The following is a 123631-nucleotide window of genomic DNA, read 5'->3' as shown; positions in this document are numbered from 1 at the left end:
AATATCCAACTATTGCTTTCATGTGAGACCTGGATTATTGTTTACATAGCTTCGTTTATTGCTCCTCCTTAGGATTGTGGCACCAACTGAACATATTTGTGCAGTTAGTCCTTAATCTGCACACATACCGAACCATTCCAAACCATACCATAGCAAACCATAACAAACCATACCATACCTAACCATACGACAGTTGTGTGGTTGGACTTTGATCATAGCTCACACACGGTCAATTCCATGGTAACAGAATGACGCTGAGACACTTTAAAAGTACCAAACAAAAACTACTGATTGACCAATACAACGTTACAAAGGCACAAATATCATACTCCCAAGACATGCTTACCTCACCATTACAATGACAGGGAATGTTAGCATGTCTTGGGGTTATGATATTTGACTCTCTGCAGCGTTGTCACTCATCATTATTCGTGATTCATTCATGGTTATCAGTAATAATGGTAGCATAATGTAGAAGTGTTTCGAAACATATTCTATTCTTATTTTACAATAAAAGTGACACCAAAATGACACAATACATTATTTACCATTTATTTACATTGGGCACAAAATAATCTGAAACACAACCAAAATGAACTGCAAATGCACCCAAAAAGTTTGTAGAGTCACAAGCTTGATTTAGTCACTGCAGACTAGGAATATGGGACCAAATACTAAACTTACTTTATTTTTAAGAATCTGTAGTGGTGTCAGTAAGTTTGGCCCCTACCTTTTGAAAAAAAAAGTGTGTATTTGTTAAACAAAATATCTTTCATGTTGGTCTGTATTAGTATAACCTAATATAATTTCCCCTGTTTTTAGCATACAATATAACTCACTATTTGAAGAATTTACTTTATACAGACATTAGTGGTTATATTTAACAAGGGTGTTAATAATTTTGGACCCCAGTGTATATCTCTTATTTTCTCACCAAATATAGACCCTTATCTTTCATTTGACACAAATGTGTTGTGCTTCTATGAACTTCACGTTAATGTTAATGGGGCTTTTTACATAGAACTGCCCACATGCAAACTGGACAGAACTACATTGTAGTTCATTTGACCTAGTTCATTGTTTTAATAGTCTACAGACGAGAATGGAGAATGGATTTGATTTTTTTAACAAAAGTATTCATTTCTTAGAAGTCACTTTTGCCTAATAGAGTAGTGTTGGTCCGTATTTAATTAAAATAAACAGGAAATTACAAGACACAAAATGTTGTGGAGTTCTGTTTGGCATTTTCCAGACTGTTCCCTATTACCTACTTCAACCACCAGAGGTCAGTCTTGACAAACAAAAGTATAAAGCGCAACTGTTTTCTTGAGCTGAGAAAATATGTGGGTGGAATTTGGAAAATACTCCGTTGCCTGTAGGCCCTGCACGCAGTCTCTGATTCATCAGAACGTCAGCAAGACAGCAACAGTGGTATGTATTAATATAGGACATCTCAAACCTAATTCCACTACTGATAAGAGGGCAGAGGAAGCGAAAGAATACCTACATAAAAACAAATGACAGGCACAATCAATGTTTCTTAGGCAAAAACAGATATTGTATATCAGAGACAGCTCTGACACCTTTATTTACTTCAATTAAAGAAGACAGCATGTCGCCCCCTTAGTTTTTCTGTCATATCAGGAGTGACATCTCGAAGATGCTGTAGTTAAACAGCCCATCGTTCCTAATGTACTGTAACTTCAAACGCCCACCAAAGCTTCGGTGATTTAGTTCACAGACATCCAGCCATCCATAACAGTATCCAGGTTTGATGTACTGTAACAGCAACCCAGACGTCTCTCTAATGTCTGTACTGCACCTCTCTGATATTTACTGCACGACTCCATTGAGAATCAGATCTTATATCATTCAGTCATTTTCCACCTAAGCAGGTCTCTCCAGTGCCGCACGGATTTAGTGACAGGAGCAAGCCCGAGCGACATGTATCAATTAGCTTGTCACTGAGCCCCGGGTGGCCGCGGGCTCTCTTCTTGCCAAAGGTAAGCCGATCCCTCAATGTAGCCACCTGCCTGGTCTAAGGGGAGACAATTTACTCGCTCCTCTCCTGTTGCCAGACTCCCCCTCTACCACACTCTCCCTCTCTCCTGTCCTCCTCCGCCACACTCTCCCTCTCCTCCACATCAGTCCCCCTCTCCTATCCTCCTCTGCCAGAATCCCTCTCTCCCTCATTCTCCCACGTCCTTCCTCCTAGTCATGATTTTAATAATGGCTGAAAGTCTGTACACTGGCCAAGGACTGGAGAGACTCATCTCAAACTCCCCCGCTTCATCCTGAGTCTACTGTTGGCTGTTCGTTTTAAATCGACTGGCTTTTGTCCAGAGCACAGCACAGGTGGGAAAATACAAGAGCCTGTCAACAATGGATAGAGCGGGACCAGAGGATATAGTGGCAAATGGACTAAGTAGTGGAACACCAAGGGAAGCCATTTTGTGTTCAGATTGGAACAGTGTAACACACACACACACTGTGTGTGAAGGGGATCCATAATCTTTGATCAGGTGCTCCTTGTCTGGATGATTGTCATGTCTTTTGTTCCCTTTTCCCCGAAATTAGCCTTGGTGAAAACACTGTCATACAATCTCAAAATTCACAAGATTAGGCTACATAAAGAGATCTTTATAGCTTAGTTTGGTTTTGATAGCATAAACCTGTCACTGATGGATAGTGACATATTGGTTCCTCTAATCAATAAGACTATAGCCTACCAGTTTAGAACATGTCTTGAAAACGTTTAACCTAATTGACTGCCTACAATTGGATATGAGGGACACTGTGAAAAAACCACGCTTTATCAGTAGGCTATAATTGATTAAATAACGGTACCATTAATGTTGACAGGTGAGGTGATTGTAAGGCTATCTACAGGTGGCCGTCTTTTCAGATATTGAGAACGTTGGCGTGATGGTAGGCCTACAAGCGCAGCTGTCGTCCTCTTCTAAGTCGCGCTGCGCTTGCGCTGTGTGGATCCAGAAGGAAAAGACCAGAGAGTGAATCGCATTATCGTTGTTTTGATGGCAAGGGCCACTGAACGTTCATAATAATAAAGCAAGTGAAGAGGTTTTGTATCAATATCGTTTTGGTTCGAGGAAATGGAGAAGGTAGGTACCGCGTCATAGATTTCGAAACTGTGAATCAATGCGAAAAAATTCGAACATTAGTGGCTACGAGCAAAGGTAGCTGGCAATCATTGGCACGCTTTTGTGAACACAAATCAGTAATGACAGCTGTTCACTTGTGGCAATAATACACAGCTGTAACGTTAGCATATTTTAGAAAGACATTGCCACTCAGACAGCGTGCCGGCTATTAAAAATCTCGATACGGTCTATTGGGTTTTCATAACCTTCTAATTTTAATGCATAGGCTATGTATTTGTTATCGGGATAGCCTGCTAAGTACTCGAACGATATACATGCGCATTATAGTTGACATTAATATAGAGCCTATGATATTCAAATAAAGGGCTCTCCTTAGGTTTTCATGCGATTAAAGGTTAAATGGATTGTCTTGTAATATTAAGCAATTGACAGCAAATAAGAAAAGTAGAACATAAGGATATTGTCATCTGCCCAAAGCCATTTAATGTCATTATTTCAGCTCGTCTCCCTACAGATCTAATGTGCGCTTTTATGATTATGTATTGCTTCGTTCCAAATGAAGTGTAGGCTACACATGTATTGGAATAAGACAACTGTGTGAAGAGCACAGCATGTTTTTATGACGGGACGCCACACGGAAGACGCCGAGCCTCTGTCTTTTTTATTTTTTTTGTGTGGGGGGAATCGTTGGAGTGGTTCGATTCCCTGAATAACAGCTTGGATGTAAAGGGGACATTACAGTAAGACATTCCGAAGATGCCCAAGAGGTGGACCACAGCAACGCCATGCAGCTATCTCCCGGTCGTCTTGTTGGTGCTCGTTCTGCCCAGATGTATACTCTCGATCCGTGCCGACAAAACCATCAGCAAGGAAGACCATGTTAGTGCTACGGTCAATGCCACCGTACTTGACTCAAAAGGCAATCCTAAACAAATTCTAACCAAGGACGATGGCATGTACGGACAGAATTCACCGAAAGTGGACGCGAAAGGAATCGTGATTGCACCTGCACCGAATCATGGAGGTAGGTTGGCACAAGTGTGCCACACTTGCTGCTTATACACATGCAGACAATTCAAATATTTTTTTTAACTAATTGGTCTTTTGACCAATCAGCTCTGTGATAAGAATTCGGCCGACTGTAAACGCATCCATTGTAGCCTATATTTTACCGGCAGTGATGCATCATTGCATGCATGTTAAAATGTATGGTATTAATGCATGCATTACTTTTTGTACTCTATTAGTGTATTTGAGTGATATTGTGGAATTGCCTTGTACTCAAGGTGTCAATAATACTACCCACATACGCACACACTTTGCTGCTAAGTGAAACCTGTTCCCATAAAATGTTCAAGTTCCAGACATTGCATCTGTGTAATCATCAACATCAGTGTGTGAATGAGAGATAAATAATTTTCATACAGAGACCCTTTTTGTTATATTTTCTAAAATCCTTTTATAACCTCTAACATCTTATGACACTCATTTAAAAGAATAGGGGTCAAGGTTAGAGTTTGTCAAGCAATTTTATCTATTAAAAACATTGAACTATTTGACTCTGCTAGTGACACACACAGTAAACCAGACAAATGCAGTGCCTCACCAAATGACACACGGTGACAAACTGCTGTGACGTTAAAGACCCTTTTGAAGGGCCTTCTACCAAACTGCTGCTGGATTAATAAATGCCCAATTGTTTAGGCAATATTTTCCTGTTATTTCACGATGCAATATTATCACACTCTTTCTTCAGTAGTCACATTTCCCCTCCCGCCCCGGTTATGGGGCCAAGGGTTGGAAATAGACAATGTTTCTGCGAAGCTAAACTAATTTCTCAGAATATTAAAATAAATCTCTGACATGGACTACCTCCTGGAGATTTTCATTCACATTCTATTTTGTTCTGAACTGAGCACTACCTCCTTTTCAAGATGTGCAAACAGTGGTAACTTCTCTGTTCAAATTTGAACCTGTAAGCTCACATGGGCTTTTTGGCTCTCCTTGCTGTGCAAACTCATATTTGCCCCATTTCCCTAAGCTGCTTGTTTGAGTGCCTTCGGGTTAATCTGGTTGTGGTAAACAGACTGGATACAGCTGTCCTGTAAACACTAAACAGCAGCGTCCCCTAAATAACTAAATGTGTGTGTGTGTGTGTGACTGCATTACTGAGCATAATTTCACCCTATAGCTATGAACATTGTGCACTCTCTTTTGGTCCACTTCTCCCCTACTCCAACAACCATTAACCAGGTCTCTAAGCTACTGTAGTAGAACATTACATAGTGGGTAACTTAAACGTTTTAGCTGAATCATCCTGGTCCTTAGACTGTGTTGCATGTGTATTGCAGCGAAAGGCCAATGGGGATGTACTATGTCAATAATGCCACCGATTGGGGGGGGGGGGGGACATATTATCTTTCTTTTCTTTACGATCTTCACTGATCCTCTACGTCTTTGAAAGGAAGAAAGAGAGGAAGCAAGTAAACATCATTAAAAATGTTTCTACCTTTTTGTTCCTGGCATAAGGACTTTGTTCTGAACAGTTCTTTGTCTTGCTTGTTCACAAAGAACAAAAGGACACCCTTTGAAAGGCTTTACTCGTCCCTTTGGAGGATGATATGGAACACGATAGGTGTGTAGTTGCTATGGAAACTGAAGTGGACAGAAAATGCAGCACTACGGTTGCCATCCCTGTTGTGGGTAGAAGGCACCTTTTGATTTGTCCTAAGTGTATCATCAAACTTCAGTATGGGCAGTCTAAAGTAGTTACAATTCTCCCGTTCTTGTAATGTCCACACGTTTTATCAAGAACTTAATTGGTTGAAATCTGATTTAATGTCATTTAGCCTTGTGTCCTTGACTCTACCTTGTTTTTGGTGTCGCTCGGGTTGACGACCAATCACCTAGTTTCCTTTGTCTGCTGCTGGTGCCGTAGTGGCAGTTCGGCCTTGGGGGAGTGGTGTGACCTGTGCTACAACCCTGCCAGTGATAGTCTAACCGCCAACCCCAAACTCGGTCAGGCAAAGTGGAACACCAACAGTATGTTAACAACCATATGACCAAAGGAAGGACTAATGATCACCAAAGTAACAAATGGACTTGAGTTTGTATGACTTGGGCCATAGTTACTTGGTAGATCCCTGTTGTGTATCACATCAACGGGGAAGTTATATTAGTCATGATAAGGTTCTTCTGTTGAAGGTGTTACTGGACTGAAATAATTGGTTTCCCCGCTGGCCGCACTCTGCGAGTGCTGTACAGGAGTCCATTACTCTGCTTGCTCCATTGCGTCTGTACATAGGCAAGCAGGCACACTACCCTGTTTCTGGTCTTTCTTCAATTCAATAGGTATGACAGAAATCAATCTCTTAGCACCACACGTGTACCTGACTCGATGGAATTATCATCAGCATTCCATTTGATTTCAAGGATGTCGCATGGCTGTTGACTGAAAAAAAAAAATTGCTTTGGCAGTCACCTGCATTCCATTTGACACTTGTGTTCGTTTAACTGAGGAAATGAGAAACAAAATGACTTAGCATAAGGTAGAAGTTGCCCGTGTAACATTTTATTCTAATGTAGGTTGTTCCTCAGTATGAGACTACAGCATCAAGCCTCTTTGATCACCCACCTTCACTTCTATCTATCCAACAATCCATCCACCTGTTTTGCAGAGTCACTAGTGTTAGGTGTGTTGCAGGCCCTTGGCTTCCAAATACTGTGCTCAAATTTTTCCGACTGCTATTATAAGAAATGTAACACGTTCTCCACCAGGACCCAATATTGTAAGGACTTCATAACAATGGCAAATATACTGCTGCAGTGGCTGTCAGCTGTCGCTTCTATGGAGGACATGAATAGAAATGGTAACAAAATCCTGGCATCATCAAACTCTGACTGGATTCTTGGCAGAATCAGAGCACCTATAATGTACAACTACTCTTTTCACATTGACCTTTCTTTGTCTGTAGCCTTTGAACCTTGACCCTTAGTTGTGCCTAGGACATTTTAATTCACACTACGCTCTGCTGATATTTTGAACCTTGAACTCTGTCTTTGGTCTGTTAGTGTCAAATTACTCAAGGTGAGGTGTCAAACCAATCGTATCCGTTTAATTCAGGTCTCTCTTTATATTAGGAACGTTTTTAATATCTTGTAACATTCTCACATAACCTTTTTTATATCCCCTTAATTAAAAATAGTTTATTATACCGAGTGTGAGTACCGGTAGTACTTCAGGAGAGAAGTAAAAACATGATTTACAGCCTCCTCCAGATTCAGGGCCTCTTGGAACATAAACCAGTTGATTTAGCACTTCCTGCCTTTCCATCTATGGCTCTCTGTCTCTCTGGCTGCGGAACCGTATGACTGAGGCGGAAGACATATGGTGGGGAGATCAAACGATCAGAACCAAAGCTGTTCTGAGCCCTTCAGCGAACCATAAAGATGAGCAGTCCCTCGGATGAATCCTTCTTCTCTCCTATGCTCCATTTACTTCGACTAGTCTCTCCTAACCACAGGTCTGACTCAGCAGCCAATGAGAAATCATTCCAGAAACTAGCCAACCTATCAAGACATTCCGCATCCCACTAACACCCAATCAGAATTAAGACAGAGCAGCCTTGTCAGATGGATGGAGGCCTGTCGTAAAAAATATTTGGCCAACAAGACCATGTGTCAATGGAAACCCTATTATTCCATTGCATAGTTGCCGAGCCCAGGGATTTGAGGTGCTTGAGTGGGCACACATGGTGGTAAATGACCCTGGCAATGCGTGGTTCTGTAGGGATGTTGGCTAATTAGCCTCATCCCAGGCCATGGACGACCAACTCTCCCTAGCTACTGGGAAGAAGGAAGGACCACGTTCGGCTTGCCCAGTTATTTGTGGTTTCCTTACTGGCTGCCACACTTGAAATTGTGCACAGCAACTGATGGCCAAGGCCGGCCTACTCATTAGGCAGGATTAGGAGTCAGATTGAAGAGGGTGACCTTTTCTGAGCTAAACTGACCAAGACACGCCTCCAACAACACACAAAACCTCACATAATTCTGCCCAAAAACAATGACAATTTCTCTCAACCAGTGGCCTATGGGCTTTTTAGGTGAGCGCTGATGCTGCCTTGTGATACGCAGTGCTCATTCTGTTAGACAGGGGCACAAAATATTTCACTTACCCATTCCCAGCGTGCCTCTCCAGGGTGCTGTTGTAGAGACGCATCGCTGCGGCGCTCCACCAATGTGCCGTCATAAAAATCATCTAACATAAACCATGTAGCAGATACTCTTTCTACCATATCCTGTCTGTGGCCTTTTCTGTAGCCTGTAGGCTGGTGATACAATGTAATGAGAGAGACACTTTTTACATCATGCAGGTTTCTCCGATCAAATAGTCTAACCTAAATGGCACCCAATCAAATAAAAAAATGTACTGACATGTTAACAAACATACTAAAAACAGGCGAGTAAAATGGACTATATGGAATGGACCATATGGAATGGACAATCAGGCTACTCACAACTGCTGTCCAGGAGTTTCTTTCTGTTGGCTAAATTGTCATGATCAGTGGTTTCAAGTTTGAATATGTACATTTTTGACTAGCTGATCTTAGCGAAAAAGAAAATACTTAGCGGGACATGCAATGTAAACACATTACAAATAGGCTCAGGTTAACTCCAGAGGAAGGCCCAAGAAATTGTCAAAGACTCCAGCCGCCCAAGTCATAGACTGTTTGTTTGTTCTCTCTGCTACCTCACGGAAAGCGGTAGCGGACCACCAAGTCTGGGACCAAAAGGCTCCTTAATAGCTTTTACGCCAAGCCATAAGACTGCTGAATAGCTAATCAAATGGCTAACTGGACAATTTGTATTGACCCTCTTATTTTATTACTGTTGTTTTGCACAGGCTCGATGTACATTCACTGGACTCTAACCACATACTACACTGACACTCCAACACACACACGGACACACACACTTGCATATTGACACCATACACACACACTCACATTCCTTCACACTCTTCACGTACGCTGCTGCTACTCTGTTTATCTATGCCTACTCACTTTACCCCTACCTACATGTACATATTACCTCGACTAACCCTGTACATTCATTTGGCGCATGTGACCAATACAATTCTATTTGACAAATATTGGTAGCTGATATTCAGAGCTTAAGTAGCCAACATGATTAGTCACAGGAATCAGGACTAGTAAAGCCAATGCAATGGCCTGTTTTACAAATGGTGGGCCTAACACATGGATGGGCATTCATACAATTATATTGCAGGCCTATATTCCAGTAAGGACAGACCAATGTCTTTCTGGTGTCTTTTTTTTTGTCCTGTCCAGACCAGTAGCCTTTGTTTGGAGCATTCCAGACCAGCATTTCCATGAACATTTGTTTTTGGTTTGGTCTGGACCAGCCTTGATTTGACCCAAACTTAGACGTCTATGTGTGGTTCAGATTTTGTCTGTTCTGGACCGGCCTTGATTTAGAAATGACGACGTCTTTTCAAATTTAATTCAAACCTGATTTAAACATCCAGAAAATAAGCATTCTCAATGTTTTCAAATGTATTTCTGTTAATTCAGAACTGAAAATGAACCTGATATCAACGTCCGGAAAATACAGATTTTAGTTTTGCAGGGCAGCAATATTTTCGTCTCACCTTGGGCGGCAGAATAGCCAGGACCTGCTTATAGCTGTACTACTGTATGCCTTGTGAACTTTCTCTCAGTATCGCTGTATCTACTGATTCACACAATTAATATTCAAAAGGAATTTGGGTGGTAACATGTAAATACCATACACTCTGGTCAGTGGTGACCATTGGCAACCTTGGTGGTGGTGTTCCATCCAGTGTTCTGCTATTAGACTGCAGCGTATTATTTCTATTGTGTGCTGCTAGCTAAGGCCTGGTGAATGTGAGTGAGGGAAGCCCTGGAGCAGATTGAGGGAGAGATCAGTCTCCTAAGCCCTCAGTGATGGTGACGAATGGAACGTTTTTGATTGGCGGAGGGTGGTGAGTCGAACAGAACGCTCCATCCGCTTTATTAAGGAGAGAAATGTGCCGTTAAATGGCCTCGGCCCCACCAGACTAGCCACAGAGACAAGATGAATGTGAGCACAAAGGGCAGCAGCATGGCACTCTCTGTCATAACGACATCTCTCTGGAGTTTTACTGGGGTTTTACTGTACTGTACATTTGGTATTGTTGGTATATTGAATAAGTCCCAATTGGTTGTCTGTGGTAGGGTGGATGCCATGTGCCCTGCACAATTCAGACGTTTGCTAGCCTTTTGTTATTTGATTTATTTGGATCCCCATTAGCCAACGCCAATGGCGACAGCTAGTCTTACTGGGGTTCGACATATAACGGAAAATGCATTACAGACAAGACTTTACAATTGACGTACATTTTAAAAACATTTTAAAAACATGAACATGTAGTGTGTGTGCGTTCGTGCGCATCTATCAGTTGCACATGTCAGTACATACACACAACAGGTAGGTCACATTGGGGAGAGGTGTGCCCTGAGCTGTTACTTTATTTTTATTTTTTAAACCATGGATTTACTTTTACAGGATGATGCCCGAGGGATTGACATTCATGACAGAATTCCACTCACTCACTCACCAGCATCTTTGTTACTATCCAGAATTTTGAATTATAAGGTTATTTGAGTGAATAAGTAGGCTATAATAACCTTCCCTTGACCCTGTCCTTAAGAGGGCGTCTATAGAATTCCTGTGTGAGATTGTTACCTCAGAGCGGTCTTGCAGGCTCCCTGTGTGAACCAGGTGAGTCGGGTGAGCTCATGTAATATGTTTCCCAGCACCAGTCCTCGAGTACCTCCCAACAGCACACATTTTTGTTGGAGTTGTTGGGGGTACTCAAGCACTGGAGTTGGGAAACACTGTATTACATCAAAGTTTGAGCTTTCTTGGTTGAAAAACTCTTCTGGTAAAGATACAGTATGTTCACTAATAGCCCTATTCGTACGCGACTAAAAATGTGTCAAATTGCAGGAAATGAACTCGACAACATAGAGAAAATAAATGTCAGTTTGAGGTCGCGAGATGGGCTCTGTATGGATGTGGGCACGCAGAGCCACTGTGGCACTTTTTATGGCCCCCACCCACATCAGTTTTAGAGCTTTCTTGGTTGAAAAACTAATCTGGTAAAGATATAGTATGTTCACTAATAGCCCTATTCATACAAGACTAGGATTACTATAGAACGTTCGTTATGTGATCATTACACCAGCATGTCCGTTTTGCAGTGATCGATTGGGATGGGATGAGTTTTCCCAAACTGTCCTTGTAATTATTTGTTTTCCCTCATTCAAAATTATGACGGAAGCCTGGAGGCTCCTTTCTTCAGATTGGAAGAAGTCAAAATAATAATGCATGTCAATACCTCTTTTAAAAGAGAAGTATGGCAAGTTGATATGACAAAACGGATCCTTCATCTGCAGGCTACATGCATAGCACTTTGTTTTAAGCATCAATTTGTTCCCATTTTCTTACCCAAACTGGATGCAGCACCTGTTTTAAACTCTGTAATATCCCTCAAAACACAGGGATGACGATTCACACAGTATACGTATTATCACAGGGATGACGATTCACACGGTATACGTATTATCAGAGGAGCTAGGAGTTTGCTGAAAAAGTAACATGGCAGATTCGGGCAGGACTAAAACAACAGATATGGTGATTTGTGCTTGGGCATACTTAAGACACCTCTGAAATGGCTGTTGAGATACTTCTGCAAAACGCTAGACTAGGTTTCAGTTTAACACCACTGCATTTCACAACATCCCATGTTTTGACAGTTTCACTTTGAGGTTAGCTTTGCAATGCTGTGATGTTCAGTACACAGGTGTCCTTCCTCTAAACGCCGCTCTCGCTGTATATACGCCATCATGCCGAGCAAATAGAAGTTAGATGTCAAAGAGGAACAGGTGCTTTCGTGACATCAAACCCCACCAACATCTCGCAAACGGTTGGCACCATGTAATGTGTTGTTGATTCTCGTCACGATACCAGCAGCAGTTTTCCTGTGTTATCGGGTCAGATTCAAGCTTCCTGTTGTTCCACCAACTGCGTAGTGCAACATTGCTCTGAGTCACCCCACACAACTCTTCATCTGATTTAATATCTCACCCAAGAAAGCGCTCCAGGAACAACATTCTGAATTGCAGAGTAATGCTCAGATATTAGTAGGAATGAAAATGACCCTGTTGAAAACTTCAGCATTGTCTTTGTAGTGACGTGCACTATAAATGGTGGTTTCCAGTCTGTGTTTTTCAAGGCCCTTTGCGATAAGGGCTAGTGCAAATGCTCTATTGTTTCCGCTGAGACATTACCATACATGCATGTAGGGTTTTTAAGCCTGAGAACAAGGCCACACCTCCAGTTGTTGAATATCTACGGAGTCAGCTTATTAGTAAGTTGATTGCCAATTGGCTTACCAGTTCAAATGTTGGTCAACTCATTTCATATTAACTTTCCTCGGGTGAAAAGAATAAAGAGTACTTCATAATTTCAAGCAGCAATACTCTGCTCATTGATTACCCAGAGTGCCTGTGGGTGTTCAATTCACATCTTTCCATTATAGCCAATGTCCCAAATTTAGAATGCCAATGATGATTAAAACAAACTCTGTGACCCTTAATTACTGTCTACCCATTTAATGAGTATTGATGGCAGCGTAGGCATCTGGGATACCATTCACCCTCAGGCACTCTGGGTAATCATCATTATGCTCTGTGCTTGTCATATTGTGTGTATGTGTCGTGTACACATAGTGATTTACTTGCAACTTTTCTGGGGTATAATGCAAGCTTTTGATTTGATCCCATCACTTCATATGGGATGGAATACTGTGCTCCCTCCATCTCTTTGAACAGTAGGCCAACTTCATCATTTTCACAGTCAGGGTGGCTTAGCCATCTAATGTCAGCCCTGACATTGATACAGTATGGAGCATTGTGGGTGGGTGGGTCTGTGCTTGTCCTGTGCGCATGCCCCAACTGCCAATTCCTCAAAGACAGACCTTGATTGTCACTACTAAGCGCCAAAACCATCAAATGCAGCTAAAACCATCAAATGTAGCTTAAAAATATCACATTTTGCTAAAACCCGGCCCAATCAATATGTGCAAATGATTAGAGCGCTGAGGAAAAACTGTTCAATGTGGTAAAGTCATTTTTCCCTGGAAGGGTTGCGACTACTGCTACCCCTGCTACTACTACTGCTACTACTACCGCTGCTACTGCTACCCCTACTACTACTACTACCGCTGCTACTGCTACCCCTGCTGCTACTACTACTACTACTGCTACCCCTGCTACAACTACTGCTACTACTACTGCTACCCCTACTACTACTGCTACCCCTGCTACAACTACTGCTACTACTACCGCTGCTACTGCTACCCCTACTACTACCGCTACTACCACTGCTACCCCTGGTACTGCTACCCCTACTACTACTACTACCGCTGCTACTGCTACCCCTGCTGCTACTACTACTACTACTGCTACCCCTGCTACAACTACTGCTACTACTACTACTACTGCTACCCCTGCTACAACTACTGCTACTACTACCGCTGCTACTGCTACCCCTACTACTACCGCTACTACCACTGCTACCCCTGGTACTGCTACCCCTACTACTACTACTACCGCTGCTACTGCTACCCCTACTACTACTGCTACCCCTGCTACAACTACTGCTACTACTACCCCTGCTACTACTACTACTGCTACCCCTACTACTACTGCTACAACTACTGCTACTACTACCGCTGCTACAACTACTGCTACTACTACCGCTGCTACTGCTACCCCTACTACTACCGCTACTACCACTGCTACCCCTGGTACTGCTACCCCTGCTACTACCGCTACTACCACTGCTACTGCTACCCCTTCTACGACTACTACCGCTGCTACTACCACTGCCACCGCTACTACTACTACTGCTACCCCTGCTGCTGCTGCTACTACTGCTGCTACTACTGCTGCTACTACTACTACTACTGCTACTACTACTGCTACCCCTGCTACTGCTACCCCTACTGCTACTACTACTGCTGCTACTGCCACCCCTGCTACTACTGCTGATACTGCTACCCCTGCTGCTGCTACTACTACTACTACCGCTACTACTACTACTACCGCTGCACCTGCTACTACTACTACTACTGCTGCTCCTACTACCGCTGCACCTGCTACCCCTGCTACTACTACTACTACTACTACTGCTGCTCCTACTACTACTACCGCTGCTACTGCTACCCCTGCTGCTGCTACTACTACTACTACCCCTACTACTGCTGCTACTACTGCTACCCCTGCTGCTGCTAGGGGGAGCCTCTTAAAGAAAAAGTTACAGGTCTGTGAGAGCCAGAAATCTTGCTTGTTTGTAGGTGACCAAAAACCTATTTTCCACCATAATTTGCAAATAAATTCATTAAAAATCCTACAATGTGATGTTCTGGATATTATTTTTTCTCATTTTGTCTGTCATAGTTGAAGTGTACCTATGATGAAAATGACAGGCCTCATCTTTTTATAGTGGGAGAACTTGCACAATTGCTGGCTGACTAAATACTTTTTTGCCCCACTGTATACCCATTGATTTTTGAAGAATATATTTTACTCATTTGTTTGTAAATAAACACTGTATAGCCTCTAACTTGAATTGTTAGATCGTAGATAGTCAGTCCTTGTATCCATAGCTCTGTCTGTGTTTGAGGTTACATTGCCCCATCCCTCAGCTCTTTACCAAATCAATGGCAGGGTGGCACTTGCTATTGTTTGAACTGCAGATTGCCACGTTAAATCATCCTTCCTGAATGAGTGCCTGTTCATTAGGCTAAAATGAACGTCAGGCATGGTTCTCATGGCATTGAGTGAAGTCAATAGAAGTCATCCTGACTGCGGCCTTTTTACAGTGAACAGTCAAGTACTGTACCGCTCAACCTTTTGTCTCTCCTAAGAGCTATTGACCTGCTGCTCACGTTTTACCAGGCTGTGTATGAAGTATGCACATCTTTTGTGTTTTGGGGCACATTTGGGTTGCTAGTTTTGTGCATGTGTGTTAAGTCTTGATGGCCTGTGTATGATTAATTTAGTGAATTTGTTTAGTTAATGATAACGTTACGTACGTGATAGAGTGCGCTCTGTGTTGTCTCTCTTAAATTCTCTGATTTTTAAACAAACTGCTCATTATGCGCTCAACTATAATACATGCACACACACACACACACACACACACACAGATATAGACATATGCCAGGACTGACTCAATGAGCCACTCACACATGTAGAGTAAATCCTACGGGGACAGTGAGAATCTGCTCCCTAGTGTTGACACTGCAGCCTGATGAATATTGCACTGTCTGTCTCTGAGTGTGTGTCCATGGAAGGTGAACCTACAGGATACGGACCATGCCGCCACCATGCACCAGAGGGAAAGGGGGGTAAAAAAAAACACACACACACACACACACACACAACCTCACTCACAGAATACACTATCAATCACCAGTCCCTAGTACACACAACCTCACTCAGAGAATACACTATCAATCACCACTCCCTAGTACACACACCCTCACTCACAGAATAAAACTATCAATCACCACTCCCTAGTACACACACACACACACACCCCCTCACTCACACAAGCTCACCTTACAGTATTTTAATGCATGGATCCATCAGCGCTGATTTGAGTGTTTACGGGAACAAGAAAGGACGCTGAAACAAGCAGAAACACTCGCTTCTCCTTCCCTGCCTTTCTAAAACACAATCAATGTTTTTGACCTTGTATTGTATCAGCCCAGCCTCTATCAGCCCTCTGTGGGCTGGGTCTCTGCTATTAACAGTAGAACCGCTGGGCCTCTGCTTAAATGGTGTGCATCTTTAGGCAATGGCATCAATCGGAGCATGCCTATGTCACATAAACAATGAAAGATGGGGAGTGGGTTGCTGATGTTTTATGCTTGGAATGTAAGGCCAGCTCTTTGGGATGATATTTTGTGCTGATAATAGCCCGTAGCATTGTCACCAGCATTGTCATCATTTAATTTGGTGGTGGTACGGGCACATGCGCATCATTCAGTTTTTTTAAAATTGATTTTAAACATACGCACTATACATACACATGGATTTAGTACTGTAGATATGTGGAAATGGTGGAGTAGGGGCCTGAGGGCACACAGTGTATTGTGAATGTATTGTAATATTTTTAAAATTGAATAAACTGCCTTAATTTTGCTGGACCCCAGGAAGAGAAGCTGCTGCTTTGGCTGCAGCTAATGGGGATCCATAATAAATACAAAACTGAGTATTAATTCACCTGTTACCACACCTTTCCTTTTTAAAACATTCATCTTACAAAGGAGTTGTTTAATCTAACTGCTTAACTATTTATCTCTACATGGAATTGTATTTGTTTTTTGTTTTTTACAAAAAAAATATAATCTTTACAGGAAAATGCCACGGGCACTATCTGATGTGTGGATACATTTCCCTGCTGCTAATGTAGAAAAAGCTGTGTACATTTGCAAATGCTGTGCCAAATCATATGTGAAGAATGCAACAAAGATGCAGAATCATCTGGCCAAGTGCATAAAGTTCCCTCAATGCTCACAACAAGAAACCTCTGAAAGTCCCTATACTTCTATTCGAGGTGAAAATTAGGAATCCGACGCCTTATCGATAGCAACAGCTCATGGTCCTCCTTTTGTTTACTCAATGGTGCAGAGATCAACAAGGCCTATGGGTGTTATCACTAACGTGTCTCGCCAACTTGGCCTGAATGAGGGCAAGGTTCTTGGCAGTCTGGCGAAGTACACTTCTAAGCACCCAAATCCCACCAACATCAGCCGCCTCAGAGCGCAACTAGTCCTTGTTTGGGAACACACACACATACACACCAAAGCACGCATCAGGTTGACCAATACAAGGGTTGAAAAATTGGTGGCCATCCGGGCAAATTTGAGGCTTTTTGAACCTGACAACGAGCCATTCTCAACGAGGTTGGAACGTGACAGTGAAAATGAGGGCTGTTCAAGAGGTGGACATTGAGTAGGTCCAGGGAGAAGACATGGAAGCATGAGAGGAAGACAACCAAAGCATTAGTTTCTAAACTATCATTTTACAGATGAACTGAAAATGTATGCTGAAAACGTTTTGGGGAGATTCGATGGATCATTCAATATTCCCTTTTGTTGTTCAGTGAAATCATCCCATGTGAAGAGTCAACTCATTTAAAGTTCAATTCGTAATTAAATTGTTTTTTAAACATTTCTATAGGAAGGATTATTTTATTTTCCACCATAATTTGAAAATAAATTCATTAAAAATCCCCCTACAATGTGATTTTCTGGAATTTTTTTCTCATTTTGTCTGTCATAGTTGAAGTGTACCTATGATGAAAATTACAGGCCTCATCTTTTTAAGTGGGCGAACTTGCACAATTGGTGGCTGACTAAATACTTTTTTGCACCACTGTAATATGGTAAATATATCCAATGCAAAAAAACATCTACATTTAAATGGTATTAATATTAATTTGCATATTTCCGTTAATTCCCACTGAAAATTTCCACCTCCCTGAATATTCCCCAAAATGTGCAACCCTACACAACATTGACCTGAGTGACCGGTAACTACTGAAGAATTGCCCATTTTGTAAACGGCTCATGCTTTCTGCTTAATGTGTAACCCTTTTTTCTTTTGTCTTCTCGGCAGTCACTCCATGCAGTACTTAGCTTTGATGTTGTGATTTGTTTTGCTGTAGTGACCCATTATAAGCCACTGGATTTCCTGATTGTGGATTTGTTAAAGGGCAAAAAAAAAACAGTTTGTTTTTAGAGTTATAAGTAGTTTATCAGCATCCCTTCAAATACACTGACACCACTCACCATTTTATACAGCCTGGTATGGTTCCTAACCCTTCACCCCTCCCCCTCTCCAGTGGTGGACCGCCAGGGCTGCGACCCCCACACTCGTTTCGTGGTGCCTCCCCGGACGGGGCACTGGGTGGCCCTGCTGCAGCGTGGCAACTGCACCTTCAAGGAGAAGATCCTCAAGGCCTCGGCCTTCAACGCCTCCGCCGTGCTCATCTACAACAACAACTCCAAGGAGGACACCGTCAAGATGGGCCACGAAGGTGAGGTCACATAGTGTCATTCAAATGGGTTGTTTATACGGTTAAGGCACTTAACTGTTAATTTGCTCCAGCGGCGCCATACTATTATGGCTGACCCTGTAAAACAACAAATTTCACTGCACCTATCCAGTGTATGTGACAACAAAACATCAAATTAAAATGTATTAATTGTATGGCTTGGAATTGTTATATGGCTTAAGGACTATGTATGGCTTGTATATGGGTTTTGATTTGACTCATATAAAACAAATCCATGGAGGACAATGTCTAGATGTATTCATATGGGTTATTATCCATATGGCTTATGCATGAACAGGTAGTCATATTCTTATGGGTATGTATGGCTTGGCCTATTTATATGGATTCATTGTTTATACACCCTATTCATCTGGCTTGTTTGTATGGCTCTTGTTATATGGTCTTATAGCCAGCTAGCCTGCTGTATTGGTGGTGAAGTTAGCATTTAGCTCTTTTTATATGGTTCTTATAGCCAGCTAGCCTGCTGTGTTGAAGTTTTAGCATTTCGCTCTTGTTATATGGTGTTCTTGCCAGCTAGCCTGCTGTGTTGGTGTTGAAGCTAGCATTTAGCTCTTGTTATATGGTGTTATAGCCAGCTAACCTGCTGTGTTGGTGGGTGTATGGCATTATATTGCCTGCCAAGTGTCATTTGATAGGGAGTGGTGGGGGGGGGGCATATAGCAGTCATAGTGCAGTGTGTTTGCTGGCAGTTTGTTGTTTGTGGCTGCAGGGGACAGTAGAGGGGACAGACAGTGTGGCTGTCCTGACTGAAGGACATGGAGACTGACTCCTGCGTGCTGGATCTCAGCCACAATCACAGCCAAACACCAACACAGCCAGCAGGCTTGGGTATGGCCGGTGTACTGTCACACTGCAACACTCACAGATACACACACACACACACACACACACACACACACACACACACGTGGGCCAACACGGGCACACAAACATATTTTGTCACAGCTGTCTCTTTCTCTCCTTCGCTTCACATGTTTCTTCCTACTCACTCTCTGTCATTGCTACATCACTGTCTGTCTCAGCTTATTTTGGCCACAATGTAAAGTTGTATGAGTAAAGTCAGACTTTCTGACCTTTTGATCACAACTTTTTCCATGAAGCTTGTCTAAAAACAACATCCAATATAACCAGATACTTGAATGAGTCTCCTGTATGAGTGAGTGATTGACAGTAGCTGACGGCTAGCCTAGAGCTGTTTTGCACGTCACCTTAGCGTCACCCCACCCCAGGGGATACCCTGAGCTAATTCACGCTAGCGTTGAAAAGCCTGCATGAATGAGACGATAAAGAAAGATTCTAGTGAAGAAAGAATGAGAGGGGGCGGGAGCTGGTGTAGAATCACTATAGCACTGAGTACCTGATCGTTGGGAATGTATAACCTTTATTTAACTAGCCAAGTCAGTTAGGAACAAATTCTTATTTACAATGATGGCCTACCCCACCCAAACCCGGACGACACTGGGCCAATTGTGCGCCGCCCTATGGGATTCCCAATCAAAGCCGGATATGATACAGCCTGGATTCGAACCAGGGACTGTAGTGACACCTCTTGCTCTGAGGTGCCTTAGACCGCTGCACCACTCGGGAGCCCAGGCAGACAGTGGTGGTTAGAAGACAGGAAACGGGAGGAGCGAGAAAATAAAATACTGAGAAGAAGCGAGAGAGGGGATGAAAGAAAACAAAGTGAGAAATATTGTATAGCATCCATAGACCAGGTAAGCCATGCAGACTGGTTGAGTCTCGCAGTGGGAGGAGAAGCAAGGGAAAGGGAGAGAGGAAGTGGGAGGGGTAGAGAAGAGTCAGAAGGTGTGACCGCACTATCTGGGTGGGATCGATGGGCTGTTTTATAAATATAGAAGGAGTCCCATGACTCATTTATAAGGTCATTTTCTACCATGAACGAACGGTGGAATGCTGATAGTTCCCCCGAGCGCATACTATACAGTATCGATTGTTGTTTGCCTGAAAAGCACATAATTTATCACGGGTGGGAATTTATTTATTAATGTCATGGAATATGGGATATGCAGTATATGGATTTGACTTTGAAGGTAGAAGAATCACAGCTGTGGCGTGTGTGTGGGGGGGTGTATGCGTGTTGTGCACATATTTGTGTGTGTTTTAGTGCAGCAGCAGCACTGATACAGTGCAAGAGGGATAAGGCCATACCAGAGATGATACGTGGAGATATGGGTCAGAGATAGACATCAGCCTTGCACAAGAAGGCACACTGACAACCTATTAAAGTTCCGCCACTTTTTTTCAATTTGCGCCTAAAATGAAATACCCAAATCTAACTGCCTGTAGCTCAGGCCCTGAAGCAAGGATATGCATATTATTGGTACCATTTGAAAGGAAACATTGTTTTTATGGAAATGTGAAAGGAATGTAGGATAATGTAACACAATAGATCTGGTAAATGATAATACAAAGCAAAAAAATAGTGTACCATCTTTGAAATGCAAGAGAAAGGCAATAATGTATTATTCCAGCCCAGGTGCAAATTGGATTTTGGCCACTAGATGGCAGCAGTGTATGTGCACATTTTTAGACTGACGCAATGAACCATTGCATTTCTGTTCAAAATGTTGTATCAAGACAGCCCAAATGTGCCTAATTTGTTTATTAATAACTTTTCATCTTCAAAATTGTGCACTCCTCAAACAATAGCATGGTATTATTTCACTGTAGTAGCTACTGTGAATTTGACAGTGCAGTTAGATTAACAAGAATTTAAGATTTCTGCCAATATCAGATATGTTTATGTCCTGGGAAATGTTCTTGTTCATTACAACCTCATGCTAATTGCATTAGCCTACGTTAGCTCAACCGTCCCATGGAACTAGGCAAGTCAGTGAAGAACAAATTCTTATTTACAATGACTGCCTACACCGGCCAAACCCGGACGATGTTGGGCCAATTGTGCGCCGCCCTATGGGACTCCCAATCACGGACGGTTGTGATACAGCCTGGATTCGAACCAGGGTGTCTGTAGTGACGCCTCTAGCACTGAGATGCAGTGCCTTAGACCGCTGCACCACTCGGGAGCCCTGTTACTGTGCTGACTGTAATGTCATAGGTCTAGGAACAGCTTACCTTACCCAAGTAATACCCTTAACTATTAGGGGTAAAAACAATATCCAGACCTTGGATTAATATCTGGAAGCAAGCCATCACAGTAGGTCTAGGTTCAGCCCTTAGGGGCCACCTATAAAACAAAGCCAGAGAGGGAGGCATGAAAACATGCCTGGCCACGTGCGTGCCTGGCTCTCTCTGTTTTCTTCTGTGATGAATGGGCACGTGCCTGCACGGCTCTCTCTCTCGCTCTGTTTTCCTCGGTGGTGAATGCCTGTCTGTAGACTTAGCTGTGGAGATTTACAGATAACTGTTTAGAGCTGGAGGGGGAAGAGGAGAGGGAGGGTGGAGAGAGAGGTGAGGGGAAGGAGGGGGGGGTGCACAAGTACATTAACGTGCCTTTCTTGCAAGCTCTAAACCCAACAATCAATAACTATATAACTATGTAATACAAAAAAGAAACATAAGGTAGAACAAAAACACACGAGAAATAAGAAGTAGGTAAGCTATATCCAGGGTCAGTCAGTCTCAGTACCATATTTACAATGTGCAGGGATACTGGAGTAACAGAAGTAGATATGTTTAGGGAAAGGTGACTAGGCATAAGGATATGTGATGAACAGAGTAGCAGCAGCGCATATGATGATTGTGTGTGTGTAACGTCAGTATAAATGTAGAGCACCAGTCAAAAGTTTGGACACTTAATCATTCCAAGGTTTTAGTTTTTATTATTTTCTACATTGTAGAATAGTAGTGAAGACATCAAAACCATGAAATAACACAAATGGAATCATGTAGTAACCAAAAAGTGTTCAACAAATGTTTATATTTGTAACGTGTGCGTGCGCTGGGAGTCGGAAAGCAAGTTCAGGGAGTGAATCATTTAATAAATAAATGAAAACATAATACAAAACAAGAAACCCGAAAAACGCACAGACGTGAAACTGGAACAGAAACAATGACACCTGGGGAAGGAACCGAAGGGAGTGAAATACAGTTGAAGTTGGAAGTTTACATACACCTTAGCCAAATACATTTACACTCAGTTGTTCACAATTCCTGATATTTAATCCTAGTAAAAATCCCTGTCTTAGGTCAGTTAGGATCACCACTTCATTTTAAGAATGTGAAATGTCAGAATAATAGTAAGAGTGATTTTCTTTCAGCTTTTATTTCTTTCATCACATCCCCAGTGGGTCAGAAGTTTACATACACTCAATTAGTATGTATTAGCATTGTCTTTCAGGTAGCCTTCCACAAGCTTCCCACAATAAGTTGGGTGAATTTTGGCCCATTCCTCCTGACAGAGCTGGTGTAACTGAGGCAGGTTGTAGGCCTCCTTGCTCGCACATGCTTTTTTTCAGTTCTGCCCACACATTTTCTATAGGATTGATGTCAAGGCTTTGTGATGGCCACTCCAATACCTTGACTTTGTTGTCCTTAAGCAATTTTGTCAAAACTTTGGAAGTATGTTTGGGGTCATTGTCCATTTGGAAGACCCATTTGCTACCAAGCTTTAACTTGTCTTGAGATGTTCGTTCAATATATTCACATACTTTTCCTCCCTCATGTTGCCATCTATTTCGTGAAGTGCACCAGTTCCTCCTGCAGCAAAGCACCCCCACAACATGATGCTGCCACCCCCTTGCTTCACGGCAAGGATGGTGTTCTTCGGCTTGCAAGCCTTTTGTTTCATCAGACCAGAGGACATTCCACCAAAAAGTACGATCTTTGTCGCCATGTGCAGTTGCAAACCGTAGTCTGGCTTTTTTTTATGGCGGGTTGGGAGAAGTGGCTTCTTCCTTGCTGAGCGGCCTTTCAGGTTATGTCGATATCGAACTCGTTTTTACTGTGGATATAGATACTTTTGTACCCGTTTCCTCCAGCATCTTCACAAGGTATTTTGTTGGATTCGAACCAGGGTGTCCAGTAGTGACGCCTTCAGGCGTTTGGAAGTTGCTCCCAAGGATGAGCCAGATATGTGGAGGTCTACATTTTTTTCTGAGGTCTTGGCTGATTTCTTTTGATTTTCCCATGATGTCAAGCAAAGAGGCACTGAGTTTGAAGGTTGGCCTTGAAATACGTCCACAGGTACACCTCCAATTGACTCAAATGATGTCAATTATCCTATCAGAAGCTTCTAAAGCCATGACAGCATTTCCCAAGCTGTTAAAAGGCACAGTCAACTTAGTGTATGTAAACTTCTGACCCACTGGAATTGTGATACAGTGAATTATAGGTGAAATAATCTGTCTGTAAACAATTGTTGGAAAAATACTTGTCCCAAAGTAGATGTCCTAACCGACTTGCCAAAACTATAGTTTGTTAACAAGAAATGTGTGTTGTGGCTGAAAAACTAGTTTTAATGACTCCAACCTATGTTTTTGTAAACTTCCTACTTTAACTGTGTGTGTGTGTGTGCCCGTCCGTCCGTCCGTCCGATAATCAAGGAAGTAATGGAGTCTGAGACGCAGGTGCGTGTAACGATTGTGACAGGTGTGCGCCATAACGAGCAGCCTGGTGAGCTAGAAACTGGAGAGGGAGCACATGTGACAATTTTTGATATTCTTCATTGTACCCACCCTTTGCCTTGATGACAGCTTTGCACACTCTTGGCATTCTCTCAACCAGCTTCATGTTGTAGTCCCCTGGAATGCATTTCAATTAATAGGTGTGCCTTGATATTTTGTGGAATTTCTTTCATTAATGCGTTTGAGCCAATCATTTGTGTTGTGTCAAGGTAGGGGTGGTATACAGAAGATAGCCCTTTTTGGTAGAAGACCAAGTCCATATTATGGCAAGAACAGCTCAAATAAGCAGAGAGAAATGACAGTCCATCATTACTTTAAGACATGAAGGTCAGCCAATGCTGAACATTTCAAGAACTTTGAAAAACCATCAAGCACAATGATAACACTGGCTCTAATGAGGACCGCCACAGGAAAGGAAGACCCAGTTACCTCTGCTGCAGAGGATAAGTTCATTAGAGTTACCAGCCTCAGAAATTGCAGCCCAAATAAATGCTTCAGAGTTCGAGTAACAGACACATCTCAACATCAACTGTTCAGAGGCGACTGTGTGAATCGGGCCTTCATGGTCGAATTGCTGCAAAGAAACCACTACTAAAGGACACAAATAATAAGAAGAGACTTGCTTGGGCCAAGAAACAGGAGCAATGGACATTAGACCAGTGGGAATCTGTCCTTTTTGGTCTGATGAGTCCAAATTTAGAGATTTTTGATCCCATCCGCTGTGTCTTTTTGAGACGCAGAGTAGGCGAACGGATGATCTCAGCATGTGTGGTTCCCACTGTTTAGCATGGAGGAGGTGTGATGGTGTGGGGATTCTTTGCTGGTGACACGGTCTATGATTTATTTAGAATTCGAGGTCATACTTTACTTGTTATGGCTGCAATCCCGTTAACGGGATAATTATCAACAACCGCTGAATAGCATAGCGCCACATTCATACAATATTACAAAAAAATATTTATATTAATGAAAGCACAAGTGCAATATAGGAAAGCACAGCTTAGCCTTTTGTTAATCCACCTGTCATGTCAGATTTTTAAATTATGCTTTACAGCGAAAGCAATCCAAACGTTTAAGTTTATTGATCGCTTGACAAAACATTAAGTACACTTAGCATCAAGTAGCTCGGACACGTAAATCAGAAAAGCAATCAAATTAATCGTTTACCTTTGCTCTTTGGATGTTTTCACTCACGAGACTCCCAGTTACACAATAAAAGTTCCTTTTGTTCCATAGATTATTTTTATATCCAAAATACCTCCGTTTGTTTGGCGCGTTATGTTTAGAAATCCACAGGAAAGAGCGGTCACGACAACGCAGACAAATTCACAGAAACATGTCAAACGTTTTTATAATCAATCCTCAGGTTGTTTTTAAAATATATAATCGATAATATATCAACCGTAACGGTCTTGTTAAGTAGGAGAGGGAACGGCAATGTCTGCCCAAACTCTGTTGCGCGAGCAAAACTCATGCGAACAACTCATGCGAACACTTGACGCGACGTTATCGTTCTGGCTCATTTTTCTAAATAAAAGCCTGAAACTATGTTTGAAGACTGTTGACACCTTGAGGAAGCGATAGGAAAAGGAATCTGGTTGATATCCCTTTAAATGGAGCAAAGGGAGGCTATGGAACATGGAGTTTTCAAAATAGAAGCCACTTCCTGGTTTGATATTCCTCAGGGTTTCGCCTGCAATATCAGTTATTTTATACTCACAGACAATATTTTGACAGTTTTGGAAACGTTAGTGTTTTCTATCCAATACTAATAATAATATACATATATTAACAGCTGAGACTGAGGAGCTGGCCGTTTACAATGGGCACCGTTTCATCCAAGCTACTCAATACTGCCCCTGCAGCCATAAGAAGTTAACCAACATGGCTACCACAGCATTCTGCAGCGATACGCCATCCCATCTGGTTTGTGCTTAGTGGGACTATTAATTTGTTTTTAAACAGGACAATTACCCCAAACACACCTCCCCAGGCTGTATTTCTGTAAGGGCTATCTGACCAAGGTGGAGAGTGATGGAGTGCTGCATCAGATGACCTGGCCTACACAATCACCTGACCTCAACCAAATTTGAGATGGTTTGGGAGGAGTTGGAATGCAGAGTGAAGGAAAAGCATCAAACAATTGCTTGTCTTATGTGGGAACTCCTTCTAGACTGTTGGAAAAGCATTCCAGGTGAAGCTGGTTGAGAGAAAGTTTACACACTCTTGGCAATCAGCATGGCAAAGGGGTGGCTACTTTGAAGAATCTAAAATATATTTTAGATTCTTCAAAAACTTTTTGGGTTGCTACATGATTCCATATGTGATTGTATAGTTTTGATGTCTTCCCTGTTATTCTACAATAGATAAACCATTGAATGAGTAGGTGTGTCTAAACTTTTGACTGGTTCTGTATGTGCATATTATTTTTGTGTAAGCAAATGATGAATTGAGTGTTAGTGTGTATGTTGGAGTGACAGTTTGCATGAGTGTGTAGTTCCCTGTGAGTGCATAGGGAGAGTGCAAAATAAAATACAAGTGTCAACTCTGTCTGTGTAGCCATTTTGTTAGCTATTTAGTGGTCTTATTGCTTGGGGAGAAAAGCTGTTCAAGAGCCTGTTGGTGTCAGACTTAATGTAACGTTTGTTGTCGGGAAGCACAGAGAACAGTCTATATAGCTTGGGTGGCTGGAGTCTTTAATGATTTTCCGGGCCTTCCTTTCACACTGATATAGAGGTCCTGGATGGCAGGGAGCTCAGCCCCAGTAATGTACGGAGCTGTCCGCACCACCCTCTGTAGCACCATGCGATCGAGCGCGGTGCTTTTAACTAAACCAAGCAATGAATTAGCTAGTCAAGATGCTCTCAATTGTACAGCTGTAGACATTTTGGAGGATTTGAGGGCCCATGCCAAACCTTTTCAACCTCCTGAGGGGGAAGAGGCACTTTCGCACCTTCTTCACGACTGTGAGTGTGTATGTGGACCATTTGAGTCTTTAGTGATTTGGACACTGAGGAACTTGAAGATCTCGACCTACTTCACTGCAGCCCCGTTGATGTGGATGGGGGAGTGCTCGCCCTCCAGTTTCCTGTAGTCCCACAATCAGCTCCTTGGACCTCCTCCCTGTAGGCCCTCTCATTGTCGCCGGTGATCAGGCCTACCACCGTGTCGTCAGCATGCCCACACAGTTTTGGGTGAACAGGGAGTACAGGAGGAGACTAAGCACACACCCCTGTGGGGCCCCCGTGTTGAGGGTCAGCGTGGCGGAGGAGATGTTACCCGGAGGGGATTCCTACCCTCATCACCTGCGGTCTGCCCGTCAGGAAGTCCATGATCCAGGTGCAGAAGGTCCTAAGCTTGGTGACGAGCTTGGTGGGGACAATTGTGCTGAACGCTGAGCTGTAGTCAATGAACAGCATTCTCACATAGGTATACCTCTTTTCTAGGCGGGTAAGGGCAGTGTGGAGTGTAATTGAGATTGCGTCGTCTATGGATCTGTTTGGGCAGTATGCAAATTGGAGTGGCTCTGGGATGATGGAGTTGATGTGTACCATAACCAGCCTCTCAAAGCGCTTCACGATTATAGATATGAGTGCTACAGGGTGGTAGTCATTGTGGGAGAGAGCGAGAATCTTGTTTATGCCTGCTCTTGTGGTCCCTGCCGTCTCATTCTAGCCCAGCGTCTTACTGTGTTTTTGGCTGTGTTATCAGCCAATTACCTGTAGGCAACTGTGCTTACATGCTTGTGCGTATGTTATCAGAGCGTCAGCATCTCTGGGACTGTGGTAGTCACAAGGCTGAGGACCTGGCTTTATCATTGTGTGACAAACAGGTGAAGGTTAGTTAATGCTCCCCCTGCTAGTTCTACTCTCAGTGGACGCTCAGACAGGACAGACACACCAGATGACTACTGCATGAGTCATCAGAGAAAAGACTGTTGGCTTATGCCCCTGCCCTCTCAGACGCAACACACACTCACTGAAGAGCGTGCACACACACACTTTAAAAAACGTTTTTTTTTACTTAACCTTTATTTAACTAGGCAAGTCAGTTATAAACAAATTCTTATTTACAATGATGGCCTAGGAACAGTGGGTTAACTGCCTTGTTCAGGGGCAGAACAACGGATTTTTAACTTGTCAGCTTGGGGATTCGATCTAGCAACCTTTCGGTTACTGGCCCAAACCTCTAATCTCTAGGCTACCTAATATATCATTCCTCGCTGTGTAAAGTAATTTAGACACTTAGCAACACTTAACATTGTTGCCCTTATACCATGTATTTACTGCACGACTACATTTGGCAACTACAATCTAATTACTTAGCTGTAATCAGTAGCTGTAGATAATGACAAATGATTTAATTGTGATGCATTACACATATTGCCATAAGGTGGAGAAAAATGTTTGCAGTTTTAATATTTATTCTTATTATTTTCATTTTTACCTTTTATTTAACTAGGCAAGTCAGGTTAAGAACAAATTCTTATTTACAATGACGTCCTACCGGGGAACAGTGGGTTAACTGCCTTGTTCAGGGGTAGAATGACATATTTTTACCTTGTCAGCTCGGGGATTCGATCCAGCAACCTTTCGGTTACTGGCCCAACGCTCTAACCACTAGGCTACCTGCCACCCCAAATGCCAAGAGTGTGCCTAGTTAATTAAAAGATGAATTAAAAATTATATCGGAGTGATACTAACAAATCAATGCGGGCCCCCTGGACGGTAATTCAACCACGATAACAAGTTTAAATACTTGGCCGCTAAACTAATTTACTAATATTAAAAAAGTTAGCTGACATGGGCTAATTGATTTGTCTTAACTAGATAAAAACTGATGCACAACCAAATTTTGAAATTGCACCCTGTGTATTCTACTATTCCTACTCTCAACAGTAAATTGAGACCCTGACTGAGTTCCTCAGGAAGGAATTGATCAGAGGGCCTTCAAAATGCGGGTCCCCAGTTGCCCCTCCCTGGTTTAGATGGTGAAGTGAGGGCAATTCATATTTATAGTAGGTTAAACAGGCCTTTTACAAGATTAAATCATAACAGGAGCATTTGAATCTTATTAAAGAGATGGAATCCAGACAGGCTGCTTTAGGAAACTTTCTGAATGGACATATAGGCCTATAGAGACAATCAGCAAACTCGCATACACACACACCCCCGTAAAAGCACTCGTCAATCAAAGCCACCAGTGTATGTCCGACACGAGCAAATATTTCTCCTTTCCTTAAAATGTATTAAAAACACCTATGCCTACTGTAGCCTACTTTCAGGAAAGCCTACGTAAGAATATTATACACAACGCAAAGGACTAGAGGTCAAAGGGGAATTAACGATCAATGGAAAGTTATTTTTCAGTTCAACATCTGTTTTAGAATCTGTGTAAGGCTTTCAGTCCTGGACTCATAGCTACGTGTGACAAGATATCATTGGTCTGAATCGTCTATACATTAAGCCTGAAACAGGATACTTGTTGTTTGGTCATTGGCCCAATTTTACTTTATTCTAATTGGTCAACCCCAGGCTAGGGTTGGGGGTTATACATTATGTAATTTATATTTGTTCTGTGGAGAGAACTGAGGACAGGAAAGAAGGAACATCTACCTCTCAGCATAACATATATGATTTGTTATGGGGTCTGTGTTATTGAAGAATAACATCAACTGCTAACAGCTATAAGATGATGAATTAAGACTGAGCTGCTGTTCCTCCCGTGGAAGGCCTGCCCACTGAAAGACCTCTCCATCATGGTTGACAACTCCACGTTGACCCCCTCCCAGAGTGTATAGAACCTTGGTGTGACCCTGGTCAACACCTTGACGTTCTTTGCAAAACATCAAAGCAGAGAATCGCTCCTGCAGGTTCCTGTTCTACAACATCATTAGAGTACGACCCTGCCTCACACAGGAAGCAGCACAGGTCCTAATCCAGGCACTTGTCCTCTCCTGTCTGGACTACTGCAACTCTGTTGGCTGGGCTCCCTGCTTGTTCCATCAAACCCCTGCAACGTATCCAGAATACTGCAGCCTGCCTGGTGTTCAACTGACTCTCCCTACCTTCAGGCTATGCTCAAACCCTACACAACAACCCAAACACTCCATTCTGCCACCTCTGGTCTCTTGGCCCTCTCACCACGTTAAGGAGGAAAAATGTACTTAATATGAATGTGATATGTGGTTGTCCCCACCTAGCTATCTTAAGATGAATGCACGAACTGTAATTCACTCTGAATAAGAGCATCTGCTAAGTGACTAAAATGGCAGTGTAAATGAATTGACAATGAAAGTGTGAAGGGGACAGCTATGCTATAGTATGAAGATAAGATCATTAAAATAGAAACAAATACAACATGTCCATAACCTATTTATCAGCCTGGGGAGTGTTGGAAAGATTATCCAAATACTGTGAGGAACTATTATCACTTGACTGGATGTTAACAAAAGAGGACTGAGAAGCCCAGCTAAGCACGAGAAGTAGGCCAGATATTTCTATGTGTGCTCAGGTGCACGCCCTCCATTAACAGGACAGAGAAATCGGACACATGCTCATTGCTCACATGGTGTACGTAAATTGTGGTTATGAAATAAACCAAAACATGTTTCTCTCAAGTGTAGCAGGTTTTGAACTCTACAAACAAAATTTCCATTCCGAGAATGAGAATGGTATATTACTGTAATTAATACATGCATTAACCTACATTTTAATGTAACAAAATGACAGGGATTAGTGGTAAATTGCCTGTTTTACAAACGGTAGGCTACCACATGTGTAACGATTGTCCTCCTCCTCTTCTGACGAAGAGTAGTAGGAAGGATCGGAGGACCAATGCGCAGCGTGGTAAGTGTCCATTTTAATATATAAAACTGAACACTACAAAAATACAAAATAGCAACGTGAATGAACAAATAGAAATCGAAACAGTCCCGTGTGGTACAGACACAGGAAACAATCACCCACAACTCAAAAGTGAAACCAGGCTACCTAAGTATGGTTCTCAATCGGGGACAACGATTGACGGCTGCCTCAGATTGAGAACCATACCAGGCCAAACACAGAAATCCCAAATCATAGAAAAAGGAACATAGACAACCCAACCAACTCACGCCCTGACCATACTAAAACAAAGGCATAACAACAGAACTAAGGTCAGAACGTGACAACATGGGCATTCATATAAGTACATTATGGGCCGACATTGTGAAGCCTAAGCTATTATTCTACATTGCGGGGATAGGAGGACAACAAAGAAAATGGGGTCTCGCCTAGTGCACCATATCGGTCAGGATATGGCCTGATCAGCGTTGATTCATCTAGAAATGAAGAAAAGTTTCCGTATCAAATTATACCATGCCAGGTTGAAGAGGATTGGCACATTGTCCATTTGACACAACATTAGAGCATTGTAGGCCTCAGTGCCAGTACAACCTTGTCGACTGCTGTTGAATAATTAATGAATGCAGAACATCCAACCTTTTTAAATAAAATACCTATTTATTTATTTGTTTACTAGCAAACAAAGAAAACGTACATTGTGTAAAAGAATGTCCACACATCAAACAATATTTGTACTGAAGTGCCATAGCCACCCCCCCGTCTAACAGATCGCTTATCTACATGACATTAAAGGTAATTAAACGGTTTTGATGGTTATTTTATTTTCATGATGGTCTTCATCCATAACCGTCAGTTACACGGTTATTACATTTTAGTCACAGCCCTATTGATACCATCTGAAAAACTGTAATTGTGGGGTGAACTGTCCCTTTAATTGTGGGGTGAACTATCCCTGTAATTGTGGAGTGAACTATCCCTTTTAAGTGCACGCAAACCTTGGGATTTCAAATCCAAATGACCAAAACAAAACCAGCCCCCTTAGCCAATGTGAACATATCCCTTCCTCCCTCTCTCCTCTTCCTCCTCCTCTTTGTCAGGTAGCTCAGTGCAAAGGTGGCCTCAATCGCCACATCTCCTGTGGCACCCGTGCTCCCCAAAAAAGCTGAGTCAGGAGCCAGGCGGCTTTTGGTTAAAGGGCACCTTTAAGAGAGGGCTTCCACAGAGGAGAGAGGGAGGGAAAGGTATAGAGATGGAGAGAGGTAGAGATCAATAGCGTAATGACTTAACTGTTGCCTTTCAGCCTGTACGACAGGGAGTCATTATACCCAGCCTTCTGAATTACAAGAAAAAAAAGTATTGGAGGAATTCCCATCTCATAAGAAGCAGCCATGGTTTATTGATAATTCAAAGTCAAACTTTCAAGGGCGTTTGGTGATTTAAAAAGGAGATGATTGAGCTGTCAGGGAATGTCTTGTTACTTCTTTCATCACAATGTTGTTTTAATGTTGGAGTCGCAACGTTTTTTTTTTAGCACAGAGCAGCCGTGGTGCTGGTGGTCTTACTCGCATGAGGATTGAGACAAATGTCCCTGGTGTGTGTGACATCAGTGTGCTGTCGGCCATTCGTCAATAATGGGGCATGGTAAACTGCCCCGCACTCCTCTGGTGGTCATCACTCTCTCTGCTGCTTCTGAAACATCACTTTATTGGTCTAAACACACACACACGCAGACACACACCGGCATGCACACAAACACTGATGTACAGTAGACACGCTTACACGCACACAGACACACAAAGTGCACTTTCAGCTGCTATTAGTGGCAAGGCAAGCTGTGGTAAAGAGCCCGGGGGGACAGAGAGGAGTCGTCTCCAGCAGTAACATGACTCCCCCTGGCCTGTAGCAGTCAGCTGTCTGGATTTCACTAAAATGAAGATGATGATGATCACATGTGGCTCTATCACTGCTCAGTATAGTTTAAAATAAACTATTAATATTTTTCCACTGTCTAATGCTCTCTGCTAGTCATTGCGATCATTGTCAGTGAATGAATTGCTCTGCATGTACACCACATCCACTTTGTTGCTGTGTATAGACCTGGACCAGGGACATCATCGTTCAGATTTGTTCACATAGGGTATGTTATTCACATGATGAATATATTCACACATACATTTCTCCAGTCTCTACATGTATTTCCTCAGTCCATGGGACATTCAATCCTCCGTCACTACACAGTTGTTTTGGCTGAGCAGGTGTTTAGAACCCTGTGTTAATAAATTAGGAATGAGAATCTATTGACTGGCTCTGAGTCTTTTCATAGTGGCTAAAGAGATTGGTTGCACTTTGCCAGAGCTGGGAACTGTTCCTAGATCTGTAGATTTTGTTAATGACTTGGCTCTGTGGATCCTGTCAATGTGAGTGAAGAGAAATTGCCTATGCAATTATTGTTATGTATCTGACGTGTAAAAGCTGGCAGATACATATAGTGGAGGGAACATGAATAAGTGTATGCTAACTGACTGACTACCTCTCTGGATTGGAACTGACTGGCCATGGTTTTTCATTGGCTTGATGTGTCACAAAGAAAAGTTCTGGTTGGATTACCACTAAAACCTAGCTACTATTGACTCCCCTCTACTCTCTTAGGTACTGGCGACACGGTGGCAGTGATGATCACAGAGTCTTACGGCAAGGAGATCCTGGGTCTGCTGGAGAGGAACCTGACGGTGCTGGTGAGTGTGGTGGTGGGCCAACACGGCCAGGCCAAGAACATCAACCGTGGCTCCCTGGTCTTCGTCTCCATCTCCTTCATCGTACTCATGATCATCTCCTCTGCCTGGCTCATCTTCTACTTCATCCAGAAGATCCGCTTTACGAACGCACGTGACCGCAGCCAGGTAGGATATAGAGTATGTTTGCTAATGGTTACTCTTTCTATTATTGTCTGGTATTTATTTGGTGTTTATTTACTAAGGGTCACATTTTTTGTAGAATTGAGATCCACACATGTAGCTCAAAACCATTTATCACATTTGAATGGTTGTATTGCAGTCAGGTAATAATATCACATTGTTTTAGATTTTTTTTTGGTAGGAGGGCAGAGGTCCTGATATTAACACCCAAGGCTACAAAAAAAAAGAGATGGATTTATGTAAAATGTTTTTTTTTTTTTTTTACATTAGAGCGAAGTAGTGGTGACTCATTTCGCCAAGCTTGGAGCTTTTAGTTGAGGCATATGCTTTCAATGTCACTTTGACACACTGATTTTCAGTTTTCAGACGAATTGGATGACTCATATCAGGTAAAGGAAGTGAAGAGCAGGTCAAGTGCCAGTTGTCCTCTCTTTCATGCCCTCCAGATGTTTGTAGTCTGGCTCATGTTGACCGCCCTGTGCTCCCTCTTGCTTGCTCTCCTGTTGGGCGGGGAAGCCAGCAAGAGGAAGCAGCCATGCAATTTTGATGCTATAAATCGCTTATGAATCCTTAATGGAGGATCGTTGTGGTAAAACGCTGCTTCCTCAGCGTCCGGCATCTTTGAAATACACACTCAACCCTTTGTTGGTCTAGTGCTAAGACGCTACCATTAGTACCTGAACTGTGACAATCTAAGCCAAGATAGTAGAGGTTAGTGTGGCCCTGTCTCAATTATCTTAAATAGTCTCATTTCCTTTAGCCCCACAGTCCTTTCTCTGGAAAAGGAAAGAATTCCAAACAAGGAGACATTTTAAGATTGTTTCCTAATGTAGCATCTGCCAGTGAGGGACTCCTCTCTCTCAAGTCATCTGTCAGAAACAACCCCTCACCATGTTTGTCATTGCATTCTCTGGTCACTATGACACTGTAGTTATCATTCGCTCTCTGAGGAGGCGAGAGGTGACGAACGTTGATAGTGTAACCCAACAAACACACTCAACTGCCCAGTCAACAGCTTCTGCGTGTTTCCAAAGCTCACACCTCTCTTGCGATCCCAAGGTATATTCTTTCACATTATGGCACAGTATAAATCAGTGGGGTCAGTGTTAATGAGTGAAGAGCCACTAATCAAGTGAGTTATAAAGAAGTTCACTCTAATCTATACACGGATCCCTAGTAGTAGTGAATTGGACTGACCAGACCTACTACCTCTAATCATAGGGGGAGTCTCTCTCTCACACACACACACACAAGCATGTAGATGTGTAGAAATTATACTAAATAATAATTAACTACAGTCATCAATCTGACTCCATTATTATATGAATAAATGCAACACGTCCTGTCTGTCTCTGGAGGATCTAGCAAGATAGTGCATCATTACATCACCAACTCTTTCTTGCAATTATTGGTATTTGGTATTTTATTAGGATCCCCATTTAGCTGTTACGAAAGAGGCTAGATACAAATAGCTAATCCTGGCGACCAATGTTCTAGCATTAGTTTATTGAGTCAAGTAGATCAGGGATATCAAGGTGGTACCCAAGCATATGATATGTGTAGTGTAACTAACTATCAAAATACCTACTAAATTATGAACGCATATTCAATCTTCGAATTACTCTGTAAAGCAAGGAATGCATTTACTCAATTCAACTAATAGGATTTATTAGTCACTAAATAATTGACACTTAAACAATTACATGAAATGCATTACTGTCACATGTGCTCCCTCTCCGGCCTCTAGGTCACCAGGCTGCTCATTATGGCGCACACCTGTCACCACCGTTACGCGCACCTGCGTGTCATCAGACTCCCCTGGACTCCATCACCTCCCTGATGACCTTCCCTATATATGTCACTCCCTTTGGTTCCTTCCCCAGGCGTTATTGTTTCAGTTTCATGTCTGCATTGTTCGAGTTTCTTGTTTGCTCTAACCAATATTGCAAAAAAGGTATTAGGTGAACAATAGGTAGGTAAAGAAATAAAACCACAGTAAAAAGACAGGCTATATACAGTAGCGAGGCTATAAAAGTTGCGAGGCTACATACAGACACTGGTTAGTCAGGCTGATTGAGGTAGTATGTACATGTAGATATGGTTAAAGTGACTCTGCATTTATGATGAGCAGAGAGTAACAGTAGCATAAAAGAGGGGTTGGCGGGTGGCGGGACACAATGCAGATAGCCCGGTTAGCCAATGTGCAGGAGCACTTGTTGGTCGGCCCAATTGAGGTAGATTACAGTTCCAAATTGAGTAAATGACCATCACCTAAATAAGATTTAACGTGGTTACACATGTTGTCAGTTCAGAATAATGTCTAAAAGAAAAAATTGTGTGATACACACAGGAGCTTGAGCGAAGTCAAGCAGGAATGCACCACCAACCTGAATAAAAATGTCTGTGCACTTTGCTCGTGAAAACAAAAGGCAGGAACAACAAATCCAGATATTAAACTAATCAACTCAATGGGAATGATGACCAGACAACAGGAATGTGCCTGATCATTCAACCCAACATTCAATTTCAATCCAGTCACTTCAAAATACATCAACCAGAAAACATACAATGCAGTAAGACCCCACTGGGCACAGACATCAATTATATGAACACAACATGAAACTATTTCAAAGATTTTACTGAGTTACAGTTCATATAAGGACATCAGTCAATTGAAATAAATTCATTAAGCCCTAATCTATGGATTTCACCTGACTGGGAATAGAAATCTGCATCTGTTGGTCACCTTAAAATTAAAAAAAAAGCTTGGCTAGTATCTGAAAACCTATCAGTATCTGGAGTGACCACATTCTGCCTCATGCAGCACGACATATCTCCTTCGCATCATATTTAATGGCTGTTGATTGTGGCCTGTGGAATGTTGTCCCACTCCTCTTCCATGGCTGTGCGAAGTTACTGGATATTGGCGGGAACTGGAACACACTGTCGTAAATATGCTCAATGTGTGGCATGTGGTGAGTATGCAGGCCATGGAAGAACTGGGACATTTTCAGCTTCCAGGAACAGTGCGACATGGGACCGTGCATTATCATGCTGAAACATGAGGTGATGGTGGAGTATGAATGGCATGACAATAGACCTCAGGATCTCTTCACGGTATCTCTGTGCATTCAAATTGCATTCCCCAAAATGCAATTGTGTTCGTTGTCCGTAGCTTATGCCTGCCCTTACCATAACCCCACTGCCACATGGGGCACTCTGTTCACAACGTCTGCTATCTGCATAGTACAGTTGAAACTGGGATTCATCTGTGAAGAGCACACTTCTCCAGCGTGCCAGTGCCCATTGAAGGTGAGCATTTTCCCACTGAAGGCGGTTACGGTGCTGAACTGCAGTCCAGTCAAGACCCTGGTGAGGACGACCAGCACGCAGATGAGCTTCTCCGAGACGTTTTCTGACAGTTTGTGCACAGTTTCATCATTTGTCCAGGTGACTGGTCTCGGACGATTCCACAGGTGAAGAAGTCGGATGTGGAGGTCCTGGGCTGGCGTGGTTACATTTGGTCTGCGGTTGTGTCTCCAGTTGGACGTTCTGCCAAATTCTCTAAAACACTGTTGGAGGCAGCTTATGGTAGAGAAATGAACATTTAAATTATCTGGCAACAGCTCTGGTGGATGTTCCTGCAGTCAGCATGCCAATTGCACGCTCCCTCAACTTAAGATCTGTGGCGTTGTGTGACAAAACTGCATATTTTAATGGCCTTTTATTATCCCCAGCACAGGGTGTGTAATGATCATGCTGTTTTAATCAGCTTCTTAATATGCCACACCTGTCAGGTGGATGGATTATCTTGGCAAAGACAAAATGCTGACTAACATGGATGGACACACATTTGTGCACAAAATTTGAGATAAATAATATTTTTGTGCATTTGGAACATTTCTGTTATCTTTTATTTCAGCTCATGAAACGTGGGACCATCCAACACTTTACATACTGCGTTTTATATTTATGTTCAGTGTAATGTCATTGAAATGTGGAAACAACATTGCCGCAACCAGTGTGTTCCTAGTGAGACATAACATTCATAACTCTTTATGAACAGTAACATCCTTTTCATCAGTCTTCACACCCCTGACGGTGTCCCCAGGGTTCTGTGGGAACATCCCGCCCTGGTCCTGGTCCCGTCCTGGTGATTTCCACGGCAACGGTGGGGCTCTCCTGTGAGATGTTACTATACAGCCATCCATACGGACAATGCTATATTGTATCAACACATCAGGCTGGCTTTAGCAAGTTGCTAGACTCATTTTCATCACTAGCCTTTGTCTCTTTTCCAACTACACGCACACATACAGGTCTCCACGCTGACCTTTTAGGTTCGTGCGTGCGTTTAAGTTGAACAATTTAGGCTCACCAAAAAAATTAGGAACCCAAATGAAAAATATTTGAGATAATGAAACTAGAATAGTTCATTTTTCTATGCGCTCTGGTACCCCTACATAAAAATTCCAGGTCGCACAGCAAAATATTTAGGCGCCTATGCGAGTAAACTGGTTGCTCTGTACAACCCTGACAAATATAAACACTATCGCTGTCTCTCTCTCCCAATCTTTCTCACTGTGTCTACACTACTGTTGCTAAATCACCAAATCACCAGCCTGTTTCATCAGTGGAAAGACAATGAACAAGTGCTTTTCCTTCAACAACAGACCCTGCTCTTTCCACAATGTGACTACATAGCTCCAGTTAGACCCTTTTCTCTCTCCACACTGTGACTACATAGCTACAGTTAGACCCTTTTCTCTCTCCACACTGTGACTACATAGCTACAGTTAGACCCTGTTCTCTCCACACTGTGACTACATAGCTACAGTTAGACCCTTTTCTCTCTCCACACTGTGACTACATAGCTACAGTTAGACCCTGCTCTCTCCACACTGTGACTACATAGCTCCAGTTAGACCCTGTTCTCTCTCCACACTGTGATTACATAGCTACAGTTAGACCCTGTGCTCTCTCCACACTGTGACTACATAGCTACAGTTAGACCCTGTTCTCTCTCCACACTGTGACTACATAGCTACAGTTAGACCCTGTGCTCTCTCCACACTGTGATTACATAGCTACAGTTAGACCCTGTGCTCTTTCCACACTGTGACTACATAGCTACAGTTAGACCCTGCTCTCTCCACACTATGACTACATAGCTACAGTTAGACCCTGCTCTCTCCACACTGTGACTACATAGCTACAGTTAGACCCTGCTCTCTCCACACTGTGATTACATAGCTACAGTTAGACCCTGCTCTCTCCACACTGATTACATAGCTACAGTTAGACCCTGTGCTCTCTCCACACTGTGACTACATAGCTACAGTTAGACCCTGCTCTCTCCACACTGTGATTACATAGCTACAGTTAGACCCTGTGCTCTCTCCACACTGTGACTACATAGCTACAGTTAGACCCTGCTCTCTCCACACTGTGATTACATAGCTACAGTTAGACCCTGCTCTCTCCACACTGATTACATAGCTACAGTTAGACCCTGTGCTCTCTCCACACTGTGACTACATAGCTACAGTTAGACCCTGCTCTCTCCACACTGTGGCTACATAGGGAGAGCTTCACCCAGATGTCTTTGGCATCTCTGCAAAGATTGTGCCACTTATTTTCCCAGACGGGAAGAACCATGCCTTAAAGATGACAGAATGGTTTGTGTCGTGTGCCCTTTGTGACCTTTTCATTGAACATTTTCCTGTTATTAGTGTAAAATGCTGCATTAGGGCAAAATGCTTATGATTCTGGCTCTAGGTCCTTTGACATTGTCCCAATGTTGCTCGTTGGCACTTTAGTCTGGACCTTGGTTGAAATGACCAAAGATCATCTCCTGAAAGAGAGCGGCTCTCCAGTTGGGCTGGTCTGTGATTCACTGACCCCTCTCCTGGTCAGAAGAATAGGGCGACCTCACAGAGACTTTACACACAAATAGGGAACTTTATTTCCAGAGGACATATGAGATAGATGTGGTTCTGTACAGAGAAGAGATATGAATGAATATATTGTACATAATAAACGTAGCATGAGAATTGCGTAACAGAACAATAACAAGACTGTATAAGGAGATGGTGGCATAAGCAAAAGACTGTATAACATAGCAACAACTAGCAACATTAACCAATAGTAAATGCACAAGTTTCAGTAACATCCCTCACTGTCCATGCCCTCCATCTCTCTTGTCCACTTGGAGAGAGAATGAAGAGGCTCTGACCTGAGCAGGCAGAAGGACTGTCACATGTCCTGCCCCCTAGCAACATCCCTAGCAACCTACTGGTGGAAGGTAGCAGAGGACACTGGGAGTTTGGGGAGACCGTATATGATCCCATATTTTCTCTGACACCATCTGGGGATGGTTTGAGTGAGCTACATGACGTTCTAAAATTCACAGGCCGGGGAATTCAAATATAATATAATTATTCATCAATTTTTAAAGTACAACTCGCCTTAACAATCATGTCTTTGACTGGACAGGAAGCCAATGTTTTTGCACTGTTTTGCACAAATTCCCCAATAGTTTGAAATGTTTAATGCAAAAAGGATGTTGAATTACTGCTACACTATGGAGTTTGGGGAACTTAGTTTGAGAGGAGTATTTTTTGCCGACTAAGTTATATTGCATTCCTATTGTTAATTCAACCCTCAGGCTACTTTTGCTCTCCAGATTCACCTTAATATTATCTCCCTCCCTCCCCCTGCTCTCCCTCCCTCCCTTCATCCCTTCTCTCTCTCTCTGCCAGCGTCGACTTGGAGATGCAGCTAAGAAAGCCATAGGGAAGCTGACAACCAGGACAGTGAAGAAAGGGGACAAGGTAAACCTGCCTGCACTATTTCTTGTCCATGTCACCCCCTGTCCACAAACTTAGTAACTTTCTCAACCATGTATTGCCATTTGTCCATGCTGTCTAGAGATATGGGATTGAGCCTTTCCAGAATTTGAGAATATCCAGTCTAGTTGATCTTGGTCCATAATCCAGCCTCGTCTAACTAATGTTAGGAAGAGATGATAAATACATTTCTGCCTGTACAAACCAAGACATTCCTCCCAATACCCATTCACGCTGTCCTTTCTTGGCTCTTCTCTTCCGGACCAATGGTTGGTGGAAGGTTCACCATTAGTAATATGGCTTCTGCCATGTTTCTCTCGCTAATCAAGTCCTTCCAGGAATGGTGGCCCTGTAGGATCTGACACAAGGACGTTTATTATCGTATTAGGCTTTCTTCTTTATTTATGCCTTTCACCTCGAAAAGAGCTCCAAATGAGATTGTCAAAGGTGATGGATGAGTGTATGGATGGATGGACGGAAGTGTCTGCTTAAACGCTGTCTTTTTAGGTGATTGGAGACGAGGCTGGCTGCAGCCATACGTGTCAAAGGAGAGGATTGATTTATTGATCGAGGGATCTTGCACTCTTGTGAATGTTAAATACAAACTGCTTGGGTTCATTATTCAAATATTCCAGAATATGTGGTTGGTAGTCAATGTGTGTAACCAGAACAACTAAACGAAGACGAACGATTCAAATCCTTTCTAAATCCTCCTATAGTAACACCAGATGAATTTCTTACATTGATACATGCCATAAATGGTAGAAATCTGACTGAAAAAGTGAAATGCTAGTGATGTGTAACGGAGGTTCTTAGACTGTCTCCAGTGAAGACGAGTGTCAGGGCTGACGGGGCTTGGAGGAGGGGAGAGCGGGTTGGTCCTCTCCGTCCGGCCCCTCCTCTCCTCTGAGCCCTCGCCAAGGTCAGACAGGTCTCTGTTCATGAATAAACCATGGGCCTTGGAGTGTGCCGCAGAAATTGAAACCTCCCATCTGGAGGAAGTCCGCCGGGAGTGATTGACCTCACTGAGCCGGATGTCGAGCTTGGATATTGGGGAGCAGAAGGATAGGGGGGAGAAGGTAGGCACTAAGGGGCCAAGGCTCTTGATAGATAATACAGCCTGTTACAGTGATGACGGATATGACAACAGGCTACAGTGTCACTGGTCACAAATAACCAACCAGTTTCAGGCCACAACGTCCCTCTGGACAGTAAATGATGTTAACCTCGCACATGCTTGATGGCTTTGGACGTAAGAGCCCTTATGACTGAGTGGAAGGAGGGTTTGGGAGAAACAGCGACAACCGTGTGATAGCTCTTCCCCTGCTAAAACACAATGTCGAGCTCTTGCCATAACCATCGACAGAGACAAGGACTGCTTGCGTAACAAGCTGCAGTCGAGAGCTAACTACATTATACCTGATACTGCCGGGATACAATACGAAGCATTCTAAGCCAGTATGTTTGGCTGCCCTTCCCTTATCTATACAACCTTTTATATGGTTATTACAGCGAACGCATAAATTCACTATTTGTGGACCCATGTGGGAACCAAAGCTGTAACTCTGGAGTTATGAGCAACATGCTCCAACCAATTGAGCCATCACTTCTACTGTGTATCAGAAATTCATGTTCAGCATTCACTGCATCTCTAACATGTTGCGGCTGCTATGGACTGTTATGCTATGAAGGTCATTAGTTTAATTAAACATTATTGCTCAGCTGGAGGGCCATTTCCTTCATAGACCAACAATATCACCATTGTCCAGCTCAATCAAAACGGAAGCGCTGTTGTTCAATTGATTGAAATACCAGTGCCAACATTAAAAGGTCAGCGCTGTCACCTATTTTACCAGTCCCTAGGACATGGGCCAGGCCTCTGTCAACTCCATCTCAGTCAACACTGACGCTGGTCAACTCCGGGACCACTTCACCACATTCAATAGTGAACTGGTCAGCTCTGTAACCCATGTGTCACAGTCCATATAGGACACATTCAGGCTGCGTCAGGGACTATTCCATCACGTCCGTAGCCAACTGATAACCCATCAGTTCCATCTCATAGTCCAAAGTGACTTGTGGTGGTGAGAGACACTTCTCTGCCCTTCCACAACCCCAGTCATCCGCTGGCCCTACAAAGCTCAGATTCTGCCATCATGAAAATCTGCCATTAGTGACACAGATCTGCTTTATTTTAGCAGAAGCCTATTTCACACACAGCCTGGTCTGTGCTGTGTGCCTTGGCCTCATTCTGTGCCAGCAGCCTCTGTAGAGGACAACATTCATATTTAATCAGGCAGCCATTTACAGCAGCTTGTTTCGCTCACAGTGACAGGAGGTCAGGGTTGGGGGAAAATGGAGCAGACTCCCCAGGGTCTTAAAACTGGTCTACTGCCCCTCCCCCACTAGGTCAGATGGGCCTCAGTACTATGTTTTTGTCCTCTGTATCTCTGCATGGCGACCTGGTACGGATAACTATCTGTTCTATACAACCTGTCAGACTTGAGCAGAACTCCCATACGCAGAACTCCCATACGCAGAACTCCCATACGCAGAACTCCCATACGCAGAACTCCCATACGCAGGAGTACTTGTCACTGCTCTTCCAATTTTGCATAGCCCTTTCTAAATGGTTTAGTTGGTTGGAACAAAGTTAGAGAGAACTGGATCTTAAGCACTTACAAATTTCTAACATATTGTGTGATATACACTGCTCAAAAAAATAAAGGGAACACTTAAACAACACAGTGTAACTCCAAGTCAATCAGACTTCTGTGAAATCAAACTGTCAACTTAGGAAGCAATTCTGATTGACAATAAATTTCACATGCTGTTGTGCAAATGGAATAGACAACAGGTGGAAATTATAGGCAATTAGCAAGACACCCCCAATAAAGGAGTGGTTCTGCAGGTGGGGACCACAGACCACTTCTCAGTTCCTATGCTTCCTGGCTGATGTTTTGGTCACTTATGAATGCTGGCGGTGCTTTCACTCTAGTGGTAGCATGAGATGGAGTCTACAACCCACACAAGTGGCTCAGGTAGTACAGCTCATCCAGGATGACATATCAATGCGTGCTGTGGCAAGAAGGTTTGCTGTGTCTGTCAGTGTAGTGTCCAGAGCATGGAGGCGCTACCAGGAGACAGGCCAGTACATCAGGAGACGTGGAGGAGGCCGTAGGAGGGCAACAACCCAGCAGCAGGACCGCTACCTCCTCCTTTGTGCAAGGAGGAGCACTGCCAGAGCCCTGCAAAATGACCTCCAGCAGGCCACAAATGTGCATGTGTCTGCTCAAACGGTCAGAAACAGACTCCATGAGGGTGGTATGAGGGCCCGACGTCCAGAGGTGGGGGTTGTGCTTTCAGCCCAACACCGTGCAGGACGTTTGGCATTTGCCAGAGAACACCAAGATTGGCAAATTTGCCACTGGCGCCCTGTGGTCTTCACAGATGAAAGCAGGTTCACACTGAGCACGTGACAGACGTTACAGTCTGGAGACGACGTGGAGAACGTTCTGCTGCCTGCAACATCCTCCAGCATGACCGGTTTGGCGGTGGGTCAGTCATGGTGTGGGGTGGCATTTCTTTGGGGGGGGGCGCACAGCCCTCCATGTGCTCGCCAGAGGTAGCCTGACTTCCATTAGGTACCGAGATGAGATCCTCAGACCCCTTGTGAGACCATATGCAAGTGCGGTTGGCCCTGGGTTCCTCCTAATGCAAGACAATGCTATACCTCATGGCTGGAGTGTGTCAGCAGTTCCTGCAAGGGGAAGGCATTGATGCCATGGACTGGCCCGCCCGTTCCCCAGACCTGAATCCAATTGAGGACATCTGGGACACCATGTCTCGCTCCATCCACCAACGCCACGTTGCACCACAGACTGAACAGGAGTTGGCGGATGCTTTAGTCCAGGTCTGGGAGGAGATCCCTCAGGAGACCATCCGCCACCTCATCAGGAGCATGCCCAGGCGTTGTAGGGAGGTCATACAGGCACGTGGAGGCCACACACACTACTGAGCCTCATTTTGACTTGTTTTAAGGACATTACATCAAAGTTGGATCAGCCTGTAGTGTGGTTTTCCACTTTAATTTTGAGTGTGACTCCAAATCCAGACCTCCATGGGTTGATACATTTGATTTCCATTGATAATTTATGTGTGATTTTGTTGTCAGCACATTCAACTATGTAAAGAAAAAAGTATTTAATAAGAATATTTCATTCATTCAGATCTAGGATGTGTTATTTTAGTGTTCCCTTTATTTTTTTGAGCAGTGTATATATTTATATATCTCAACAGTGAAGAGGCGACTCCGGGATGCTGGCCTTCTAGGCAGAGTTGCAAAGAAAAATACATATTTCAGACTGGCCAATAAAAATAAAATATTAAGATGGGCAAATGAACACAGACACTATACAGCGTTCCTCTGTATAGTGAGGAGCATCCCGGAGTCGCCTCCTCACTGTTGACGTTGAGACTGGTGTTTTGCGCGTACTATTTAAAGAAGCTGTCAGTTGAGAACTTGTGAGGCGTCTGTTTCTCAAACTTTCTCCTCTCTCTATTCTGGTTAGCGCCAGTTTGCACTGTTCTGTGTAGGGAGTAGTACACAGTGTTGTACAAGATCGTCAGTTTCTTGGCAGTTTCTCGCATGGAATAGTCTTCATTTCTCAGAACAAGAATAGACTGATGAGTTTCAGAAGAAAGGTCTTTGTATCTGGCCATTTTGTAATCAAACCCACAAATGCTGATGCTCCAGATACTCAAGTAGTCTAAAGAAGGCCAGTTTTATTGCTTCTTTAATCAGAACAACAGTTTTCAGCTGTGCTAACATAATTACAAAAGGGTTTTCTAATGATCAATTAGCCTTTTTAAAATGATAAACTTGGATTAGCTAACACAACGTGCCATTGGAACACAGGAGTGATGGTTGCTGATAATGGGCCTCTGTACGCCTATGTAGATTTTCCATAAAAAATCAGCTGTTTCCAGCTACAATAGTAATTTGCAACATTAACAATGTCTACACTGTATTTCTGATAAATGTTACGTTATTTTAATGCACAAAAAATGGTCTGTTCTTTCAAAAACAAAGACATTTCTATGTGACCCCAAACTTTTGAATAGTTGTGTGTATGTGTGTGTGTGTGTGTACAGTCAGCGCATACATGTTGGACTAGGCTAGTGTTCCCAGGTATGACTAGAGAGATGACAGGTCTGTGTTGTCTTAGCTCTTCCTGGCGTATCGATTGGTCCCTCCCTGTTCGCTCGGCACCGCGTACTAATTCAGTCCACGGCCAGGCGGGGCTGGGCACCAGTCTGTCCTTGTGCACCTCTGTGGCAGCTTCTCTACTGTCAGCAGAGATGGTTAGCCACCCTCCATAAATAACACAGCATTGATTACATCTCTCTGTCTCTCTCTCTCACATATTTATCAAACTGTTCTCTTTCTCTCTCTCACACTTTTCTGCCATCTTTCTTTCAATCTATCACCCCCTCTTTCCTTCTTTCTTTCCTTGGCTCTCTGCACCTCTCTTGTCATGCTTTGTGTCATCGCCCTCTATCGCTGTCTTTCACTCCCTCTCCCTTTACCTCTTTGCAAGTTTCACAACTCTTCTTCTCTCCTTTCTTCCCACCTTCCCCTCTCTCTCATCCTCAAATGGCACGCTTAAGCGTGACACCTTGTGATGGACATGCCAGGGCAGTCAGTCAGTCACAGACGTGCCGCCACCTGCCATGGCCGTTGTCACGGTGATGGGTGTGGTTGACACGGCAACGTGGCCATCAGTTCCAGACATGCTGATTCAACAAGAGTACTCTACTTAATTGTCCTCTGTATACTGAACATATTTCCCCTACCATTACGTTCCTTTACAAAGCCAGCCAACCTGCCTATAATAATATAAAACTTTCAGTCCCAGCCCTCCTGGATGTCTAAAGTGTATTGATGTCTCTCGAAACAAACATTCAAGAGGAAACACTGGACATGTTTGGCACTGCACCTCAGCCTGTTGAACAAACCAGCTATTTATCATCTGGTTGATAGTGAATATGAATGGTCAAAAGCAAAGTGTCTGATTGATTGATTGTCACTGTTCTTCCTCAGTCATAGATGGCTTTCTGTTCATTGTAGCTGTCTGACACTGCCTGTTCTGTTTGTCTTCTGTGCTGCAGGAAACAGACCCGGACTTCAACCACTGCGCCGTGTGCATCGAGGGATACCAGCTCAACGACGTGGTCCGCATCCTGCCCTGCAAGTGAGTGTGTGTGTGTGTGTGTGTGTTTGGTGGGTTGACTGTGTGTGTACCTATATACATCCTAAGCTAGGAGTGTGGGACAGCCTGACACAGCCCTTGTGGCTCTTACACGCAACAAACTCTCGCTCGAATTCGGAATACAACATGTCCGCCATCCACTCATTCTCAATGTCACACCATCCACTTACATCCCCTCCCTCCTCCTCTCCTTCCCTCCTTCCTCCTCCGACGTGCGTTTCTACCCCTCCCTGAAGTTTCTCCTCCTGTCTGAGGCAATCTCCACACCCATCCATAACATGGTGCCCCCCCCATCAGATCCGTCTCACACCTTTCCTGCTGATCTGCTCAGTGGGACGACTGCACTGACGCACATCAGACTAGACCAGAGACACACCTCCCCACAGTTCAGTCATAGTTAATTTGCACATATTAAGATGTATCACACCACCAATAAGCAAAGGTAGAAAGTTAATACTGTATTTCTGCAGGTGAGGTGACAAATCTTAAACCTTAAAAACCTTGATACAATAGGAGGAGTCTTTCCTACCTGTCAATCACCTCTGGTTTGACCATTTGGGTCTGATTTTAGGATCAGTTGTAGGACACACACATAGAGCGTGTTGGTTTAGTGGATCACTATGCTTTACAAAGGAAGTGGAAAATGTAATGTCAGTGAGAGATGACATTTAAGCTCTTGCCAGGAAAAAGGAGCAAGAGAGAGGGAAAAGAAGATGGAGTTACGGAAAGTAACAGACCGGAGGAGGTATTGGAAGAAGAAAAAAAATTATTATAACGAGCACGGGAAGGAGGGGGGAGGTGAGAGAGCGTGACAAACTTAGAGAAAAGGGAGTTGTTCTCTTGCTAAATGGAGTCTGGTCTATTTTGGAAATGCAGACACTATCAAGGCTATCTCGTCTCGCTGCACACTGTGAGTCGTAACCCCTGCTAGGTTGCTCCGGCTATATTTAGATCCAGTGCTGCCAAATGACCTGCACCCACAAACACACACACTTCCTCTTCATCCGACACACACATACAGTTGGAGTCGGAGGTTTACGTACACTTAGGTTGGAGGTTTACATACACTCGTTTTTCAACCACTCCACAAATTTCTTGTTAACAAACTATAGTTTTGGCAAGTCGGTTAGGACATCTACTTTGTGCATGACACATTATTTCACTTATAATTCACTGTACCACAATTCCAGCGGGTCAGAAGTTTACATACACTTAGTTGACTCTGCATCTGAACAACCTTTCAAAATTGCAGAAAATGATGTTATGGCTTTAGAAGCTTCTGACAGGCTAATTAACATAATTTGAATCAATTGGAGGTGTACCTGTGGATGTATTTCAAGGCCTACCTTCAAACTCAGTGTCTCTTTGCTTGACATCATTGGAAAATCTAAAGAAATCAGCCAAGACCTCAGAAAAACAATTGTAGACCTCCACAAGTCTGGTTCATCCTTGGGAGCAATTTCCAAATGCCTGAAGGTACCACGTTCATCTGTACAAACAATAGTACGCAAGTATAAACACCATGGGACCATGCAGCCATCATACCGCTCAAGAAGGAGACACGTTCTGTCTCCTAGAGATTAACGTACTTTGGTGCGAAAAGTGCAAATCAATCCCAGAACAACAGCAAAGGACCTTGTGAAGATGCTGGAGGAAACGGGTACAAAAGTATCTATATCCACAGTAAAACAAGTCCTATATTGACATAACCTGAAAGGCCGCTCAGCAAGGAAGAAGCCAATGCTCCAAAACCGGCATAAAAAAAGCCAGACTATGGTTTGCAACTGCATATGGGGACAAAGATCTTACTTTTTGGAGAAATGTCCTCCGGTCTGATGAAACAAAAATAGAACTGTTTGGCAATAATGATCGTCGTTATGTTTGAAGGAATAAGGGGTAGGCTTGCAAGCCGAAGAACACCATCCTAGCCGTGAAGAACGGGGTGGCAGCATCATGTTGTGGGGGTGCTTTGCTGCAGAAGGGACTGGTGCACTTCACAAAATAGATGGCATCATGAGGGAGGAAAAGCATGTGGATATATTGAAGCAACATCTCAAGACATCAATCAGGAAGTTAAAGCTTGGTCACAAATGGGTCTCCCAAATGAACAATGACCCCAAGCGTACTTCCAAAGTTGTGGCAAAATTGCTTAAGGACAACAAAGTCAGGGTATTGGAGTGGCCATCACAAAGCCCTGACCTCAATCCTATAGAAGTTTTGTGGGCAGAACTGAAAAAGCGTGTGCGAGCAAGGAGGCCTACAAACCTGACTCCGTTACACCAGCTCTGTCAGGAGGAATGGGACAAAATTCACCCAACTTATTGTGGGAAGCTTGTGGAAGGCTACCCAAAATGTTTGACCCAAGTTAAACAATTTAACGGCAATACACTCAATTAGTATTTGGTTGCATGTAAACTTCTGATCCACTGGGAATGTGATGAAAGAAATAAAAGCTGAAATAAATCATTCTCTCTACTATTATTCTGACATTTCACACTCTTAAAATAAAGTGGTGATCCTAACTGACCTAAGACAGGGAATTTTTACTAGGATTAAATGTCAGGAATTGTGAAACTGAGTTTAAATGTAATTAGCTAAGGTGTATCTAAACTTTCGACTCAACTGTATATATACAGTGGGGAGAACAAGTATTTGATACACTGCCGATTTTGCAGGTTTTCCTACTTACAAAGCATATAGAGGTCTAATTTTTATCATAGGTACACTTCAACTGTGAGAGACGGAATCTAAAACAAAAATCCAGAAAATCACATTGTATGATTTTTAAATAATTAATTTGCATTTTTTTGCATGACATAAGTATTTGATCACCTACCAACCTGTAAGAGTTCCGGCTCTCACAGACCTATTAGTTTTTCTTTAAGAAGCCCTCCTGTTCTCCACTCATTACCTGTATTATCTGCACCTTTTTGAACTCCTTACCTGTATAAAAGACACCTGTCCACACACTCAATCAAACAGACTCTAACCTCTCCACAATGGCCAAGACCAGAGAGCTGTGTAAGGACATCAGGGGTAAAATTGTAGACCTGCACAAGGCTGGGATGGGCTACAGGACAATAGGCAAGCAGCTTGGTGAGAAGGCAACAACTGTTGGCGCAATTATTCGAAAATGTAAGAAGTTCAAGATGACGTCAATCACCCTCTGTCTGGGGCTCCATGCAAGATCTCACCTCGTTGGGCATCAATGATCATGAGGACAGTGAGGGATCAGCCCAGAACTACACGGCAGGACCTGGTCAATGACCTGAAGAGAGCTGGGACCACAGTCTCAAAGAAAACCGTTAGTAACACACTACGCCGTCATGGATTAAAATCCTGCAGCGCACGCAAGGTCTCCCTGCTCAAGCCAGCGCATGTCCAGGCCCGTCTGAAGTTTGCCAATGACCATCTGGACGATCCAGAGGAGGAATGGGAGAAGATCATGTGGTCTGATGAGACAAAAATAGAGCTTTTTTGTCTAAACTCCACTCGCTGTGTTTGGAGGAAGAAGAAGGATGAGTACAACCCCAAGAACACCATCCCAACCGTGAAGCATGGAGGTGGAAACATCATTCTTTGGGGATGCTTTTCTGCAAAGGGGACAGGAAGACTGCACCGTATTGAAGGGGGGATGGATGGGGCCATGTATCGCGAGATCTTGGCCAACAACCTCCTTCCCTCAGTAAGAGCATTGAAGATGGGTCGTGGCTGGGTCTTCCAGCATGACAACAACCCGAAACAAACAGCCAGGGCAACTAAGGAGTGGTGCCGTAAGAAGCATCTCAAGGGCCTGGAGTGGCCTAGCCAGTCTCTAGACCTGAACCCAGTAGAAAATATTTGGAGGGAGCTGAAAGTCTGTATTGCCCAGCTACAGCCCCGAAACCTGAAGGATCTGGAGAAGGTCTGTATGGAGGAGTGGCCCAAAATCCCTGCTGCAGTGTGTGCAAACCTGGTCAAGAACTACAGGAAACGTATGATCTCTGTAATTGCAAACAGGTTTCTGTACCAAATATTAAGTTCTGCTTTTCTGATGTATCAAATACTTAAAAATAAAATGTAAATTAATTAATTAAAAATCATACAATGTAATTTTCAGGATTTTTGTTTTAGATTCCGTCTCTCACAGTTGAAGTGTACCTATGATTAAAAATTACAGACCTCTAGCTGCTTTGTAAGTCGGAAACACTGCCAATTTTTTCAGGTTATCAAATACTTGTTCTCCCCACTGTATATACTCCGCAACATGCGTGCACACATAAGCACTCAGCAGCGGACACAAACTTTCTCTATTTTTCTGTCTCACACACACCACTGCGCCCTTGTCTGGCAGTCTTGTTCTTGGACACCATCTGCTGTGTCTTCTCTGGCCTTGTGGATGTCAGAACATCCAGAGTGCACTCCTCTACTTGCCTCCTCTACTTCATCTGCACTAATGTGAAAGAACTAGACCGCTGAAAGCTGATTCCCAGTAGACTTCCGACCACCTCTATTTTGAATCTGTAGATCAGTTCAGATGGAGAGAAGATGGGTGTTCCTAGACTTAGGAGATGCACTGTTGCAGCCAAATTAGCAGTCTAATCTATGTGTAGTCACATTGGGGCTATGTTTAAGGGGTTACAACCTACTAGCTCTGCTAATAGCTACTTTATTGAGGGAAAATATACTTACAATGACGTTGCCCCACCTAGCTATCATTTTTTTTCCTTTGTGTATATATATTTTTTTGTACTTTTACCCCTTTTTCTCCAATTGGATATTTTGTGATATCCAATTGGTAGTTAGTCTTGTCCCATCGCTGCAATTCCCCTAAGGACACGGGAGAGGCGAAGGTCGAGAGCCGTGGGTCCTCCGATTCACAATCCTGCCAAGCCACACTACTTCTTGACACAATGTTCGTTTAACACAGAAGCCAGCCGCACCAATGTGTCGGAGGAAACCGCATCCAGCTGGCGACCAAAGTCAGCGTGCAGGTGCCCGGCCCGCCACAAGGAGTCGCTAAAGCGCGATGGGACAAGGATATCCCGGCCTGCCGAACCCTCCCCTAACCCGGATGATGCTGGGCCAATTGTGCTCCGCCTCATGGGTCTCCCGGTCACGGCCGGAGGTGACACAGCCTGGGATCGAACCCAGGGTCTGTAGTGACGCCTTAGACCGCTGCGCCACTCGGGAAGCCCTAGCTATCTTAAGATGAATGCACTAACTGTAAGTCACTCTGGATAAGAGGGTCTGCTAAATGACTCGAATGTAAATGTTTAGTTTGGCCCAACTGACACAAGGACGATGTACCCACTCCTTCTTCAGACCAGTTCAGTCCAGATCAGATATCAGAAATGTAAACGGGCTGTCTACCATTTAATGCTCTCCATCCATCCTGCTTATCCAGTCTCTGTCGAAGAGGAGCAATCAGAGGGGCTGGGAGAAGGGGAAGTGAAGAACACAGGTCCTTCCTATGAGGCAAAAAGGGCAAGACATCATATACAGTATGTCCTCGTCCTCACAGAAGGTGTGGACGTGCTGATAGTCAGGCATGTTTCAAAATCGATAGCTAGCGTTAAAGGAAGTTGAAAGTGTTTGAGCAGGGCTCTCCAGACCACCTTCCCTCCAGGACATCTACAGCACCCGGTGTCACACGAAAGGCCAATAAGATCATCAAGGACGACAGCCACCCGAGCTATGGCCTGTTTACCCCACTACCATCTAGAAGGCAGCGACCGTACAGGTTCATCAAAGCTGAGACCGAGAGACTGATAACCAGGCCATCAGACTGTTAAACAGTCATCACTAGCCGGCCTCCACCCAATACCCTGCCCTGAACCTAGTCACTGTTACTAGCTGGCTACCACCCTGTACTCTACTGTTTCACCCACTTTACATGTATATACTGTATTCTAGTCAATGCTCATCCTATATAACTACTGCTGTACACACCTTTTCTAATCATATATTGTCCATAATGTCTATACACACTATCAAATACAGATAGACCTGTATTCCAGACCCTGACATTGCTCGTTCTGATATTTCTTCATTTGAATTTTTTAATTTGTGTTGTTTTGTATTGTTTGTTATTACTGCACTGTTAGAGCTAGAAAGCATTTCGTTGCATCTGCGATAACTTAAGCGAAATATGTGTACGCGACCAATAAAATGATTTGATTTGACATCGTTGCAACTGATTTTAAACTGTTTTTTTTGCCTCAGGCCTCAACCTGCTATTATTTAATTAGGTGAAAGACACACAATGCAATGCACAATAATCATTATGTCTGAACTACTGCATGTAATGGCCGTTGGTGGAAGAAGGTGAGGACCAAGGTGCAGCGTGGTACGTGTTCATGTTGTTTATTTGAAACTGAACACTAAAATGCAAAACAACCGAAACAGTTTTATCTGGTGCAGACACAAAAACAGAAAGCAACTACCCACAACCCATAGTGGGAAAATAGGTTGCCTAAGTGTGGTATAACACACAGAACCAAAACAATGCCCACCCCAACTCACACCCTGACCAAACTAAAATAGAGACATAAAAAGGAACTAAGGTCAGGATGTGACACTACATACATAAGTGTCTGTTAGTCTACCTAAAGAGCTAATTTCTGTTTGCAATCCATAGGTAGGCTAATTACAGATTTGGAGTAACCTGTGCAGTTTACTGGTCATGTTAGTAGTACCAAAATGTACCTTTTTGATTTGTGCCCTTGTGGTTTTAGGGCACACTGCAATGCTACCAAGATGGATAACTATTTTATTTTTATTGGCAACCTTGTAGTGTTTTGTAGGAGAGAGAGAGAGAGAGAGAGAGAGAGAGAGCTGTTTATGTGGAGTTTATCGGTCCTTATCACGTGTGTGCATACTGCTGCATCCTCTGTGTTCATACTGTATCTCTGAACACCAATCCCTCTGGTGCCTCCCTTAAGTACATGCTGCTATGCCCAATCAATAACTAAAAGCATTGAAGTAAGGGAGTACACTTGACCTGCCATCAGCCATTCAATTTGTCTCTGTACATTTAATATCAGTCTATAGGACAATGTCTTGTCAATAGAGGGATGATTTTCTGGTCAGACTTGAATGGACTGACAGGCAGTCAGACGGGAAGACAGCCAGGCAGGCTGGCTGGCAGGCAGTCAGACGGGAAGACAGCCAGGCAGGTAGGCAAGCTGACAAATATTTTAAATGCCGTAACATGTCATCTGGATAAACCAAACATACCAACCAAGACAGGAACAACAAACATAAGTATCTTGGTTTGTTGTTCTGTGGTGGCATCTGTTATAGTATCTAATAGGTATCTACCCGTCTGTCCGACTGTCATTTTTTTTCTCTGTTTTTACTCTGCTCTAAGAAAGAGTGTGTTTACTATGGTACCCTATTCCCTATATAGTGCGCTACATTTGACCAGAGCCCAATGGGCCTTCTGGGATGCAGGCATAGACTGTGAGCGGAATCTTTTCCTGGCTGGAGTGTCTCACTTACAGCATACACATACAGACAGACTGACTTTACATCAGTCACACACTCATTTACACTGTCAAACAATCACACAAACTACTACACAAGCTCACCCTTTTGACACATTCCCAAACACTATCACACTGGTTATATAAATAGACATGCACACACACACACAATCAAAGCTTATCGACACACACACACGCACGCGCGTATCCAAGTCTCACTACAACCACAGCTTATCCAAAAGTCTCTCTCTTGCAGGACTGCTTCTTACTGCCCACTGACTTTCCCCCCAAGCCATTGTATGGTAAACGGACTCATCATTAATGCATGGAGCCCTTGTTTTCTGTGCCCACCTTGAAAGAAAGTAAAGCATTGGTAGAGGGCCGCTGCAAGTGGCTTCGATAAGGAACAGAACATGCCCAGGAAATGCCCGGCCATGTTAGACAGGCACTTAACAGAATCAACGTGCACTTTTATGTTTGTCCTTAGGAATCGGCGGTTAAGTATTTTCTATTATGCATGGTTGGTACTGGCACTTAAGGATTTGTTCTTTAGCGATGATGTAATGGGGCATTGTATTGTTTTATGGATGCTCATCATGAGGATCTTTAATGTTGAAATAATCTATGCACCATGCTTTTGATAAAGCCATTAAGCTGTTAAGGTTAGTGATTATATTATGAGGTAGGCAAGACAAGCTACAGTAAATCTGGTCCTAATGGTCCTTTTGAAGTGCATTGAAACTGGCCGTCCGGCATCATATCAAAATAAGGAGCAGACCGCTATCTCAAACATGACGTTTCTCTCAGATCCACAATGGCTGTCTTGTGTCATGACGGACAGACAATGTCAACCTTGTGTCCAAGTTGCGCCACAGTGATCACTGTGTCTTTAAAGCGTGACTCGTTTCGGTGACACTTTATAATAAGGTCCCTTAATAAACCATTTATAATAAACAGGTTGTAGAGAGTTGACTTACCATTTAAGCAATCTCTTAAGTCTTGTTTTATTATTTTTTATTTTAGGATCCCCATTAGCTGTTGCTGAAGCAGCATTTACCCTTCCTGGAGTCCACATTTATACATTATATTTATAAATACTATTTTAAGTAAACTGCCTTCTTCATCAGCATGCTAGCTTAGCATTAGTAAGCCTAGCGTGCTGACGAGAAAGGCAGTTCAGTTAAAATAGTGCTTATAAATGCATCAATGACTCTTTAGAGATTGCTTATTGACATTTACAAATGTAGGAATAATGATTCAGAAATAGTATGTAAACCTGTTAATAAATGGTTTATTGCAGGACCTTAAAGTGTTACATTTGCTCGTTCATACTCTAGGCCGTCCTTGTCAGCTCAAACAGAGCGGTCATTGTGCAATCGCAGGACGTAAAGACGGCCATGTCTGACTTTGAAGAGTCGCATGTAGGCTGTTGTGGGGCTTGTTTGTGAAGGTGGTTTCCTGCTCTTCAACCGTGTTCTTTGCTTCTGTGTCTCTCTGCACAGACATGTCTTCCATAAGCTGTGTGTGGACCCCTGGCTGAATGAGCACTGTACGTGTCCCATGTGTAAACTGAACATCCTCAAAGCTCTGGGCATCATGGTGAGTATTAGTATAGTCAGTATCTCAATTCCTTATCAGTAGAAATGTGTTAGAAGTCAGTATACAAATGTTATCCGGCAATGCCAGTACTCATTTAAAAAATAAATAATGTGATCAACGTCACAAACGACTCTTGACCCAAATAATGAGGAAAAAGATTGCCTTAATATATTGTCATTATCTCAATTTACATGGTTATGTTAATTAACAGTAGAATACAACACAACCTGTGTTGTGTTGTAGATTAAGGCGCTATTTCCCCAGGTTGCCCTTCACATGCTGCTACTCCCTGTCATTGTGACAGACCATGTTCATCCTTTGGCGCGCTCAGTACGATGCAACGTTTTGGAACATTCAGACAGAAATAGGCAATGTAGAACAAACATGCCTCTCTGACATAAGGAGTCACATCAGCTTTATTCATGGAATTTCTATCTGCAACGTTTGAGAATGTTTGGCGACTGAACATGGCCCAGGCAATTGCGTAACCATCTGTTTATGCCAGCTGTGTATGATCTCATCCGTAGTCCTAGTATTCCCCCTGCTGGTAAGTTATGGAACTATTGCACACGTCAGAAACTAGTCAAACCAGGACTAAAGTGGTATCATCACATCTGATGAGCTGCTACAAGAGCTATTTTCTCTGAAGTTAAGTGTTCATGTTAAGGTCATGGTCAAAATCAGGGTTAGCTATCAGCACACAAATTAGACTTTCCTCTAACCCTTGTGTTTAACCACTAGCCATAACATTCCTCTAACCCTTGTGTTTAACCACTAGCCATAACATTCCTCTAACCGTTGTTTAACCACTAGCCATAACATTCCTCTAACCGTTGTGTTTAAACACTAGCCATAACATTCCTCTAACCGTTGTTTAACCACTAGCCATAACATTCCTCTAACCGTTGTTTAACCACTAGCCATAACATTCCTCTAACCGTTGTGTTTAACCACTAGCCATAACATTCCTCTAATCATTGTTTAAGCACTAGCCATAACATCCCTCTAACCGTTGTGTTTACCACTAGCCATAACATTCCTCTAACCATTGTTTAACCACTAGCCATAACATTCCTCTAATCCTTGTTTAACCACTAGCCATAACATTCCTCTAACCGTTGTTTAACCACTAGCCATAACATTCCTCTAACCGTTGTTTAACCACTAGCCATAACATTCCTCTAATCCTTGTTTAACCACTAGCCATAAAATTCCTCTAATCCTTGTTTAACCACTAGCCATAACATTCCTCTAACCGTTGTTTAACCACTAGCCATAACATTCCTCTAACCCTTGTGTTTACTCCCCTACCCCCTTTAGCCCAACCTGCCGTGCGTGGACAACGTCGGCTTCGACATGGACCACAGGATAGGACGCAGCCAGACGATGGCCAGCCAGCGGACAGCCCTGGTGGACCTGTCCAGTGAGACATCCATCAGCCTGGAGCCCCTGCAGCAAGGCCACCCCGGCACTGGACCCCAGATCCCCTCAGAGAGCGGAGAGCTCACCCCCCGCACCGGAGAGATCAACATCGCCGTCACCAGTAAGCAGCTTCCGCCCTGGACAACCTTTCTAGTCTTCAACTCAAGTTTAGATTTTATTTCAAATGACTTTATTGATATGAAAGGTTACATTCAGCATTATAAAATCAGAACACACTGTGACCCATGCACCTACTTCAAGTTTCTCACAGTTTTATTTGATCCTTGCAAATCAGGGCGGCAGGTAGCTTAACGGTTAGAGCATTGGGCCAGTAACTGAAAGGTCGCTAGTTCAAATCCCTGAGCTGGCAAGGGGGAACATTTGTTGATGTGCCCTTGAGCAAGGCACTTAACCCTAATTGCTCCAGGGTCACTGTTGATAATGGCAGACCCTAACCTGGCTGTGACCAGAGTTGGGATATGCAACAAAAAAAACACATTTCCAATTCACACATGCGTATAATGCACACTTGTATCTGTGTAAAGAGGGACAAATATAAACATCCACCAAATGTATATAATTATTATGTAAGCGTAACATAGGAATAAATAAAATGTAGCCTTTTCATAGTTCACAAACTTAGTGAAGGCATTAGCCTCTGAAAAATGAAATATATATATATTATATATATCTTGTTATGCAATTTATATTAGGTTAAACTAAAGGCAAAATTATAATTCTAAACCACTTGCACACACACACACACACTCAAAAGATAGATCCTAAATCCCTCCCTTCACTAAAAGTGAGATTAGTGGTGCTCTGTTTTGTCAGCAAAAAGACAACCACTTTTAAAAGGATTTACACGACAACCTCTGGATCCTCTCCTGCTCTCTGTCTCTTTCTCTCTGTATCTCTTTGTTTTTGACTCATTTAGATTTCAGTCTCCTTTCACTCTTTCCCTTGGACACAGAGTCCCCCCCCCCCTCCCCAGAGACTTGTCTCTTGTAGGTCACATTGCTCCCTGCACCCTCCTCTGACTCCCCGCTGCCGCTGTCTGTTTAATCCACAATCCCTATCCAACTGATCCTAACCCCAACCATGAGAAGGCAAAATGCATAACTGACCTAAGATGACCTCTTGAGCCACAGTCTGTTTTACTGTGCATAACTATTTATGAAGGAGGGGAAGATGTGATTTCACAGCACTGCACCAAAAAAATAAGAGCATGCACTGCAGTTATTGCAGTACTACGACTTGTTTATTACTGCAGTACTCCTTGTTTATCATTCTTTCACTTATAGCTAGTAATAATAATTCAGTAATGCATGCGGTGTTGCTACCATGTTGTTATGCTGTGTTGCTACCATGCTGTGTGTCATGTGTTGCTGTCTTGCTATGTTGTTGTCTTAGGTCTCTCTTTATGTAGTGTTGCCTCTCTTGTTGTGATGTGTGTTTTGTCCTAGATTTTTTTTTATATCCCAGGCCCCCGTCCCCGCAGGAGGCCTTTTGCCTTTTGGTAGGCCATCATTGTAAATAAGAATTTGTTCTTAACTGACCTGCCTAGTTAAATAAAGGTTAAATAAATAAATTAAATAAAACATCAATTTGAATGAATGGCTGATCCTGTGAGTAGTTCATAATCTGAATAATAGTGAATAAGATTTGTTAGATAACTCTTAATACCTAAACCTGTTTCAGGATAGGCCTACTTTCATAAATTCATTGAAGACAGTCTTATATAAATCCACCCAATTTCTGCTTTTGGATAATGTGACCCAGGTTTCTCTCATTTCTGGTAAACCTCAAAGGGCTCCTATAGTGAAAGTTATGCCTGTTCTCTTTCAATGTGGACAGTTTTACCTGACTTTTCTCAATTTAAAGAGACTGCACATTACGTTAGTAACATGCAGTGTAGATGGACCTAGATGTGCCTCGGTGTCTCTTTTTGTCGTCGTTGGATCCCTCTGCAGTGTGGATGAATGTGTGGATGGCTTGCGGTGTGGATGTGTGTACACAATGGTCTTTACGCTATGCCCATGCTTCCAGGTCTTTCTCTTCGGTCTTCAAGCTTGTCCTGGTGAATGTCTCCTTTCTCCTGCCTCTCTCCGTGTCGCTCTCCTCTGGATATATCTCTGGATCTTAAGGACGTCTTTTCTTTATCTCTTAGTTTTCCTGACTTTACTGCTGGTTTTCAAAGAGGAAAGATCTTTTGTGTTTTCCTGTTTGGCCTCGTCGGTTATTAACCCAATGCATGTTGGGCTGCAATGACCCCCCCCCCCCCCCCCCTTTCCTTTTATTGACAGAGGAGTGGTTTATAATCGCCAGCTTCGGCCTTCTCAGCACTCTCACTCTGTGCTTTATGATCATCAAGGCCACCGCCAGCTTCTCCAGCCCTGAGTGAGTACCACCATACACTTCCAGAATTCAATACAGTCAATACGTCTACTCCTTAATTACATTTCAATCAAGCCTATTGATTAAGCTTGAGTCATAGATTATTGTTGTCTATTTAATGTCTGCTTAACTAAGCCCGTATCCAGGGCTATACTCAGGCTACTTTGAACCATTGTCAAGACAATGGAGTTTGGATATTGTCCAGACAGATGAAAAACAGTCAGACGAATATTCAAATGTGGCGAACTTCCATTTCCATGAATTTACTCAACTTGGATCGCAGCTAACATAAATCTAAATACTTTAACAGCACAATTGTTTCATACTGTACAATATATGTGTACTAAAGTTAAGTACAGTTGACATGGGTACTGGCATGTATCTGATACAGAGAGAGTTTGAAAAGTAATGAAATATTGGATTGTGAATGTTTCCACTTGAACTAACAAGGATACTGTATAAAGTAACACGGAAGGCTCCATCCATCCCCTCTCAGACAAACTTCAAAAGTATTAGAGCTAAGTGCCTTAACACGAGAAAATCATGGTTTAAAAGAAGATTAAAAGTATTTTTTTCCCCGATCAATTACATTCCCCTTCTCTGTTCCTACGTGTCTTTAATGCTCTCTTTCTTCTGCTACCTTTTCTAACATTGTTCATTTCCTCTTCCTTCTCTTTCAGCCTGGAGTGGGAGAAGTGAAGATGATCGCCTTATTGCCCCTCTCGATCCTTTCTCTGGCGCAGCCTCATGGCAATGTTGCCTTCTTCTGCCATATGTTTCTGTATTGTATTTTGTAATCTTGTACTACTGTACTGACTGAGCCTGGCTGTAATTGTTTTTAGTGGTTGTAATAGGGCAAAGCGCTTTGAGACATTAAATCTTCCCTCATTTTGACTTGTTATATTCTCTTTCGGAATCAATACTTTCCGTGTGTGTGTGTGTGTGTGTGTGTTTCTATATTTAATGAAAGACACCCATCACTCTTGTGCTCCCGAACCAGACACACCTCGCTATTAAAGGTTGAAATTTCATGTTCTTCTTTGCTCATTCATGACCTTGACTTGAAAATACACTATGACTGACCAGGTGAATCCAGGTGAAAGCTATGATCCCTTATTGATGTCACTTGATAAATCCACTTCAATCAGTATAGAGGAAGGGGAGGAAACAGCTTAAAGAATTGATTATGCCTTGAGGACAATTGAGAAATGGATTGTGCATGTGTGACATTGAGGGTGAATGGGCAAGACAAAATATTTAAGTGCCTTTGAATGGGGTATGGTAGTAATATTGCAACTCAATATTAGGAAGGTGTTCCTAATGTTTGGTATACTCTGTGTATTTGGCTGTAATGCAGCATTATCCCCAGTTGGTGGCACTATTTCTTAGCGATTACAGTACAGGTCTATCCTCCCACATCAGAATCGTATCAGGTCACAACTTCCACATATCTCTGCTTAGCTCTTGTTCAGGCTGGCCTGAATGATATTGATGATTAGTGTGAATCAAAGGGCGGTCTGGGTCATCTTCCATGTATCACTCTCTTGACTTGAGGTTGTATAGCATGTTGAGGATCTTTGAAGATTCACAATGGGCAATTCCACGGTTAGGGAATGATGCAGAGACTCCGATTTTCCACTTTAAAATGTATGCCAAACAAAAACCAATGATTGCAAAGTTAAACAAACCATACAACTCCATGCACAAGGATGACTTTTAGACATTTTCCCAATAAATAAACATTTACTTGAAGAACAGTGCAGATGCAAGGTTTGGTAACAGAATGACGGCACAAACCATCATTCTATTACCAAACTTGGCGTCAAATTTTCAGTGGAAATTGTTAAAAGTAGTCCTTGTTCACAGTTTGCTTCAGGGTTTGTTTAACTTTGCAATAAATGTTTTTTGTTTTGGCATACGTTTTAAAGTGGAAAATCGGAGTCACAGCATCTTTCTGTTACTGTGGAATTGCCTAAATGTCACTTCAGTTTGACCTCACCCACCCTCACATTATTACTCAACTGTAAATGTCGATCATGGTATCCAATCCCAGTGTCTCCTGCAATAATGTTTACAGATGCCAAGAAAAAAATGATTACGTAAGAATAATACCTTTGTTTATGGTGCTAGCATCAGCTTTTCTAGTTAGGAATCTTACTGACAGATGTCATGTTTCTTGGTGGCCCTGACATTGACATCTTCCCATGTTTCTTTGCAGGTGGCCACTTCTTCAACCGGAACTCCCTGTCCCCACTCAGTTTGGTCTGTGAGATGGAGCTACCTGACACCCAGGCATCGCTCGACCGCTATGATGACAAGTCGTGAGGGTCGTCGCCATGGTTTTGACCCCCCGGCACAACAACCTAGATGACAGCCTTGACTAACCTGTGGAGCAATGACATGATGACATCAGATATTTTCTACCAGTGCAGAATGTACTATTATTGCCTGTCAAAAAGAAGAGGGGGGATTATCGTCCTCTATTCTCCCCCTGGTTAGATATTCAGTAAAGTCCTTCCTTGACACTTTCATTTCAACAACTGACTCTGACATCTGTTTCTAGATGCGGTAGTGGGGAATTAGCCCTTTCTAGTCTTACTTTGCAGGATCTCGGCGTATCGTACATTTCAAGTGTGCTAGAAATAATAAACCACTTGTTAGTGCAGCCTACAATAAATCTGTATATATGATTAGCAAACCGTCATTTAATTTTGCTTCCTTTGGCTCTAATGCAGTAAGAAAGGTCTCTTTCTTCCCTGGTGGACCAGTTGGCTCTGTTGTATTTACTATGCTGCCTAAACTACAGTGGAGAGGATATTTTGACTGGTGGGACAGACATGCCTAGTCTCTCCCTCTATATGGCTATGCCTCAAGTGACTGGTGTAATGCACCCACCATGGTGACTGGGTTCAAGAATAAGACCAGTGGAACAATGGACATGCAGTGATGCAACATTCTGAACTCTGTGAAAAGCAGTATTACTTCCCTATAGCAAAACCAATGTCTCTGTATACAAATTTGAAGAAAAAAAATACATTTTAACGTGTACTTAAAGCCTATGAAATACCCAGATCGTGTATTAATCAACCCCTGTGTGTGTGTGTGTGTGTGTGTGTGTGTGTGTGTGTGTGTGTGTGTGTGTGTGTGTGTGTGTGTGTGTGTGTGTGTGCACAGTACCAGTCAAAAGTTTGGCCACACCTAAGGTTTTTCTTTATTTTTTACTATTTTCTACATTTTAGAATGATAGTGAAGACGTCAAAACTATGAAATAACACATGGAATCATGTAGTAGCCAAAAAAAAGTGTTAAACAAATCAACTATATTATATTTGAGAGTCTTCAAAGTAGCCACCCTTTGCCTTGACAGCTTTGCACACCATTGTTATTCTCTCAACCAGCTTCACCTGGAATGCTTTTCCAACAGTCTTGAAGGAGTTCCCACATATGCTGAGCACTTGTTGGCTGCTTTTCCTTCACTCTGCGGTCCAACTCATCCTGAACCATCTCAGAAGGGTTGAGGTCGGGTGATTGTGAGGCCAGGTCATCTGATACAGCACTCCATCACTCTCCTTCTTGGTCAAATAGCCCTTACACAGCCTGGAGGTGTGTTTTGGGTCATTGTATTGTTGAAAAACAAATTATACTCCCTCTAAGTGCAAACTAGATGGAATGGCTTATTGCTGTGGTAGCCATGCTGGTTAGATGTGCCTCGAATTCTAAATAAATCACTGGCAGTGTCGCTAGCAAAGCACCCCCACACCATCACACCACCTCCTCCATGCTTCACGGTGTGAACCACACAAACGGAGATCATCCGTTCACCTACTCTGTGTCTCACAAAGACACGGCGGTTGGAACCAAAAATCTCTAATTTGGACTCATGCTTGTGTTTCTTGGCCCAAGCAAGTCTCTCTTATTCTTATTGGTGTCCTTTAGTAGTGGTTTCTTTGCAGCAATTTGACCATGAAGGCCTGATCCACACAGTTTCCAACAGTTGATGTTGAGATGTGTCTGTTACTTGAACTGAAGCATTTATTTGGGCTGCAATCTGTGGTGCACTTAACTCTAACGAACTTATCCTCTGCAGCAGAGGTAACTCTGGGTCTTCCTTTCCTGTGGCATTCCTCATGAGAGCTAGTTTCATCATAGCACTTGGTTTTTGCAACTGCACTTGAAGAAACTTTCAAAGTTCTTAATGTTCTGTATTAACTGAGCTTCATGTCTTAAAGTAACGATCAACTGTTGTTTCTCTTTGCTTATTTGAGCTGTTCTTGCCATATAATGGACTCAGCCCTATTTGGTAAAAGGCCATCTTCTGTATACCACCCCTACCATGTGGCAACACAGCTGATCAGCTCAAAAGCATTAGGAAGGAAAGAAATTCCACTAATTAACTTTTAACAAGACACACCTGTTAATTGAAATGCATTACAGGTGACCTCATGACGCTGTTTGAGAAAGGCCAATAATGTGCAAAGCTGTCATCAAGGCAAAGGGTGGCTACATTGACGAATCTCAAATATAACAGATTTTGATTTGTTTAACACCTTTTTTGGTTACATGTGTTATTTCATAGTTGATGTCTTCACTATTATTCTACAATGTAGAAAATAGTAAAAAATAAAAACCCTTGAGTAAGTAAGTGTCCAAACTTTTGACTGGTACTGTGTATGTATGTAATGTATGTATATACACACACACACACAGTATGTACAATCTATATACATTATATCTCTAAACCGGCCTCTTGAAGTACTGTTTGTTTTCCTTTCACAATCTTGTACAAGCGAATTGGGTGGAAGGGTTTGTCCTCTGTTCTTGTTGTCCCCTTGTGTTATCTTTATCTGATATTTGCGATGATGTAACGCGGGGAGGGGAGTGTGTCAGTTTCAGGTCACTGTGTTACATACAGCACTGCCTCAGCATTAAAAGTGTAATTATTGCCTATGTCCAGTTGATGCCCATTCCGATGTGTGCCGCTTCTTCATGAAACACAGCCCAATGTTATTAACATTTCAGCTGGAGTTTGGAGAAGATTCTATTTATCTATTCAGATTAAATAAATGATTAACTTCACGGTGATGAGCTTGATGCTCCTTTCCAATAAATAGAGGGTGTAGTGGCACGATGGTCGGTACTTGATTGCCATTTGACAAAATATAAATATACATAATAATCTAATGTAGACAAGCCTACCTGCACTGTATCTGCAAGCTGTTTGCTAGAGCGCAGATGCCAAGACCAGAGTAGGTACATATGCTATTTAATGCAACAGTTTGTGACAACTATCGGTTGTTGAGAACATGATAGATTTTTATTCGGTACATGAAAACTTAAAACAAAAAAGTACATTTTGTGTGCACTACGTCATCACGCATTGACTTTTATCTGCAACAAAACCGTTTGGTGGAAATACACCACTGTTGAATATTTGCATGAAAATCTGTTGCCAAGTAGATGGAAACCTAGCTATAGGGAGCGTTCATTGGCATAATAAATTTGGGGCATGATTTGGCATTAAATTAAATGCCATAACATTTTTGGAATTTTAGAATCTTTGTCTAATTTGTATTGGTAATTATTAGTTCTCAAAGATTATATTTAAAAATATACTGAACAAAACTATAAATGCAACATGTAAAAGTGTTAGTCTCATGTTTCTTGAGCTGAAATAAAAGATCCCAGAAATGTCCAAACGCACTAAAGGTTTCTCTAAAATGTTGTGCACAAATGTGTTTACATCCATGTTAGTGAGCATTTTTCCTTTGCCAAGATAATCCACAGGTGTGGCATATCAAGAAGATGATTGAACAGCATGATCATTACACATGTGCACCTTGTGCTGGGGACAAATGGGCACTCTAAAATGTGCAGTTTTGTCACAGAACACAATGCCACAGCTTGCAATTGGCATGCTGACTGCCGGAATGTCCACCAGAGCTGTTGCCAGATAATTGAATGTTCATTCCCCTATCACAAGATGCCTCCAACATCGTTTTAGAGAATTTGGCAGTATGTCCAACCGGCTTCACAACTGCAGACGATGTGTAACCCTTCCAGGCCCAGGCCTTCCACATCCAGCTTCTTCACCTGTGGAATCATCTGAAACCAACTACCTGGAGAGCTGATGAACTGAGGAATATTTCTGTCTGTAATATAGCCCTTTCTTTGGGAAAAACTAATTCTGATTGACTGAGCCTGGCTCCCCAAGTGGCTGGGCCAGGCTCACCAGTGGGTGGGCCTGGCTCCCAAGTGGCTGGACCTATGCCGTTCCCAGGCCCATCCATGGTTGTGCCCCTGCCCAGTCATGTCAAATCCATAGATTAGGGCCTAATTTATTTATTTCAATTGACTGATTTCCTCTTATGAACTGTAACTCAGTCAAATCTTTTAAATTGTTGGATATTGCGTTTATATTTTTGTTCAGTATACTAGGTTACGTCTAGTCTGAGGCCAGGCTGAATAAACTGCATTGTTTCATAAGTCATAGTTGGAGGATGACACACCATATGATTGCGTGACTCCTAATATAAATATTTGCGCATAAAGGCATTTCCGCCACCATTTGTCACATAATTAATTACACAGATGCAAAAATATCACACCATGTCGAACAAACAAATGATCAGTCGGCATTTCTACAATTGTACCGAAACTACCATCAGAGCTGTCATTTGTTTTATATTTCTTTTAGTTTCACTGAACTCAAAGTCCAGAACATAAAAACTTTGCAGGGAAAGTGGTTTGTGATTACATTTTCACTTAACCCATTTAATCCCGAATTTTTCCCAGACATGAAAATATCCAAATCAAGTGTCATAGTAACCCTTTGAAATAATCAATCATTATTTTTTTTACATTTTCATGTAAAAGTAGGTGAAAGTGTGTTGTGACCGGTGGGATAATGTTATGTATACTGAATTAACATTTATCCCATGCAGTCATCAAAATTCTTATATATCCCAGCCCAGTTGTTAACACATTTAAAACTCTGTCACTGGCAGTCCCCAATATTGCCACTAGAATGCCCCATCACATTCTAGTGTGATTATTTTATATATTAAAAACCCTTATACAACACCGATATGAATACTGAGAGCAAAGACAAAAAACAACAACCATCAACATATTTCAACATTGTTACTTTAGTGTAACATGTATTGAGATATTAATATTGTTACTTTAACATTTGAACTTGTCCTTTAGTGCAATAGTCATTTTAACATTGTCATTGTGACATTTTAGTGCAACACTCACTAACAACTGTATAGCAGTTGTGTGATTAATTTCCACTGAACATAAAGGTAACATTTAGGATAGCGGTAGCCTGTAGAATATGCATTCAAGTAGAGGCCTATGCTAAACAAAATAATATATATGTATACAGTGCCTTGCGAAAGTATTCGGCCCCCTTGAACTTTGCGACCTTTTGCCACATTTCAGGCTTCAAACATAAAGATATAAAACTGTATTTTTTTGTGAAGAATCAACAACAAGTGGGACACAATCATGAAGTGGAACGACATTTATTGGATATTTCAAACTTTTTTAACAAATCAAAAACTGAAAGAATGGGCGTGAATGCCTTGTCTGGGCCGTCACCTAAATCCAACATATCCAGAACTTGAATCAAAGTCAAACTAAAAGAAAGAACAGAGTAGAACGTTAGGTAGAACAAGAACTATGTATGTGTATACCTAGATGCACTGTTATCACACCGGTCACTATTGTTGCCGTCAACATGTTTACACATTCTATGACCACACTGGACAAAGTTGAATAATTGCAAATCCATATATCAATACTAGACACTTTAAAGATGATGTGTACCAAAAATCCTTGTCCCATCTTTATGTTAACATACTTTACTAACCTTTTGTTTGGAAGCTTTGGTGCAGCCATCGTCTTCTCATGGTGCAACCAGGAAGTAAACAGCTCTGGTCATGTGACAAATTACATTAACATGTGACACTGCACATCTTTCATTGAGACCCTTTATTATTTCAATACTTGCTGTGAATGCATTGATACATAAACATTTTAAAGCCTTATAACTGAAAAGTTTTTTACGGTCACGATTGGATTAAATAGGTTAAATTAATACAGTGCGTCAAGCAGCGATGTACACTATGATATGAACGTTAAGTGGACGTGTTTACGTAAAAGTAGAAAGCGACCAGTTTCGAGGGTTAGTTATCCCAGCCTATTTCTACAATTACTCTTCTTAAAATTGAATGTTAAACCTGACCTTAATCACACCACTGCTAGCCCTAAAGTTTTGTTTCCACGAATTTTTACGATATACTCTTTTGACTTTGTGGCTGTGGTAACTAGTGGAAACCGTTTTCGAGTAGACAACAGCAGAGCAACCAGCTGCACAGACGGACATGAACTCAAAACAGCAGGCAACACGTCTGCAAAACATGCTTGTGTGAAGTCGCTTACCGTACACTTTGCACCATAATATCCAACAATAAGTGTGTAATTTGGAAAAAGCTTATTCAAAATGTGGATAACTCCAGAGGAGGTGTTGCTTGCCAACGCTCTGTGGGTGAGCGAAAGGGCGAACCCCTTCTTCATTCTCCAGAGGAGAAAGGGCCATGGCAAAGGAGGGGGCATCACTGGTAACTAACTATACAATAACATTATTTGGTTTACAATTGCTCTCATGTTTATGAAAAATGTAATTTGCGTTGGCTAATGTAATGAGGGATTTAGCTAACGTTAGCTAGAAAGCTTTGTGTTTTAGCAAGGTAACGTTAGCTAGCGCGCAGGCTCGCTGTTGATGTTGACGTGTAAAGTGGAGCTGGATCACAAGCTAGCGCGTTGTTTTTTCTTCGTCTGCAGCTACTACTAACTAACATCGTTGATAGGTTTTATTTGCTGGAAGTATGTGCATTTTCTCACATGCACTACTAAACAGTACATATAGCTAGTAAACTATGTCAGCCTAACCAACCCAATACTGTTTGATTGCGAACCGCAATTCGGGGCGTTCTTGCATTTAGGTATTTCTGCATTTTAGGAACGTCCCCTCCAGCATACAATTAGGTCCATCATAAACGACCCCATCTCCCGAACATCCCATTGGTTCCTGCATGAACGAAAACCTTCGCTCGCTGTCATCAACAGAATTGCCGTAAAACAGTGCACCGCAGGGGGGCGAAGGCCACTGTCTGTCTACCTGCGTCGTTCCCTCTAGTTCCTCTGGTACAGAGCAGGCCATGTGAGCACAAGGTGTCGCTCCCGCCTATTGTGTATCGGAGACCCCAAGGACAAGCTAGCTAACGTTAGTCCTCCACTCCCACCTGCTAAAGGACACTGTCTACTGTTGTCGCCCTCGACTATTCTTCTTCTGTGGGTTTTATCGCCGGTTGGCATCCAACGTTATGGTACCTACTGTACCGACCGTTATGGCAGTCAAGCAATGCAATCCGCAAAGAGTTGTTTACAATCTAGTCCTGTAGTGGCCACAGCCAGAGGTCGTTTCAAATGTATCAATAAATGATCTTATTTGAATGCCTAGCAATCAACAGATGTACATTGTTTAAAGCAGTGGTTCTCAACTGGTTTTGCTTGGGGACCCACATTTGACAATGACAATTGAGTCGCGACGCAATATTATGGACTGTTGATAATCCCATTTTGGAATGTTGTATTGCTGCTGCCTTAATTGGGCAGGCTTCACTTGCAAAATCACGGTCTACTCTTATAGTATTAAAGTCATTACACAGCCATATTAACTGAGAGAACATTTATTATGAATTCAAGAATAAGCCATTTTAATTAGGAGACCAGTTCAGGAGTGGGGTGTAATACATTATCAGACTCGGAACATGACATCAAAACCAGTTCAATAATGTTAATGAACAGTAACACAAAAGTTTTAAATAAAAAAAATAAAAAAACAGCAATCATTAGGAATTCTTAATCATCAATTACCTTGTGAATAGTTTCACAACCTTAACGTTTTTTTTAAAGGTGTATGTTTTTAACCAGTTTAATAAAATGTAATATGAATGTCAGTATTAATGAACAATAATACTTAAGGCAATAAATAGGCCATGGTGGCAAAGTAATTACAATATAGCAATTAAACACTGGAATGGTAGGGTGTGCAGAAGATGAATGTGCAAGTAGAGATACTGGGGTGCAAAGGAGCAAGATAAATAAATAAATAAAGTATGGGGATGAGGTAGATTGGATGGGCTATTTACAGATAAGCTATGTGCAGGTGCAGTGATCCGTGAGCTGCTCTGACAGCTGGTGCTTAAAGCTAGTGAGGGAGGTAAGAGTCTCCAGCTTCAGAGATTTTTGCAGTTCGTTCCAGTCATTGGCAGCAGAGAACTGGAAGGAGAGGCAGCCAAAGGAAGAATTGGCTTTGGGCGTGACCAGTGAGATATACCTGCTGGAGCGCGTGCTACGGGTGGGTGCTGCTATGGTGACCATTGAGCTGAGATAAGGCGGGGCTTTACCTAGCAGACTTGTAGATGACCTGGAGCCAGTGGGTTTGGCGACGAGTATGAAGCGAGGGACAGCCAACGAGAGCATACAGGTCGCAGTGGTGGGTAGTATATGGGGCTCTGGTGACAAAACGGATGGCACTGTGATAGACTGCATCCAATTTGTTGAGTAGAGTGTTGGATGCTATTTTGTAAATGACATCGCCGAAGTCGAGGATCGGTAGGATGGTCAGTTTTACAAGGGTATGTTTGGCAGCAAGAGTGAATCATGCTTTGTTGCAAAATAGGAAGCCAATTCTAGATTTAATTTTGGATTGGAGATGTTTAATGTGAGTCTGGAAGGAGAGTTTGCAGTCTAACCAGACACCTAGGTATTTGTAGTTGTCCACATATTCTAAGTCAGAACCGTCCAGAGTAGTGATGCTGGACGGGCGGCAGGTGCGGGCAGCGAACAGTTGAAGAGCATGCATTTAGTTTTACTTGCATTTAAGAGCAGTTGGAGGCCACGGAATTAGAGTTGTATGGCATTGAAGCGCATCTGAAGGTTAGTTAACACAGTGTCCAAAGAAGGGCCAGAGGTATACAGAATGGTATCGTATGCGTAGAGGTGGCTCAATGAATCACCAGCAGCGAGAGCGACATCATTGATGTATACAGAGAAGAGAGTCAGCCCGAGAATTGAACCCTGTGGCACCCCCAAAGAGACTGCAAGAGGTCTGGACAACAGGCCCTCCGATTTGACACGCTGAACTCTATCGGAGAAGTCTTTGGTGAACCAAGCGAGGCAATCATTTGAGAAACCAAGGCTGTTGAGTCTTCCAAAAAGAATGTGGTGATTGACAGAGTCGAAAGCCTTAGCCAGGTCGATGAATACGGCTGCACAGTAATGTCTCTTATCGATGGAGGTTATGATATTGTTTAGGACCTTGAGCGTGGCTGAGGTGCATCCATGACCAGCTCTGAAACCAGATTGCATAGCGGAGAAGGTACGGTGAGATTCGAAATGGTCGGTAATCTGTTTGTTAACTTTTCTTTCAAAGACCTTAGAAAGGCAGGGTAGAATAGACATCGGTCTGTAGCAGTTTGGGTCTAGAGTGTCTCCCCCTTTGAAGAGGGGGATGACCGCGGCAGCTTTCCAATCTATGGGAATCTCAGACGATACGAAAGAGAGGTTGAACAGGTTTGTAATAGGGGTTGCAACAATTTCTGCAGATAATTTCAGTAAGAGAGGGTCCAGATTGTCTAGCCTGGCTGATTTGTAGGGGTCCACCAAGCATCCAAGTCACAACGATAAGACAGCTGACGTTTTTTTAAAGAAGATGTCGATACCTGGTGTCCTCAAGACCCATTGAAGAACGTATGCACGGTACAAGAAAATGCACTTCGCGCATCATACCTTGTACCCCAGCACATTGCTAAGTGCAAAAAAACCCACACCAGCGCAGAGGATTTCATACTCCCTACTGCGATTGATATGTGCACTGAAATCTTGGGAGAGTCAGCCCCCAACAAACTTAAAACTATACCCCTATCAAATGAGGAGGAGAATCAAGGACATGTCTGAGGACATAACGCGCCAGACATCAGAGTGCGTCAGTGAAAATGGCCATTACGCACAGCAGCTTGATGAATCCAAAGATGTGGCTAACCATACAATTCTAATGGTCTATGTCAGACACGTGTCGGATACTAACTTCGAGGAGCAGTTCCTTTTTAGTGCTGATTTGCCCACCACCACCGCAGAGGCGGTCTTTAACAATGGATATGCACCTGAGCTCCGTGGGACTGGCCTGGGATGGGTGCGTCGGTGTGACCACTGATGGGGCAGCTGCCATAACGAGAAAGCACTCCGGGGTAATAAAGCAGATCATGGAGAGAGCACCAAGTGCGACATGGAACCACTGCTTCCTACACAGGGAGGCATTGGCAGCGAAGGATATGGTGCCTGAGCTCCACGTCACTCTCCCTGGATGTGATCAAGTGTGTCAACTATATCAAAAAGAGTTCCGCAAAAAGCTTTCTAGGGATAAAGTGTTGGGTCGTTTTTATGAGCTTCGAGCAGAGATTGCTGCGAAAACTAAAAGCAGAAACAAACTGGACAGCCAGCAATACCTCAGTTTCCCTGTCAACCATCACCCCAGGCTTCAATAAACTTATCAAACTGAAGAAACACCTCCAGCTTTACCACTGATAGGCCATACGTGCGCACACAGGTTAAATAAAGGTGAAAAATAGAGAAATTGGTGTCCAGATTAGAGGTCGACCGATTAATTGGAATGGCCAATTAATTAGGGCCGATTTCAAGTTTTCATAACAATCGGAAATTGGTATTTTTGGGCTCCGATTTGCCCCCCCCCCCCCCCCCCAAAAAATCAATATTTTATTTTTTAAATTAAATATTTTATTTTGTATTTTTTATACCTTTATTTAACTAGGCAAGTCAGTTACGAACACATTCTCATTTTCAATTACGGCCTAGAATGTGGGTTAACTGCCTCGTTCAGGGGCAGAACAACAGATTTTCACCTTGTCAGCTCGGGGAACCAATCTTGCAACCTTACAGTTAACTAGTCCAACGCAATAACGACCTGCCTCTCTCTCGTTGCACTCCACATGCAGTAAGCCATGGTAAGTTGCTAGCTAGCATTAAACTTATCTTATAAAAAACAATCAATCATAATCACTAGTTAACTACACATGGTTGATGATATTACTAGATATTATCTAGCGTGTCCTGCGTTGCATATAATCTGACTGAGCATACAAGCATCTAAGTATCTGACTGAGCGATGGTAGGCAGAAGCAGGCGCGTAAACATTCATTCAAACAGCACTTTCGTGCGTTTTGCCAGCAGCTCTTCGTTGTGCGTCAAGCATTGCGCTGTTTATGACTTCAAGCCTATCAACTCCCGAGATGAGGCTGGTGTAACCGAAGTGAAATGGCTAGCTAGTTAGCGCGCGCTAATAGTGTTTCAAACGTCACTCGCATTATTTTGCATTATTTAAACCAAATTGAACATGTTTCATTATTTACTTGAGGCTAAATTGTTTTTATTGATGTATTATATTAAGTTAAAATAAGTGTTCATTCAGTATTGTTGTAATTGTCATTATTACAAATAAATAAATACAAATCGGCCGATTAATCAGTTTTGGCTTTTTTGGTCCTCCAATAATCGGTATCGGTATCGGTGTTGAAAAATCATAATCTGTCGACCTCTAGTCCAGATGCCTTTTCAGTTCGGGGGGGGGGTTCATGCTCTCATTATCTAACAGCATGTTGCATAGGACGCACTGCGGGCTACACTCACGCTGCCTCTCTTCTATATATGTAAAACCAGATTTCATGAAGCCGGGGTCGTATTTTCTCGTCTTGACAGGGGCTGTGCCTTTTTGTTGACATTGGAAGCAGCAGTAGATGAAGAGGGAGATGCACCTTTTAAAAATGTGTCCATGATTTTACTCTGACAGCTAGGGCTGGGCGTTATACCATATTTTATGACATACCGGTATTGATGCAGGGACCGGTTTGGGTTTTTACTTTACCTTCTATACCGGTATTTGAATGTTTGGTTTGTTAAATGTGATATGCCATTGGTAATGTCAATCTTTATAGTTTACTTCGCTACTTGAGTCATCTCTCTCCGCTCTTTCTCTCCGTGCCACTTTCCACACAGACCTAGCCACGCCACCTATCACTTAAGGAGTGCATTTGATGTTCCTCAACCATGAGACACTTGCGTTCAGTCTGCATGGTCAATGCAGCACATGCAAAAATGTTGATGACAACAATACTGTTTTCACTTTGCTTCTTAATTTAAATCCTCTAGTGTTCTATAATGACACTATTAGTTTGTGTTTCATCAGCAAACAGCTAGTTTGTCTTTTCTTAGCAAGTTGCCCTAAATCTTGTGAGCCGCTAATGCTAATAGCTAGCTAATAAATATACTGAGTAAGAGCAAACGTAGCTAGCTAATTACAGTCTGGTAATACCAGTGATGGTGTAGCCTGATAATGTTAGTGATGCTGTAGACCTGAATTTGCTTTGGTTGAAGTGGAATTGAACAGCATAAAACAATCGGAATGGAGAAAGACTCGTAGAATGACGTAGAATCACGTAGAATGTATGTGTTGCCACCCTAGGATCACTCACTAATCACAACTTTTATTATTCAAAACTAATCTTATCATACTGTCCAATTGAAAAAAAATACTGTGATATAATATTTTGGTCATATCGCCCAGCCCTACTGACAGCTAGCCTACATGAGTTAAATACAGCTAACTATCCTCATGTGCAATACCTGCGGAACACATTTGCATAGTTAGCAATCAAGATATATGTCAGAAGATGATGGGGGGGGGGGGGGGGGGGCGAGAACGTTATTGTATTGGTCAGTGAGTGTGTGCATCGCGAAAACGATGTCCGAACGTAGCTAGTCCGAACGTAGCTAACCATTTCACCACTTTTATTACATTTTCTATATTGCACACGTCCCTTTAAAGTCCCCCCCCCAGTTGAGTTTCCCTGGTATAAAGCACATTTTTACAAGCCTCAGTCATAAATGACCACTCCAATAAGCCCCCTATGGTGAACGATGTGACTGGAAGGCCCGTAGAATCGTGACTCTTTCGAGTTTCCAGTTCATCGTTAGCCATGAGGGGGTCATTTGTGCTCTTGGCATTACTGATTCAAATGAACGAAATGAGTCAATATTTGTTCAGTCAAAAGAACGAGTTGAATAGATCAGTCAGTAAAAAGAGCTGAACTTCCCATCACTAGTTGCTGCAGATGCAATAATGCCCACATGCAGGAACTCCCTGAATTGCGGATCGCGGACAATTGCACCCTTCTCAACCAACATGAGTCTAGCTAGCCCTGTCATATGACCAAAGCAATGGAAGTTGGATGAGCCTCCCATATTGAATTTGGATGCTATCATAAAACATCAGATATAGGTATCTCCAGGTATTCTAGTAACTAAGGGAATAACAATGTCATGTAATAAAAAAACTATTTCATATTAAAGAGCTCTTTAGAAACTTTAGGTTAGGTAGCTAGCTACTTCAACAGTTATAATTTAATTAGATTATTACTAAATTAGACCAAATCACCCCCATCTGAAAGACTACCCAGACGTCCTCAAGTCTAATTTTAAAGAGCCGAAGAACGAGCCGATTGGCATGTGTTTCTTTCTGTTTCTTATTATAAATTCAGGTTTGGAGGTGCGTTTCCTGACCGATTCCGCATTTGGTTGATAATGTTTATCCCCCATGAGACATTGTAGATGGGGAAGCCTATTTCACTTCCTCCAAATCCTCAGAATGAATCTAAGACAATTCGATAAATCTGTAATTCATTTTTATGTTTTTGCCTAGGATGTTTTAGTTGCGCTGTTTTACATCTAAGATGTTTGGTGTTTCTCAAGTAAAAACAAAGTGAGATGTTATGTAAACAAAGTCGGGGTGCTGTGCATGTCTGTTGCTCTCTATGCTATTTGATAGAGAGCAACCACTGCAGCTGTTCACACCACGTTAGTGGGCAAAGGTACATCGTCAAATCAAAACCCAAATCAAAACTCAGTTTTAGATGAGACTGACTTTATGACCAAAATTATCCTATTTACACTTTGTAATCAATTTTGACACTAGAATAACTGTTTCTGACTCATGTCGATGCCACATGGGCCGTTTTCAAAGGGATGTGTTGCTTTTTAAAGGCAGTCGCTCTTTAACGTTACTCAACATAAGTTGTCTTTATTCACAAGAGTTCGACATTTCCCTTTGATGTAGATGTTCTTCCCCAAGTCCCTGTCTCTATTAGCCACAGCGTCACTGCCACTGTTCTGCGGAACAGTTCTAGGAACATACGTCTTATACTAGCCTACAGTACACCAGTCGCATGAAGACCGTAAAATGTAGGCTATGAAATTGTAAATCATGTAGAAATGTGTGAGGTGTATGTGTGTGTGGTGCGTGTGCTTGCACACACGTGAGTTTGAATGTCTGGCTTTGGGCCAGCAGGCGAACAGACTTCCTCAAGCTTAACAAACAGATGTCAGTTCAGATCATAGCCAAATAACCTTTGTTTACCCAGCTTAAAATCATCCATGCAAAGTAAGGACTCCTCCAGCCAGCAATATAATATTTTGGATGATTGACCCTGTAGTCACCTATTGGGATTCCTGATTGACCTGTTGTCACCTATTGGGATTCCTGATTGACCTGTTGTCACCTTTTGGGATTCCTGTAGGCCTATTATCTCAACTAGTCGGTTGAAACATTATAGTGAGACTGCATTCGTATGGGTAGCCTAGCGGTTAAGAGCATTGGGCCAGTAACCTGAAGGTCGCTGGTTCAAATCCCGAGACGACTTGATGAAAAATCTGTCTGTGCCCTTGAGCAAAGGCACTTAGCCCTAATTGCTATTGTAAGTAATTCTGGATATTGGATAAGAACGTCTGCTAAATGACTCAAATGTAAATCGTGTTGTAAGGGGGGGCATACATCGAATAGTATCCTGACTTGTTGTGCTGCTTTTCTTCAGGCTTGTTGGTGGGCACCATGGATGTTGTCCTGGACTCCAGTGCCAGAGTGGCTCCCTATAGGATCCTGCACCAGACAGGGGACTCACAGATCTTCTGCAGCATCGCATGTGGTGGGTGCAAAACCATGCCATGACACCTCTGAATATTCTGACCAACTTTCTTTGAAGCTAGCCTATTTAATTAAAACTGAATAAAAGCGCTAGGCATATATAAATGTGATCCATTATCATCAGGTGTTAATTAACTCTCCTTGATCTGCAATGTTCTAGATTTATCCCATAGATATTACAACCAGTAGATAGTGATAGCTCTGACGTCATCCACGTATTCCTATGGAAAACTCCCGATGGAGCATGAAGCCGGAACTATTTCAATTTCAAGCGCGCCATGTTGCTGAATGGGGCTGGATGGCACCAAAAACGCTAAGGATCATGGTTGAAGTAGTCATTTTCATCCTGCCTGAGAGAGTCAACCTTAATGTCTATGGCATGAGGGCGCGAACCTCCTTGTAGCCTGCCGGCCTGTGATTGGTCTGTTTCAGCACGTGGTCCTGTGTGATGACAAATGTAGTAGTCAGAATGGATCACTATTTAATTAAATATCTACATTTGTACCAAACTTTTAAATAATTCACAGTGGAGACCAGGGCTTTTGGCACCTCTATAGTTCCAGAGCTTGTGGCTGAGGGGTACCGGAGCGAGAGAGAAGGCAGACGATCCCCCCAAAAATTATATCCGCTCCACACTCCAGTCATATTACACGCGCTCCTCGCTCCACTCCGCTCACATCCTCTCACCCCAGAACTCATGGCTGAGCGGTACCTGAGTGAAATTGGAGTGCGAGAGAAGGCCGACGCTCCCCAATTTTTTAAAATCCGCTCCACTCTCCAGCCAAAGAGCTTGTGACTTCAAGCTCCAGACCGGACACCGGGGGACTGGTTTATTCACATCTGTGCCAAGAATGTTAAAGTGACAAGGAGAGGAACACACTTTAGAACAGGGTTGTATTACTCAAGTCCCGATTTTCATGACTTTTAACTCGACTTGCACTCAACCATTGAGGACTCGCACTCGCCATCTAGACCATTAGTGACTCGGACTGGCCCCACGTGACTTGTATTTGCACTTGGACTGGATAGGCTACAATGATGAGCAGAATATTAGCAGTGCTGGATGAGCAGAGCAGCGAGGGTTCTGTTCTCTAGCAGTGGGAATTAGGAAGAGCAAGCGATGAGTGTGGGCAGGCAGGCTCTGCGCCGGCTCAGCCTCCGATCATAGGCTACACATCGCACAAGCCACTCTCTTGCTTCCCCGTAACCACCAGTCACCAGCCTGCTATTTAGCTTTGCCTGGTTAAGAAACAGAAACTTCTTCACGAAATTGAAAACAATAGTATTGAGTTCAATAGCACAGCAGTGTAGCTATTTGTCTCTCATTGTGGATAGAAAAGTAGTCTGTCTTTGAATTTTCATCTTGCTCTACCCTCGCACTCCCCCCTGCATCCCATAGTCAGGTTCTGACGGGTCTCCCTTTAGTTTTCACTCTGCAAATAACTACTGAAATATCAGTGGGTTGATTACAAAAAAGTAGCTGAGAGCATTTATGTATTTAGTAAATAAGTAGTGAAATGCTATCGAGTAGAATTTGGGGTGATGAATAATATTTAGGGCTACCGAGTGACACAGTGGTCTAAGGCACTGCATCTCAGTGCTATAGGCGTCGCTACAGACCCTGGTTCGATCCCGGGCTGTATCACAACGGGCCGTGATCGGGAGTCCCATAGGGCGGTGCACAATTGGCCCAGCGTCGTCCGGGTTTGGGGAGGTGCGCTGTATACTCTCTAAAGCACACCTGTACCCTTTAAAGCACACCCGTACCCGATTTTTACCTTGGTGTTGATGTGGGTAAATACTGTGTTTTCCCAGGCTCCTCCCGGAAGGAGATCACAGAGCATTGGGAGTGGCTGGAGACCAACCTGCTCCAGACGCTCTCCATTTTTGACAACAACGAAGATATCACCACCTTCGTCAAGGGGAAGATCTCGGTAGGCACTGCTGCCACAAAGTATAGTTCAACCTCATAGAATTAGAACAAATTAGAATTCAATTATCATACCCTGTTATGTCCTAGCTAATTGTTGCTCCATCTTTAAGATACTGACTCAGTTCCTCCACTAAATGCAGATTTATGCATCATTGTCACTTCAATCTGAACTAGAGGCCTTCACAGGTCTGAAAAGTTGGACCCGTTCCAAAATGAACCTGGGTCTTTTCCATCCGCACCCATACGGACATTTTTAATTTAAATATAGAGACCCATTCCGAATTGACCTGACGACAACTAGACCCGTTCTGGATAGACCTGGTCCAGTCCTGGTCCGATCCAAGTGAGGGAAGCAGCAGAAAAGTCCATTCTTAGCTACTTTGTTAACCGTAGCTGATAAAGCACAGGGGAGAGGAGGTAGAGAGATAACGCTCTAGTAGGGACCGTGCTGTGTGTGTAGGCTGCTGTGAGTGTGAGCGAGTGACACAGCAACAGGGAGGGAGGGAGGGAGAGACAGCAACCAACCAAGCTGACTTTCCCTACAGTAGACTAAAAACTGCCATAGCTAGATTATTTATCATCCAAAATGATTACGTAGTACCTCCTCTTGACTGCCTCAAACCGGGAGAAGTTAGTTAAGCTAGCCATGTAGGCTAATTGAGGCTGCATGTGCTTTCTTGTTCCACACAGTTACAAACAACAACAACAACCCCATTCAAAATATAAAGTAGCAGCCTACCTGTTGGCTCTTGTTCGTTCAAATCAAATCACATTTAATTATATAGCCCTTCTTACATCAGCTGATATCTCAGTGCTTGTACAGAAACCCAGCCTAAAACCCCAAACAGCAAGCAATACAGGTGTAGAAGCACAGTGGCTAAGAAAAACTTCCTAGAAAGGCCAAAACCTAGGAAGAAACCTAGAGAGGAACCAGGATATGAGGGGTGACCAGTCCTCTTCTGGCTGTGCCTGGTGGAGATTACAACAGAACATGGCCAAGATGTTCAAATGTTCATAAATGACCAGCATGGTCAAATAATAATAATCACAGTAGTTGTCGAGGGTGCAGCAAGTCAGCACCTCAGGAGTAATGTCAGTTGGCTTTTCATAGCCGATCATTAGGAGTATCTCTACCGCTCCTGCTGTCTCTAGAGAGTTAAAAACAGCAGGTCTGGGACAGGTAGCACGTCCGGTGAACAGGTCAGGGTTCCATAGCCGCAGGCAGAACAGTTGAACAGTTTGTAGCCTATTCTTCTCCTCTAACTTTTAATTCCATAATTTTAATTCAAACTTCCATTGATCAGATATCTCCTAACTTTTGCCATACATGGAGGCTCTATGACTGTAGCCTATTGCTGCTTTGATGACTTATGATTGGCCAACAACAAGCTACACGTGCGCCACTCGTGAAAAACAAGAGCAGCAGCATAAATTATACAATTTCTCTCTGTCTATATATATATTGTAACAGAACCTAACTCCCTCCTCCACTCTTTCTATCTAGGGCATCATCGCCGAGGAGAACAAGAGCAAGGCTGCCCTGGAGGATGAGGACTCTGGCAAGTTCCGTGAGGCTGAACTGAAGATGAGGAAGCTGTTTGGCATGCCCGGGGAGGAGAAGCTGGTCAACTACTACTCCTGTAGCTACTGGAAGGGCCGTGTGCCCCGGCAGGGCTGGGTCTACCTCAGCGTCAACCACCTCTGCTTCTACTCTCTCCTCCTGGGGAAAGAAGGTTGGTGTGGAGCAGGGTTTCCGTTATCTGTAAATGTTGGGTAAAAAAAATACATTCATTCATTCATACATACGTACACACAAATAGACTGACGAGTTTCAGAAGAAAGTTCTTTGTTTGTGGCCATTTTGAGCCTGTAATCGAACCCACAAATGCTGATGCTCCAGTTACTCAACTCGTCTAAAGAAGGCCAGTTCTATTGCTTCTTCTTCTAATCAGAACAACAGTTTTCAGTTGTGCTAACATAATTGCAAAAGTGTTTTCTAATGATCAATTAGCCTTTTAAAATTATAAACTTGGATTAGCTAACACAATGTGCCATTGGAACACAGGAGTGATGGTTGCTGATAACGGCCTATGAAGATATTCCCTAAAAAATCTGCCATCTCCAGCTACAATAGTCATTTACAACATTAAAAATGTCTACACTGTATTTCTGATTAATTTGACGTTATTTTAATGGACCAAAAATGTGCTTTTCTTTCAAAAACAAGGACATTTCTAAGTGACCCCAAACATGTGTGTGTAATATGTGTGTGTTAAAATTGTTGCCAGCCAAATTATCAACAACAAAAAAATCCATTGCTAAATAATGCTTTGTATTAATTGGTGGAAATACCAGACGATGTGCTCCAACTTCATAGGCAAATATACTTCGTAGGATAATAAATCCTTAAGCTGCTTGGAAATTAGTGTTGGGTGTGTGCCTTTAGAAAGAAAAAAAAAATACTCAGGCAAAAGATGCAATTGAAGTCCCTTGACTTCAGCCAGGTGTACAATGACTGGGCAAAATTTGTGAAGATTCTGTTGATTATACCCGTTTCCAGTGTGCATACAATAATAATAATAAAAGAGTAGAGTAATGATGTGTATCATGCACAATTGGTGCATTTCAGTTCAGATTATTCAGTAGCACTTGGAAATGAAACATCATTGCCAACTTTTCACATCGGACTGTTACAATGTTGCAATCACTAGGCAGCCAACTGCCTATAGTAGGAAACCGAGTTGTTATCAATGCTAAATCGCAGCGGGAGTTGGGTGGGCCGGGCCAGTCATGGCAAGAAGAGATCCAGCTTTTGTCAAATGTAGCTAACCATTTTCTTAACCTAATTTTCCTAACCTGTATGTTAATTCTGACCTGCTACGAAAAGTCACATCTGACTGCTGGATCCCTTCTAGCCATGACCGGCCCTGGTGTTCGTAAACAGCCATGTTTTATTTATTAGGTCTAATTAAAATGTTCATGTCTAGGCTAAATTAAATTAGAGAAGCCTAGATTGTATTTGAAAACAGCTGTGTTTTTATTAATTAAAAGTTCCATACAATTAGCCTATAGGACATGTTTACAAATGTATTACTATGTAGGCATCTAAGCAAAACATTATTATTATTTTATGATTTATAGCAGGGAATAAGAAGCAACAAGCAAAATGTTTTGCTTTTCAATAAAATCTGTCATGTTGGTATAAGAACATTACAGGCTCATTTCTATGCTGTTAAGATGAATTACAATAATGTGATTTTGAGCACTGTAGGTGGACGCCCTAATGCGTTACACACCCAATTCATATGGATGTCTGGTCAATTAAAATCCCAACGGAAACCCTGGTGTGTGCATGCATGTGGGTCTGAGAATGAAAGCAATGCACTGTATGTGGACAGTGATCTTATGAGATTACAGAAGAAGAGAATGAGGCTTAGAGAGTGTGTGTTAGTGTGTATGTTGAGGAATGTGATTGACTCATAGTGAATAGCCCCACTTCAATGTTGCAGCACCAACCCCCAACACAATTCTGTACTAATTCAAACCTCTAAGATAGCATTCTATGAAATCTACCTCTTTCTTCCTCCTACTGTTTCTGCCCCTCTACTGAACACCTATCTTTCCCTGCTCCCTGACCCAAAGGACTCCTTCCTTTGCTCTCTCGCTCTCTTCTCTTCCTGTCTTTATCTCTCTTTTTCTATGCTTTATCTCCCTCTGTCTCTCACCCTCTTTTCTGGGCGAAGTAAAATATTTCTGTGAAAGCGTCTGCTAAGTGATCTCCCCCACTCCTCCCCTTACAGTGACCCTGGTGGTGCAGTGGACGGAGGTCACCCGCCTAGAGAAGAACGCCACGCTGCTGTTCCCGGAGAGTGTGCGGGTGAGCACCCGGCACACGGAGCACTACTTCTCCATGTTCCTCAACGTTAACGACACCTTCAAGCTCATGGAGCAGCTGGCCACCATCGCCATGCGCCAGCTGCTGGACAACGAGGGCTTCGCCGCTGACCACTCGCTGCCCAAGGCCTGCAAGACGCTCAAGAATGTCTCGGCACTGAAGAGGTAGGAGGGTTCAAGAGCAAGGAATGTCCTGTTTTTTTCTGACCATTAAAAAATGTGGTATTTCAAACACGTGTTTTCACTGAAATGAAGTGGTACTTCCAAGAACGTGTCTTTTAACCCTCTAGAGAACAGGTGTAGACCATTCAGGTACCAACACACCAGATTTAGCTAATAAAGGTCCTCAATGTAGTGGTCCGTTTCTGCATCTCACCAATACATCACTTTTGGGGGTATAGTTTTAGAAAGCATTCATATTTTTAGTGTGTATATATTTACTGTATCTGTAGTTTTTCTTCGTTTTGCTAATTTACTCTCTTCCACTCACTACTGGATGTCAACTACAGGGACCTGGACGCACGGGCCAAGAACGAACGTTACCGGGCGCTGTTCCGCCTGACCCAGGACGAGCGCCTGGACGGACACACAGACTGCACGCTGTGGACTCCCTTTGCCAAGATGCACATCGTGGGCCAGCTGTTTGTCTCCAACAACTACATCTGCTTCTGCAGCCGTGAGGAGGACCTCTGTCAGCTCATCATCCCCCTCAGAGAGGTGCCTATACACACAACCCAACGCAAAGCACGAGCCCTCTATTTCTTTTGTTTCCTGCCTCCTTTCTTTCTCTTTCCCCCTCTTTTCCATATATCCTGCATCCCTCTTTCCTATTCTCTCATTTTAATTTTCTCTTTCACTCTCACTTTCTTACCCTGTATCTGTCTTTGTTTTTCATGGGGGACATACCCTCATTGTTTGATGTGCCTAATGTTCTTAACTAATGTACAACTATCTTTCCTTGGCTCTCTCGCTCTGTTCCCCTCCCTCTCTCACGCCCCTCTGTTTCCCTCCCTCTCTCACGCCCCTCTGTTTATCTCTTCTCTCTCCTCCTTCCACCCAATCTCTCTTCTACCCTTCTCTGACTCTCCTCCCTTCCCTCCATCCTGCTCTCTAGGTGTCCATTGTGGAGAAGGCAGACAGCAGCAGCGTCTTGCCCTGCCCCGTGTCCATCAGCACCAAGAACAAGATGACCTTCCTCTTCGCCAACCTCAAGGACCGCGACTTCCTGGTCCAGCGCATCTCCGACTTCCTGCAGCGCACCCCTGAAAGTGGCCATTCGGTGAGCCAATCAGAGGAGAGGTGTGCTGCTTGGGTCTACCCTTTGAGCTAGGCTTAGGCTAGGCTTTATCTTTATGCCAACTTTGTGACATACCGGGATGTTTGGTAATGCACAAGGGGCGCTGTTTTCAAACCTAATGCTAACAAGTACATGTTAAAGCCCATAGAGAATGCTACCTAAATGTGAACGAGCACATTGCAAACATTTTGTACAGTTTCTGACCTAAACTATACAAGTAACAAAAAAATGCTACTCACAGTTTGCTGCACGCACAAAACAAATATTAGCCAGCAAGGCTCTTGGTCCAGGAGAGGATTTTCTGCTGTTACCAAGTGAATGCTTGATTTTGCAAGAATAGATAGTTACTAAACTAGCTACTAAATTAGCAAACCATATGCACAACTGCAGAGCATTTAGCACATGCTAGACGGTTAATTGAATAGTTATAAGATATCTAGCTGACAAACATTTAGTTGTGAGTTCCATACTGTAACTAGATCACCTGGCGTGTGCTGCACAACAGTGAGTGACTCAAAAAGCTCCGGTCTCTTGTTGTTGCGTGCTTGTAAACAAACACCGCGTGACTGGGGACAACCGTAACCTTCATAATAATGTGACAGGTGACACGAAGAACGCAATGTTTTTTATCTCCTAACCTATTGTACAGGTTGACTGCAGGTATTTACTTAAAAAGAAGCTACAAATATTCACATTTATTGAAAAACTTCAAATAAATAGTTTCAACGGTATTGACGGTATTTAAAAACCATCCTGTGTCTTTTCCCAAATACCCCGGTATATGTTATAAACGGTATACCTAGAAGAAAAAGAAACGCACACCTATTAAGACGAGGTGCTGGCTAGCGGAGTAGAACACCTATTTAGACGAGGTGCTGGCTAGCGGAGTAGAAAACTAGAAAATAAGAGAGAGCCGCACACTCTAGGAGCTCAGATGCAAAAATGTAATTACCAATGTTTCGACAGCCAAGCTGTCTTCATCAGGGTATAATCAGGCTATAAACGGTATACCGCTCAAGCCTACTTTGAACTGTCAGTCACGTTCTGTCGTGAACGAGATCGCAATTGTGATGGATAATTGGGCTTTTTGATGTATACAGTGATTTTTATGCTACTTTCTACATAACAATAATATGTTGTAATCACTCATTTGTGTTCATGCTTTTGGCAGAATGATTTCTCTGAATGCATAAGTTGGTTACACATATCAAAATATCCTTGTATTCTTTATCTCCTAACACCCCTTTAAATCCCCGATCTCCTCCTTCTCCCCAGGGTTCTCCCAGCCCTAGTACCACCCCTCTCTCCTCCAGCCTCCCCACACCCACTGGTGCAGCAGGGGAACCGTCCCAGAGGCGCCACTACAGCCCCAGCCTGCCAACAGCCACACAGAGCCTGCTCCGCATCTACCAGAAGGACGCCCCAGAGGAACACGGACCCAAAGCTGTGAGTTCAACCCCAGACCCAGGTCAACGGCTTGGACTGTCTTATGCTTTTAGAATATCCTACACGCTTTCTATAGTGTTTTATTACTTCAGTGTGGTCATCTGTTTTTAATCTGAAGTGATCCTTTCTAAACAGTATTTTATTGTCCCTACCTAATGATGTAGACATTTGGATGCTTTATAGTGTAGGCTAATGTATGCTGTGTCTATGGTTCTGGTCCTCAGGGTTAACATTACACTAGAGGAAATACTATCTTAACCAAATGTGTGCATAGGCAAGCTTGAAGGCCATCATCTGTTCATTCATCTAGCTCAGCTATCTAGCTCAGCTTTAGGTTCCCAAACTCAAGGGATTGTTGGATCACTGACTCTTAGTAGTACGTCTTTGTTTGCTTTTCTCATGGTGCCAAAGGAGCATAGCCACCGTGGCCGTACATCATTCTGTTCGTTATATCGTTAAAACACCCCTTTAGCTCAATTACATTTTTGTTAGGTCATACTGATATACTGACTCCTCCCTTTTCTTTCTCCTCAGACAAAGGAGAAGATGAAGGAGGAGTCGTGGAACATCCACTTCCTTGAGTTTGGCAGGGGTGTGTGTATGTACCGTACCTCCAAGACCAGAGAGCTGGTGCTCAATGGGATCCCTGAGAGCCTCCGGGGGGAGCTGTGGCTGCTTTTCTCAGGTTGACATTTTGTCCAACAATTTCATTTCAAGCACTTTTTCTTTTGTAAATGGTTAATTGTCACAAAGCGCTTCTCAGCTTATATCCCCCCAAAATAACCCTTCTTGCAGGGTTTGGGTTAATGGATTATCCTAACCCACGTAGCCCTAAAACTATTTTTTGATGTCTGAAATGGAGCAGGTATTTTTTCCCAATTATACAAATCAAACTTTATTTGTCACATGCACCGAATACAACAAGTGTAGACCTTAACGTGAAATGCTTACTTACTACAATCCCTTAACCAACAGTGCAGTTCAAGAAGAGTTAAGAAAATATTTACCAAATAAACGAAAGTAAAAAAATAATTAAAAATAACACAATAACGAGGCTATATACAGGGGGTACCGGTACCGAGTCAGTGTGCGGAGGTACAGGTTAGTTGAGGTAATTTGTACATGTAGGTAAGAGTGATGTGACTATGCATAGATAATAAACAGCGAGTAGGAGCAGTGTACAAAACAAATGGAAGGGAGGCGGTGTCAATGAAAATAGTCCGGTGGCCGTTTGATTAATTGTTCAGCAGTCTTATGGATTGGGGGGTAGAAGCTGTTAATGAGCCTTTTGGTCCTAGACTTGGAGCTCTGGTACCGCTTGCCATGCGGTAGCAGAGAAAACAGTCTATGACTTGGGAGACTGGAGTCTCTGACAATTTTATGGGCTTTCCTCTGACACCGCCTATTATATAGGTCCTGGTTGGCAGGATGCTTGGCCCCAGTGATGTACTGGGAGGTACGCACTACCCTCTGTAAGAGATAAGAAAAACAAATAATTAAAGAGCAGCAGTGAATAACAATAGCGAGGCTATATACAGGGGGTACCTGTACAGAGTCAATGTGTGGGGGCACCGGTGTTGCGGTAATTGAGATAATTATGTACATGCAGGTAGGGTTGTTTAAGTGGCTATGCATAGATAACAGAGTAGTAGCAGGGGAGGGAGGGCAAATAATCTGGGTAGCCATTTGATTAGCTGTTCAGGAGTCTTATGGCTTGGGGGAAGAAGCTGTTTAGAAGCCTCTTGGACCTAGACTTGGCGCTCCGGTACCGCTTTCTATGCGGTAGCAGAGCGATCAGTCTATGACTAGGGTGGCTGGAGTCTTTGATGATTTTTAGGGCCTTGCGCTGACACCGCCTGGTGTAGAGGACCTGGATGGCAGGAAGCTTGGCCCCGGTGATGTACTGGGCCGTACGCACTACCCAAGGAACTTGAAACTCTCAACCTGCTCCACGACAGCCCCGTCGATGAGAATGGGGGCGTGCTCGGTCCTCTTTTTCCTGTAGTCCACAATCATCTCCTTTGTCTTGATCGCATTGAGGGAGAGGTTGTTGTCCTTGCACAACATGGTCAGGTCTCTGACCTCCTCCCGATAGGCTGTCTCATCGTTTTCAGTGATCAGGCCTACCACTGTTGTGTCATCAGCAAACTTAATGATGATGTTGGAGTTGTGCCTGGCCGTGCAATCATGAGTGAACAGGGAGTGCAGGAGGGGACTGAGCACGCACCCCTGAGGGGCCCCCGTGTTGAGGATCAGCGTGGCGGATGTGTTGTTACCTACCCTTACCACCTGGGGGCGGCCCGTCAGGAAGTCTAGGATCCAGTTGCAGAGGGAGTTGTTTAGTCCCAGGGTCCTTAGCTTAGTGTTGAGTTTTGAGGGCACTATGGTGTTGAACGCTGAGCTGTAGTCAATGAATAGCATTTCACATAGGTGTTCCTTTAGTCCAGGTGGGAAAGGGCAGTGTGGGGTGCAATAGAGATTGCGTCATCTGTGGATCTGGTGGTGTGGTATGCAAATTTAGCCTCATGTAGATAATGAAACATGTTCAATTTGGTTTAAATAATGCAAAAACAAAGTGTTGGAGAAGAACGTAAAAGTGAAATATGTGCTACGTAAGAAAGCTAACTTTCAGTTCCTTGCTCAGAACATGAGAACATATGAAAGCTGGTGGTTCCTTTTTAACATGAGTCTTCAATATTCCCAGGTAAGAAGTTTTAGGTTGTAGTTATTATAGGACTATTTCCCTCTATACCATTTGTATTTCATTAACCTTTGACTATTGGATGTTCTTATAGGCACTTTAGTATTGCCAGTGTAACAGTATAGCTTCCGTCCCTCTCCTCGCTCCTCCCTGGGCTCGAACCAGCAACACATCGAAGCGTTACCCCATGCAGAGCAAGGGAAACAACCACCCCAAGGCTCAGAGCAAGTGAAGTTTGAAACGCTATTAGCGAGCGCTAACTCGCCAGCCATTTCACTTCGGTCCCACCAGCCTCATCTCGGGAGTTGATAGGTTTGAAGTCATAAACAGCGCAATGCTTGACGCACAACGAAGAGCTGCTTGCAAAACGCACGAAAGTGCTGTTTGAATGAATGTTTACGCGCCTGCTTCTGCCTAACACCGCTCAGTCAGATACTTAGATACTTGTATGCTTGTATGCTCAGTCAGATTATATGCAACACAGGAAACGCTAGATAATATCTAGTAATATCATCAACCATGTGTAGTTAACTAGTGATATGATTGATTGTTTTTTATAGGATAAGTTTAATGCTAGCTAGCAACTTACTTACGATTTCCGATTGTTATGAAAACTTGAAATCGGCCCTAATTAATCGGCCATTCCGATTAATCGGTCGACCTCTAGTATGTACGTACAGTCACTGTGGGGATGACGTCCTCTATGCACTTCTTGATAAAGCCAGTGACTGATGTGGTGTACTCCTCAATGCCATCGGAAGAATCATGTAACATATTCCAGTCTGTGCAAGCAAAACAATCCTGTAGTTTAGCATCTGCTTCATCTGACCACTTTTTTTAATAAACCGAGTTACTGGTGCTTCCAGCTTTAATTTTTTATTGTAAGCGGGACTCAGGAGGATAGAGTTATGGTCAGATTTGCCAAATGGAGGGCAAGGGAGAGCTTTGTACGCGTCGCAGTATGTGGAGTAGAGGTGGTCTAGAATTTTTTTCCCTCTGGTTGCACATTTAACATGTTGATAGAAATTCTGTAAAACTGATTTAAGTTTCCCTGCATTAAATTCACCGGCCACTAGGAGCGCCGCCTCTGAGTGTTTTCCTGTTTGCTTATGGCGGAATACAGCTCATTTAGTGCGGTTTTAGTTCTAACCTTGCTCTGTGGTGGTATGTAGACAGTTACGAAAATAACAGATGAAAACTCTCTGGGCAAACAGTGAGGTCTGCAGCTTATCATAAGATACTCCACCTCAGGCGAGCACAACTTTGAGACTTCCTTAGATATCGTGCACCAGCTGTTGTTTACATAAATGCATAGGCCCCCGGCCCGTGTCTTACCAGAGGCTGTTTTTCTCTCTTGCCGATAGTGTATAACCCGCCCGCTCTATGTTCTTCATATCGTTGTTTACTGTGTTGCCACCATGTTAGCAACACAGTGAACAATACTCATTATGAATAAGTGAGTCTGTGTGTGCAAGCAAGCATTGTGTGTGTCAAGACTACATCCACATCAGAATTCGTTTAGTATCAAGGACAGCAGTCACTCTACCTTGTGACCTGAAGGTAGTGTGTGTTTGTCTCTCTGTTGCTGTGGTTATTAGGGAAGTGTTGTTGTTACCTAGTGGTGCAACGTCTGACTAATCTGAGATCAACTGACTCCCTGGACTCCGGAGTCATATGGCCTAGCTAAGTAACTGTTACGAAACTGAGCCCATAGGTTGTGTTGCTATGTGGATGTGTCATACTATGTTAAAATGGTAGCACTTAATAAACGGGGCTAAATTAACAGGATTGTGTCATGCAATGATATCTGGAGTGAGAGTTAATGACAAGTCTAAATTCTGTTTTCAGGAATCCCTCGAATTAGTGTTTTCTAGCAAATATGTAACGCTTAACCACGTTTTTGATGGTACAACAAAGAAACTACCAGTTGTCTGAATCTGACCTCTATTTTTTTTTTTTTTTTACAATGGTTAGAATCAAAAGGATCTAAACATTAAATAATTTGCCCACTGACAAACCCATATTGTCTGTGTCTGTCTTATAATCTATTGAGTTAACCACTTACCCCCATCCATCCATCAATCAATCAATCCATCCCCTCTCCAGGAGCTCAGAATGAGATGGACACCCACCCTGGCTACTACGCTGAGCGGGTGGAGCAGGCCATGGGCCGCTGTACCCTGGCCACGGAGGAGATCGAGAGGGACCTGCACCGCTCCATGCCTGAGCACCACGCCTTCCAGAATGAGATGGGCATCGCTGCCCTCCGCAGGGTCCTCACCGCCTACGCCTGCCGCAACCCTGGCATAGGATACTGCCAGGTATGCCGACTTCTCGGGGGGGGGGGTTGTACCGCATTGTTTAAAACTATGCAGGTGGTCAACATTGTAAGTAGCCTTGTCCACACATCAGAAACATAACGTTTTTGTAGTGTGATGCACAAGTACACTCCCTGGACAGGACGCTAGTCTATCGCAGGGCCACATTATCAACACTGACTTAGACTTTATATTACAATTTCTTACTTACACTACATAACCAAAAGTATGTGGACACCTGCTCGTCGAACATCTCATTATAAAATCATGGGCATTAATATGGAGTTGGTCCCCCCTTTGCTGCTATAATAGCCTCCATTCTTCTAGGAAAGCTTTCCACTAGATGTTGGAACTGAATGCTGCGGGGACTTCCATTCAGCCACAAGTGAGGTCGGCCAATGATGTTGGACGATTAGGCCTGGCTCGCAGTCGCCGTTCCAATTCATCCCAAAGGTGTTCGATAGGGTTGAGGTGCAGGCCAGTCAAGTTTTTCCACACCGATCTCGACAAACCATTTCTGTATGGACCTCGCTTTGTGCACAGGGCATTGTCATGCTGAAACAGGAATGGTCTTTCCTCAAACTGTTGCCACAAAGTTGGAAGCACAGAATCATCTAGAATGTCATTGTATGCTGGAACTAAGGGGCCTAGCCCGAACCATGAAAAACAGCCCCAGCCCATTATTCCTTCTCCACCAAACTTTACAGTTGGCACTATGCATTCGGGCAGGTAGCGTTCTCATGGCATCCGCCAAACACAGATTTGTCCGTCAGACTGACAGATGGTGAAGCGTGAGTGAACGTGTTTCCACTGCTACAAGGTGGCGAGCTTTACACCACTCATGGTGATCTTATGCTTGCATGCGGATGCTCGACCATGGAAACCCATTTCATGAAGCTCCCGGCAAACAGTTCTTGTGCTGATGTTGCTTCCAGAGGCAGTTTGGAATTTGGCAGTGAGTGTTGCAACCGAGGACAGACGCGCTATGCGCTTCAGCACTCTGCGGTCCCGTTCTGTGAGCTTGTGTGGTCTACCACTTCACCACTGAGCCGTTGTTGCTCCTACATGTTTCCACTTCACAAGAATGTCTTAATAATTTGGCTTTTATTTAACTGTAATTAACCATTTGATTCCTGATACTGGCCAATTGAGTTGAATGTTTTGAAGTAGTAGAATGTGCCTATAGCTATAATTAGAAAATACCAGGAAAATGTCATCTAAAACAAAGCGTGAATGTTTTCATGAAACATAATCATGATATTTTAACTAGGTTCTTTGACTGTAAATTATTCTGTCAGGGTGACTACTCGTATCCGGGAGGCTTTTCATTGACCCATAAACTGTTTATTCATTACTGTAAAGCAGTGTTTCCTCTGGAAAATGTGTTAGCTGTGGGGGGAAAGTAATTGGGGGTGGGGGGGGTTTAAGGGATCCCCCATTTTGGGGGTGTTTCGGGTCTTGGTTCTGTTGACATAGTTCTGGTGACTTTTTAGAAGGAAAAAACTCACTGTCTAAAAAATAATTTCCTCCCCCAGAAATGAGCTCAATTACATATTGGTCAAATTATTATAGTATACAGGATGCAATTTAAGGTTGAGTGCTGCAGCTATCCAAAGAAACACAACAGAGACCTTCTTTCTGAAATAAAAATGTTTATCTTGACAAAATTAACCGAGGAACATTTGACTGAACATGAATTAGAGCCCACTAAGTCATGTTCATTACAAAAGGAGGGCGTTGGAAATCTCTTTCCAGGTTCTGACAAAAACCTAGTTCTGACATAGTTTACAGCTTGTCAGAGCACTTTATTCTTCTGGGCTTTTGGAAAAATATTTGTAATTGAACTCCTTGATGGGGGGGGGGGGGGCATGCAGGAGGCGAGATGCTCTCCCTGCAGTCTATTCCTCAAGTCTGTTTTGACCTGCAATAACAGAAAGAATAATAAGAGAAAGGAGAGGGACAAAGGGGATCTGCTTTCACATTTAAATGTTCCTACACCCTCTTACAATTAACAGAAGGCACTGGTATTGCCGGTGCATTTGCATGCCAGCTGGTTAAGGCAGGAGTAGACAGCCCGACTCATCAAACTGCGAGGCCAGCTTTGTCATTGCCGTCAGCTGATTAAACCCCTGAAATACATGAAAAACAAAAATATGTACACCATTAAAGAGCCAACAGAGAAATGTGACCATGTGGTGAATTACAGTTGAAGTCGGAAGTTTACATACACTTAGGTTGGAGTCATTAAAACTTGTTTGTCAACCACTCCTCAAATTTCGGCACAACCCAAGGGGGGGCGCCAACCCAGACAGGAAGACCACGTCAGGTGACGCACCCCTCCTAGGGACGGCATGGAAGAGCATCAGTAAGCCAGTGACTCAGCCCCTGTAATTGGGTTAATGTACCTGTCTGTTTCTGTTGTTATAAACCTCTGTATCTATCACTGAACCGTTCTCTCTCTCTCCAGGCGATGAACATTGTGACGTCGGTACTGCTGCTGTACTGTACGGAAGAGGAGGCCTTCTGGCTTTTGGTGGCTCTGTGTGAGAGGATGCTGCCTGACTACTACAACACCAGGGTGGTGGGTGAGTGACTGACACAACCTCTCATAGACACACACTTGTGTTTAATTCCATTGGGTTATGTCTTTGTTTTGTCGCTCGCTACACGCCTAGGAAAGAATCCTCTGTTAAGATTCCTCCAAATCCCTTCATTTCAGAGTGTTTTATAGGGTAGACAAGCCCATTCTTCGTTCACTGCCCTTCAAATGGCTGTCACTTAAATTAAATTTACAGTGGTCATACAGTGACTGTGTCCCAATACCTATACTTGTGCTCTAAATTAGTAGACTATTTGGGTATGGAAAAATAGAATGTTCTATAGTATGTGAAATTTTTGAAAATTGAGAATGCTTTAAATGCCAGGATGTCATACTCATTTAATCTTTTCATCTAGTAGAATTCCCTGCACACTATTGAGGAAGAGAATTGTCTTTCCACACATGTTTGACAATAGTTGATAATCAGAATAGGGGACGCGTTCTACAAATTTGAACAAATGTTTCTTTGGAACAAGCACGATTACACATCTAACATGACACCTTCTCAGCAATGTTCCCTCTAAATTGCACGCAGCTCCCATTGGACTGCCGCCATGAAGAAATATCAGCCCACACAGAAGCACGAGTTTGAACTTCACTCAACTTTCTAGAGTTTTCCCCCTTAGTTAAACACTATCAACGTTTCCCTTTACTGTGGGAATTGTGATCGAATCAACGCAATATTAATGCAATGCAACATACCTAAACAAAACAAACTATGCAAGAGATTTTGTTGTGGGAAGAACGCATCGGAGTAGGATTCTATTGCATTAACACTCACGACTCAGCCCATACTCTACACAGACCAGTGAGGCATAACCAATCAGAGCTGCATTAGGCCTATATGCAAATAGACCAATGCTATACAGTGCCTGTATTCAGACCCCTTGACTTTTTTTTCTCACATTTTGTTACTTTACAGCCTTATTCTAAAATGTATCAAATTGTTTTTTTTCTTCTCATCAATCTACACACAATACCTGAGAATGACAAAGCAAAAACATATTTTTTTACATAAGTATTCAGACCCTTTACTCAGTACTTTGTTGAAGCACCTTTTGGCAGCGATTACAGTCTTGAGTCTTCTTGGGTATGACGCTACAAACTTGGCACATCTGTATTTGGGGAGGGTCTCCCATTCTCTGTAGATCCTCCCAAGCTCTATCAGGTTGGATGGGGAGTGTCGCTGCACAGCTATTTTCAGGTCTCTCCAGAGATGTTCGATCGGGTTCAAGTCCGGGCCCTGACTGAGCCACTCAAGGACATTCAGAGACTTGTCCCGAAGCCACTCCTGCGTTGTCTTGGCTGTGTGCTTAGGGTCGTTGTCCTGTTGGAAGGTGAACCCCAGTCTGAAGTCCTGAGCACTATGGAGCAGGTTTTCATCAAGGATCTCTCAATACTTTGCTCCATTCATCTTTTCCTCCATCCTGACTAGGGTTGCACATTTTGGGAATATTCAGAGGTGGAAACTTTCCGTGGGAATATATGGGAATTAATGGAAATATCTGCAAATTAATATTAATACCATTTAAATGTAATGTTTTTTGCATTGGATATATTTACCATAACATAAACAAGTAGACATAATTGCAAATGATTAAATCTTTCCAATAGAAAAATAAATACATTTCGTTACAAATTGAACTTTAATTAAATGAGTCAACTCTTCACATGGGACGATTTCACTGAACAACAAAAGAAAGGGAATATTGAATGATCCCCAATGATCCATCGCATCTTCCCAAAACGTTTTCAACATACATCTGTAAAATTATAGTCTAGAAACTAAGGCTTTGGTTGTCTTCCTCTCAGGCTTCCATGTCTTCTCCCTAGAACTTCTCAATGTCCACCTCTTGAACATCAGACTCTGGGGCCTCATCTTCACTGTCACGTTCCGATCTTGTTGAGGATGGCTCATTGTCAGGCTCAAAAAGCCTCAAATTTACCCGGATGGCCACCAATTTTTCAACCCTTGTATTGGTCAGCCTGTTGCGTGCTTTGGTATGTGTGTTCCTGTCACGAGAATTTTCTCCCAATGTTCTAACCAAACTATTTTATAGCTTTGACCAATTCACCCAAGGTTGTAAATCCCGGGTTCAAAATAAGAATTAGGCAAAGTCTCAGATACTGCAAAAGGTTCATTCTTTATTCAGAGAGCTCTGAAGTCAAAAATGCAAAAACAGTAATTTTATAACTCCCACCCCCACCTACTTACACACACACACACACAGTTTTATCACTTTTCTACCAGCCTTGGCAATTTCTCGCCGTTCCCCTCCTCCCTAGATTAGAGAGGCCTTGGAAGGGCCCTCTTTCCTGTTGTCAGTTTTCAGAGTTACAACCAGGTCATGCGTAGTTCAAATGTCCTTTGTTTTCTCAACCATACATTTCTCACCCTTAACTTGTCTCACACATACATTATTGGATTATAGTCTTATAATTCTAATACATTTCACACCGTTAAATACGTTTCAGGGTGGAATTCTTTAGTCATTACTTTATTTTTTATTTTTTTATTTCACCTTTATTTAACCAGGTAGGCAAGTTGAGAACAAGTTCTCATTTACAACTGCGACCTGGCCAAGATAATGCAAAGCAGTTTGACACGTATAACAACACAGAGTTACAAATGGAGTAAAAAAAAACAAACATAGTCAATAATACAGTAGAAAAATAAGTCTATATACAATGTAAGCAAATGAGGTGAGATAAGGGAGGTAAAGGGAATAAATAGGCCATGATGGCGAAGTAAATCAAAATATAGAAATTAAAACACTGGAATGGTAGATTTGACAGTAGATGAGTATGCAAATTAGAAATTCTGGGGTGCAAAGGAGCTAAATAAATACATACAGTAGGGGAAGAGTTTAAGAGACTTTAAACATATAAATTCCCTTATCAGTTCCCAAACAAGGACCAGTTGCGCTCTGAGGCGGCTGATGTTGGTGGGATTTGGAGGATGATGGAGGCAACGGGGAAAGAGCCTCAGATCCACAAAGTCCCTTCCACCAGGTGGCTGATGATATATGTTTGCACGACTGCCATATTGCATCTCCATCCCAAAGCCCTTGCTTGGAAGTGTACTTCGCCAGACTGCCAAGAACCTTGCCCTCATCCAGGCCAAGGTGGAAAGACACGGTAGTGATGACACCATAGGCCTTGTTGATCTCTGCACCAGACAGGATGCTCTTGCCAGCATACTTGGGGTCCAACATGTACGCTGCGGTGTGTATGGGCTTCAGGTAGAAGTCTTCATGCTTTTTGATGTATTTCAGAACTGCAATTTGCTCTGCTTGGAGCAACAGTGAAGTGGGCAGGGCAGAACGGATTTCTTCTTAGGTCTGCAAGCAGAGTCTGAACATCAGACAGGATGGCATTGTCTCCCTCAATCCGTGCAATGGCTACTGCTTTAGGTTTCAGGCTGCTTACAACTCTCTCCCAAAATACATAATCCAGGAGGATCCTCTTGATGGGCCTGCCAATATATGCATACTGTGATATGGCCGTTTCTTGGAGAGACTCCTTCCCCTCCAGGAGACTGTCAAACATGATAACACCACCCCAACAGGTGTTGTTGGGCAGCTTCAAAGTGGTGCTCTTATTCTTCTCACTTTGCTTGGTGAGGTAGATTGCTGCTATAATTTGATGACCCTTCACATACCTAACCATTTCCTTGGCTTTCTTGTAGAGTGTATCCATTGTGTTCAGTGCCATGATGTCCTTGAGGAGCAGATTCAATGCATGAGCAGCACAACCAATGTGTGTGATGTGAGGGTAGGACTCCTCCACTTTAGACAAAGCAGCCTTCATGTTCGCAGCATTGTCTGTCACCAGTGCAAATACCTTCTGTGGTCCAAGGTTGTTGATGACTGCCTTCAGCTCATCTGAAATGTAGAGACCAGTGTGTCTGTTGTCCCTTGTGTCTGTGCTCTTGTAGAATACTGGTTGAGGGGTGGAGATTACGTGGTTAATTATTCCTTGCCCACAAACATTCAACCACCCATCAGAGATGATTGCTATACAGTCTGCTTTCTCTATGATTTGCTTGACCTTCACTTGAACTCTGTTGAACTCTGCATCCAGCAAATGAGTAGATAAAGCATGTCTGGTTGGAGGGGTGTATGCTTTGTGAAGAACATTCAGAAATCTCTTCCAATACACATTGCCTGTGAGCATTAGAGGTGAACCAGTTACATACACAGCTCGAGCAAGACATTCATCAGCATCTCTGACTACGTTCCTCCCATTTAGTCAAAAAATCTTCTGGTTGAAGGAGGATCATGAGCTGTTGCTATCAATAAGGTGTCTGATTCATCATTTTCACCTTGAATAGAGGTAGAGGAACTTTTGTCAGAGGTTGATTGTTGTGAGCATTGAGGGAACTTTATGGACTTGTCCAGATTAATGTTTTAAAATTAAACATGTTTGGAAACAGGTGAATTAACACTCCTCAGTTAGCAGGCTCAAGCAAGATAAAACCCACATCGTAGCAAAAACTAACTTGCAGAAATTGTTAACAAGTTAGAAATTATTTAAACACACTTTGCTGTAGGCTACTATTCACTAGTTAACCAAAAATGATGTATGTCATAAAATATATTCACCCCACCCAGTATTGTAATCAAAAGTGTGTAGTCCTTGGCTCAGACAGTGTAGTAGTGTTGGCTCAATAGCATCTCATTAGTGTTCAAGATCTTGAGAATCAGCAGTACATGTGATGGAAAAATGCACTGTGCATGCAGAGGGTTGCAATTCCATTGAATTGGGGCTAGTTTAACCAAAATATGCCACAAGACCTCACAGAAAAGGTTCACTGTTATAAGCTAACATTTTTTGATTAATTTAAGCAAAATTCCCGGGCTTAACTTCCATTGGAAAATTTCCGGCAATTTCCTGGAAAGTTTCCGACCCTTTGCAACCCCAACCCGGACTAGTTCCCAGTCTCTGAAAAACATCCCCACAGCATGATGCTGCCACCACCATGCTTCACCATAGGGATAGTGCCAGGTTTCTTCCAGACGAGACACTTGGCATGCATGCCAAATAGTTCAATCTTGGTTTCATCAGACCAGAGAATCTTGTTTGTCATGGTCTGAGAGTCTTTGGGTGCCTTTTGGCAAACTCCAAGCGGGCTCTCATGTGCCTTTTACTGAGGAGTGGCTTCCGTCTGGCCACTCTACCTTAAAGGCCTGATAGGTGGAGTGCTGCCGAGAGCTGGTTGTCCTTCTGGAAGGTTCTCCCATCTCCACAGAGGAACTCTAGAGCTCTGTCAGAGTGACCATTGGGTTCTTGGTCACCTCCCTTCCATTTTAAGAATGATGGAGCCAACTTTGTTCTTGGGGACCTTCAATGCTGCAGAAATGTTTTTGTACCCTTCCTCAGATCTGTGCCTCGACACAATCCTGTCTCGTAGCTCTACGGACAATTCCTTTGACCTCTGGGCTTGGTTTTTGCTCTGACTTGCACTGTGGGACCTTGTATGGACAGGTGTGTGCCTTTTCCAAATCATGTCAAATCAATTGAATTTACCACAGGTGGACTCCAATCAAGTTATAGAAACTTCAAGGACGAACAATGGAAACAGGATGCACCTGAGCTCAATTTCGAGTCTCATAACGAAGCGTCTTAATACTTATGTAAATAAGGTATTTCTGTATTTTACTTTTAATACATTTGCAAACATTTCTAAAAACCTGTTTTAGCTATGTCATTATGGGGTATTCTGTGTATATTGCTGAGGAATTGTTTTTATTTAATTATTTTTAGAATGAGGCTGTAATGTAACAAAATGTGTAAAAAGTCTAGGAGTCTGAATACTTTCCGAAGACACTGTATATGGATCTGTTCCGTTCACTTTGAACTCTCAAAGCTCTCAAAGCGTGAGCTGCATGTAGCCACGTGTGCACATTTTGTTCATATCCTTTGCTATTTATTGAATCACTCGCCCATTTACAGATCATTTGTAGTCAGTGATTGCTTCCTGCAAGTGGACAAAACGTGTACATTTTTAGACATCTTTAAAAAGTGAGTAGTTAAATCAATAGCTTTTTTTTGTGTCTTCAAAGGGCAGTGTTGTATTTTGAGACCGGCTTGAATAAGCTAAGTAGGCAGAGGATAGCATCATTTGTCTTATTCTCTGTAATAATGGCATGGGAATAATAATGCATTGTATTTTGTAAAGTGGTTTCTTGCATCAAACAACACAACACCATCTTCAGTCACCTCCTTGTCTGAAGGACAAGTGGATAAACAGGTTCATGTCAATCCCTGCATGTTTGTTTCAAAAGTCTCATGGAATGTAGGCCTACATTGAACACCGCACATTGGCTGCTACTGTAGGCTGAATGATAGAACAGCTATTTCCATGTTAAAATGTTATGGGATGCATTTTCTCCGTTGTTTATGATGGTAGGTCACTCTGGTAGGCCTGCATTATGATCAAATTGCCACAGTAGCCTACTTGACCACTGTCTGAAAACTATCTTAAAGTGGGTATAGCATTACTGTTCACAGTAAACTGGATAAAAACATTTTTTTTGAGGGAACAAGTAGTGGGTATATTGCACATTACTAAACAGTACATTCTAAATAGTCTCGCTCTCTCGCTCTCTCTCGCTCTCTCTCTCTCTCTCTCTCTCTCTCTCTCTCTCTCTCTCTCAGGTGCTCTCGTTGACCAGGGTGTGTTTGAGGAGCTGACTCGCGCGTGCCTCCCTTTCCTCTACGAGCACATGCAGGAGCTGGGAGTCATCTCCACCATCTCCCTCTCCTGGTTCCTCACCCTGTTCCTCAGCGTCATGCCCTTCGACAGCGCCGTGCTTCTGGTTGACTGCTTCTTCTACGAGGGCATCAAGGTCATCTTCCAAGTGGCACTGGCCGTGCTGCACGCCAACATGGACACCCTACTGGACTGCAATGACGAGGGAGAGGCCATGACCATCCTTGGACGGTGAGTCTGGGAATAGAAGGGACGGAAGGAACAATTTCTCAAGTGCTTCTTCCCTAATTCACTTGACTGAACTGACTTCCATGTAATTGACACCAATACACATTGCACAGCCAAAATGTTTAATTGGAATAGTAACTATAGTGTAACTATACAGAAAGGTTTACTTGTTTTTTTTCTCCTTCTATTTATGAATGATGGCAGTACTGCTCTAGACTGAAGAAGCTATAGCCATATTACTCGGAGTGAGAAATATTGGATTATCTCTCTCACTCACTCACAGGTATCTGGACAATGTTGTCAACAAGCAGACCGTGTCTCCGCCCATTCCCCACCTCCACGCCCTGTTGACCAGTGGCGATGAGCCGCCGCCTCAGATTGACGTGTTCCAGCTCATCAAGTCATCCTGTGAGGTAAGACATGACTAGTAGAACCACGTGACTTTTTCGCACAACTCACTTAAGTCAATCACATAGCACAAGGAGAGATTGAATTTGATTCTACATATTAGTGACTTCACTGCCTTTTCCCTCTGTCTGTGTCTCTGAGCAGAAGTTTGGTAGTTTGCGTGCTGATGTCATCGAGCAGATGAGGTTCCATCAGAGGTTAAAGGTCATCCAATCGCTGGAGGACACCGCCAAGAGGAGCGTGGTGAGTTCATACGTCAAAGAAGCAGTGGTGTAAAGTAACTAATTAAAAATACTTTGAAATACTACAGTACTTAAGTAGTTTTGGGGGGCATCTGTACTTTACTTCACTGTTTATACATTTACTTTTACTCCACTACATTCCTAAGGAAAATATGTACTTTTTATTCCATACATTTTCCCTGACACCCAAAAGTACAGGCAGGACAGCAATATGCTCCAATACACTCACCTATCAATATAACCGTTGTCATCCCTACCGCCTCTGATCTGGCGGACTCACTAAACACAAATACTGCTTTTGTAAATGATGTTGGAGTGTGCCCCTAGCTGTCCGTGTGACAATTGAGTACTTTTTCCATTACTGCAAAGATGTGACCATGAATGAAGCGCTTGGTGACCTCACCTCTGACCGTTCCCTATGAAATGACCCTCTGTAAACAAGCAAAACAGAGCAGTGGGATAATGTTTATCAAAGTCTGTACTTGTGTTGCATACAGTTGAAGTCAGAAGTTTACATACACTTAGGTTGGAGTCATTAAAACTCGTTTTTCAACCACTCCAAACATTTCTTGTCAACAAACTATAGTTTTGGCAAGTCGGTTAGGACTGTGCATGACACGAGTAATTTGTCCTACAATTGTTTAGACAGATTATTTCACTTATAATTCACTGTATCACAATTCCAATGGGTCAGAAGTTTACATACACTAAGTTGACTGTGCCTTTGAACAGCTTGGAAAATTCCAGAAAATTATGTCATGGCTTTAGAAGCTTCTGAAAGGCTAATTTACATAATTTGAGTCCATTGGAGGTGTACCTGTGGATGTATTTCAAGGTCTACCTTCAAACTCAGTGCCTCTTTGCTTGACATCATGGGAAAATCAAAAGAAATCAGCCAAGACCTCAGAAAACAAATTGTAGACCTCCACAAGTCCACAAGGTTCATCCTTGGGAGCAATTTCCAAACGCCTGAAGTAGAAGTCGACCGATTATGATTTTAATGCCGATACCAATTATTGGAGGACCAAAAAAATGCTGATACCGATTAATCGGACGATTTGTTTTAAATGTATTTGTAATAATTACAATTACAACAATACTGAATGAACACTTATTTTAACTTAATATAATACATCAATAAAATCAATTTAGCCTCAAATAAATAATGAAACATGTTCAATTTGGATTAAATAATGAAAAAACAAAGTGTTGGAGAAGAAAGTAAAAGGGCACATATTGCAATGTAAAAAAGCTAACGTTTAAGTTCCTTGCTCAGAACATGAGAACATATGAAAGCTGGTAGTTCCTTTTAACAGGAGTCTTCAATATTCCTAGGTAAGAAGTTTTAGGTTGTAGTTATTATAGGAATTATAGGACTATAGCATCATGTTGTGGGGGTGCTTTGCTGCAGGAGGGACTGGTGCACTTCACAAAATAGATGGCATCATGAGGGAGGACAATTGTGGATATATTGAAGCAACATCTCAAGACATCAGTCAGGAAGTTAAAGCTTGGTTGCAAATGGGTCTTCCAAATTAACAATGACCCCAAGCGTACTTCCAAAGTTGTGGCAAAATGGCTTAAGGACAACAAAGTCAAGGTATTGGAGTGGCCGTCACAACGCCCTGACCTCAATCCTATAGAAAATGTGTGGGCAGAACCGAAAAAGCTTGTATGAGCAAGGAGGCCTACAAACCTAACTCAGTTACACCAGCTCTGTCAGGAAGAATGGACCAAAATTCACCCAACTTATTGTGGAATGCTACCTGAAACGTTTGACCCAAGTTAAACAATTGAATGGCAAATGTTACCAAATACTAATTGAGTGTATGTAAACTTCTGACCCACTGGGAATGTGATGAAAGAAATCAAAGCTGAAATAAATCATTCTCTCTTATTATTCTGACATTTCACATTCTTAAAATAAAGTGGTGATCTTAACTGACCTAAGACAGGGAATTTTTACTACGATTAAATGTCAGGAATTGTGAAACACTGATTTTAAATGTATTTGGCTAAGGTGTATGTAAACTTCCAACTTGAACTGTATCTGCTTTCACTGGACATCTTCATATGTTTTAAAAACGTTCAGAAATAAACAGCATAACGCAGACGTGTCAATTATCACTTAGCAATGGTTATGGAGGAGAAAGTGGTGCTCTTGGAACGTTCAGACAGAAACCACATTGGCCCAACTCTCCAAACACTGAGGGAACACCCTCTCTTTCCATGAGAGACTGACCAGGTGAATCCAGGTGAAAGCTTAAAATCCCTTATTTGATGTCGCTTATTAAATCCACTTCAATCAGTGTAAGTGGTTACAGAAGGATTTTTAAGCCTTGGGACAATTGAGACTTGGATTGTGTATGTGTGCCATTGAGGGTGAATGGGCAGGACAAAATATTTAAGTGCCTTTGAATGGGGTATGGTAGTAGGTGCCAGGTGCACCGGTTTGTGTCAAGAACTGCAACGCTCAATAGTTTCCGGTGAGTATCAAGAATGGTCCACCACCAAAAGGACATCCAGCCAACTTGACACAACTGTGGGAAGCATTGGCGTCAACATGGGCCAGCAACCCAGTGGAACGCTTTCGGCACCTTGGAGAGTCCATGCCCTGACCAAATTGAGGCTGTTCTGAGGGCAAAAGGGGGTGCATCTCAATATTAGGAAGGTGTTCCTAATGTTTGGTATGCTCTGTGTAAATATCTCTGGATTAGGTTATTCATTCCAACCTTTAAGGGGGCTCACGAGTGGCGCAGCAGTCTAAGGCACTGCATCTCAGTGCTAGAGGCGTCACTACCGCCCCGTAGCACTCACTTCTGTCATCATTAAGTACTTTGAGAGACTAGTCAAGGACCATATCACCTCCACTCTACCTGACACCCTAGACCCACTCCAATTTGCTTGCTGCCCCAATAGGTCCACAGACGACGCAATCGCAACCACACTGCACACTGCCCTAACCCATCTGGACAAGAGGAATACCTATGTGAGAATGCTGTTCATCGACTACAGCTCAGCATTTAACACCATAGTACCCTCCAAACTCGTCATCAAGCTCGAGACCCTGTGTCTCGACCCCACCCTGTGCAACTGGGTACTGGACTTCCTGACGGGCCACCCCCAGGTGGTGAGGGTAGGTAACATCTCCACCCCGCTGATCCTCAACACTGGGGCCCCACAAGGGTGCGTTCTGAGCCCTCTCCTGTACTCCTTGTTCACCCACAACTGCATGGCCATGCACGCCTCCAACTCGATCATCAAGTTTGCGGACGACACTACAGTGGTAGGCTTGATTACCAACAACGATGAGACGGCCTACAGCGAGGAGGTGAGGGCCCTCAGAGTGTGGTGTCAGGAAAATAACCTCACACTCAACGTCAACAAAACAAAGGAGATGATTGTGGACTTCAGGAAACACATCGACGGGACAGTAGTGGAGAGGGTAGTAAGTTTTAAGTTCCTCGGCGTACACATCACGAACAAACTGAATTGGTCCATCCACACAGACAGCGTTGTGAAGAAGGCGCAGCAGCGCCTCAGGAGGCAGAAGAAATTTGGCTGGTCACCAAAAGCCCTCACAAACTAAGTATTTGGTCACCTACAAACAAGCAAGGTTTCTGGCTCTCACAGACCTGTAACTTCTTCTTTAAGAGGCTCCTCTGTCCTCCACTCGTTACCTGTATTAATGTCACCTGTTTGAACTTATCAGTATAAAAGACACCTGTCCACAACCTCAAACAGTCACACTCCAAACTCCACTATGGCCAAGACCAAAGAGCTGTCAAAGGACACCAGAAACAAAATTGTAGACCTGCACCAGGCTGGGAAGACTGAATCTGCAATAGGTAAGCAGCTTGGTTTGAAGAAATCAACTGTGGGAGCAATTATTAGGAAATGGAAGACATACAAGACCACTGATAATCTCCCTCGATCTGGGGCTCAACGCAAGATCTCACCCCGTGGGGTCAAAATGATCACAAGAACAGTGAGCAAAAATCCCAGAACCACACGGGGGGACCTAGTGAATGACCTGCAGAGAGCTGGGACCAAAGTAACAAAGCCTACCATCAGTAACACACTTCGCCGCCAGGGACTCAAATCCTGCAGTGCCAGACGTATCCCCCTGCTTAAGCCAGTACATGTCCAGGTCCGTCTGAAGTTTGCTAGAGAGCATTTTTCTAGTTTTGTCTGTCATAGTTGAAGTGTACCTATGATGAAAATTACAGGCCTCTCTCATCTTTTTAAGTGGGAGAACTTGCACAATTGGTGGCTGACTAAATACTTTTTTGCCCCACTGTATACCTTTATGTACATATTCTTTATCCCTTTACACTTGTGTGTATAAGGTAGTAGTTGTGGAATTGATAGGTTAGATTACTAATTGGTTATTACTGCATTGTCGGAACTAGAAGCACAAGCATTTCGCTACACTCGCATTAACATCTGCTAACCATGTGTATGTGACAAATACATTTTTATTTGATTTACAGACACCTTGGTTCGAATTCAGGCTGTATCTCAACCGGACGTTATTGGGAGTCCCATGGGCCGGCAGGTAGCCTAGTGGTTAGAGCGTTGGGCCAGTAACCGTACGGTTGCTGGATTAACTCCCCAAGCTGACAAGATAAAAATCTGTCGTTCTGCCCCTGAACAAGGCAGTTAATTAGTTGGTTAGTTACCTGTTCCCCGGTAGGTCGTCATTGTAAATAGGAATGTGTTCTTAACTGACTTGCCTAGTTGAATAAAGGTTCAAGTAAAAAAATGTTTTACATTTAATGGATACTTTGAGATTTTGGCAATGAGGCCAAAATGCTAGCAGATACCCATAAACTTCCAGTAATTGGGCTAACGCTATTTAGCATTACCTCGCGAAACTACCACTAACTTCCTTAATACTGGACACGGAGAGAGAGAAATTCCACAAGTTCATCTGACTCTGGGGAAGTAAATAAAGGGCCTCTTTGCCAAAATCCAAAATAATCCCTTTAATAGTGATCAGTTGTGGATATGAGATGTATCGAATAGGTTATGTTAAGGTTGGAACAAAAACGTGCATACTGAAGTCATACAGTGCCCACTTAATATGCTGTAGCCAGAGGTGTTTCTCTGTCTGATGTAGAGCTGTGTGTCTATCCACAGGTAAGAGCTATCATGACAGACTCAGCCTTCAGTATCGAGGAGCTAGAGGAACTCTATGTTCACTTCAAGGTAACAAATCATCGTTATTATCGTTCCTACGGCTTTTTACATCATTACCCAGCAGTGGTTTTGAACATTTAGTTTTCTCTGTTAGCAATGTTGTTCTTAACTCAGGCGTGTCAACTTAGTGTGGTGGGTGGTAAATAAGTTGTTTGTTGTGTGATGCTGGTCATGGTTGTGATGACAAGTCATCACACGGTATGTGTTTTGTAAGCATTATCAATAGACTGAGAACAAAACAAGTTGTGGCTCATGCCCCAAACAAGTGTAAGACAACACATTTCACTGCACCTATCCAGTATATGTGACAAAACATTATTTTTTTTAAAAATGAAAGCTGGCAACAAAACCATCATTATCAAGCCATTGTCAAAAGGTCAAATGTCTCAACTGTCAAGCACCATTGCACTCTCCATTCAATGTCTCAATCAGCCAGTACCACCTCTGAGCTGCATCCCACTCCCCTTCCCCATGGCAGGCCAAGCACATAATGAGCTGCTACTGGGGGGCCAGCACCACAGCGGCGGAGCGCCACGACCCCAGCCTGCCCTACCTGGAGCAGTACCGCATTGACCTGGGACAATTCTGCCAGCTGTTCGGGGCCCTGGGAACCTGGCTCTGTGGGACGCACACCGCCACGCTGGCCGCACGCCTCTTCCGCCTGCTGGACATGAACAAGGACGGCCTCATCAACTTCAAGGAGTTTGTCACGGGTCTGAGTGAGTTTGAAGAAGTAGAGAATCTCAACTTTCCGTTGAAAATATGAACTGATTTCTATATTAAACATGGATGTGTCGGGAGGAGGGGTCGGGGTTGTGTAGCTGGTGTTCTGAGATATTTTCGAGATCAGTAATGTGCTAGTTTGTAGCAGGATAAATCTCACTGCTTAATTGGCTGGTAGTGATTTTACGATTAGTCAGCATGTATCCCACTGACCCACTACGTGTCTCCCAAAAGGTGGGATGTACCACGGAGACATGACAGAGAAACTCAAGTTACTGTACAATCTTCACCTGCCGCCAGGTAAGCAGGGGAAAACACAACTCTGCGGGTCCAATAACAGCCTGATCAACTCACTGCAGGACATTCACACTCCCAGTCTCACTAATTAGCTTCACACACATGTTTTTCCCTCAAACACAGTTGTAGTGAATCAGCACGGTCTTGTGGCCCTGTGCTTTGGGTGGTGTGTTTTTTTTTAAAGGGACAGGTACCATGTATATGCGTGACGGAAGAATTGTGTTGGTGTCTGTGGGTGTGTTACTATAATGTTATAGAATGGGAACAATTGAGCAGTTTTGAATAAAGTATGTGCACGTGCGTGCTTGTGGGTATGATTGTGTGTGTGTGTGTGTGTGTGTGTGTGTGTAAGGATAATACATACTGGGGCGAACATACTTCTTGTCTCTCTTACAGCATTGTGTCCAGAGGAGGCTGAGTCGGCACTGGAAGCTACACAGTTCTTCACTGATGACACTCCACAGGGTACACACACACACACATTGATGTTGACATAAACGTACTGCTGTTGACATAAACGTAACATAATCCCTCAGGAGGGAACACACACACGTGTAAACCATCTTTCATTCTGTAGTTTGCTCACAATTTCCATGTGATATTTGACATGTTGGTTTGATTTTTGTTTTTTTTTGCTTGAGGCAATGAGTGGTCCTGGTCCCTTGCATGTGTCTGTGCATTGAAAACGGATTCCTACTACTCACTTAACTGACCGAATGTGTATTCTCATCTTCCTATCGTTTGATCCTCTCCTCCCTGCCTCCCTCTTTCTCCACCCGCCCTCTCTTTCCTCCGTCTCACCTTCCTCCCTTCTCACTTTGTCTTAATCTCCTCATCTTGCTCTTTATCTATCTCTCTCTCTCTCTTTAATTCTTTCTCTCATGTTTGTCCTCTCTCCATCTGGTTCCGTTTCCTTTTCACTGCTCCAGAACCTCCCTTCCCGTCTGATCTGGACTTCCTGGTGCAGGAAGTGACATCAGGTTTGTCTCTCTGTAAATCTCTTTGTCACAAAGACACTTTTGATCAACAAAATGGTGGCCACACTGTATTCAGGGGGAATAGTCAATCTCATGTTTGAATAATCTGCAAACTTGTGAAACAATGATTAGTTGTAGTTCATAGAGGACATCTCTCTAACCTGTTAATACCCCCCCCCCCCCCCCCCCCCCCCCCCCCCATGTGGTATAGCACACTCAGTGACATCATACCAGCAGATTACACAACTATCTTTATACAGAGTGGAGACCCTTGATCAAAATGCTCTTTGTAGTACTCTTCCCCCCCTCTTTAATTTACTCTCCCTGTCCACTTGGTACAGTCCACTCTGGGCTCTCTTTGGTACGTTCCGGTCCATGTGTGAATGACATCGCACCGCTTTCCCCCTGTATAATCTGCTGTGGTATCCGTATCTTCCATCCTTGCCTGTTACCCTCCTGGCATCTGGGGGCTAGTTGACTCACTTCCCTGCCTGTTACCCTCCTGGCATCTGGGGCTAGTTGATTCAACTCCCTGCCTGTTACCCTCCTAGCATATGGGAGCTAGTTGACTCACTTCCCTGCCTGTTACCCACCTAGCATCTGGGGGCTAGTTGACTCACCTCCCTGCCTGTTACCCTCCTAGCATCTGGGGGCTAGTTGACTCACTTTCCTGCCTGTTACCCGCCTAGCATCTGGGGGCTAGTTGACTCACCTCCCTGCCTGTTATCCTCCTAGCATCTGGGGGCTAGTTGACTCACCTCCCTGCCTGTTATCCTCCTAGCATCTGGGGGCTAGTTGACTCACCTCCCTGCCTGTTACCCTCCTAGCATTTGGGGGCTAGTTGATTCACCTCCCTGCCTGTTACCCTCCTATCATATGGGAGCTAGTTGACTCACTTCCCTGCCTGTTACCCACCTAGCATCTGGGGGCTAGTTGATTCACCTCCCTGCCTGTTACCCGCCTAGCATCTGGGGGCTAGTTGACTCACCTCCCTGCCTGTTACCCGCCTAGCATCTGGGGGCTAGTTGACTCACCTCCCTGCCTGTTATCCTCCTAGCATCTGGGGGCTAGTTGACTCACCTCCCTGCCTGTTACCCTCCTAGCATTTGGGGGGCTAGTTGATTCACCTCCCTGCCTGTTACCCTCCTGGCATCTGGGGGCGAGTTGACTCACCTCCCTGCCTGTTATCCTCCTAGCATCTGGGGGCTAGTTGACTCACCTCCCTGCCTGTAATCCTCCTAGCATTTGGGGGCTAGTTGATTCACCTCCCTTCCTGTTACCCACCTAGCATCTGGGGGCTAGTTGACTCACCTCATCTTCTGTTAAGTGGATGTCTCACTCACTAGCACAATCATCTTCCACTGGAAAGACCCCCCGCCTCCCAACCCCTGTCTAGATAAGCCACTTTCCTACTTGTCAATGTGTAGGGTGTACACTGGTGTGGATGGTCTGATTAGTGGCTTTGTGGGCATGGTGATGGTGGTGGTTTACTCTGTCTGCAGGAGAGGAGGTGAAAGAGGCTGAGGATGCATTGGGAAGCGGAGATGCAGAGGAGAAGAAAGGTGAGCCTCACTCCCCTGCCAATATTAATGACCTTTCTACAGTACTGGTCTTCTTCCTTGTCCTGCCCTCTGCAGGATTCAAACGGTATTGCTATGCATACAGTGCCTTCAGAAAGCATTCATACCCCTTGACTTATATTTTGTTGTGTAATAGCCTGAATTCAAAATGTACAGTGGCAAGAAAGTATGTGAGCCCTATGGAATTACCTGGATTTCTGCATGAACTTCTCATAACAATAGATAAACACAGTCTGCTTACACTAACACACAAACAATTATAAATGTTCATGTCTTTATTGAACTTAGTGTGGATGGGAAAAGTATGTGAACCCTTTGATTTAATAACTGGTTGACCCTCCTTTTTGCAGCAGTAACCTCAACCCCTAAAAATGTGTAGTTGCGGATCAGACCTGCACAACGGTCATTAGGAATTTTGGACCATTCTTGTTTTCAAAACTGTTTCAGTTCAGCAATATTCTTGGGATGTTGTGTGAACCGCTCTCTTGAGGTCATGCCACAGGATCTCAAAACAGGTTGAGATCAGGATTTTCTTCTTTTGAAGCCATTCTGTTGTTGGTTTATTTGTATTTTGGGTCGTTGTCCTGTTGCATCACCCAACTTCTGTTGAGCTTCGATTGGCGGACAGATAGCCTCTTTATTCTCCTGCAAAATGTCTTGATAAACTTGGGAATTTATTTTCCCGTCAATGATAGCAAGCTGTCCAGACCCCGAGGCAGCCAAAACCATGATTCTCCCTCCACCATACTTTACAGTGAGGATGAGGTTTTACTGTTTTTTTTCACAGTGTTGTGTGTTCCTCCCAAATAACTCAACTTTAGTTTTATCTGTCCACAGAATATTTTTCCAGTAGCACTGTGGAACATCCGGGTGCTCTTTTGCAAACTTCAGACGTGCAGCAATGTTTTCTTTGGACAGCAGTGGCTTCTTCCGTGGTGTTCTCCCATGAACACCATTCTTGCTTAGTGTTTCACGTATTGTAGACTCGTCAGAGATGTTATCATGTTCCAGAGATTACTGTAAGTCTTAAGCTGCCACTCTAGGATTCGTCTTAACCTCAATGAGCATTCTGCGCTGTGCTCTTGCAGTCATCTTTGCAGGACGGCCACTCCTAGGGAGAGTAGCAACAGTGCTGAACTTTCTCCATTTATAGACAATTTGTCTTACAGTGGACTGATGAACATCAAGGCTTTTAGAGATACTTTTGTAACCCTTTCCAGCTTTATGCAAGTCAACAATTCTTAGGTCTTCTGATATATATTTTGTTCAAGGCATGGTTCACATCAGACAATGCTTCTTGTGAATAGCAAACTCAAATTTTGTGAGTTTATTTTATTTTTATAGGGCAGGGCAGCTCTAACCAACATCTCTAATCTTGTTTAATTGATTGGACTCCAGGTTAGCTGACTCCTGAGTCCAATAAGCTTTTGGAGAGGTCATTAGCCTAAGGGTTCACATACTTTTTCCTACACTGTGAATGTTTAAATTATGTATTCAATATAGACAAGAAAAATACAATAATTTGTGTGTTATTAGATCAGCACACTGTGTTTGTTTATTGGTGTGATTTTAGGACCAATTCCAAATGGTTCACATACTTTTTCGTGCCACTGTATTACATTTGTTTTTCTTACCCATCCACACGCAATACCCCATAATGACAAAGTAAAACATGTTTTTAAAAATGTTTGCAAATTTGTTGAAATTTATTTACATAAGGATTCACACCTCTTTGCTATGACGCTCTAAATTGAGCTCCGGAGCTCCAATTTTCTTTGATCATCCTTGAGATGTCACTACAACTTGATTGGAGTCTGTGGCCAATTAAATTGTTTGGACATGATTTAGAAAGAAACACGCCTGTCTATATAAGGTCCCAAATTTGACAGTTCATGTCAGACCGGAAACTAAGCTTGAAGTCCAAGGAACTGTCCGTAGATCTCCGACAATTGTGATGAGGCCTACATCTGGGGAAGAGAATAAAACAATTTCTAGAGTGTTGAAAGTTTCCAAGAGCATAGTGAACTCCATCATTGGGAGATATGGAACTACCCAGCCTACCTAGAGCTCGCCATCTGACCAAACTGAGCAACCGGGCAAGAAGGACAGAACTACAGAGTTCCTTGGCTGAGATGGGAGAACCTGCAAGAAGGACAACAGTGAAGATTTACAGCCAAAGCAATGCTGGAATGGCTTCAGAACAAGAATTTGAAAGCCATTGAGTGGCCCAGCCAAAGCTCAGACGAATCCCATTAAAAATCTGTGGAAAGACTTGAAGATTGCTGTTCCCCATCTAAACTAACAGAGCCTGAGAAATTCTGAGGAAGAATGTGAGAAAATCCCAAAATCCAGATGTGTAAAGCTGATACAGACATACCAAAGACGACTCAAAGCTGTAATCGCCGCCGAAGGTGCTTTTCCAAAGTATTGACTCGGGTGTGAATACTTGTGAATGATATATTTCTGTATTTCATTTTCAATACATTTGCAGTCATTTTTAAAGATGTTTTCACTTTGTTATTATGGAATATTGTGTTTAGATGGGTGAGAAAAATCTATTTCATCAATTTTTAATTCAGGCTGTAACACAACAAAATATGGAATAAGTCAAGGGGTATGAATACTTTCTGAAGGCACTGCATCCAGTGTAATATTGTGATATCTGTTTCAGAGGTGAAGGACTATAAGTACTATCTGCGGATGTGGGCCATGGAGAATGAGCCCAAGAAGGAGACCATTAAAGACCTTCGCAGGATGAACCAGGTACATGCCACATTACTGAGAGATGACCATAACTTGACCACTCATACACACTTAGAGAAGCCATTTCTGCCTGATCCCCTGTGTGTGTGTCCTACAGGAGCAGTTCATAGAGCTGTGTAAGACCCTGTACAACATGTTCAGCGAGGACCCACTGGAGCAGGAGCTCTACCACGCCATCGCCACTGTGGCCAGCCTGCTGCTGCGCATCGGAGAGGTGGGCAAGAAGTTCACCAACAACGGCGCCAACAAACCAACCGACACCACCAACGCCCAGGCTCCCGCCCCCGCTGCTGAATTGCTCCAACCTGAAAAAGAGGAGCCGAACGGGGAGAGCAGCTCAGGGCAGTCCCTGGTCTGCAGGGCCTTGGCGGAGGCCCAGCTGGAAACGCCGCCTCAGCAGACGTCGGACGAAGAAGTGAAGGATGACACGTCGGTCTCGTCCTACTCCATGGTGAGCACAGGTTCTCTGCAGTGTGAGGACATCGCCGACGACACAGTCCTGATTGGCTGCGCTGGCGACCAGCAGCGGCGGGGAAGCATATTGGACGGCGATTGGTCCATTACCTTTGAGCAGGTGCTGGCGTCGATGCTCACCGAGCCGCCCCTGGTGGACTACTTTGAGAAGAAGGGAGACATTCAGGCAAGGATGGCGATCTGTAAGATGCAAAGGAAGGTGGAAAGGCAGGTGAGCTTGTCAAGCGACCACGAATTGGCCCAGCTCTCAACCTGACTCACCTCACTTCTCACCCGTAGGGGAAACCCATCACTGTCCTACTCAAGTTACTGTTGCTCCTTGCCTCACTACAATTTCATAGGGAGCTCTAGACCTGTATCTCTGTTGTGATTGTCATCCTTATACAGAACCAGATGTGTGTGTATATAGGAAATATATCTATTGAAACAAAATACTCCAGAGTCTGCCCAACGGATCCTACATTTTGATAAAAGCCACATGACCCAAAACATTTAGGGCTGGTTTCCCAGAACCGCATTCCACCTAAGCCTGTGACTAGACTAAAAAGCACATTCAAAATATAGATTCTCCATTGATCATGCTTTCTATTCCAGGACTAAGCTTTAATATTGATCTGGGAAACCGGGCCTTGGAGCGTAGTGGCTAATCCAAGGGTAGGATGTTGGTACTCAACTGTATTATTGTATCTATCCCTGTGCCCTTTCTGTTGCTTCTCTGCACTCTGCGGACCACAATCAAAGCTGTGGATAAATGCCTTTAAATATAAGACCTGTATATGAGACATGAATACCTTTGTGTGTCTGTGAAATCCACAGCTGTCTCAAACTAAAGAAAGAAAGCCTTGCCTTAAAAAAAAAAAAAGAGACTAAACTGGATGTTAGATTTTTTTGGAAAGAGCTTGTTTTTGTTTTATGTAGTTTTTTCTTAGGAAGAACGTTGGCGTTACCAGTCGGTTCTCTGGCCAGTACTTGTTTTATTAGTCCCAATTCAGCAGTCTTAACTAACCGTCAATGAATCTGCAGCCTTCAGATAAGCATGGAGCTTCTCTCATTGGGTGACTTGCCTGCCACTCGTAACTTACTAGGGCCTGATTAGACTGTTCATTCATCAAATTACCTCAAGTATTGTTTTACCAACAGAAATACTATAACCATTACAGAAATATTAATACCATTACAGTTACTAGGCCTAACTGTCAGTTTTATCTATGTATTCGGGCCGAGGTAAATTGAACACCTGTAAGTAAGTGTTCGATGGATACCCCTGCAATGCACTTCTGTCGTTTCAGAATAGCAGTAAGGAAACACTTCCTGATGGTTTACTGAAAACAAGCAACTACTATTTTTTACTGATTTGCAATTACATTTCAGTCTAGAAATATTTGCTTAATGTCATGTAAGGCTTTTTGTTGGATTATCCATCACGCCTGTAGGTGTCAACCTGTAAATTGCTGCATATCATATTCGTAGTATCTTCTGTTGTTCAAAGCTTGTAAATGTAAAAAAGAGATGCTTTGTACGCAGTATTTTGATTTACTACAAACCCAAAAAGAGATGCTTTGTACGCAGTATTTTGATTTACTACAAACCCAAAAAGAGATGCTTTGTACGCAGTATTTTGATTTACTACAAACCCACATTGGTCACAAACAGATATTTTACACAGGCAATTCTACAGAATGCTTACTGCCTGCTTTCGTCAACAGCTATCTTTAATGTTTTACCAGAAAAAAGTATCTTTTAACAACCCCTTTTAAAGCATTCAGCTCCCCTACTTCGGAAGGGACTGGACAGATGTAAACAATGGCTCCAGTCCGGATGAGGTTTGGGGATTGTCTGGAATATTGCTCACACCTATCTAGTTACTTCAGACACTAGAGTAGTAAATAGGAGTTAGGGATTGTTAGACAAGGCTATTGGCTCCTCACAGTTTGTTTCCCCTATGGCTATCCAGACAGGTCTGGTTATCAGCTGAGAAATGTGCTGCCGCTGCTCAATTCTAATCTCAGAAATGTTCTTCTGTAACACTAAAACCAGACTGTAGTAAAAGGTTGTCTGGCTGGCCCATTGTGCATAACGAAACACAACAGTCCGGCGTTGTTTGTAGCATTACATACCAAGTTTATCGTCACTTTGTAAGATAATTGTTTTATACCCCAAGGTAAATTTATCACAGTGTTATTTGGCCTAAAACACCAAAGTACCATTTCATTCAATTGTATGTTGTTTTTCTATTTTATTTTTTGCACACAAACCCTGTCTCACTCTTTGTATATTATTTGCTTTGCACTTGCCTATGTTTCTGATATATAATGAAAATGACTAATTGTACTTGTTTACCTTGCAGACTACTTTCTAAATGTGAAAACAAAGACTGAGGAAGCAGTTTGGGATCCTTTTTGGTTCTAGGATAGCCTATGTGGCCGTTGCAAGTCTGTTTATCCACATATAGCTATAATGTCATCACTGTATTCATGTAACAGATTTATTTATTCACAAACTTGCATTTTAAATTCTTTGATCAGTACTGTGCTATGTTGTGTACTAAATACAAATAGTGAATGGACTAACTTGTTTGTTTGTTTTGTCATAGGATGGATGGGTGGTGGTACAAAATGCAGGCAGGTGAGGGGGATCAATGGAGGCCCTGAGAGGATAAGAGCCACTCACTCAGCACTAAGAGCTCAGTGTAGTCCTTGCTGTTCCCTGTCAGATCCTGAGAGGACTCCACAGAGCAGACGTACATGCTGCTATCTCCCCATTTGGGCAAGGTTCAGGTCTGTGTGTAAAGACAAAAGTAGGATGGAAGTTTGGAGGGGTCACTGGCAACACAGTCACTGTCATTGGTAAGCGTAAGAATACCCCACTGCTGAAGGAGACAAGAGAGCCTGATTTTAACTTCTTAAAACCCCAACTAAATATACGTAAATCCTGGGGGAAATGTTCTGTGGACCAATGAAACTAAATGACTGTTCCTTGGCAATATACACTGCTCAAAAAAATAAAGGGAACACTAAAATAACACATCCTAGATCTGAATGAATAAAATATTCTTATTAAATACTTTTTTCTTTACATAGTTGAATGTGCTGACAACAAAATCACACAAAAATTATCAATGGAAATCAAATGTATCAACCCATGGAGGTATGGATTTGGAGTCACACTCACACTACAGGCTGATCCAGCTTTGATGTAATGTCCTTTTAAAAAGTCAAAATGAGGCTCAGTAGTGTGTGTGGCCTCCACGTGCCTGTATGACCTCCCTACAACGCCTGGGCATGCTCCGGATGAGGTGGCGGATTGTCTCCTGAGGGATCTCCTCCCAGACCTGGACTAAAGCATCCGCCAACTCCTGGACAGTCTGTGGTGCAACGTGGCGTTGGTGGATGGAGCGAGACATGGTGTCCCAGATGTGCTCAATTGGATTCAGGTCTGGGGAATGGGCGGTCCATAGCATCAATGCCTTCCTCTTGCAGGAACTGCTGACACACTCCAGCCACATGAGGTCTAGCATTGTCTTGCATTAGGAGGAACCCAGGGCCAACCGCACCAGCATATGGTCTCACAAGGGGTCTGAGGATCTCATCTTGGTACCTAATGGCAGTCAGGCTATCTCTGGCGAGCACATGGAGGGCTGTGCGGCCCCCCAAAGAAATGCTACCCCACACCATGACTGACCCACCGCCAAACCGGTCATGCTGGAGGATGTTGCAGGCAGCAGAACGTTCTCCACGGCGTCTCCAGACTGTCACGTCTGTCACGTGCTCAGTGTGAACCTGCTTTCATCTGTGAAGACCACAGGGCGCCAGTGGCGAATTTGCCAATCTTGATGTTCTCTTGCAAATGCCAAACGTCCTGCACAGTGTTGGGCTGTAAGCACAACCCCCACCTGTGGACGTCGGGCCCTCATACCACCCTCATGGAGTCTGTTTCTGACCGTTTGAGCAGACACATGCACATTTGTGGCCTGCTGGAGGTAATTTTGTAGGGCTCTGGCAGTGCTCCTCCTGCTCCTCCTTGCACAAAGGCGGAGGTAGCGGTCCTGCTGCTGGGTTGTTGCCCTCCTACGGCCTCCTCCATGTCTCCTGATGTACTGGCCTGTCTCCTGGTAGCGCCTCCATGCTCTGGACACTACGCTGACAGACACAGCAAACCTTCTTGCCACAGCTCGCATTGATGTGCCATCCTGGATGAGCTGCACTACCTGAGCCACTTGTGTGGGTTGTAGACTCCGTCTCATGCTACCACTAGAGTGAAAGCACCGCCAGCATTCAAAAGTGACCAAAACATCAGCCAGGATGCATAGGAACTGATAAGTGTTCTGTGGTCACCACCTGCAGAACCACTCCTTTTATTGGGGGTGTCTTGCTAATTGCCTATAATTTCCACCTGTTGTCTATTCCATTTGCACAACAGCATGTGAAATGTATTGTCAATCAGTGTTGCTTCCTAAGTGGACAGTTTGATTTCACAGAAGTGTGATTGACTTGGAGTTACATTGTGTTGTTTAAGTGTTCCCTTTATTTTTTTGAGCAGTGTAGATCAGGTCTAATGACCAAATGAAGCATTCAATGAAAATAACACCCTCCCTACAATCAAGTTTGATAATGCTATGGGGTTGCTTTGCTGCCTCTGGTACTGGGGGCCTTGAACGTACTAAAGGCATCATTAAATCAGCAGATTATCAGGTGTTTTGTCGTCTAATGTTCAACCCAGTGTCCAAAAATTGGTTCTCCATTGAAGGATGTGGGTCTTCCAACAGGACAATGAACCCAAACCCACATAAAAAAGCACCCAACAATGGTTAAGAGCGTGCTGGACTGTTCTGGAGTGGCCAGCGAAGTGTCCATATACCTATGTCGGGGCCTCCCGAGTGGTGCAGCGGTCTAAGGCAATGCATCGAAGCGCTTAAGGCATCACTACATACCCGAGTTTGATCCCAGTCTGTGTCACAACCAGCTGTGACCTGGGGTCCCATAAGGGGAGGGCACAACTGGCCCAGCATCGTCCGGATTAGGGGAGGCTTTACTTGGCTCATCGCGCTCTAGCGACTCCTTGTGGCAGGCAGGATGCCCGCAGGCTGACTTCGGTCGTCAGTTGAACTGTATTTCCTCCAACACATTGGTGCGGCTGGCTTCCGGGTTAAGCGGGCGGTTGTTATAAAGCGCAGTTTGGCGGTTCATGTTTGGGAGTACCCATGACTTGACCTTCACCCCTCCCGAGCCCATTGGGCAGTTGCAGCGATGAGACAAGAACGTAATTGGATCGCAATTGGATATCACAAAATTAGGGAGGAAAAAGGGGGGTTAAAAAACAGCAGTTGGTGGAGGGCACCCCTCAAGCATTGAAGAATTAGAGCAGTTTGCTGCTGAAAAGTGCACCAAATTGCCAGTAGAAAGGTGCAGCAAGCTCATTGATGGCTATAAAGTGTTTGTCTGCAGTTATCTTGGCTAAAGGCTGTGCAACCAAGTACTAGCTGTGGCAGCAAGTAGCCTAGTGGTTAGAGTGTTGGGCCAGTAACCGAAAGGTTGCTAGATCGAATCCCCGAGCTGACAAGGTAAAAATCTGTCATACCATAACCCCACCACCATTATGGGGCACTCTGTTCACAACAATGACATCAGCAAACCGCTTGCCCACACAACACCATACACGCTGTCTGCCATCTGCCCGGTACAGTTGATTCATCAAAGGTGACCATTTGCCCACTGAAGACAGATCTGACTGCAGTTGGGCATCAGCCGGGGCGGCAGGGTAGCCTAGTGGTTAGAGCCTAGTAACGGAAGGTTGAAGACAAGGTACAAATCTGTCGTTCTGCCCCTGAACAGGCAGTTAACCCACTGTTCCCAGGCCGTCATTGAAAATAAGAATTTGTTCTTAACTGACTTGCCTGGTTAAATAAAGGTAAAATAAAAAATAAAATAAAAATAACAAGACCCGGGTGAGGACGACGAGCACGCAGATGAGCTTCCCTGAGACAGTTTTTGCAGAAACTCTTTAGTTGTGCAAACCCACAGTTTCATCAGCTGTCTGAGTGGCTGGTCTCAGACAATCCCGCAGGTGAAGAAGCCGGGTGTGGCAGTCCTGGGCTGGTTACACGTGATCCGCCTATCATGAAAAGGAGGTTAAAACATGCACCGGTGTCTTACGTTGGCTATTCAAGTATCAATAGGCAGACTGCTGATCCCTGCTCTGAAAATGTCTGAACTTCAATTACATTTTAGTATGGTAGACTAGTCCTACTCTAGACAGTATTATTATCGAACAACTCTTGTGATTCTACATGCAACAGGTCTACAAAGTTCAGAAATAACTTCAGGCTTTCTGCACTGATAGTAGGCTGCATTCCACACATGACAATGTACATTAAAGTCATTACATGTACACTACCATTCAAATGTTTTTGAATAACTACTCATTCAAGGGTTTTTCTTTATTTTATTATTTTCTACATTGTAGAATAATAATGAAGACATCAAAACTATGAAATAACACATGGAATAATGTAGTAAGCAAAAAAGTGTTAAACAAGTCCAAATATATTTTATATTTGAGATTCTTCAAATAGCCACCCTTTGCTTTGATGACAGCTTTGCACACTCTTGGCATTCTCTCAACCAGCTTCATGAGGTAGTCACCTGGAATGCATTTCAATTAACAGGTGTGTCTAATTAAAAGTTAATTTGTGGAATTTCTTTCCTTCTTAATTGCGTTTTTTTCCAATCAGTTGTGTCAAGGTAGGGGTGGTATACAGAAGATAGCCCTATTTGGTAAAAGACTCAAGTCCATATTATGGAAAGAACAGCTCAAATACTAAAGAGAAGACTCTCCATCATTACTTTACAAATAATTACATCTGGAAAATTTCAGGAACTTTGGAAGTTTCTTCAAGTGCAGTCGCAAAAACGATAAAGCGGTATGATGAAACTGGCTCTCATGAGGACCGCCACAGAAATGGAAGACCCAGAGTTACCTCTGCTGCAGAGGATAAGTTCATTGTAGTTACCAACATCAGAAATTGCAGCCCAAATAAATGCTTCAGAGTTCAAGTAACAGACAGTTTAACATCAACTGTTCAGAGGAGACTGTGAATCAGGCCTTCATGGTCAAATTGCTGCACAGAAACCTCTACTAAAGGACGCCAATAAGAAGAAGAGACTTGCTTGGGCCAAGAAACATGAGCAATGGACATTGTGTCAACCACGGTGTGGATGAACGGATGATCTCCGCATGTGTATTTCTCACCGTAAAGCATGGAGGTGGTGTGGGGGTGCTTTTCTGGCGACACTGTCTAATTGATTTAGAATTCAAGGCACACTTAACCAGCATGGCTACCACAGCATTCTGTAGCGATACGCCATCCCATCTGGTTTGGGCTTAGTGGGACTATCATTTGTTTTTCAACAGGACAATGACCCAACACACCTCCAGGCTGTATAAGGGCTATTTGACCAAGAAGGATGAGATGAGTTGGACTGCAAAGTGAAGGAAAAGTAGCCAACAAGTGCCTAGCACATGTGGGAACTCCTTCAACACTGTTGGAAAAGCATTCCAGGTGAAGCTGGTTGAGAAAATGCCAAGCATGTACAAAGCTGTCATCAAGCCAAGGGTGACTATATAAAATATATTCTGGTTTGTTTAACACTTTTTTTGGTTACAACATGATTCAATATGTGTTATTTCATAGTTTTAATGTCTTCACTATTATTCAACAATGTAGAAAATAGTAAAAGTAAAGAACCCCTTGAATGAGTAGGAGTTTTTGACCAGTAGTGTAAGTTAGAAGAAATATGAATACAGACTTACTCTTAATTGGCCAATGCCTGACAGCTCAACACATACACATACATACAGTTCAACTGCATGTAGACTCTAGTGTCAGATTTAAGCTGACTGTAACCTTATCATGGACAACTCCGATTGCCCTTTTGTCATACACGATATGTCCCATTGACTTTATAATATAAGGCATGCCCTCTCCTCAATCCACCACACTGAATCAGTTTCATACCTATCGCCATTCCTGTGCTTATCCCTAGGTATTTGCCTGGCACATTTTCTCTTATATGCATGACAGACCACATTCTCTGTCATTTCCAAAACTCCCGCCTGCTGTGTACCAGAGTTTTAGGGGACTAGCTGGTTAAGTTAGCACAAAGTGTCCAACGCTCCCGCCTGCCGAACACCTGCCCTGGACGCTAACAGAACTGCGGGAAAACAGTTCCTGACAGGGAAAGACGAAGGACACTGTCTACCGGTGTACGGCTAGATAGCTACCGTTGCCCACACCGGGCTTATACTGTGGCATCCAACGTTATTGTGCATTAATGCCACCTACTCTACTGGTTCACCCCCGCCTGTCGTAACTAAAAAAATATATACCAATAGAAGTATAAAAAGCGGATGTTCATTTAGGAACCAATGGGATAGTCGGGGGGGGGGGTTAAAGCCCACATGTAGGACCACCCCGAATTACGGCAGCAAATGCACCCTTCTGGTCATTTCCAGAGAAAGGGGCGTGTCTATTTAGGGGTGGACAGAGTAGCGGTAAAAACCCAGATTGTGTTTCTTAACGTTTAACCCTTGGCCTACAATGGTCATACCCCTTCAGAAATATAATTTAAATCATTGTAGAAATCCCCATCAAAATCTGTCTGTTTTAAACTAGAGATGTGTTTTTTGCATGGGCTGCATCTCAATTACGACATCCGCCGATATTGCCCTTCCACATCTGTGGTGGAAGAGCTAGAGCAGTGTTTGTCAGACCATGAGACATCCCGAAAATTGGTGTTCTCACGAAAACGTCTGTAGCGTCCAAACGGTTTGGCCTACAAACTATGACCAGTCTATTGAAATCTGAGACACTAACAAACTCGATGGTGTTCTCCGTTTTGCCTCACAAGACTCAACTGGTACCAGTACCTTCAGAAAAAAACAATTATGGAAGTATATATAGGATAGTTTAGTGCCTAAAATAAGGGGATAAATACATGCAAAAATAAATATCTATTTTCTTCCTGATCTTTCTTATCTCTGACACTTCAGAACAAACATCCTTTTGATTTTGTTTTGGACCATCTGTTCCATGCAGTAAGTCTGTTATTCAATGTGTTGTTATTGGCTAATAGGTGTGTGTGGGGTTCATTGAGGAACCAATGCAGGAACCAATGGGATGCTCAAGGGGGTTTGTTCATAAAGGATCCAAATGGGATGCCCACATGCAGGAACACCCGGAATTGTGGGCTGCAGTTGGACACTATTGCATTTCTGAGCATCAAATTCATCATGGGAACCACTCAGTTGCACATTATTGGAGGTGCTAAACATTTCCATAGCCTCCCACGCCACGTTTGCGCCGCCACTCCGCTTCCCTTCCATTGAAAATGAATAAGAACACATGTATAAGGGCCGTAATGACTTAAAATGTAACAACTTCCTCTTTCGACAGTTTTGAAAAACATTCCCGGGAAAATAACAGCATCTCAAGCTTGTCGTTTAACTACTACAACTAAAACAAAGAACATGGTTCAGGAATGTAATGTCCTAAAATGCTGTTTATGCCAAATCTACCAAGTGCAACAGGTAACAAAAGTTTAAGTTGCTACTAGCTAGCTTGTATGCGTTGCATGTGTAAATATTTGCTCCATTGATTTCGGGTTAAAATGAGCAAAACAAATGCAAGCTTAGGCTGGCAAGCTGTGTGGGGAAAAGCAGTGTAAACTAGCTAGCTAATGATTTATTCAGACCACACAGTTGGCAAACATGTTGTAAATTATTTGCAAAAACGTTTGTTTTGTGTAACCTTTCCAGGAGTTTGGACGTAGCTCTGGAGTGGATTGTAGACGTCATGTTCAGAAGCTCAATGCCAGGCGGAGAGAGAACGCTCTTCTGTTATACAAGTGTTGGAGGGAAATATGTCAGATGACTTAGACACACGTGACCTGTATGTGTCAGTGTCTTCCCTAGTTTAATTTCCAGGTGCGGCGAAAAATGTTTTCCAAGATGATATCGCTGTATGCTGTGTCTCTGTTTATTATTTGTGCTAGGGAGGAGGTGGAAGTGGCTCAGTAAGAGCTGGTTGACAAAGCTCAGGAGTGTAATGACCAGAATGTGAGTTCACACCATTGTTATTGTTCATCAAACGCATGTTTTTGACACGTCCCAGTCAAGCACAGCACAGGCTGTCGAGCACAAAGGATTATAGCGCTAGGCCTGAACTTGTCTTGCATTCTCATGCTTAGTTTAGGGTAGTAGCCATAATAAAACATTTACAGTTCAAAATGACTGTATTCCTGTAGGCAGAAGAGGCTAATGGGAGTCTCAGGAGTAAATACCTGCAGAGAAGAGGTTGAGGAAGAGAATGTTTACAAAGACAGGAACCCTCTCTAAGGCAACAGAAATGTCAGGTATGTCCATAGCTGTGTTCGAATACCCATACTAACATACTGTATACTACATACTTAATGAGTATATAGTATACTATTAGTTAATTTTAGTATACTGTAAACTAACAGTATCCTTTCAGTTGATTGAGCGTACTAGCTCTCTGCCAATCTAACGGAAGTTGATGCTTTTGCTATGCAAACTCTTGCTACCTAGTTAGCATAACAAATTACTAGTTACACATTTTCCCACTTCGGGTGGGTTCTAAATTCAACCTGGAGTGCCAGAGTGAGCTCGTAAATTCACAGCATTGTCCGTTTTGTAAATTTAGAGTGTTTTGCTCTCGGAGCGCACTGGATGCTCAGGCCGAGGAGTAGGATTGATTTGAGCATTCTGGTCTTCCAATGGCAGTCAAGCACCCAAGCTGATGTTGGCTAGCTTGTTAGCTACTTCCAGGCACATGAGACCACTCTTGACCATTTTACTCCACTAGCAGAGCTGGTTAGGTGGTTTTCATGTTATCCAGAGCGTTGGTGACTTTACTGCTGGCAACAATTGAATTACGCTTTTTTGCCGACGTTTGCTGACACCAGGTAA

The 123631-nt window shown here is 43.1% G+C and overlaps 2 protein-coding genes across 15 annotated transcripts; both read left to right on the top strand.

Moving 5' to 3' along the window:
* Window positions 1-2984: 2984 nt before the first annotated feature.
* Window positions 2985-62839, top strand: LOC139366348 (E3 ubiquitin-protein ligase RNF130-like). 10 transcript variants are annotated; one of them, XM_071103726.1, is made up of 10 exons: window positions 2985-3122; window positions 3685-4146; window positions 18129-18323; window positions 33463-33713; window positions 40490-40561; window positions 46748-46830; window positions 55817-55913; window positions 57234-57456; window positions 59642-59735; window positions 60413-60696. In XM_071103726.1, exons 2-10 carry the CDS (start codon window positions 3879-3881, stop codon window positions 60429-60431), a joined length of 1302 nt encoding a protein of 433 aa, XP_070959827.1. In that variant the 5' UTR covers window positions 2985-3122; window positions 3685-3878; the 3' UTR covers window positions 60432-60696. The 10 variants fall into 10 exon arrangements, with proteins under 10 accessions (XP_070959827.1, XP_070959826.1, XP_070959830.1 ...); XM_071103722.1 differs by having other exon boundaries at window positions 3012-3122; window positions 3690-4146; window positions 33463-33725; window positions 60413-60698; XM_071103721.1 differs by having other exon boundaries at window positions 3012-3122; window positions 33463-33725; window positions 60413-60698.
* A 5245-nt stretch (window positions 62840-68084) lies between these two features.
* Window positions 68085-113510, top strand: LOC139366347 (TBC1 domain family member 9B-like). Of its 5 annotated transcripts, XM_071103715.1 has the most exons (22): window positions 68089-68356; window positions 76742-76852; window positions 78667-78785; window positions 80289-80517; window positions 82585-82843; window positions 83188-83395; window positions 83793-83957; window positions 85251-85421; window positions 85956-86106; window positions 90229-90443; window positions 92908-93025; window positions 99700-99985; window positions 100266-100395; window positions 100535-100633; window positions 105775-105843; window positions 106313-106553; window positions 106792-106857; window positions 107251-107319; window positions 107784-107834; window positions 109334-109393; window positions 112083-112174; window positions 112272-113510. In XM_071103715.1, exons 1-22 carry the CDS (start codon window positions 68239-68241, stop codon window positions 112902-112904), a joined length of 3660 nt encoding a protein of 1219 aa, XP_070959816.1. In that variant the 5' UTR covers window positions 68089-68238; the 3' UTR covers window positions 112905-113510. The 5 variants fall into 5 exon arrangements, with proteins under 5 accessions (XP_070959817.1, XP_070959819.1, XP_070959816.1 ...); XM_071103716.1 differs by lacking the exon at window positions 107784-107834 and having other exon boundaries at window positions 68085-68356; XM_071103718.1 differs by lacking the exon at window positions 78667-78785 and having other exon boundaries at window positions 68087-68356.
* The last annotated feature ends 10121 nt before the right edge of the window (window positions 113511-123631 follow it).

Source organism: Oncorhynchus clarkii, chromosome 14 (genome assembly GCF_045791955.1).
Source record: "Oncorhynchus clarkii lewisi isolate Uvic-CL-2024 chromosome 14, UVic_Ocla_1.0, whole genome shotgun sequence".
Taxonomy (NCBI): Eukaryota; Metazoa; Chordata; class Actinopteri; order Salmoniformes; family Salmonidae; genus Oncorhynchus; species Oncorhynchus clarkii.
This window is presented reverse-complemented; position numbering and strand designations above follow the sequence as displayed.

Bases quoted from the DNA above. Each gene is read 5' to 3' on its own strand.
- LOC139366348 (XM_071103720.1), top strand. From the start codon at position 3,879: ATGCCCAAGAGGTGGACCACAGCAACGCCATGCAGCTATCTCCCGGTC. The intron at 33,726-40,489 runs GTATGTTTGCTA...TCTCTCTGCCAG, and splicing joins GCAGCCAGGTAGGATATAGA to CGTCGACTTGGAGATGCAGC. The intron at 55,914-57,233 runs GTGAGTATTAGT...TACCCCCTTTAG, and splicing joins TCAAAGCTCTGGGCATCATG to CCCAACCTGCCGTGCGTGGA.
- LOC139366347 (XM_071103715.1), top strand. From the start codon at position 68,239: ATGTGGATAACTCCAGAGGAGGTGTTGCTTGCCAACGCTCTGTGGGTG. The intron at 80,518-82,584 runs GTTGGTGTGGAG...CTCCCCTTACAG, and splicing joins TCTCCTCCTGGGGAAAGAAG to TGACCCTGGTGGTGCAGTGG. The intron at 85,422-85,955 runs GTGAGTTCAACC...CTTTCTCCTCAG, and splicing joins AGGAACACGGACCCAAAGCT to ACAAAGGAGAAGATGAAGGA.